Raw genomic sequence first — 144179 nt, forward strand, 5'->3', positions numbered from 1 at the left:
AAGGCAGATTCTTAACCACTGGACTGCCAGGGAAGCCCCTAAATTCAGGTTTTAATCTCATGTAGTAAATGTGAGTGATAGTGGTTCAAAATTGAAATGTTTAATAATCTCAAAATGTTTGGTTATTCTGAAACAGAAATCCACTAAAGACTATAATATTATATAAACACAATTTATTATTTCTGTATATTAAGATGATGATACATTTGTAAAACACAATAAAAAAATACCCTCACTTGAATAGGGGGGTTTACTTTGTGTGGTTCAGTGTGGAGCGCTTTAGAAATGCAGATCACCCGTTAGAAACAGCCGCACTTGAGTAGAGATCTCTTTTTAAAACACTTTTTGGTCTGGATCATTTGCTAAATCATCTTTCTCCACTCACTGTGGCGCGTCTTTTCTTTCCACAGTTACGGTCCCCATATTTCTGAGCCCTGTATTTTTATACTCAGGTCTCTTGGTGTTCTGGTTCATATGAAACAGTGCTATTTATTTATTACAAGATCTCACATTTGTTTTATCCATCACAAGCTAATGTTTGCATGAATTAGGCCCTAGAGATGTAATATCATCTTTAAAAAACTGCCCCAAAGACAAAGAATTGAGAATCAGAAGCAGAGTAAGAACCAAGGTGCACAGCCTGAGTTTCCAAGTCCATATTTCTTGTATGCGACTATGAAAAGCTTAGACCCACAATCCACATTTTTTTCCCTCTCTCTCTTTTGGTCAAAAACAGCTATTAGCGTGCCAGGAGGATGTGCAAACCCTAGTACTGACTGAATGGAGACGTCTGTCCGACGACAGCTCCTCTCCTGGTGCGGAGAAGGAGAAGGACAGTGATTCTGTGAAGCTGCTCATTCACCTCTCTATTGTTTGGTTGCTCAGTCGTGTCTGACTGTTTGCACACACGTGGACTGTAGCCCTCCAGGCTCCTCTGTCCATGGGATTTCCCAGGCAACAATACTGGGTGGGTGGCCGTTTCCTTCTCCAATTCTATCTTTACCTGCTCTTCATTTCACATCTCTCGGCCTTTTCCAAAACAACAATATTTGAAGACTGCATTATTTTAAACTGGTTGATTTTTGAACGGCAAATGCCTGCTCCTAGCTACAACTCTTCAACAAAAGAATCTAAGCATATGAAATTGCTGAAGGTTGTTAGCAATTAAATCTGATCTATTCAAATATTAGAAAGACCCAGGTAATACTCAACTTTGCAAACTAAAATAGTTCGCAACCTGCAACCACCTGGTTTTATTGAAAGCCTGGCATCATGTCAAGATAAATCCATTTAAAGAAGCATTTACTGAGCATTATTTTAAATGCCTGGCACAGTACTAAACATGAAGTATTCAAAAACTGTAAATTGTACTTGTTCTTGAAGCACTTAATACTCACTGAGAGGCTTTCTACAAAATGTAGGCATTAGATTATTAGTATGGCAAACAGTTTTTTAAGTCATTAATTTCAATTGGAGGATAATTACTTAACAATATCGTGATGGTGTTTGTCATGCATCAACTTGAACTGGGGCCACAGGCATACGTATGTCCCCTCCATCCTGAACCCTCCCCCCACTTCCCTCCCCACCCTATCCCCTGGGTTGTTCCAGAGCACCAACTTTGGGTGCCCTGTTTCACGCATGGAATTTACAAACAGTTTTAAAAGATGGCAGACTAAATGCTCATTTCATTGAAGTGTCTGGGCTGTATCCATGAGCCACATTTCAGGATATATCCATTTCATTCATTATTGGATGCCATCTGGAATGTGTCCAATGGAAATGAATTTTGAGGAGATGTCTAAAGGAGGAAACTTGTCTTTACTCTTAAAACTCCAAGACGCTTCAGCTAGACTTTAAGGTAGAACTGTAAGGGCAAATGATGTCAACTGGCACAGAACAATATTCGGTGGCAGAGCATAAATCAAGATTTGAGAAATGTTAATAACCACCCAGTATCACAAGATTTTATCATTACACCTAGAAGACAATTCTGGATATCTCTAGATGTTTTGGTAACTTGATGGCAGTGGAAAGCACTGTAGAAAAATCTCTGTGTTGGAAACCCACCACCATCACCACAATAGCAATACAAAAAATGCTTGATTTCACATCTTCCTCCAACAACCTGTATCTGCTTTGCTTCCAGACAGTTTGGACCATTGTTTCCATTTCAGAGTGACTCCTTTCAGTGACTTTGCAGGAGTTTTAACAAGTAGCTGACTTAAAGTAACAGCAGAAGCTGCTCTGAGAAGCCTTGGACTTCCCTGGTGGCACAGTGGATGGGAGTCCACCTGCCAATCCGGAGGAACATGGGTTTGATCCGCGGTCTGGGAAGATCCCACATGCCTCGGAGCAACTGAGTGTCACAACTGCTGACCCTGGGCGCCCTAGAGGCCGTGCTCCACCACCAGAGAAGCCGCCACAGCAAGAAGCCTGGACACCGCAACTGGAGAAAGCCCATGCACAGCAGTGAAGACAGCGCAGTCAAAGATAAACAAATAAAATTAAAAAAAAAAAGACACCTCTAGGAAGCTAATGGGTCTGTGATATAGTCACCACCGATTGTCCACACCTAAATACAGCTCATGAGGTGTGTGCCCCTGCTCAAACATGGTCAGCACGCCAGAGGATGTTGCGATGATTTCTGGTTGGCGCAGGCTCTGTTTACCACACTGCCCTGACTTGGTGAGTCGGGGCACAGTCTATCTGGGTTCTGTAAGCCAAGGTCATCATTGCGTATGGCACCAGCCCACAAACTGCTGTTTCTTAGGTGACCTGATGGTCTCTGCTCACAGCAAAGGGCTGAGTGAGAGTCACCCTGGGTTTCCTTAGGACGTGGCAAAGCAAAGTTACTCAGAGTTCCCTGGCTGGATCCAGGAAAAAGAGTCGAGCCTAAGATGAGTCAGAGTTGAGCAAAAGCCTTGTCTGTAACTCTTTTTCGAGGTCATGTGCTCTGCTCAAATGCCACGTTTGGACTGATGTATTAACCTGGCTGTGTTGTGGTTGCCTGGAGACAACTCGGAAGCCGCAGAGCTGGACGGTGATGCTCTCTGTCAATGATGACATCATCTGAGGCGTTCTGCTCTACTCACACCTTTCACAAACAGAAACACAGTTGCCCTTTCTACCTTGAAGGGAGAGACATTTCCCCTAGTGCCTTCCTCAGCCCCGTTAGGAGACATTCAAACTCAAGGGCACGTTATCCACGGGATAATATCCTAAAGTTCCCTATACTTGTAAGTCATTTGGGCTGAATATTATCACTTAGGAGAGATCAGAGAGAGACAATGAAGAAACAAAGAAAACCTCAAGATAGGTTTAGCTTCAAATCATTTTTGTTTTTGACAAGTTTTTACTGTCCTTGTTCAGTCACTAAGCCTTGTCTGACTCTTCGTGACCCGGTGGACTGCAGCATGTCAGGCTTCCCTGTCCTTCACTATCACCTGTTAATAGCTGAGACATGTCCAACTCTTTGTTACCCCACTGACTGTAGCCTGCGAGGGCCCTCTGTCCATGGGATTTCCCAGGCAAGAATACTGAAGTGGATAACCATTCCCTTCTCCAGGAGATCTTCCCAATCCAGGAATCAAACCTAGGTCTCCTGCATTGCAGGCAAATTCTTTACTGTCTGCGCTATAGGGAAGCCTTCTATCTCTTGGAGTTTGCTGCAATTTGCGTTCACTGAGTCAGTTATGCTATCTAACCATCTCATCCTCTACCACTCCCTTCTCCTTTTGCCTTCAATCCTTTCCAGCCAAAACAACCTTTACAGCTACCATGTATGACATTTGTGGTGAGACTTGTAGGAAGAAAATAGAGATAAAAAAGATGCTTGCTTTGATCTCAATGAGATGTTATAGGAGAGATGCCATGGACTATAGCCCACCAGACTCCTCTGCCCATGGCATTCTCCAGGCCAGAATACTGGAGTGCGTTGCCATGCCCTTCTCCAGGGGATCTTCCCAACCCCGGAATTGAACCCATGTCTCCTGCATTGCAGGCAGATTCTTTATCATCTGAGCCACCAGGGAAGCCCTGTAGGGGCTATTATGCCACCTACAAAACAGAAGGGATGCGAAATCGCTGACAAAGTGAGTATGTGGAGCATTTGCCGATGGCAGAAGGGACCAGGGAAGACTTGTCAGAATTTCTTTGGTCTGTTTCTCAAAAAAGCATAACTACCGAATATTTGAGATAAAAAAGAATGCTTTTTTATGCTGCATAAGCCATGGCACAGAGGTGGGGGATGAGTAAACTGGGAACTAAAGGATCACTTGGCTCCAAGAAGGTTGATATGTGATAAAAGAGATTTTATCTAAAGGTGACAGAACATGAAGAAAAAAATGCTTCTGTGGTTAAACTAGGGATCTTGGCTAATGTGACACCATTAGAAATTAAAAGCAACACGTATTTGTGAAGAAGAATGCAAGAGGTTAACAAGATTAAATATGGAGACAATTTTTGAAAAATATTGTTCCATAAAAAAAATGAAAAGGCTTATTGTTTCATGACCTGGTCGTGTTTGGCACTACCTTGTATCGTGACCAACCATCCCAGTTTGCCTAGGATGGCAGAATTTGCTAGAACATAGGACTTCTAGTCCTAAACCTGAGAAAGTTCTAAGAAAACGGGGACGAATCGGCCACTTGAGTACCTAGATGGTTTTTCTCCATCCATTGGCTAGAAAGTGTCTGTTCTCTTAGCAACTTATCAAGGTTTCTTCTTTCCAGGAAGACCCAACTCAAGCTTCACAAAGCCTCTGGAGTCCCTGCCACACTCCACCACGTCTGCTCCCTTATGTTCATTAGCCATTCTTGTTGATTATTTTAGCACATATTAAAGTTTAAATGTAACTGTTGTTCACATATATATGTACGTATGTATGAACACACATACATATATATACACACACAGATATATATGTACATGTGTACATATTTTCTGTCTCTCCAGTCAAATCTGTCCCTAGAAAGCAGGAACCATATCTCATTTTCACATATGTTTAATCATCTTATTGCTCAGAGGTAAAGAATCTGCCTGCCAAAGCAGGATGGGGGTTCGATCCCTGAGTTGGGAAGATCCACAGGAAAAGAAAATGGCAACCCACTCCAGTATTCTTAGCTGGGAAATCCCATGGACAGAGGAGGCTGGCCAGCTACAGTCCACAGGGTTGCAAAGAGTTGGATACAACTGAGCAATTAAACCACAACCATCTTCCACAGTGCTTGAAATGTACCAAATACTCAACAACCGTTCTTATTGATGGACATAGTCTGTCTTTTGAAAGCTCCCTATCTCATATGGGTACATCATTACCTGATAGGCTGCTCGAAGACAGTGTAGGTAGAGTTAAAAAACCCAGGATGCACGGTTTTGGCAGAACAGGGGCTTATTTTAGTTTAAAATAAAAGAAATAGAAAAAGTACAGACTTGGATTGAGATGTCTTCTTTGACAAGATATTTGATATTCCTTCTTCGGTTCCATGCTGAATATGACAAACTCATGAAATGTCTTTATAGATGAAGTTTAAGTTGGCATCTACACAATGCCGAAATATGTAGTAAAGGGGGAGAAAACGTAATGAAATAGCTTAACGACTTAGAACACACCACGTTCTCATCTTTGGCCGCATCCTAATGACCAACTGAAGTTTTTACTTTTCATCTCACTCTTTTGGTGCTGTGTAGACCACAGTCCACAGTCCAAGAACTCAAACAGTAGGAACACTGCCACACTAATGCTGACTTTCACTGGCTTAGCAGTGAGGGGAAACTCACATACAGCTTGCCAGAAAAATAACTGGCTTTAGTCGGTGCTATTAGTCTTGCACGTTTTAGGAGCACTTAATTTAAAACGAAATTGTGGGCTTAACTCCCACCCTGATGTTTTGAGACAGCGGTAATAAGCAAAGGTTCAAAGTGTTCTTTATCCAAGCAAGTGGGTGAGTTTCTGGTTCAAGCTCCATCTTCAACAAAAAGATTTTCATTTGGTGAGTGCCAATCCCTGATTTAGCACAAGCAAACACATCTAGATGCATTCAGGCTCACGGTGCAGTAATCTGTGAGCAGTAAGGTTTAACCTGACAAAATTATCACTATGGAAAAACAACTTACAAATCACATGAGCCACTAAAATAGAAGTCTGATTTTCTAACTGGCTTGTGAATGAAGCCCTGAAACACGATGAGAGGCTGTTAATAGCGGTTTCGAGTTACTATCTCAAGCCTGCCCCTTTAACGTCAATGTTGGCCCATCACTATAAAGCGGGTGACCCTTCAGTATTTGAGGGGTTAATCCCTCCCACACTTAGAGTATCTTGAAGATGATATTATATTTCAATGAATATGAACCTTTGTCTTTTCAGGCACCATGTTCTGGCTTTCATCTTTGTTTCAACTCCATCAGAAACATGGTTTACTTGGATAAGAACACACTGGAAAAAAACACCGGCAAGAAAATGCCTTTTCAACAGAATGAAATAATACTTGCAAGCCGCCCTCTCCCCCTCAAACAGTACCATGATTTCCTTTATCCAGGTGAAATCTGGACTTTTCACAGAAACATACAAGATAATGTGTAATGTTCCTACCTCTACTGTTACTAATTTTTCTATTAATACAGCATCTGTAATACTAAAATGTCCTACCCATACTGCACGTGGACTTCCCACATGGTACTAGCGGTAAAGAACCTGCCTCCCAATGCAGGAGACATAAGAGACACAAATCAGATCCCTGGCTGGGAAGATCCCTGGAGGAGGGCATGGCAATGCACTCCAGTATTCTTGCCTGGAGAAGTCAATGGACAGAGGAGCCTGGCGGGCTACTGTCTGTGGGGTTGCACAGGGTTAGACAAGACTGAAGGAATTTAGTACAGCACAGCACACGCTGCATGTTCTTACATTGCCTGGTACCAGTTAAGGTCCCACTATGCCCTCATCTTCATAGGGCGGATGATAAAGGAAAATAACACAAATAAAATATTATCTGAAGGCCTTCTATATGCCAGACATCCTAATGCATATTCTGAATTATTATTTCTAATCCTAATGAAAACCTTGTAATGTAAGTATTGATTCTACCACTTTACAAGTGAGGAAAATGTGTTTTTGCATATCACTTGAACTTTCTGATCCCCAAATCACTAGTAAGCTGTTGTGGTTGTTCAATCAGTAAATCTTGTCCGACTCTTCTCGACCCCTTGGACTCCAGCACGCCAGGCTTCCCTGTCCTTCACGATCCCCCAGAGTTTGCTCAAACTCATGTCCGTTGAGTTGGTGATGCCATCCAACCATCTCATCCTCGGCTGTCCCTTTCTCCTGCCTTCAGTCTTTCCCAGCGTCAGGATCTTTTCCAATGAGTCAGCTCTTCACATCAGGTGGCCAAAGGATTCAAGCTTCAGCTTTAGCATCAGTTCTTCCAGTGAATATTCAGGGTTGATTTCCTTTAGGATTGACTGGTTGGGTCTCCTTGATGCCCAAAGGACTCTCAAGAGTCTTCTAGTAAGTTTCAGACAAAGGCAAGCCATACTTGAGTGGCGCTGAACGTGCATTTCTTTCCTCTGTGCATTCAGAGAAGGTGGGGAGTATTGGCATTAGTATAAGATACTGTTCTCTGTGGTATTATTTAGAGGCAAGTCAGCTTTTGTTTTTTTCTTCTTTATGATAATCAGCACATCTAACATGACAATCAACCCTTATAATGCATTTGAACTGTGCAATCTAGTATTGCACAGGCACGAGGTTGTAGGCATGTCCCTAGAATCCATTCAACTCACACAATTGACAGGTCACTTGACACCCTGCGAATAGCAGCTTCCTGTTTCCTCTTCCGGTCGGCACCTGGCAACTCCCCTCTATCCTTTGCTGTGGTGAGTATGGCTCATAGAGAGACCTCACGCATGTGGGATCTTACAATACCTGTCCTTCGGTCACTGGCTTATTTCGCTTGGAATAACATCCCCCAGGTTCATCTAAACAAGATCATAGACATCCAACTCTGCTGAGAACATCATGGGGCAGAAATTTACTAAATGGGCAATCCTTTAAAGTACACTCTGTGTGGTTATCATGGGGGAAGGAGAGGGGGGAGGGATAAAGAGGGGAAACGGGACTGGCATATACACACTATATACTATCCATAAAAGTGCTGGTCGCTCAGTCGTGTCCAACTCTTTACAATCCCTTGGACTGTAGCCTTCCAGGCTTCTCGGTCCTTGGAATTCTCAAGGCAAGAAAACTGGCATGGGTAGCCATTACCTTCTCCCAGGGATCTTCCCGACCCAGGGATTGAACCTGGGTCTCCCTCATTGTAGACAGATTCTTTACCATCTGAGGCACCAGGGAACCACCTACTATCCATAAATTGGATAACTAAGAAGGACCTGTTGTATAGCATAGGGAAATCCACTCATACTCTGGAGTGACCTACAAGGGAAAGCAGTTTTTTAAGAGTGGATATGTGTATGTGTATAACCAATTCACTTTGTTGTAGAGCAGAAACTACTATAGCATTGTAAACCAACTACACTCCAATAAAAATTAAATAGATAAATGCCCTCTGTGCCAAGGAAACAGAACCAAAGCCAAACCAAGGGGTGGATTTTCCGCTGAATCCCATCACGCAAGGGAACCGAGTTTGAATAAAGGGCTCGGCTGGGGCCTTTGATGGTGTTAGATAGCGTTCTTTATGAAGCCTGTGGTTCTTGTTTTATCATATACTGTAATTTGGTTTAAAAAATGCATAGCCAGGGTTTTTTGTAATTGAATGAAAGCTATTGACTGAAATGATTGGAATGTCTGAGTGGCCACTAGTAAAATCTTACTTATTTTCATTTCCCGCTTGTCAGATAGACGGTAGACGGTGCAAGATTATAGGATGGGAGTGAGTCAGCTCTCTGTACAGTCCCTTCCTTTCTACAAGGTCAGCCTCATAAATAACATTCCGAGAAGTGAAACAAACTCACATGTAATTAATGATAGGGGTAAATGTGTTTCCAACAGTTACTGTATCATTTGGAGCAAAAATAATTTGAGAAACAAAGATATACTATATTCTAAGTCAGAAAGGCAAACAAGCGTACAAAGCCATTGCTTTCCCTAAAGAGACCAGAAAACTAGTATCAGAACCTACAGATGTCCTTTGAACTGTAGTTTTGGAAAAATCTCTCTTCAACAATCTCTACTTTCTCTTAATGAAGCAGTAAAGAAATACTTGGAGCACCTTCAATGTGAAAATTCTAATATCGCGGACGCCAGCTGTTAGAAAATTTAAGACTCGAGGTCACCATCAGAGGTGGGTGGGTTTAGGTGGTGAACTCTAGATGTCTCTTGTGTCTGTCTTACTGTCTATCTCTACCAATTATAAACCCCGAGGATACCTTTGAACAAGATTGTCCACCTTCCCATGCATTCACTTTCAAATGTGTACAATGGTAACAAGAACTATTTCATAGGGTTTTTGCAAAGAGCAAATGAGTGAATGTATGTAAATTACTTAGTATAGAGCTGGCACATAATAAGTTGGTAAGGGTGTGATATGAAGGGCTTGATACACTTACTCATGTGTAACTTATTCATTTCAAAAGGAAAAGTATCAATGAAAAATGTTTGTTTTTTAAAAACTTCAGATCTAAGCCCATGGGGTAAATAAACTAAGTCAAATAAGGGAGCAATTTAAAAGAAGGGCAGGCGGTGAGGAGGGGAACTTGAGTAGTTTAGGAAAGTCACACGCATAACAAATACTCTGAAGGAAGAGCAGTGTCTTGGACAAACAGTATCCTTTGCTGTTTAGTGAATCAGAGCCTGCTGCATTCAGTCAACCCAAGTTACACCACACCAGACCTCGAATTTCTAAGGTTCCATCCCTGTTTAAAAAAGAAAAAAAAAAATCAGCTGCAAAACGCAGAGACACTTTGCAAGTCTTGATCACATTTGTCCGGGGGTCTGCCTGCACAGATGATCCTGGTGGAGGACCCCATGGCGGAGCGTCATTAATCAGCGGCCGTGGCCGGGGAGGTGGGTGGCTGCTGATAGTTTTGGCCTATTGGAAATGGCTTTGGATGACTGCCAGTTTGTGTGTAAAATCTTGAAATGTTTGAAACAATACAGTCTTTACAATGTTATAAAATACTAGGGTGGCTGGAGCGGCTGCAGACTGGCGCATGGCCAATCAAACCTCAGATCCCAGTGAGCTGTGACCTGGAGTTTCATGTTGTCTGAGGGGCTCGAGGTCATCTCTCCCCAGTGGCTTGTAGGTTGGCTCGGTCTTTATAAGCTGCCTCACTGAGCTGCTGCTCTTCAGTCACCCCTGTTCAAAAATTCTTCAGTCAGTTTGTTTCCCTAATCTTCACCACCCCCGCCCCCCAAAAAAATCATTCTGTGCGTTAACCTTAAGTTTCACTTAGGAAAACTTTTCTGGAAGTTGAACTTGCTTTTTGCTTTTCCCTGTTTAACTATTAATAGAATGTGCTTGCTATAGATGTGTGGCTAAATTTGCAAAGTAGAAAAGATCACCTCTAATTCCATCACCCTAAGGCAACCAAGGCAACCAAACTAAACTACTGGTGTTTTTCGCTCTAGTATTTCTTCTAGTTTGTATTTTACATATTTATGATCATATTGAATTTATAATTGGAACCCACTCCAGCACTCTTGCCTGGAAAATCCCATGGATGGAGGAGCCTGGTAGGCTGCAGTCCATGGGGTCGCGAAGAGTCAGGCACGACTGAGCGACTTCACTTTCACTTTTCACTTTCCTGCATTGGAGAAGGAAATGGCAACCCACTCCAGTGTTCTTGCCTGGAGAATCCCAGGGCCAGGGGAGCCTGCTGGGCTGCCGTCTATGGGGTCACACAGAGTCGGACACGACTGAAGTGACTTAGCAGCAGCAGCAGTCATCTCTCAGATTTTATATCAAAATTCTGTCTTGTCTGCATATAATTTCTAAATTATAATATTAGTGGCAGAATAATATTTTATTCTATATTTAATCATTCTCATATTATTGAATATTTCTGTTGTCTGCTTCCTCATAGAGGCTGCTATGTTAAATAGTGTTACTATTTGCACAAAGCTTTTCTGTATTTAGTATTATTTCCTTAGGATACATTCCCAGAAGTGAAATTAAAGGGTCAAGGGAGATAGTAGATTTTAGTCTTGATGAATGTCACGAAATGACTTTCCAAGAGGATTGTTTTCTGATTGACAGCCCATCAGCAGAACACAAGAAGTTCATTTCATTTCATTCCCTGATCATCAGCAATAAGCAATGGCAGGCATTCTTCTTTAAAAAAAAAAAAAACCCAAATATGTTAATACTAAAAATGATGAAAAGTTGTCCTGTTCCCAAAATGTATGCATCAGTTGCACAGGGGGAACTGCTCAGCCATGCTACGCAGAGACGCTCGAGGAACTGCTTCAGGAATGATTTTTTTTTTTTTTTTTTTGGATTCTTTAAGCAAGAGGTAGTTCTTCTAAACAAAAAGGTGTTTAATTCCGGGGTGTCACTAGAGTAAATGTAACACTGGAGACAGAGAGAACATTAGACAGAATGCTCTGGAGAGAGAAAGAAGGCTCCACAACTTCATGCAGTATTCCCGGGTGGTGAGTCGCGAGCCAGCTTTGTGAACCCCTTGCTAAGTGCAGAGTGCTGGCAAAGCAGAATCTGAGCACGTGTACAAGCGAAAAAGGAAGCGTGTTCCATTGGTACAATTGTGACAGAGGCTTTGGACCGAGAAAAGGACGCCCCAGTGCTGACAGTAAAGGAGAAGAGAAGGATGCAAAGTGAGGAAAAGGCTCTCAGAAAAAAGAACTCAGACCTGAGAGAGACATTTATCCACTCTTCCGGGCAACTTAAATACTGTGGCTGGCTTCATAGAGAACTGATAGGAGAATCCCAGAGAATATTAGAGTTTATTGTCAGTGTCTACCTAAGTAACTGTGTCACAGAACTTACATGGTTGCCATTCCATTCCAGAACGTTCTTTGGCCAAGTCCCAAGTTAATAAATCCCTGTTAAAGGATCTTTATATATCCGGGTTAGTGGGAAAATGCCTTACTGACACAGTTTAGATTTTGAACCTTAAAAACATAAAACTGATAAATATCTCCTCTTAAGGAATGCTGGCTCATTTTTGTCTAGATGTACCACAGATTATGTTTGCTTCCCTGGACATGGTATCCCCCTTTTTGCCATTATTAGAGACTTAACCTCTAGGAGACTTGAGTGAGTGGTACTGACATATATACTGCTGCTGCTGCTGCTAAGTAGCTTCAGTCGTGTCCAACTCTGTGCAACTCCATAGATGGCAGCCCACCAGGCTCCGCCATCCCTGGGATTCTCCAGGTAAGAACACTGGAGTGGGTTGCCATTTCCTTCTCCAATGCAGGAAAGTGAAAGTGAAGTCACTCAGTCGTGTCCTACTCTTAGTGACCCAATGGACTGCAGCCCACCAGGCTCCTCCGTCCATAGGATTTTCAGGCAAGAGTCCTGGAATGGGGTGCCACTGTGTGTAAAATGGGCTTCCCTGGTGGTGCTAGTGGTAAAGAACCCGCCTGCCAATGCAGGAGACTTAAGAGATGCGGTTTTGATTCCTGGGTTGGGAAGATCCCCTGGAGGAGGGCAGGGCAACTCACTCCAGTATCCTTGCCTGGAGAATCCCATGGACAGAGGAGCCTCATGGGCTACAGTCCATGGGGTCGCAAAGAGTGGGACATGACTGAAGCAACTTAGCATGCAGCACGCACGTGTGTGAAATGGACAGCTAGTGGGAAGCTGCCGTGCAGTCAGGGAGCTCAGCTCTGTGAGGACCCAGAGGGCTGGGAGCAGGGAGAGGACAGAGGCTCCAGAGGCAGGGGATGCGTGTGCACACCTGGAGGACGTCGTTACTGTAGAGCAGGAACTGACGAACGTTTTGTAAAGCAATTATATTCTAATTAAAAACAAAAAAGCTATGCATAAAGGGAAAAGACGGCATTTCCTACGCTTCCCTTTCCCCTTTGTCTTTCTTCTGAAGGGAGTCTTTTGTAGGAACTACCATGTCAATTTCTGAGCTGGATTGCTTTTAAAAAAATGGTCATGGAAACGCTCATACATTTTACTGTTTGTATTTGAGCCACTTTCTTACGGTTTAGGGTTCCTGCCTAAGTACACCCAGTGTTACCTTTCTTCATCATCTAGGCTCTGGGCGACACGCGCACACACACACACACATGCACACACACACAGTTTCTCTCTCACCTTCCATGATGCTCCATCATCTATGAGATTTTTTTTTTAACTCTTGCTGATAAAAATGAAGTACAACAGCTCCCACCCATGATTCCTTCATTTTAAGCAAAATATAATCTACAAGGAAAATCAAGACTATATCAGATGTTCTGGTTTTAGCAAACCCAGACATTTTCCAGATGTTGGGCACTTGAAATCTTCCATCTGTAACATGGTGTGTCTTGATTTCAGGTCTGACGTCTGTTGCTCAGCTGAGCATGTAAGCTCTCTGTACTGCAGTCAGCTCATCTCCAAGAGACCAAATAACCCCCAAGCCCTCAGGATTTGTTGCTGTTGTTTAGTTGCTAAGCCATTTCTGACTCTTTGTGACCCTGTGGACTGTAGCCCAGCAGGCTCCTCGGTCCATGGGCTTTTGCAAGAATACTGGAGTGGGTTGCTATTTCCTCCAGGGGATCTTCCCAATCCAGGGACTGAACCCACATTTCTTGTGTCTCTTGCATCGGCAGGCAGATTCTTTACCACTGAGCCACCAGGGAAGCCCCCTATAGAATTAGAGTGAAGAAAATGAGTTAATAGGTGACGTGCTTGGGGCGATGCCGGCCCCAAGGAGGAGCACACAGTAAATGTGAGTTATTATGGGCTGTTACAAATAAAGCGCCAGATCACTCTCTCACTAGATCACAGTGCTTTTTCTTAGCTTTGAATCTCCTTCAAATGTCCCCCCTTGTGCAAACATCCTCAGCCTATGAATTTCCAAAAAGCTTCAGAAGAAGCTTTGCTTCTTACCAGCAATAATTTTCCCTTTCCCTCCAGTGGATTGTTTCAATTTGGACTATGTATACCATTCTATTCTAAACATAAATCCCAGCTCACAAAGTCTCTTGACATTTGTGAGGCTATATATAATTTCATGAGCTAAAATATCAAGTTTATTTTATGACCTAAATGCACCCATATAAATAAGAGGAATCCAGTGTAAAATCAGTAACTAATGAAATCAATACTAAATTAAGTATTCCTTAATGAGTCTCCAAATTCCTGTTTTCGGTGAGGTTAAACTTATATTTTAAAATGACTTTATTATGACACGATGCTGGGCAGTCTGAGCTAATGCAAGTGACTCTTTTCAAGTCTTCTTTCTTATTTACGAGTATCTCTCTGTATCCTAGATTATATATGTTATTACTGACGAGAGTAAAAGTGCTTCCTTTAATTCAAATCCATTAACATTCCAACATTTTAATGACTCTGTCCACATTTTAAATCTCTTTAAAAACCATTTTACTGTAATTAAGCTAAACAGGAGATTGATGACCGATTGCGAAGCAGCTCTGTCAAAAATAAACAGAGCTTTGAATTCAACAAGCGTTCCTTTTTTCCAAACTTTGCTGTGTACATAAACACACCCCGTGTCCCCACGTCCTCTCCATATTTCACACACATCAAATTATGCCCAATTAGGTGTTTCTCTAGTCGCCTATTTTTCTCACTAAAATCAGCCCAGAGCTGAACCATCTTTGTTCACGGAACTGTCTGGAAGTCTCTCCTGCCAAGCCTGTGTTCTTGAAGACTTCACGTTTGTGGCAGACTGACTCAGTGAGTACACTTTGAAAAGTTAGGGGAATGCAGCACTGGCCTTGAGGCCTGGCCAAAGGGCTCAGACAGCAGGCACGAAAGCTGAATCTGTGCCTCCACGCCGCTACAGGGTTGCCAAGTGACGTTTCCAGATACGGTACCTCCAGTACATCCATCTCCCAGTGTTTCAGACTCACTTCATTAACTTTGTGACATCAGCCTCTGATGTTACGAACTCCGTTTTGCTGAAATAAATGAGACCATACCATACAGAAATTGAACAGGTTGTAACATTAGAAGTCTCTTCAAGACTCCTGTAACAGTTAAATTAGAAGGAGGAACCAAAATTCCCAGAACTGATCCTCGCTGGGAAGTGATTCCTTATATATAATCTCAGAGCTATTCTCCTTCCCCCTCAGGCCTCCACTTCTGATTCTCACTTGATGTTGCAAGTAACCTTTAATGATAGAATGGGGAAATATACTGTGGTTTCACACGTTCAAGGGTTTTATGGTCACTTATTCCTAGCTAGGAGATAGAGACACACAGCAGAAAAGTTTTATTTGCTTTAAATATAAACTAAGTTTAGTATATTATGCTCTTTGTGATTGGAGTAAATTTAAGAAGTAGCACTATTAGAAGATTAAGAATGTTTTGTTTTTTTTTTTAACGGCAAACCTCTATATCAGTAAGGATGGATTTACAACTTACCCCTGGTGGCTCAGCAGCAAAGAATTCGCCTGCCAATGCAGGAGATGAGGGTTCAGTTGCTGGATGGAGAAGATCCCCTGGAGGAGGAACTGGCAAGCCACTCCAGTGTTCTGGCCTGGGAATCGCATGGACAGAGGAGCCTGGGGGGTTGCTATCCATGGGGTCGCAAAACAGTCTGACATGACTTAGCAACTCAACAACAGCAACAAGCTAGCCAACTAGAGTAATTTGACGGTCTAATTTGAAAACTCCAGTTGGCCACCATCAATCTAAGTGATGCACTGGGAAGAATATGGAAACGGTGCACTATTGGCCCCAGAGAAGTGACGGAGATTTGTCCAGCATCAATGACACTAGACAAAAGGCAGCTTGTCTCAAAAAGACAAAGGTAAGGAGCTTTGCTTATAAGATTCAGATCTCTCTTCACATCTTCTCCTTTTTTTGTGTTTAACAGTTTAACAGCGTTAACTATTGCATTTAACAGCAGTAGTGCTATTAATATATGTTGGTTAATGTATACATAACGAAGGGGTTCAGGCAAGGCTGGGAAGAAGTTAAGACAATCAGCCTGGATGCAGTTCCTGACTTTATCATTATTTGACGCATGGTTTTGAACAAATTATCTAACAACTCAGGGCCTCAAATTCCTCTCTGTAAAATGGAAGGAAATTCCTATAGAGCTTTCATCGATGCGGACTACATGGAACAGTACATGCGAAGAAATGACAGCAGTTCCTGAAGCTTAGCAAAGGCGGATAGATGACAGATGGAAAGACAGATAGGGATATAAGTTCATTATTATCTTTATCATTTAACATTTACTGCATCAAAGCCCCGAAGATACCACTGTCCTGGAGCATCTCTAATGCTAACAGTGTAAAGTGTTAGTTGCTCAGTCGTGTCTGTTTGTGACTCCCATGGACTGTAGCCCACCAGGTTCCTCTGTCCATGGGATTCTCCAGGCAAAAACACTGGAGTGGGTTACCATTTCCTTCTCCAGGGGATCTTCCTGACCCAGGGGTTGAACCCAGGTCTCCTGCATTGCAGGCAGATTCTCTACCATCTGAGCCACAACGAAGTCCCTGGGAATGCTAGCACTGATCCTGATTTAAACTGATTTCTCCTGTACCGCACCTTCCAAATCCCAAGCATATCCACCCTCTGGAACATGAGTGTGATATAGCCTTTGTAGTTAATCTAAGTGTCAGAGCGTGGGTTGAGAAGAGAAGATGGCAGTGATTATTACCAACACTGGCATTCAAATGACCCACGTGCTCTTAGAAAACGCACATTCATTTTTAATATGAGGTTTTCTTTTTGTTTCTCTGTGTGTGTGTGTTTTAATTTGCTTTTTCTATCTCACTGGATCTTTTACATCCAGCCCACTCTCTCATGAAGGCAAAAGGCTGCAGTTGCTTTTGCGTTATAATTGAAGTGCTTAACAGAGACCTTCAAACGTGATCCGTCATTAATGAATGTATGCTGTTCACAGCCTCCAGAGAGTAAGCAACTCAAGAATCAGGTCCATCTTTCTGTCTGCTCCAGGGTCTAGCACAAGGTTCCCAGGAAAAAGTTCCGTAGACACTTGCTGAATTAAGTTAAACAGTCAGCCTGAAAGGAGCACAAAGCACAACATAACTGTACGGAATGGTGGTCAAGACCGAGACTGCCCTGGTGATCCAGAGACAAGACTCTGGGCTCCCAGTTCAGGGGGCCCCGGTCATGCAGATGACACCATCCTTATGGCAGAAAGCGAAGAGGAACGAACGAGCCTCCTGATGAAAGTGAAAGAGGAGAGTGAAAAACATGGCTTAAAACTCAACATTCAAAAAACTGAGATCATGGAATCTGGTCCCATCACTTCGTGGCAAATAGATGGGAAAACAGTGGAAACAATAAGAGACTTTATTTTCTTGGGTTCCGAAATCACTGCAGATGGTGACTGCAGCCATGAAATTAAAAGATGCTCGCTCCTTGGAAGAAAAGCTCTGACAAACCTAGACAGCATATTAAAAGGCAGAAACATTACTTGGCCAACAAAGGTTCATATAGTCAAAGCTATGGTTTTTTCAGTAGTCAGGTATGGATGTGAGAGTTGGACCATAAAGAATGCTGAGTGGTGACGAATTGATGCTTTTGAACTGTGGTGCTCTAGAAGACTCTTGAGAGTCCCTTGGACTACAGGGAGGTCAAACCAGTCCATCCTAAAGAAAATCAATTCCAAATATTCATTGGAAGGACAGATTTTGAAGCTGAAACTCCAATACTTTGCCCACATGATACGAAGAGCTGACTCATTTGAAAAGACCCTGATGTTGGGAAAGACTGAGGGCAAGAGGAGAAGGGACGACAGAGGATGAGATGGTTGGATGGCATCACCGACACGATGGACGTGAATTTGTGTTGTCTCCAGCAGATGGTGATGGACAGGGAAGCCTGGCGTGCTGCGGTCCATGGGGTCACAAAGAGTCAGACACGACTGAGCGACTGAACAACCACAACAACAGGGAACTCAATCCCATAAGACACAACTTGAAAAAGAAAAAAATCCCTCGTGCTGCAACTAAGACCAAGACCTGTTGCAGCCAAATAAATAAATTTATTTAAAAAAGAAAACTAGGTTGTTGGATAAGTACTTTCATGGAGCAAGAATTTCTCTTTCAGTAGTGATGCCAAACTCCCACTTCCTGATACAAACATTTGGCCATCATCACTGACATATCCCAGGTATTTTCCTATTATTTTACTTTGTTGCTGACCTTATGCTGAGATGCAAATAGCATCAACAGACTAGCATTGTGTTTAACCCAAAGATGGTCAATCAGAAACTTTAACTTTTAAAACTGCAGTCAGGTAAAAGGATGTAACATACCTCGGCAGAAGTAAATTTGTTCATCACATGACAGCTATTACATGGTCTCTTGTTCTACTATTCCAAATAATGGCAAGGAAACATTATAAGAACCATAGACATTGGGCTTATGAGGCTTGAATTAAGTAGACTAGATGGACTCAAACATCAGCAGGATTAATGCAGCAGATCCCTGAAACGAATGAAACATAATCTTTTCTCAGACAGATTTCAACTTGACTCCCGAGATCCAGGACGAGAATTTATTTCTAATGCAGCTAAATGGGAGAATTTCAAGGAGAAAAAAAAAAAAAAAAAGAACACCACAGTGGCCGGTATGCTGCTGCTGGCAGGCCTCTAATTCTATTTCCCGTTTGACATATCATTTTATTTCCATTTTCTCTAAATGTAATATGGGAACTTTCCATAATAAACGGCCCTCTAATTGGCCGCTTCTTTGACTGGCATTTTTTATTTTTATTTTTTTTTCCAAGGAACCTATCCATCGTCCCCTTCACAAATTGCAAAAATAAACCAAAAAAAATGTGAACCGCATGCCATTGTTGGGCAGAATTTTCTGAATCTGTCTTGAAGCCAAGAGAATTTATTTGACTGTCTGGGGAATATCGACGAGGCAGATCTCTTATTCTCGGGCAGATACCGAAGCTGCTTGAACAAATGGTCCGTGTTAGCTGGAGAAAGACAGCGAATGTAAACCATGTGCCTCTGGGCCTTGCGGTTTCGTGCTGAACCACAGGCGGCGTGAAGAGCTGTCAGTCTCTAGTCTTGATTTCAGCCCAGCTCACGGGGAGAGAGCGACTGTCAGTACCACCTCTGGTGCTGTCTTCATACGGAGACCTGGGAGCTGGGGCAGGAACGGTGAGCCCGCAGCCGTGTGCAGATTAAGAGGTGGGGTCCGGACAGCGCCCAGGGGGACCTCATGAAGAGACACGTTTTTCCCCCCTGAGCACCCCACCTGGTGAAGGTAGCAAGTGGACACCTGTCTGAGGAACAGGAAACGACCCAGAGAGGCAAAGGAACACAAAAACCTGGCATCTTCTTCCAGCTATTGTAAAGCTGAAGAAAAACATCCTAGAAGAATTAGTTTAGAGACCCAAGGCGGTTAAGGTTACTAGACCAGAAAAGTAAGAAAGACAAATTTCTAAGTGGTACCATTTATCAAACTCCAAAAGCAATGTGGGGATGTTATAAAGGAATATTAAGTGCTATTTTATAATCACGGAGGTGAGAGAATCAGTTAACCACATATAAGGGTTGCTTCCTCGGTGAATACAGGCTTGCCTTAGCCAAGCCATGCAGATTACAAAATAAGGTTCTGAAAAATGGAGTGAGGTTTACTTCTCAGTTATCTAGCAACTACAAGGGATAGGAAAAACAATTTCTTCTTCTTCTCCCTTGCCTTCTGTTAAAAGAGCCTCTTTATCTCAGAGGGGTTTGTTTTAAGCAGCCGGCGTGTTCATCCGTTTAGGGAACCCGACAGAGCACAGCCAAGAGAAGAGAACATTCATTGCGGTTCATGTTAAATGTTCAAGCAGTCTATTATGGCTGATGCTGAGAAGGAAATCACAGGCTCTGACACCTTTACCGAAGAGACAGAGATCAAATAGAACCACCAATGTTCCGTACACACACGTAGGGCTTCCCAGGTGGCTCAGATGGGAAAGAATCCATCTGCAATCCAGGAGATCTGGGTTCGATCCCTGGGCCTGGAAGATCCCCTGGAGAAGGGAATGGCAGCCCACTCCAGTATTCTTGCCTGGAGAATCCCACGGACAGAGGAGCCTGGCGGGCTACAGTCCACAGGATCACAAGAGTCGGACATGACTGAGCGACTCACACTTTCTCTTTTCTGTTTTTCTCAACACCTCTACCAAAGAGACCACAGAAATCAAATGGTGCCACCGACCTTCCATTCACAGTAGTAGGAACAAAAGTAGTAGGAATTTTGTGTCAAATTAGACGTGCTAAATCCATTATTTGTAATACAGGGAAGTAATACAAGTACAATTAGAAAGTGGATTGGTGGATCAGGATAATGCAAACTAGTAAAAGATGCACTGAATACCCAGAATCAAACAGCACTTTGGACTCATGATTGACAGCACAGAAGGGATACATTTAAATGACTTAAATGACTAAACATTTTAGTCTGGTCTTCTAAGAAATCTGTTACCTGAGGAAATACAGATCTCATGCTGCCTAAACAAAAGTATCTGTGAGATACACACAAGTCACCTTTCACCTCTGCCTTCTGTTTTTTTCCAGAGATTGGCTTACTGAAGAAAAGACTGTCCCATCAAAAGCACTGAAAAAAATCATTTAAGGTGAAAAATAGGAAAACAACATTTTTCCAAGGTTCTTTCTCAGCTCACTGTTTTGAGCAATGATTCTCAAACTTGCCTGCAAATTGAGTCATTAGAAATTAATATATAGATAAATAGATATCTGTGAAATTAATATTTATATAGATGGATACCCATACCATAACACAAGAAAAACTACAATCTTGGATGGGCCCAGCTATCAGTATAAATATTTCCTGGGTGAAAAAAAAATTACAAAAATCACTGCATTAAATTATGCTATTAATATGAATAGAATCATTATATCTGACTCTACATAACCCCACAATCTGCAGGTAAACCTTCACATAAGCACAGCTGTTCACTGGATTGTCGTGCCATGCTTGCTACTGTGTGCCAATCAATAAGGTAACTCACACAGGTAGATTACCTGCCATTTTGTACACTGTAAGAATTAAAATAATTTCTAGTAATTCAGATTAGCTGAAGAGAAGAATTTGATAAGTCAGTATTCTAAAGCACATTCCAAAGCACAGCCTTGTTAAAACAAAACTCCAACAATACACAGAGGAGGCTCCCAAAGAGTCAACTACAACAGTTCTTATAGACCCATAAGCTTGAAACTAAATTTGAGCCCACATGTCAGTCAGTATTTAGTAACCACCTACTATGTGTCAGGCATATGTGGAATTTGTCAGTCTATATCCTCATGCGACAGAATGTTCTTAGAATTGCTCACTCTTTCCAAGACCCATGGTGCCTATAATGCAGATCGCACTTAAAGTTCTGCAAATCTCTATGTTACAGTCCCAAGCACAGTATACGGCAAAACATTCTCAAACACCGTCATCCCTTATTCCTACTTAATCTACCAAACCATAAACATTATGTAATTCTGAATGTCACAGCTGTGCTCAGTGCCAGTTGAACACTACTATTGCGATAACCTGGTGATGGCACACCCCACTCCAGCACTCTTGCCTGGAAAATCCCATGGACGGAGGAGCCTGGTGGGCTGCACTCCATGGGGTCGCAAATAGTCGTACATGACTGAGCGACTTCACTTTCACTTTCACTTTCCTGCATTGGAGAAGGAAATGGCAACCCACTCCAGTGTTCTTGCCTGGAGAATCCCAGGGATGGGGGAGCCTGGTGGGCTGCTGTCTATGGGGTTGCACAGAGTCGGACACGACTGAGGCAACTTAGCAGCAGCAGCAGCATTGCAATAACCTAGTTTTCTTCCAATATTTTCTACTTTAACATTCCTGAAGTTGAGATGTAGCAAACTATGCCTCGGGTTTGGGCTCGTTCGCGCTCTTGTGAGTGTCCCCAATCCTACAAAGTGATCATTAGATCAGATTCACATCTTAAAACGGAAGCTTGCAGACTTCCCTGGTGGTCCACTAGTTGGGAATCCACTTGGTGACACAGAGAACATGGGTTCAATCCCTGGGTGGGGAGGATGCCGCACGCCACGGGGCCACTAAGCCCGTGTGCCAGAACAGCTGAACCTGTGCTCCAAGAGCCTGTGCTCTGCAACCACAGAGGCCCTGCTCCCCACAACCAGAAAAAGCCGCGTGCAACAACAAAGATCCATCACAACCAAAAATAATAATAATAACTCATTTTATTAATAATAGTAATACTAAGAATAATGACACTAAATTAAATTATTTAAAATAATAAACAATAAATTATTTACTACTGCTAATAATGCAAGCTTGTTTAGAACAGAGTGAAGCAGAGGTTTTCCTAACTAATGCATCAGACCAGTGCATACACCAGTCACACAGAGCAGAAAAGGAAGGATGAAGGGCAAAGGACATCAATTTAATAATTCAGTGGCTGGGCACGGGTCTAGCCTTGTTGCAGGATAGTCCATATTATCAGTTTCCAGCAGGTGGCATCTCACACTTCTAAGTTAGTCCTTAAAGAACTTAGAGGAAAAGGGTACCCCCAGCCTGGGGAGCACGTGGAACCTGCAACGATGCTCGTGTCTCATGAATGGGCTTTTGCCAGCACAGTCACCAGAATGGGAATTTCTGCAACTGGCCTCAGCATGTGGTCACCGGGACTGCCCACAAGCATTTGGTGTTTTCAGCAGGACCAAAGCACAGCGCGTATTTTAATGACAGTACTGCCTGTCTTAGAACTGTCTGCACGACATAATTGTAGAGTAAGGTGGGGATTAGGAGTCTTCAACAAGCTCTGTAGGTGGGGGTGACATGTGGATTAAAATAACCAAAACCACTGGCTCTGCTTTTCTGCAGATAAGCCTCCCAGCTGTGACTCACAGTACTGAAAAGCTTTCTGGAGAGACTCCTGCAGTACCTACCTGCGCCTTCTGCCGGGGTATTCCTTGTGTTTACCTTGGTGAAAATGTGATAACAACAATGTTTCTACTTGGCACTTTAAGGAATAAAAAGATACACTTTAACATATAATCTTTCTATCCTAGGTGTCTGTTCTTGTCTAACAGCTGCTTGAAGAAGAAAGAGAATAACTTAGCATCTTTTTTTAATGGTATTTTATTAGACTTTGTAGAATCCTCCTCCCCTCCATATTTCTTGAATTATCCAATATGACTTTTTGCTCAGCAATCTATTTGCTCTTAGTATTCAGTTAGTGATGTTAGTGAGCAGGAGGATTACAGAGAGTAAACAAACACCTCATTTGGTTCAATCATCAAGCCTGAAAGTCAGAAACAGAGATCAGCATGCAAGGACTGCATTTTGAGCTACACTGGGTCATCGGTTTGATGGAAGGGGACATAAAACCACGCTTTACGATCATACAATTATGCTTCTTTTTTTTTAAGTTTAGGAGACATCATGAAAGACAGTGTGTAACAAACTGCCAAGTGACCCCAAAAGTAGAAACAACAATGGGTAATATGAGAAAGTGTTTTTGGCAAAAGAACTAATAAAAGGTAAACATGGCTTTGATGCTATGATGGGGATAGGTAAAGAGTCCACCAGCTAATACAGGAGATGCAGGAAGACATGGGTTTGATCCCTGGGTCGGGAAGATCCTCTGAAGTAGGAAATGGCAACCCACTCCAGTATTCTTGCCTGGAGAATCCCATGGACAGAGGAGCCTGGTGGGCTACAGTCCATGGGGTCGCAAAGAGTCAGACACGACTGAGCGACTTCCCTTTCATAACAGAATATGCCAACTGAATAAATGTGGGGGTTCAATTGAATGTAGTAGATGCGTCCATGCTGACAGAATGCTGACTTAAAAAATCCACAATGGAGTACCACTTGTAGAGAATAGATTAAAAATGCTGTTTGAGGGTTTGCTTGAGTTGAAAGGACTTTTGAATAGAAATGTCTAGAGATTATTTGCAAATAGAATTCAAGAGAAATTGAGGCTGGAGCTTGCAGTTTAAGAATCTTCCCTGCAGAGATAATAGCTGAAAACTCAATGATGGGCAAAATCTCTGACATAGAGACTCCAACATGACAAAGGAAGCGCCATGGGGACCTCAGAGCTAAGGAAATTTTGGACAGACTGTTCTTCTATGTGTAAGACTTGAAATTCTATACTGTGAGGTCAATTTTACTACAGTAGTATTTAATAATGCGCTAAGAAGAACGTTTTCCATCACTGTGTCCATGTCATGTGAGTCTATATGACTTAGAACCACACTTACTTCCAGAAGTACTTACTTATGTAAGTACGTAAGTTCACACTTACTTCCATCAGATCAGATCAGATCAGTCAGTCGTGTCCGACTCTTTGCGACCCCATGAATCGCAGCACACCAGGCCTCCCTGTCCATCACTAACTCCTGGAGTTCACTGAGACTCACGTCCATCGAGTCAGTGATACCATCCAGCCATCTCATCCTCTGTCGTCCCCTTCTCCTCCTGCCCCCAATCCCTCCCAGCATCAGGGTTTTTTCCAATAAATCAACTCTTCGCATGAGGTGGCCAAAGTACCAGAGTTTCAGCTTTAGCATCATTCCTTCCAAAGAAATCCCAGGGCTGATCTCCTTCAGAATGGACTGGTTGGATCTCCTTGCAGTCCAAGGGACTCTCAAGAGTCTTCTCCAACACCACAGTTCAAAAGCATCAATTCTTCGGCTCCTTAAAAAAAAAATCAGAAAGAGAACCTAATTAAAATATATTTATTTGGATCAACTGTTAAACATTTCCCCCCAAATGCATGATTTCTACTCTTCCTTCTCAACCAACGACCAACTCCTTTAAAAGAGAAAAGAAAGATCATTTAAAGAGGAAAGAAAGGCTACTTTACTTTTTTACATTAAAGGATGGCTTGGGTGATTCTGCCTAATTAAATGGCCACTGTCTCATCATTTCTAGATAGTTTCAGCAAAAACAAAGATTCAGAGTAGTGATCAACTGAGCTTTCCTCATATGTTAACATTAGTCCTGTCTCAGTTGCTAGTTCGGAGAAGGCAATGGCACCCCACTCCAGTACTCTTGCCTGGAGAATCCCATGGACAGAGGAGCCTCATAGGCTGCAGTCCATGGGTCGCTGAGAGTCAGACACGACTGAGAGACTTCACTTTCACTTTTCACTTTCATGCACTGGAGAAGGAAATGGCAACCCACTCCAGTGTGCTTGCCTGGAGAATCCCAGGGACGGGGGAGCCTGGTGGGCTGCCATCTATGGGGTCGCTCAGAGTCAGACACGACTGAAACGACTTAGCAGCAGCAGCAGTTGCTAGTTGGTGAAAAATGTATGCTCTGGATGATTTAAAGGGATTGTATCTTTTACAGAAATATTTTTTTAGGATCATCTGGGGACAAAAGAAGGACATTACTCTCAGGCAGAAAGAAAAGCCTCAGTTCTTTTTTTTTTTTTAATCCCCAGATGGAGTCCAGAATGACCACTTGAACAAACACAGGATTTGGGTCACTGTTCACCATCCAGGGTTTCCTCATCCTACCATAGGCTCTCTCCTCGACTCCACACCATCAAAAACCTGCTCCTGTGTGTGAGATTCACGCTGCAGGATAAATGAAACAACCTCACACAGAATTTACCTGGGGGGCTGGAGGGCCTGGGGAGAGGTAGAATTGAATTTTTCCTTGGAGTAACTCAAAAGACCGAACCTTGTAAAACTCTGGTGGGTGAATTTCCAGCAATGACCCAATGTTTGGAAATTGTGGGGTGGAGAACAAGTTCAAGAAAACCTTTCACAGCAATGTCTTAGCGGATGTCTACTACACACACGGCGGTGTGTGCCTGTCAACACCACTCTCTCCATCCACTCCACCCTCTCCCCCGACACTGTGCCCACAAGCCCTCCTCTCCATCTGCGTCTCCACTCCTCCCCTGCAAACCGGTTCATCTGTAGCGCCTTTCCAGATTCCATACATATGTGTTAATATACGATACCTTCTCTTTCTGACTTACTTCACTCTAAGCTGCTCTGTCACACAGGGAGCCCAGTCTGGGGCCCTGTGATGACCTAGAGGGGTGGGATGGAAGGAGGAGAGGGAGGCTCAAGAGGGAGGGGATATGTGTACAGTTATGGCTGATTTGCATTGCTGTAAGGCAGAAACCAACACAACACTCTAAACCATAATTTTCCTCCAATTAAAAAAAAAAAACTAGAAAAAATTAGTTATCTTTAAAATACTAGCAAATTCTCAGATACAATGGTAATATTAATAAAACAATGTTTATGGTAAAAAAAAAAGAAAACTTTTTAGAGTTTCACTGACTTAAACTGGGCAAAAGAAGGAAGACAGTGGTGTTGTGGCAGAGAGTTAGGAAGAGGAAGGAACTGGGAGTCTCAGAATTATAATTTCACAAATCGTTTTGGGAAGAGCTCACCCTGAACCAAAGTTAAAGTGACGGGAGTCTGCGCCTCCCATGGCATTTCTTCCCTCATTTTATAATCTGTCCAGATCAGGATTTTGTAAACGGCTGTCCTGCATCAGACACATTTTAAAGGTTTACCCTTTACAGATTGTGGTGCTGTCCTTAATCTACAGTTTCAGTGATTCTATCATACTTTCTGCAAAGCTGACCAAAGCTAAGGAGGTTTTTCAGAAAGCCACTGGAAACCGTGAAGAGCGTAAACTCCCGAGGTGCCAGGGGCGAACTCTATGATCTCACTGCCAGTATGCTACATTGACTCTGTTTGGACGATCTTATGGGAGGAGACACACTTTATTTTTCCATAGAAGAAAGTAAACACGGGCGCTTGGAGAGGCTGCATGCAGGAGCTCAATGCCTGTACTGTACTTCCACCACATATTAACGCGCCATTCCATTCTCTGAGCAGACGGGACTGCCGGCCGAGGTTTCTTCCTCTACGGTCAAGCATCCCCTACCTGGGGCACCAGGATCTTGTTCAGCTCTCGAGTCCAGAAACAGCAAATTCAATCTAGCCGCGGCAGGCCGGGGGCGAACTGGAACAGCAGCTCCAGACTGGGACTCCAAACCACGAGTCCCTGGAAATGAAGCCTGAACTTGGACAAACAACGCTAGTCTCAGGCCAAGAAATCTCACCCAGTTTCTAAAACTCTCCAGTGCACAGAGAATACAGATAGCCATTAACAATCACTACTCTTTTTGTTGAAAGCAGATCAGACTAAGTATTTAATGGTGGTGGTGGTGGTGTTCAGTCGCTCAGCCCTGTCGGACTCTCTGCGACCCCATGAACCGCATGCAGCACACCAGACCTCCCTGTCCTCCACTCGCTCCCGGAATTTGCTCTAGTTCATGTCCATTGGGTGGTCATGCTATCCAACCATCTCATCCCCTGCCACCCCTTTCTCCTTTTGCCTTCAATCTTTTCCCAGCATCAGGGTCTTCTCCAGGGAGGAAGCTCATTTGAATCCTGTGGTCATACTTCGGCCACCTGATGAGAAGACCTGATGACAAGTGTTTAATGGCGGGTCCCACAGTGAAGAAGGCGGCGTGCTCTTCTCTGGACCCTCAGTCTGTGAGCTGTTGTGATAGTCAACTAGACGGCAAAATGTAGCAGCAGCTTTCTGGGGTCTGGGGTGCTAGCAGTTTGCATCTCCTTGGCCCACGTGTCTTGTCCATTACTAGTGGGCAGGGGAGTGGTTTTTCTCTTTGCCTGGGTGCCATGTGAGCAGCATGCAGACATAGCTTGAGATGTCTTTTTGGGACAAAAGTCCTGTTTAAGCTAGGAGGAATGCATTTGAATAAAGATGGTAGTAAGGATGGTATTGATGGCGAAGATGATGAAACCTATTTGTTAAGTGTTTAAACTGTGCCAAGAACCACGCTGAGCTTTGGGATATATTATTCTAATTAATTGAACATTTTGAAGTTGATCTTACATGCTTTTTTCTTCCCTCTATTAACGCAACACTCAACTTTCGAAGCCAAAGAGGGTATCATATCAAGTCCTCATCTATTCTCTCACACACGCCTTAAATGAATGATTTGCCTTCACTCAACTGGTGGATGCAAGTTACAACCAGTGCCAGCGCTAATTAATTTGCAGAATCCCCAGGCCAATAAAAGAATTAGCAAAGTTACAATGGTAAATATTTCCCACTCAACAAGCGAGGTCATGAATTACCCACTCATGTCCTTGTTAGCTACTGGGGAAGCTTGCCAGGGAGTGATAAGCTTCATAAATCATCTTTTATTTTGACATTTAATATTCTTGACTGCTTGTTTAAGTGAATAATATTGCCTGAAGTTAAGAGATAGAGTATGCCATCACTGAATAAATTCTTGCTTAATCTTTTAGAGTTGTTGCTATATTTTCAGTTCATGATTATTGTTTATTTCTATTCCATTCACATTCTTGGTTAATAATATTTACATTTATTGAATGCTTAATTTATGCTTGCCACTGGGTGCTTCATACGTGCTGTCTCTTTGGGCCCCACAGAATCCCTGTCCTGTGGGTATTAACACATATTCCTCTCCTCTTGACAGATGACAAAGAAGGAGATATAATCACTTGCTAGGATTCGTCCAGCAACCAAGAGGGCTGGGATGGGAACTCAGGCTCTGCCTGCCCTGCTGGCCCCGGTCCAGATCTGGAGGCCCCTTGCCTGCCTCACTCAGCTACTCCATCAGCCTAAGGTGTTTCTATGCACATATTAGGTCCACATGTCTGAGATTTCATGTTTCCCTTTTCCTGAGCACAAGAACTCAGAGTTGTGAAAAGGAAGGAAAGGAAGAGCCCAGGCATCACACAGCCAAGGAAGCGCAAGCTTCACGAGTCCATGAACAGTGTCCCTGGCATCAGCTCTGTAGCATCAACATGTAACTGCCATCCTTCCCTCCCCGGTTCCAGCAGTGGACGGGGGGTTCGCCTGCTCCAGGCTGTCCTACACGCCACCCCCTCATTCTTACCTCAGCCTGAGAGACTCACTGTTTATCTTTAAGTATTACAGGTCCAAGCAAGACATCATTTTGTAGGGGATGGGTGGAGGAGAGACAGTGGGGAAATGAGCCCTTTATTTATAAGAAACAAAAGCAGTTTTAAAACTCCTGGTGTTGAGAATGATACAGCAGCTCATCTGAGCACCTCCTCATTCCGAAGAGATGTTCTTGTGGTGGTGGTAAAGCTCTCTCACATTTTCCAATCACCCAAAAGTCTTCACAGAAGGAAGCTCAAGCCAGCCATTCATCCTAACTGCATTTATTTTGATAAGCTCACCTTGTTCACCTTACAAGGTGAACATTTCTGGAATGCCATAGGGAAGCTACTATAAAATGATCCTTCTTCCTGGATCACAGCCTTGTCATGGCCAAGGGGCTCGCATAACTCAATGAAGCTATAAGCTAAGCTATGCAGAGCCACCCCAGATGGACTGGTCACAGTGGAGAGTTCCAACAAAACGTGATCCCCTGGAGGACAGGATGGCAATCCACTACAGGATTCTTGCCTCGAGAATCCCATGAACAGTATGAGAATACTACAAAGTGCAATCTGCTCCATAAACACCAGGTCATCTCCCTGCACTGGTGAATCTCTCTGCCATGTTAACTAAGCACATATGCTCACCATTCAGGAATATTTTACATCCATGAACCAGTGTAACTACAACTTTATGCCGCAAGTGGAAGACACTGCTTTGGAAGTGCTCTTTCCCAGGCTTACAATGAAATGTTAATGAATTCCGAAATTACACACACCATATATTTAAATTCTGACACCTGTCTGACAATATGCCGTATTTTGTATGTACTAAAGTGATGTTTTGAACTCATCATCATTAGGTTAGATACTTGGAATTATTCTTTTTATTCTGCAGAGTGAGGAATGGTTGGCAGTATTTACCTAAACTTCCTTACTCACTTGTGATGAACAGCAGGCATTAACGAGATGGGCTTTCAAGGTAACGCTCATTTACTGGGTCAATATAATAGATTCAATTAATTGCTTCATGGGAAGGTTGACCCAAGGACTTGTTCCCACTGGTATATGGCTCTAACTCCCTAAGCTAACCTGGGCACTGGGGTATCAGTGGCACTAGAGGTAAAGAACCTGCCTGCCAGTGCTGGAGATGTAAGAGACACAGGTTTGATCCCTGGGTTGGGAAGATCCCCTGAAGAAGAAAATAACAGCCCACTCCAGTATCCTTGCCTGGAGAATCCCACGGACACAGGACACTGGCAGGCTATGGTCCATGGGGTTTCAAAGAGTTGGACACGACTGAAGCGACTTAGCATGCACACTTTTGCTTTTTCTTGTCTGGACTTTTAAAAATGAGTGGTCAACTTATTCTATCACACGCTTTTTTTTTTAATTTATTTATTTTAATTGGAGGCTAATTACTTTACAATATTGTAGTGGTTTTTGCCATACATTGACATGAATCAGCCATGGGTGTACATGTGTTCCCCATCCTGAGCCCGCCTCCCACCTCCCTCCCCATCCCATCCCTCAGGGTCTGTCTCATGCATCGAACCTGGACTGGCAATCTGTTTCACATATGATAATATACATGTTTCAGTGCTATTCTCTCAGATGATCCCACCCTTGCCTTCTCCCACAGAGTCCAAAACACTGTTCTATACATCTGTGTCTCCTTTGCTGTCTCACATACAGGGTTATCGTTACCATCTTTCTAAATTTCATATATATGTGTTAGTATACTGTATTGGTGGGTTTTTTTTTTTTTCTGACTTACTTCATTCTTTATAATAGGCTCCAGTTTCATCCACCTTATTAGAACTGATTCAAATGTATTCTTTTTAATGGATGAGTAATATTCCATTGTATATATGTACCACAGCTTTCTTTTCCATTCATCTGCCGATGGACATCTAGGTTGCTTCCATGCCCTGGCTATTGTAAACAGTGCTGTGATGAACACTGGGATACACATATCACAGGCTTTAAAATAAGACATTTTGTACCTATGTTCTTAAACACAGGCCAGTTTTGCTAAGGGTGGAAACTAATCAGCCATCTATAGCAGAATACCATTCTCTCGGCTACCACAACGGTAGGAAAAAGCTACTTATGGATCACCTATGAGAAACACCCACGACAGTGCTCCAGGAACTCATTTTCTCTCTGTCTCCTCTCTGTGGGACTGGAAAGTGTCATGCAAGGCCGAGGTCCGCCACAGTTGATCCTCTGTATTGCTGGCCACTCACAATGTTGGCATGGTCCTCAAGATGGGAAGACACCAAAAAAAGGCAAATAGTTTCTCCGAAGGATGCAAACAGCTGTGAGTATTTCTATAGCCACATGCATTAATTCTCATTCATATGTTTCACGAAAAAGGCAGTCCCAGTAAGACAGAGCCTCCCTCCCACTGAACCCATTCGTGGGGTAACTAGATGGGTTTGACTCGAAGTCGCTACCGTTAGTGCACAATGGTGAGGCGGGAGAGGGAGGTGGATGAAATTGGAGATTAGGAAGTAACAAAAGAGGAGGAATGGAAACTAGGCTTCTGTGACTTTTGATCACTCTTAAATGCAGCAGAATCCACAATGGTGAAGGAAGCAAATCCGGTGGAAATGTGAAGGTGACGCGCCTGGACTCCACACTGAGTAATTTCCCGTGGAACAAAAAGAAGGGAAGGTTTATTTTACTGTAAAATAATGTACTCCACTTGGCTGGATTGCCGGCACAGCAATAGAAAAACTGCAGAAATCCCACTTGCTTTGGGAATCAGATACGGGGGGCGTTTCCGAAGCAGCAAAGGCATCTGGGTCTAGTGGCCCTTCAGAAACCACCTCCGAGGGGTACAGAGGGGTCAGACCCAGTGAGCTTAGAGCCAAATTATTAATAATTTTCCCTCAAAGCCTCCCCCCCGAGTACTTTGCTGAAGCCACATTAAGAAGGCAAACACACTTGTGAGTAGAATCTGCTTCATGAATAGTGGTGAGAGACGAGACATCAATGCTCCATAGTGAGATTTAAGGGCTCCAAGAAGAAGACTGTGCTTCACCAGGGGCTCAGCTGTAAAGAGCCCACCTGCCAGTGGAGGAGATGTGGGTTCGATCCCTGGGTCAGGGAGATCCCCTGGAGAAGGAAATGGCACCCCACTCCAGTACTCTTGCCTGGGAAATCCCAGGAACAGCGGAGCCTTGCGGGCTACAGTCCACAGGGTCGCAAAGAGTCAGACACAACTGAGCGACCAAGCAGGAGAAAGATTCCCCACCTTCAATGTATTTCCTCTAAGTCAGCAGTTTCAGGGTCTAAATTCCCATCCCATGGTGACTTGCTGCTCTGAGAGAAATCCTTCATTGTCTCTAGAAGCTTCAGTTTGAACAGCAACATGCAGGAGAGAAGCGCTGTGACTAGGCCTTCAGTTCCATTACTTGACAAGACTGTCTTCCAACATGAAAGCTGGCTGAATGTGGCCCCGGGAGAAACTGTGATCGTAGAAGTGCTGCCAAGATGGAGAGCAGGATACATCAAAGCAGAAGCGAAGGTTCTAACTGGGGAAGCCCGCCCTGGAGCCCAGGTCCGGAGCTGCTGGAAGAGGGAGCGGATGGAGAAAGGGCCGCCTTTCGGCTCGTGGTGGGACTCCGCGCATCTCGCTCTGCTCCCTTCATGTCTCACGGCCTCGGCAGTCATCTTTCTATCAGATGCTTGCACGGCTTCCTCTCCTGACCCTTCATCACAGGCTGGCTGTGAATGTGTGATTTGACCACCCCACCCTCTCCCAGTTGCATTTCTTGACCACAGCACAGGACATGCCTGGAAGGACCGGGCATCTGAAAAACGTCTGGAATTCTCTGCGGGCCACAAGCAGTGTGAAGACTCCGTGTCTTTGGAAAAGAGGAGACTTATAGGATGCGAACTAAATATGAGGCTCATAAGAGAGTACGGGGCACGTGGGACCCAGAGACCTATGTGGTGCTTTTTTTTTTTTCTTGAAGCTTCAGTGCTCAGTCTTAACAGGGGTCAGTCTTGACAGTGAGGACTGCTGGGGCTGGGTCTAAAAACAGTGTGTGTGTGTGTGTGTGTTTGTATTAGTCACTCAGTCATGTCTGACTCTGCAATCCTATGGACTGTAGCCTGCCAGGCTCCTCTGCCCATGGGATTTTCCAGGCAAGAATACTGGAGTGGGTCACCATTCCCTGCTCCAGGGGATCTTCCTAACCCAGAGATTGAACCCAGGTCTCCCTCATTGCAGGAAGATTCTTTACCATCTGAGCCACCAGGAGTAGCCCCGAACAACTCCTGAATAGACTTGTGTTTACAGCTACTTCTTTTCTGAGCAGTGAGGAACAGCCTTCTCCCTATACTAGGGTAAGAGACACAGGAAGATGTACTGAGTGGACAAAGAAAAGGGGTCAAGTTTTATTAACCAAAGATGGAAGGTGACTAATTGTCACTGGTTGTTGTAGTGACATTGTTATTTCGGAGACGTGGGTTTTATAACAAGGCTTTGAATTACTTTCTTAGTGGTCAGCGTGGGTTTTCTATGAATCATCCATACTCTGATTATAAAGGGAACTGAGCAAAAGTTTATTCTTTGCAAGTCCATTGTCTGGGGCTGGAAACAAAGAATGAGACTTTGTAAATGCGATGCTAAAGATACCTTTGAGGGGTCAAGCCAGTGACCTTGGCCTCATTAGCACGGTGGTGCTTTAACCAACTGAGTTGACTGGCTTCCTGCAAAGAAGAAGGAAATTAAATTCACGGGTACATTCCTTTCTTCAGCGTTAATAAAAGTCTGTGCACGCTGGAATGAGGGATTCCAGCATTTCCTCTACCAACTGTGTGACACCGGGCCCACGTCCCAACACCTCTGGTTCTGCTTCAGCACCAGCAATACACTGATGGAACTTTTTAGTGTCTCCTAACTTTAGTGTCTCCTCTAACTTTTTAGAGATGTAGAGAGGCAGAGAAGAGTGGAGGGAGAAAAAGGAACAGATCTTAAAACAGACACCTTACATTTTTAGAAGAATATATTAGGTAAATTCCATTTCTAACACCATCATTTTAACTGTTATCACCTGCGATTCACCCAACTGGTAAACGTTCTGAAATCTTTCTGTAAAACTGAAAATATCCCCAAATCCCTGAAACTCACAGGAATGAAAACAAATTGGTTAGCAAATTTCCCACTTAAAAATATTGAAGGGAAAATCGCAAAAAAAAAGGATGGTTTGAGTTTGTTTTCCTCTTCAGTTGTGTAGCAAATAGTTCCCCCAGTGAAACCCTGGAATTTCCTCCAGTCTGTTCCCCATTACCTCTGTGGGAAAATTGTGAAAAATCAATCTGTTTTCTGCATAACCGTATTACATCCCATTATTTGAGGAATGCCAAATGCAAACCCCAACGACCGACAATATCAATCTTTTCCCTCTCTTTTCCAACTTTAATTTCAGCAGTAGTTATGAAAAAGAAAGGAAAGACATGCAGAATATCATTACAGCCCAGGCAACTGCAGATTTTAATAAGAGTTTATATAAAGCAGGAGGGTGTGTCCTCTCCCCAGTTTATTATGCCCTTGACCTTGGGAATCATATGAGCTTCCTGCAACCCTGATATGTTTCAGAAGTCAGTGAAGAATGGAGACTGTGGTGAGCAGAATCAAGAGCCTTCCTTCTAATTGACAATACAAATTTAGATGGTGCCAAGCCAAGGCTGGAATTTTTGGAAAGAAAATAAAAAAAGATTCCAGAGAATGTTTTGTGTCCAATTTTGATGATATTTGGCATGATTTCATAAAATAGGGTTAAGAATTAATCATGCCTTATTTTTTTTAACATCTCTGTATGCTTATTTCATATATCAATGCATTTCAAATAGATCACCTTTGAGCAAAACAAAAATCGAGATTTCTTTTTAATTGAAACAGAGGTGATTAAATGCTTTCTAACACAGCCTACCAGCATGGAAAGTGACTTCTCTTTGAAAGAAACTTTTATTGCAACAGTGGAGTTCTTTTTTCTTTTTTTTCCTGGTAGTTCTTTTTTTTTTTTTTTTAAGATAAAGATTTAGAAGAAAATCTAATTTTTACAAATTTTATGTAACTGATTCAATATCGCGTACTTAAACATATTTCATTAGTTGTATCTTACATTTTTCTAAGAAAATAGGAAAGCTGAAAATACGAGCATGTTTAGGAAGCACAGGACAAGAAGAAAAGCAGAAGGATCTCCCTTTCCCTCAATCATACTACATCCATCTCATCCCTTTTCCCCTGACGTCTTGCCCAGTTATTTTCTCTATCAGCATCCCTCATCCCATTTTTAACTGTTTCTACGAAAAAAGAGCCAAAGCTTGTGGGGACTGCTGTCCTGTTCCACACCAGTCTGGAATCGTTTCATTCGTTCTTCGACAGTGTGCATGAGGGAAGACGGCTGTAACTTCCAGAAGAGTGACAAGGGCTTGGTGGTTGACTTTCAGAGGCAAGAAGGCTATATTCAGACGCAGTGCTGCTTCCTTCTATACTGAGACAATGACCGTGAGATTCTAGTGAGACGAGGTACATGAAAATCTTCCTCAAAATATAGGTCTTCACACAACTGGCAGGGCTAGTGGTAAAGAGCCTCCTGGGCGATGCGCAAGGTAAAAGAGATGCGGGTTTGATTACCGGGCCGGGATGACCCCCGGGAGGAGGGCATGGCAACTCACTCCAGTATTCATGCCTGGGGAATCCCATGGGCGGAGGAGCCTGGTGGGCTACAGTCCATAGGCTCGCAAAGAGCTGGACACCACTAAAGCAACTGAGCACAGAGCAGACACAACTCCTAGTCATGGGAAACTGTATGGTGCTGAACTAGGTGTCAGAGTGTCTAGGTCTGCATCCGAGATCACTCAGGCTCTTCACACCCTCGGACGAGTCACTGTCACTCTCTGATAACTTTCACCTATTTCTATAAAATCGAGGTGACAATCAGACTTCCCAAAGAGCATCATCATGAGCATCAGAAGGGATCGTGCGTTTGTAAGAACTTAGCGTTTGGCCACATGGTAAGAGTTCAATAAATATTTGATGAAAAATAATTACACGCTTGCACCAAGAGTGGTTTAGGAGAGTTATAAGGCTGAGTCTTGACTTCCTTCCACTAATGCTCTGAATTCCAGTGTCAGGAGAGGAATGCATTAGAGGAAATCATTCAGAATAGAACACAAAATCCACTATTGACCATCAGCCATTTACCAGATTTGGTTGTGATAGTAATCCTGGAAAAAAAGACCTTGACTCGATGACTACGCAAGACCCTGAGATTCCGTGCAAAGTAAGACCGTCTGCACTCTACTGTCATTAGAGAAAAAACGCCTTCCTCAATCCATGGTATTTTCTTTCATTAAAGAGAATTCCTTCAGATAACACCAGAAAGGTCTCCAGCAAGATGGACGTCAATAACTAGATTGGGAAAAAAAATGCCTTTGCTTTGCCCCTTCAGGCCTTCCCACCCCACAAGCTGAAGAAGAACAGAGACCTTTCCAGCTGCGGCGCGGATGGTGGTTTTGGTGGTTGACGGGTGGAATCTGAGACCTGTCGTAAGACTCCCTCGTCAGGCGGCCGTGGGAGGCATCACCCCACTCCCAAGAAGAGCACGGGCTTTCTAAATAATCTTTCCACCAGCCTGAGGCCTGAGCACAAAGGGAGCTTTTCTTCACCTCGTCTAAGGGAGTCACTGTTCTTGGGTTGGAGTGTTGGATCAGATTAACCAGCAGGATCCCCAGGTGCCAAACTATGCAGAGGCATAATGAATGGGCAACAGGAAAAAGCTTGATTCTCTACTTCTATAAACAGCCTTTCTTTCTGGCATCCACGCCTATAAATCACACTGAGTGTGAGCCTCTCTGCTGAGACCTAATTGTGGAGTGTGTCCACCGGATGGTCCACGCGTGGCTCGCGAAGTGTCCTCTGCGTCCGTGCTTCACCACGAGGTTAAGCCTTTGACTCCTTCGCTTTCCTCGTGTTTCGTTTTTCTTTCCTGTGCAGCGCTGCCCCGTCACGTTTTTCCCTCCCTCTCCCTCTCCTTCCCTTTTCTTCCCCCTAGATCATGTAAAACTGTAAAAATAAAACAAAAGAAAAACACGCTTGCCTCTGTTTTCAAGTAGGAAGGAGACTAGCCTCAAGACAGGGAGACTCCCTCACGGCCAGGACGACTGACAAATTCTTGCGGCTTTCTCCAAAAGTCAAACCTAAATCGAACCAGCAGCCAGGCTGAGCCCTGGCAACCCTGCTTTGCCTGGAAATGAGCGCAATCATATCCTAATAGCTATTTGGATAATTGTTCATGTGAGCGATCTGCCAACTAATGCTGGAAACAAGTCCTTATTACAAATATAGCATGGAGTCTAATCTGGAATATATTAAAATGTTATTCCTGTAGCTGCCTACTTCCAAACTGAAATAATAATGAAACCATTTATCACATTTGTTTTTAAGGAGGAGAACTTTTATAGCACAATAGCAATATATAAATATGGGAATATACAGTTACATTTGAAATTACATTTAAAATTAAAAATATTTTGTCTAAACTTGATATTTTACTCAAGAGTCCTGTCTTCTGAATATCAGTCTAAAGAAGAATTCTATTTAATTGTTTTTAATGCATGACTGTAATTTAAATGATTACATATGATCAATGATTCATTCTGACCTCTCGTGCTGGAAATTAACTAAAGGATTGCGTGGGTTCCAGATACTTGTGGATACAGATGCCTGATCCAGTCAATGAGAAGGAGATAAATAAGCTACTTCTCAAAAATCTAAAACTGGAAGGCAAATGGGAAGTGAAATCCCCCCAAATTAAAACGAGTCCCCCACTGGGAGGTTGCAGGCTGTGAGCTTAGCTGCTGCCGTGGGTCTCTGTAGTTGTTCCCGTAAGTTCGAGTAGAAAGCTTCATGCTTCCATAACAAGACATTTGGCACAGAGAAAGAACAGAGGCTTTGGATCTGAAGGCCTGGGTTTGAATTCTAACTTGCTTCTTAGAAACTGGAGAATCATGGCTGACGCACACCCTTTTTCTGAGCCTCTATGTCCTCATCACTGAAACAGTCATTGCAAAACCACCTCATGAGATAGTTACGATGATTAAATAAAAAGGCATAGGTACAGTGAGACGGACAACCTGGGCATCTGATGACCGACAGGTTTGCTTCGTAGAGGGGCACCATAGGTGGTGCTGAGCATGGGCTGTGGGCCCATGATGCCTGGCTTCATCCCCCGCAGCCTGAGAACCTCCTAGCGATGTTGTCGTGGACAAGCTGCTGACTCCTCTCACTCAGTTCCTTTACCTGTCGAATGGGGATAGTCATAACACTGACCTCAAAGGCCTGCTGTTAGACCAAGTGAGTGAACCGTGTATGCTCTTGGCACAATACACACTCCATAAAGCTATTACTGTTAGCTTTGCCATTACTCCACTTGGGACAGGAGAAGCTAGCTCCTGGATGCCTTCCCCACTTCCCTCTCCAGCCCATCATCTTTTCTTGCTGCTATTTGTCCTTTACTTTCATCTCCCCCCGCCCCATTTCTTACTAGGAATACACAGCATAAACCCATTTGTAGGGGTTAAACAAACTTCCAATTTCTGTGGATCTACCCTGTATGAAGCAGAAAGAAGGAAAACAGGAAGTGCGTGTAAGTAGAGTGGCGGCCAGGAGAAGTTGATTTGTTTCCAGAAGATATTTAAACCTGTCTCCATTTGCCAATGTTAGTTCCATAAGCAGATTCATTTTACCCTTAATAACAGCTATCGGGACGATGCCACTGGTAAGGCACTGCTCTAGGTGCGATAATAATAAAATGGTGACGGCAATCATAAGAAAGATTTCAGAAGCACAGTTATTACAAGGAGGCGATGCGTAGATGTTAAGAGGAAGAAGTGGTTATTTTCCCTGCTTTTTGGAATAATCAGGGAGATAGGGTACTCCTGATTCCTGTCATTTTAGGAGGACAAATGATAAATAAGCAGCACCTAATAAAATGATGATGAAAGACACAACTTTGGTAAACAGAGCCAGGAAGAAAACAAACCCTGTGGCTCGATGCTAGTGAAGAGACGGCATCTGTTCTACAGCCTGCAAGTACCAGAAATGACTTTTGTGATTTCCCCTGTCTAAGCCACAGCTCCTCTTGACAGGATAAAAGTAAATGGGATCCATCGCCATCTGTGAATGCAGCTACCATTCCAGAATAACGGCAGAACCACAGAGTCAGATGTTCTACAGAGAGCTGTGGGAAAGGACCAACGGTTGGTCCTTGGGGCCCGTGCTGCGAATCTTAGAGAAGGAAAATCTGGAGCCCATGGTTCTTAGTCTCCAGTGACCCCTGCATCTATGAATGACGTCATCAGAACTCTCAACACCCCCAAGACGCTTCAGAGAAGTTGCGAGGCATCTACATCCCTGTCCCCTGCAGTCGGCTGTCCTGCCCTTCCACCTCCGGGGGTGCACTTCTCAGGTACAGACACAGCCAGCCACAGCCTCATGCTGGCTCTCCCAGTCACGCACTCACACGAAAGTGAAGTGAAAGTCGCTCAGTCATGTCCAACTCTTTGTGACCCCATGTATTATACAGTCCATGGGATTCTCCAGGCAGAATACAGGAGTGGGAGCCTTTCCCTCCTCCCAGGGATCTTCCCAATCTAGGGATCAAACCCAGGTCTCCTGCATTGCAGGAGGATTCTTTACCAGCTGAGTCACCAGGGAAGCCCAAGAATACTGGAGTGGGTAGCCTATCCCTTCACCAGCAGATCTTCCCGAACCCAGGAATCGAACCAGGATCTCCAGCATTGCAGGCGGATTCTTTACCAACTGAGCTATCAGGGAAGCCCATAACTCACCCTGGTCCAGTTCATTTATCCCAGACACTAAATAAAATCCTAGCCTGAAGATGTGCTCCAGGTACCTATTCACTTTTCTTAAAACACACACACACACAAAATTGTTAAAAATCCCCTTGAGTGAGTCAGGCTACTCAAGCAGGAATATAAAGCTAAGCATCTGGATCCATAAGGGAGGAGAAAGAAAAAACACTGCCGTTTCTAGTCATCCAAATCTACTACAGCAAAAAAGAAAGAAATGTAATTTCATATTTCAAAAGCAAATCTGGTCACACTTTGGAAAATCTACCAAAACGTATCTGACAACCCGCATAAACTTCCGATCCGATCCTAGGGCCTAGTTTCTTTTCTGGAAACTGAGCATAGTTTCTGCCCATTGACCTCAGGACGGGGAAGCCGTGTCCAGATACCGAACCACTAGGCAGTCACCCCATGCATTGTCCGGGTTCCACTCAAGGACATTTGATGTGTAAAAGTTTACATCAACCCCACAGTACACAGTGGCATAGACCAGTTTAGTAAATATATTTCTCTTAGGGCTTTTCTTTTTAGTATGAAGAGAAATAATAGCTATTTCCAGTCAGTGAGAACAGGAGCCCTTTACTATTACTAGTTTTCTGCTCTCAGAGTTTGCTGCTGTTGTTGTTGCTGTTGACTCGCTAAGTCACATCCAAGCCTTTGTGACTCCATTCAATTCAAGGCAGCACGCCAGGCTCCTCTGTCCTCCACTGTCTCCCAGAGTTGGCTTAAATCCATGCCCATTAAGTCGGTGATGCCATCCAACCATCTCATCCTCTGTCGTCCCCTTCTCCTCCTGCCTTCAATCTTTCCCAGCATCAGGGTCTTTCCCAATGAGTCAGCTCTTTGCATCCAGTGGCCAAAGTATTGGAGTTTCAGCTTCAGCATAATGAATGAGGTAAAATTTATTCAAATAATATGCATTCATAACTACAGTCTATGAGAACAAACTCAAACACTTGCCCAATTTCTGAGAGTGTTGATTTAACTCAACTGAATGAATGTGTTTTAAACATTTTCTGTGCATAAGTCACTGGGTAAGGATCATGTTCAGTTCAGTTCAGTTCAGTCGCTCAGTCGTGTCTGACTCTGCGACCCCATGAGTCGCAGCACGCCAGACCTCTCTGTCCATCACCAACTCCCAGAGCTTACTCAAACTCATGTCCATCGAGTCAGTGATGCCATCCAGCCACCTCATCCTCTGTCGTCCTCTTCTCCTCCTGTCCTCGATCCCTCCCAGCATCAGGGTCTTTTCCAATGAGTCAACTCTTCGCATGAGGTGGCCAAAGTACTGGAGTTTCAGCTTCAGCATCAGTCCTTCCAATGAACACCCAGGACTGATCTCCTTTAGAATGGACTTGTTGGATCTCCTTGCAGTCCAAGGGGCTCTCAAGAGTCTTCTCCAACACCATAGTTCAAAAGCATCAATTCTTCAGCACTCAGCTTTCTTCACAGTCCAACTCTCGCATCCATATATGACCACTGGAAAAACCATAACTACGATGAACCAGGCTTGGTCCCTGTCCTTGGTTCCTTCGTTGTACAGATGGCGGTAGATACAGATTTTGAACTACTACTTAGGCTCAGCCTCATGGCTGGTCAGCCCAGCCTTTCAACTCAGTTGTTTGCAGTTGTTCTGATTCCTACTTCAGGAGGCCTCAACTTCTCCCCCAGGACCTCTCTGTGCACTGATGGACGCCTGTGAACTTTATCTGTCAGTGTAACTCACATGCAAACCAAAGTGTGCAAAGCAAACGGCGACTCTTAACAATGGGAGATAACGACAGTCCATGGGGTCGCAAAGAGTCAGACACGACTGAAGCGACTTAGCATCACAACACATGCATAATAAAGATAAGCAAAGAGATATGAATGAAAGGATTATGCTCTAGTTGGAAGGTCTTTCCAGAGGCTCCCTAAGCAGCTCTAAAGACCTCGTGGTCCCCACCTGCAGCGTCAGTGGCCTGTACACTCTCCTGTACTAACCCTGAGCAGCACACCTGCTTCAGTCAGAGAGCACAAGTCACGGTGCAGGCAGCACTCGTCTCGTCTCAAGAATTCTAGACGTCACGTTCACGGAAGTTTAGAGCGTTTGATGAGATACTCAGGGACATAATGAGACTTTCTCCCCACTCGCAGATCAATTTGTGTCCCTCCTTTCTTTAAGCTCTCCAAGTCCCCAAATTAGCAATAGTCTCAAAAGGAGAGAATGAAAGGAAGAAAGAAAAAGAGGAAGCCATGAATGAACAAAGCAAGGGGAGAGGAAGGAGAAAGAGAGGAAAGAAAAGGAAAAGAAGGGAAAGAACATTGCTTTTATATTTCTTCTTCATGTGCTTAGTCACTCAGCCATGCCCGACTCTTTGCGACCCCATGGACTGAAGCCCAACAGGCTCCTCTGTCCATGGGATTCTCCAGGCAAGAATACTGGAGCGGGTTGTCATTTCCTACTCCATTCTTCTTCACAGATTTTAGTATATTTTTGTGTGAAATCTGAGCCTAGATCTTAACCAGAAGACTAAAGGAAGTTCTTTATTAAATGAGGTGATCATCTAAAATGTAGTTGCTGATTATTCAAATCCTAAATAATTCAAAAAATAACATATCCTATCTATCTTGAATATATACGTATCTTTACCTATAACACCAGGAAGATTTTCCACTTCCCTTCCTTTGAGTTGGTGCAGTCTGCTTGTGTTCATTCTAAGCAGGTGTGTGACAGCCTGTTCATGCATTAATACAGCAGAAATCAGAACACGAAGCTACAGCCGGGGTTCCAGACTCTGTGAGTCAGGCAGGGTGAGTGTCCTCACTGCCAGCTAATTGGCCTGGTGCCCCTTTTCAGCATCTGGAGTCTCACTCCTGGAGGCTCTACTTCCGACGCCCATTAATTTCACAGCCTAATCACTCCTTTTGGGAGGAATACACACAGCACACGTGTCCCCACCATTGCAAAATATGAACCCACACCTGTTTTCAGAACCCTTCATTGGGAGGCTCCTGGCTTTCATTAGCATCTGCTCACATCCTGATTGTCTTCAGGCACGTGCCATCCTGCCTCTCTCTTTCATGGTAGAATTTATGTCTAAAAGGGATGCTGCCTGCCCCTCACCTCCCTACCCCAACTCCATGATCTGAAATGATGCCTTGCACTTAGCAATAGTAATAGTTACAGAATGGATGAATAAAGCAACCAATGAAGGAATTCCCTGGTGGTCCAGAGGTTGAGAATTTGCCTTCCAATGCAGGGAAAGTGGGTTCAGTCTCTTATTCGGGAACTAAGATGCCTCAGGGCAACTAAGCCTACAGCGGCAACCACTGAGCCGGTGTGCTAGAGCCCATTTGCTGCAACTAGAAAAAGCCCGTGCGATGCAGTGAACACCCAGCATGTCCAAGACGAAAGCAGCCACTGAGGAAGCAAGTCAATAACGTCTTGAATAGGAAAACTGGGGCTCAGGAGTTTTCTATGAATGCCCAGTGTGACTGGGCTATGACCACTTAGCAGCCTCGTCCCCACTGATATCCTTACTGTCCACACACTCCCGGTGAGGTGTGTCTCCCAAAAGCACACTCTGTGTTCCACAGACGTGCAGAGGTGGCCTTATTTCAACTCTCTGCCTCTGCAGCTCCTGCCGGCGTCAACCTCTTCTCCCCATGATTTATGCCTTTTTTTTATTGTTCTGCCTGGAGCCCTGCCAGACCCTCGGTTCAAACTCCCCAATCTCACCAAACCCTTGGGTGACGGGACGGAAATCAGAGTTGGTGGAAAGGCCTGTGCTCATAATGCGGGAAAGGAAATGGCTTACCTGTCTCTATGGAAACGAGCACACTTTCCAGTTGCTGCCACCTAAATGAACGTTGTGTTCTTAACTCAGGGATCTCAAATTCAAGCAAGTCTAGCAGAGTTCTCAGGGGCGGTACATTAAGAGAGAAACTCCTAAAATCATGAGTCTGTGGTGCGTGATTGTCATAGGAGAGAGAATAGGAGGGAGTGGAATTTGATATTTTATTTCTTGTCTATTTCTCCTTCCCACCCTCCAATCACGTCACTCAGCAATAATGCCCTCTGGATGGTATCTGCAAATAACCAGGAAGCACCGTCTTCCTACAAGTATGAAATTATTGATTATGACTGCTTTCAGGTTTAGTTAATCCCTTTACAAATTATTAGAAAACTTCATCAAACACAACATTGAGAACCGAGACATTCAGGGTGTAATATATACTTCACCAAAGATACAGCCAGATACAAAGGATTTTTGTCTCAATGACCATGCTTAAATCCTCATGAAAGGTTCTGGAAGGATGGCTCCTTTAAAATAAATCAATATTTATTCCCTACTGGTGTGTTTTGAAGGAAGTTGACGATGGTGTCATGTAGACTGGTAGCTTCCAGCTCCCCATATTGCTAGGGGAGGCTCATTCTTCCCTTCGGCATTTAAAGGATATATTGTGCAGCCGCCTGTGTGAGCTCTGTTTTCAGACCTTGATGCAACCTTCTTGCAATTCCCATGACCACTGGTGATTCGGAACAAAGCTGATCCTCGCTTTCATCTAGCAAACCTTGGACAGAGCTGGGAGTTAAGTCTGCTCCGAGTTTTCTTCCCCTCAGCTATCAAGGCATTAGTGATAACAGGAAAGTGGCATGAAGCCAGTCTGGGGGCGTCTGCCTTCTTTTCAGTGTAGGTGGTGCTAGGGGAGTATTACCCATCGACCAGAATGAAACAAAACTCGTGAAGCTGAGGACCTCCCAAACCATTTCCTGAATCACCTTCTCCTTGGGGGTTGGTCTCCTGAAACTCTTTTCTAAACCATGGCTAATAAGACAAAGGGTTTATAGAAGCAACTGCCTTGACTCAAGCACAAGTCAGGCCAGACCCCGGCCACCTCCGCGCCTCCAGCCTGGCTCAGATGTTACGTGGCCGGGTTGACCCCAGCCCGGCTGTGTCATTCACCCTGGCACTGTGGCCAGTTCCACCTGACCAGTCATGGGTTGGTACCAAGAGACGTCAGCCCATTTTAGTATGCGGACAAATGCCCACTGACATTAGCTCAAGACCTTGTAAAGCCATTTTTGCTTAAGACTCAAAGTGTTTTTAACTTGAGTTTTCTGAGATAAACTGTCCTGACTGAAACTCATTTAATGTCCACACTCATCAGCAGCTAGATCTGAACCTAGGAAAAAGTGGTAAATGGTATAGAAAACGGTAAAGCATCGATATTCTGTGGCTCTTAAACCAGGTGGGCCAATTATGCCCTCTCCCCAAATCCAGTATGCCCCCCCATTTTTATAAGGCCTGTAATGCTAAGAAAAGCCTCTACATTTTTAAAAGGGTTACATTGTAAATGGTTATAGAAGCACCAACATAACACCCTTGAGTTTTCCTGTTACAGAAAAAGTTGTTGATCCTGGCCTTAAACTATAAAGAGTTTGCTTTTTTGCTGTTCTAAGTCAATTGGTTTGCATTTTGTCCTAGACTTTATTTTTAAGATTAGAATTAGTGGTATTACATGTAATAAATTTTATTCTTCAAAAGTTTCAGGTGACAAAAATTGCAGTTAATTTGAAGGAACTGAATTATACATAATCTAAAAAATCTATACCATGAGAACCATTGACTTATGAAAAAAACAAACAAAAAGCTCTGAGTATGAACCTTTAAACATACGGGAGAAATAACGTATCTTATATTATCTTTCTGTATAAAGCAATCTGGTACTAGTACAGCACTGGCTTTTAGTGTTAAAGTTTTCTCATTAATTTCTCTGCATTCTCTATATTCTGCGTCCACACGTCTGTTTTGCATTTCAGGATGTAGCATACTTGATGAGTTTTACTCTTTTAGTATTTTTGGCCATGGAAACAATTGCTTTAAAATGGTTTCTACAGAGGTGAATTGTCCCTGGCTTCAGGATATAGGTGTTTGAAAATTTCTAATGCAACAATGAAGCAAGACCAAAGGCCCAATAACAAACAGCTGAGTGGATAAATAACCCCTGTGTTTTCAGTCCATGCTTATTTAAACTGGTGGATGGAAAAAAAAGCCTCTCTATTTATATCTGGAACTTAATGAAGTGAAATTATCACAGCCGACAGGCCCTGGTGTTGTGATTCAGAGACAGGTCTTGGCTTACAGGGATTTGCAAGCTGTTTTTATTCCAATTTTTAATTTTTTTTTTTAGTGAAACTTAATCCCCTAATCAGTTCCAATTTACATATTTGCTAGTCTTTTTTTTTTTTTCCATCTCAGTTCTTAAAGGAGTGGTGTTGGAGGCATGGAGCAATTATTTGATTAAATAATTATTCATCCCAACATGCCCTGTGCCCTGGTCTATTCTGAGCAAGTAGATCAGGGGCCAAAAAACCAGACAAACTTCTAAGCATAGACCTGGGCACTTCTGTAGCCATTCAAAGCCATTTCCTTTCACGTGTGCATGCGCAGGCGTGTGTACGTATATGGGTGTTTGTGCGCTTTTCACTTGATCGGCCCTGTGAAACTTTGTTCACACTGGCTCTCCTTTCCAAGCTCAGGGGATTAATATTCTTCTAAATGAAGTGTTGCAAAATTTGAATTTTATTTTGGGGCTGAATGGAATACCAAATGTTGATGCTTACAATCATGGTAGAATTGGGTTCCACCATGGAATATCTTCATTCTCTGAATGAGTAAGCATATGAGTGAAATTATCTTCCTGGTGAAAAATTACCAAGCCCTTAGTTTATATATATATTTCCTTTTGATTTTCATTTAAAATTGGGAATTTCCAAAAGATCAATATCCTTCTTTTTCAGGGTTCTTTTCTTTTCCTTATTTAGAGGTCACAGCCATTACGGGGAAAATCAGAAGTAGAGGCTGAAAGAAAGTGAAGACAAGTATGCAATAAATAAGTATTAAGCAGTCATTTTCAACAGGTTTTCAGAAGAATTATCAGTTATCTTGAATCCCTGAGGATATTCATGAATCTCACCTAGGTTCATTTAAAACAATAGGGAATGTATAAATAATTTTGATGAAAACATTCTTTTCTAATAGGACCACCGGCTTATATTACTAGCAATCTGAAGAGCTGCAGTTTAGTAATGAGGAAGTAGCAATATTGTAATCACAAAATTCGTCATAGATTTTCGCTCTTGTTCCGGTCAGCTCTTATTGAGTTCTGAGTTGTTCTGGAGAAGGCAATGGCACCCCACTCCAGTAGTCTTGCCTGGAAAATCCCATGAACGGAGGGAGCCTGGTGGGCTGCAGTCCATGGGGTCGCTAAGAGTCGGACACGACTGAGCAGCTTCACTTTCAATTTTCACTTTCATGCACTGGAGAAGGAAATGGCAACCCACTCCAGTGTTCTTGCCTGGAGAATCCCAGGGACGGGGGAGCCTGGTGGGCTGTCATCTATGGGGTCGCACAGAGTTGGACACGACTGAAACGACTTAGCAGCAGCAGGATTTATGAGAATTTACTAACTGCAGGCAGTGTACTAAATTCTCTGGGAAATGAAACATGAAAAGTTATCAGATATGAACACCACCCCCCCAAAAAAACATGTCCTATTAGAAGATCCCACATACAGAAATCTAAAGAAATCTGATACCATTATATCTGCTTTTCACTACTTTTCATTGGAAGTCACTGAAGTTTTCTCCCTTTTAACAATAATATATCAAGTTAATAATTATTTTCTATATGATAATTCTTTAGATAATATATTGGTATACTTAAAGAAGAGATTGAAGATGGTCAGACCAGTTAGTGGGCTGCTATAATAGTTTAAGCAAGAGAAAGAAATCTGAAAAAAAAAAAAAGAAGTGGAAACAAGAAGAAAACAAACAAACAAAAAAAACAGCAAGAGATAAATAAAACATGTCCGGGCTTGATTGATAGAAAATAATCGGTGAGAAATCTCCTGCGGAAGAACTCTTGAGCTCAGGCAGTCTCAGTTTCCCCTACTGGCCTTTGACAAAAGAGCAGACAGGAGTCGGAGGTGACTCTACTTTCCCTTGCTCATCCACGTTTAAGCCTGACCATTCAACCTCAGTTTAAACCCAGCGCAGGGCTTCCCTGGAGCTCAATGGTAAAGAATCTGCCTGCCGAGGCAGGAGACGCGGTCCGATTCCCGGTCCAGGAACATCCCACGTGCTGTAGCGCAACTGAAGCCCATGAGACGCAACTCCCAACACCCGCGAGCCTAGACAGCGTGCCCCACGGCAAGAGCGGAGCCCCACCCGCCCCAGCTAGAGGAAGCCCGCAGCAGCAAAGACCCAGCACAGCCAGAAGAAAATCAGTAAGTCTTAAAAAAAAAAAACCTGGACAGTTGTTTCTCGATTATGTTTTATTTTACCTTTCTCATCCTCAATCTTCCTATTTAAAAGAAAAAGGGGGAAATCATTGTATATAGCACATATGTGGATTAAATGAGATGATAAATTTAAAACTGCTTGACATAATGTCCAGAATATAGTTGATACCCAAGACAATGATTGGTTATGATTATCATTTTAGTTGCTTAGACTGAGAGTAATCCAACAATGACCCTTACATACCATATCCCATAAAGATATTCAGAGATTTTTTTTTTTTTTTAGCCTTTTGAGTTGTAAGAAAACTCCAAGTCAGAAGGGTTAACCTTCAAAACAGGTTTCTTACAAATTTCCGTAAGAAAGTTTCAAACATTTGATATGAATTATATACTATTTTCTAAATTGTTTTCCCTGGATGCTAATTCAATTAAAACCAAAAAGTATTTCTTGATCATTTGCTGTATGCCCAGGAGCATGGCAGGCATCATGGGAGATAGAAAAATATTTTTATAAGCTCTCTCTGTGGTTAAGAATATTATAGTTTAGTTAGAAAGATAAAAATTATGCCCATGAAACAAGGAAGAAATGTTAAGAGAAAATATAAGCAAACAGTTGGAATACTGCTTCAAACTAGGGTTTCTAAGAGAATTCGAAACAGAGCTGGAGTAGTTCTGGCTGATCAACAGTCTTTGGTTTGCGAAGGTGAAACTGATTTCTTAAGGAAGGAGGAACTGATTCTTGAATTAAGGATGGATCTGGGCTTCCTGGGGAGAGATAGAAAGCAACTTCTGACCTGGAGAAAACGCGGAGGAAAGGAGTCAGGGCCGTGGGCAGAGAGCATAAACACATATTTGCTTCCCTTGTCGTTGCTGTGGTTTTCCAATCAGGGATCGAAGGATCCGCCAGACTGCCAGGTAATTCCCAGGACGTGCCTGATCACGGAAGAAGAGAGGTGTCCGAACGCAGTAAGAACACACAACGGGTAAGCCAAGCGCAACTGACCGACGTCTTCAGAGGAGGCTGGGATGTCTAGGTTGTATCCGCAGGTTAGGAAGGGCGACAAACTTCAAAGCAGGTAAAAATTCACTTTTTTTTTTTTAAAGTTTCTTAGGGCAGGGAATTCGAAAGTGGACAAAGCAGTAACAGCAATGATGGAGCTAATCATCACAATAGGCAAGTTGGCAGATAGTGAACAGCTGCCAAAATATTACCAGTATTACATACAGATGCAGATGCGGGCCTAGGAGGGTATGGGGAGGCTGTTGATACAAGAAAAAAACCCAAGGGAGACAGCGGGTAGTCGGAACAGGAGAGGAGGAAAGGTGCTTTTCTGTAGAGGCATGTATTTTTCTCCTTCAAATGTAAATCTATCTGCATGGCTTTCAGGCGCCTGTATTATCTGGTTCACTCTCTATAATCAGTCGTGTTCATGTTACACCCTCCTTGAAAATCTGACCCATCTCAGATTTCTACAAGCAAACCATGGCTTTTCCTGTTTCTGTATCTTGATGTCCTTATTTCTGTCACTTTTGAACAATTTCTACCTTGACAGTTTGTTGCTGTTGTTCAGTCATGTCCAGCTCTTTCCAACTCCATGTATTGCAGCACGCCAGGCTTCCCTGTCCTTCACTCTCTCCCTGGGTTTGCTCAAACTCATGTCCACTGAGTCGATGATGCCATCCAACCGTATCAGCCTCTGCCACCCCCTTCTCCTCCTGCCCTCAATCTTTCCCAGCATCAGGGACTTTTCTAATGAGCCAGCCCTTCGCATCAGATGGCCAAAGTATTAGAGTGTGAGCTTCAGCATCAGTCCTTCCAGTGAATATTCAGGGTTGATTTTTTTTAGGATGGACTGGTTTGAGCCTCTTGCAGTCCAAGGGACTCTCAAGAGTCTTCTCCAACACCAAGATTTGAAAGCAATGCTTCAGTGCTCAGTCTTTTTTAAGGGTCCACCGCTCACATCCATACATGACTACTAGAAAAGCCATAACTTTGACTATACGGACCTTTGTTGGCAAAGTGATGTCTCTGCTTTTTTAATACATTGATAGGGATGTCAAGTAAAATACAGGTTGCTCAGTTATGTCTGAGTTTCAGATAGTGTGTTAGTCACTCAGTCGTGTACAACTCTTTGCGACCCCATGGGCTGTAGCCCACCAGGCTCCTCTGTCCATGTAATTCTTCAGGCAAGAATACTGGAGTGAGTTTCCATTCCCTTCTCCAAGGGGTCTTCCTGACTCAGGGCTCAAATCAAAGTCTCCTGTATTGCAGGCAGATTCTTTACCCCTGAGCCAAGAAAGCTTTTCCTGAGTTTCAGATAAACAATGAGTAATTTTAATATAATAAATACTGTCCTAATATTGCATGAGTCATAGTAATAAAAGTATTTGCTTTTTATCTGAATTCCAAATGTAACCAGGCATCCTGCATGGCTGAATCTGTCAGCTTTACTGATAGCATCTATCTTACTCTTTAACTCTCAGTTACATATTGTCATTGTTTTATTGTTATTGTTTAGTTGCTCAGTCATGACTAAATGACCCCATGGACTATAGCCTGACCAGCTCCTCTATCCATGGGATTTTCCAGGCAAGAATACTGGAATGGGGTGTCATTTCCTTCTCCAGGGGATCTTCTGGACCCAGGGATCGAACCTGCATCTCCTGCATGGCAGGTTGGTTCTTTACCACTGAACCACCTGGGAAGCCCATGTGATTGATTATGGCTACAAAAATCATAGATCTTTCCAGATCACTTAGATTTTTAACTTCCCAAAGGATAAGATCTTGTGCTTATCTTTCCCTTAAAGCAGAAATGCTGAAACCGTGCAGGGCCCAGGGGGGTCTCCCCTCACCAAGGCCTTTCTGTGGCCCCCATTTCTTGCTGGTAGGAACAACGTTTCAGCCCCTGTGCCTTCACTGAGCTCCAGAGGTGCTGAGGTAGTGCTTCGTGGAGTGAGGAAGCGCAGAAGGAAGCAACACTGCCGAGAGGTGGCCTGGCTCTGGCTCCTCCCTGGGGACGTCGTGAAGATCTGGCCGCCAGCCAGTTGAGGTTGGTGACTCCAGGCTGAGCACAAGCCTGCGGACCCCAGACTGGTTGGAAGCAGAAGGCTGAGATTCCTGGAATACCACCCCGTTACCTCACCACCAACCAATCAGAGGAGGACCAGGCACACTGCAGCCCACCCCCCATCCCCATTTTTGCCTATAAATGCTTCTTCCCTGAAACCCATCAAGGAGGTCAGGCATTAGCTGTCTTGGTTACTCGGGGGTCACTGTTTATGTCATGGGGACCAGTGCATGGGCAGTAAGGCAGAAGGGACCTTGGGCCCGCAATTGTGGTGGGCACTGAACGTGAGCTTCCCTGGTGGCTCACGGTAAAGAATCCACCTGCACTGAGGGAGCCCTGGGTTCGATCCCTGGGCTGGGAAGATCCCCTGGAGGAGGCCATGGCAACCCACTCTGGCATTCTTGCCTGGAGAATCCCCATGCACAGGTCCATGGGGTCGCAAAGAGTTGGGCACGACTGAGTGACTAAGCACAGCACTCAGCACCTGCTGTGAAGCCATGAATGAAACTCTGGGTTTTTAAGCAGCGCAGCTAAGAATGGTGATGGGGAACTGGGGGAGCAGGACCAGCAGGTGGCAAAGATAAGTCCGTTAGGAAATTTTAGTTTATGTTGAGGAAAGTTTAGAAAAGTCATTGAGATTTTTACTTCGATGGGGCCAGGCTTCTGAAACAAAATGAAACAAGATTCAATGGTTTAGTTGCCTGGACTATGATTCTAAGTGGAACCGGTTACTTCTCCTGATGCTTCATCCCCCTTGGGATCGAAGCTCTGGCCCCCATGCGGTAACATTTCTTTCTTTCTTTTTTTCTTTTTTGGATAACATCACAACCTTGTTAGCTGGCAGCTTTAAGCCTCCCTCTTGATCCTGTGGTAAAGTCACAAGAGTCTCGTTTTCATCTTGGGCAGATCTACTGAATTTTACATGCTGAACCAGGCTCAGAAAATGGGATACAGGAACATGCTGGATAAATGGAGACCCGATCTTAAAGTCTGTGGTTCAGAGTTTGGAACCAAACCCACATATTTTGGTATCAGGGCTTATTCCTTCTCGGCAAACATGGCCTTCTGTTTTAAAGGGGTGGGGGTGGGGAGGCTTTAAAAAGCTTATTAAAAAGTCTCAAAATGCTTCTTCAACATCAAATAGCTCCTAGAAAAATATTTTGATGAGTTAAGTGTAAATGAATCAGAAACATATGGATTACATTTCCTTTAGATTACACATGGGTTTCAGAATTAAGGGAGGAAAGTGCTCAGGGCGAAATGCATTTTGGATTTTATTGAACCCAAAATATTTGAGAAATAACTCAAGATACACGAAGAACCCAAAATCTGCCATGCTGCCCAATCCCTTGTGTAAAGCAAATTAGATTTTAAAATTCTTTCTGCTTTCATGATCTATGGTGTTACATGAAATGTGGATGAAACACTCCTTTTCTATATATGGTTTTTATCCTGGATATTTTCACTTACAACTTTGGCAAAAATAGAGACTTTTAGAATACTGTATGTTGGCTAAGTTGGCTGGAGGTCTCCGACTCTCTCTCTGCCCAGCCAGGTGACAAGAACACTTGACTTGTCTCAGGTACGATCATGGAGTGAGGGGATTAACCAAAGAGCTTCAGACCATTTTACAGTAAATGCTAACAGATAGTATTCACGATTTGCCATTTGACAATTAGTTTTCCACTTATTTGTTGGCTATTAATAAAACATATGTATTATTTCTCATCCTCATACTTTAAGAGAGCCCGTTTCTAGAGTCTATACAGTAACCCACATCTATTTATTAATTTTGTGCTAAGTGCTAAGTCACTTCAGTCGTGTCCAGCTCTTTGCAATCCCATGGACTGCACCTTGCCAGGCTCCTCTGTCCATGGCATTCTCCAGGCAAGAATACAGGAACGGGCTGCCATGTCATCTCCAGGGGATTTTCCCAACTCAGGGATCAAACCCGCATCTCCTTTAATGCCTGTGTTGCAAATGGACTCTTCACCGCTGAAGCACTGAGAAGCCCCATTTATTAACTCACTCTTTCACTTATTCCAATGGCAAGGCCCACGTGCAGATACAGAAGGACCTCAGAGCCCTGCCCCTTCCAATCTCCCAAAGCTACAGTCTACGGAAAACCAGCAAACCTGTTAAGCAAGAGGTTTCAGGACAACTGCCGCCCCCTCACCCCAACCAGCCTTATTTACAGTTGGTTTGCTGTTCCTAAGCCCCTGTTTTTAACAGCCATCACACCAACTCTTTTGTTCTTTCATTGACCAGGTTATTCCTTAGCACCTGCTGTAATGGGTGCATAGCAGTAGGTTTGAGGGATACAAAATCAAATAAGGCATAGACCCGTTTTCAAGGATATTCACACAGGCAACCCTATAGGACACGAGAACCATAAGCAGGTCATCTTCAAGAGTACACTGTGGTGAAGGGGATGCCAAAAAGGAAGTAGCTTCTCAAATTATGACTACATAATGCACGTTGCTTAAATCGAATCCATGTGATTCTGTTTAGAGCATTTTATAGCAAAGCAAGCTGCCTCTTCCGGGTCTAACACATTCAGCTCCTTCACTCCTCTGGCAGACTCTCACTTGTAACTCAAGACCCAACTCAATGCCATCTTTACTGTGAGGTTTTCCGTTTCCTCCATGGTTGAGTGAAATATTCCTCTGGATTTACATCACACACTGAACATGTATTTAGCAGCATCATTGTTTGCATTGTGTTTTCATTTGCATCTCACAGTCTCTGACTAACCACTGGCTTTTTTGAGGGAAACAACTACATCTGAGTCTCAATTTTATTCCCAGTCCACAGCACAGTGTCTGGGGATACTGAGCACCTAAGTATCATTGAATGAATGGGCCACTGGGTAAATGATGCTATTAATTAAGAAGGGAAATGGAGAAAGACAAATGTACGTAACAGTCTTATGTCAGTTTACACCACAAGTGGCTTTAAGACTCCCTTGCTAACCGTACTCATTATAGTCTATGTAGAACAAATGACTCTTATCAAATAAATCTGATTACTAGTGACATGGACAGCACAAGTCAGAAGAACAGTCTGATGTTACTAATGTTTGCATTCATTCAGAGAAATGCTCACCTTCACACGGTGAATCGTTCACCCAGCCTTCCCTCCAGGCTGGAGCATAATTTCTTGAAGCTATTCCTCACTATCCATATAGTTCAAGAAGTCTATGGAGAACACTGTAAGTTCTAACTCTTCTAGAAATGCAAAGTATATCCCAAATGCAAAAGGCTGATTTCATTAGATGAGAAACGTACCCAAGTTTCCTGGTTCAGTGACAATGTCTACCAAGTAAATGCCTTGTGTTGTCAAGTGACTTTTTTCAACAGCTATTCATAACTTTTAAATTCTCTTCAATTTCTGTGTTGCTTCTTGGATGACAGACAATATTATAAATGACATTGGTATCCATAGTTATCTCTAAGTGGACAGGGACATTATACTAGGAGACCTTCTTTGTCAGAGAAGAAATCTTTGAGATGCCTGTGTAACTGGAGGAAAACCAAAGGGGAGCGCAGTGATTTTAAACCCCTGAGATCCCCCTATATAGAGATTTTTAAATTATTTTTAAAATTTGAAACGTATAATTCATATCGCATGGAACCATCGGCCTCTCAAATACACACGTTTAAAAAAAAATGTAACAGGACTCATGGTCTAGTCCCCTTCTCTCTAAGTTTCTCAAACCTTTGGTCTTTCCTGATTTTATTTAAAGCCTCCGTTAGTTTATTAGTTTGACAGAAGCCCAGGTAATTATGTCGGCTTCTGAGTCCCTACTCTAAGTCACGTCTGCCTCTCCCTGAGCGCACACAAAACTTACTGCCACTGCAGCACTTCTCAAAACAAATAAAAGATTTGTGAACTAGTCACCAAGCTTCCGACGCAATCAAACTGCATTTGTTTCTTTTCTGGTCTTCTTACACAATCGAGGCCTTGTAAGAGGTGGGCACTCCTCAGATCAGACTGTTTTCTTTAGAGGAAAGGGCGCCAAAATCCCCGTTCCCTACGTAACCGAAGTCTCAGTGAGCAAGAGGCAGACACTTAACAACACACACACACACACACACACACACACACACATTCCTCCTCCTCCACCACCACTATTAATACCATAATATACACATGAAGAAAAAGCTCAAACCCATAACTATAAAAATATCAGTGTGGGGAACAGGGATAAACCTTGCTAGAAATGAAGTTCTGCTGCCCACAGCCTCAATCCATTGTAGCATAACTTAAGATAAAACAAACGCAATTCATTGAAAACCAGAGAAAAGAAAACAGGAACTGTTTTGAAAAAAAAAATAGATATTTGATTTTTTACTTTTTGAGACAAGTCAAAATAGAGCTTACCTTGAGGAACCCAGTCATGGACAGCTTTTAATTGCCAACTACAAGCTGTCACACTTTGGATTTTGTTTTTTTGTTTTTTTTTTTAAGGCAGAGTCTTTAAAATCCGGCTAATTAGAAGTGACTACCATTAACTCTTTGATTGATTCAGCATCCTGATGTGCTGACTCATGCTCAGAGGTTCCCCACTGGTTTCTCTGAGCTGCTCACCTACAACGGTGTGGGTCCCGAGTATGGACTTAGAGCCACACAACAGTTCTCGTTATAAAGATCATTTCTCAAGGAAGAGTCAAATAAGGTATTCATGCGATCCAAGCAGATCTGGGGTACATGCATGCTCAGTCGCTTTAGTCATGTCCAACTCTTTGCCACCGTATGGACTAGCCCACTAGGCTCCTCTGTCCATGGGATTTCTCTAGGCAAAAATACCTGAGTGGGTTGCCAGGCCTTCCTCCAGAGGATCTTCCTGACCCAGGCACTGAATCTGCGTCTCTTATGTCTCCTGCATTAGCAGGTAGATTCTTTACCACTGGCAGCAACTGGGACGCCCCCACAAGCAGATCTAGGTGGTTGCAGAGATGCATACTGTAACTCTGTGTGGCCCAATCCCCTGACCTTCTCCACGGTTCTGTTTCTTTGTCTGCATTCTACAACGGGGCTCGGGGAGGAAGGTCGATTCCTTGTGCTCGCACATCATCTGCTGAGCATTATAAATAGATGTCACATGTTTCAGTAAACCTTCTCCATACATTGTCATATAATCCTATAAAGTGGGTCATGTCATCTTTAAATTAAGGATGATAAACCTGAAGGTTAGCAAGCATTAATTAACTGGCATCGAGTAAGAATCTGAGTTTCAATTTAAGTCCGGTTTTGTCTAATTCCAAAACCCAGCTTTCCCCTTACCCTCGGCTACTCGCCTGCCAAGTTCTTTCTGGCCTAACGTGTGGGAGCCACAGCTCTCGCTCCATTACTGTGTAGGAAGGAAAAAGGGGGGAAGAGTCCTTAACGAAATAACCAATGGAAACAACAAAATCTCCTGCCTCTCCCCAACAAGTACTGTCTTTGGAAGTACAGCAACTTTTTCTCTTTATGCTCGTTGGCTAAAATATCTTTAATAGCACTTGAAAGAATGACAGCATTTCTTAGGGTGTTGTGAATACTTATTTGTCTGTTGAAATAATCACTTTGTGGAATGACAAGTAAGTTATATAGTTATCAAAAACAATGTTATTGGGACTTCCCCTGTGGTCTAGGAGTTAAGAATCCATCTGCCAATGCAGGGGAGATGGGTTTGATCCCGGGTCCAGGAAGATCCCACATGCCAAGGCACAGCTAAGCCTGTGCATCACAACAGCTGAGCCATGTGCCCTGGAGGCCACACTCCACAGCAGGAGAAGCCCACACTCAACTAGAGAGGAGCATCCTCTTGCTGGAGAAAGCCGATGCATAGCAAATAAACACTTAAAAAAATGATAGCAATGTTATTGGTGCATACTGGGAAGCCGCTCTCATAGTTCTTCCTGTCTGGGAAGCAGGAGCACTGACTGCTCTTGGTTCTGAACCATCCTCTCAGGGATGTTTGTACAGAGAACAACCTCGGGACACAAAGATCATGCTGTCCTCTGGACACTGTGCAGGGTGACAGTCTCCGGTGTGACAAAGATAATGTCTCCCTCTGTAGCCAAAGGCAGGCATGCTTTTGCCCATTATAGAAGATTCAGATTTCTTAAGCTCAGAGCACTTGACCTGTGATATAATCTACTGTGTCCGGGGGGAGTGGTAGGGGGCATTATGTGACCCCCCCCCTACTTTGTGCAGCCTTGTGGGAACTGGAGCTCAGGGAACCAGTGCAGACAAGAATCCTGCATCTCCCACCAGAAGCCTCCCATCTTCCACCAGCACTCAGGGAACTGGCAAGTTGACTTACCAGTCTGCAAGTCTGGTGAAGTCCCTGATCTCCACAGTTTACCATAATATAAATGATCCCTAGTATCAGTTCATCGGAGAAGGCACCCCACTCCAGTACTCCTGCCTGGAAAATCCCATGGACGGAGGAGCCTGGTGAGCTGCAGTCCATGGGGTCGCTAAGAGTCGGACACGACTGAAGTGACTTAGCAGTAGCAGTATCAGTTCATCAGTGTTTCCCAGGGAGCGCTAGTGGTAAAGAATCCGCCTGCCGATGCAGGAGACAGAAGAGATGTGGGTTTGATCCCTGGGTCGGGAAGATCCCCTGGAGGAGGAAATGGCAACCCACTCCAGTACTCTTGCCTGGAGAATCCCATGGACAGAGGAGCCTGGTGGGCTACAGCCTATGGGGTCACAAAGAGTCAATGACGGAGCATATGAGCACATTCATTAAAATCAGCTTTGCTAGCCTTAAATATTCATGGTAGAGATAAAAGCTTAGTTTTACTCTTAACAGTCTCATCATCTTACATTATTAACGGAATGCTGCTGCTGCTGCTGCTGCTGCTGCTGCTAAGTCACTTCAGTCGTGTCCGACTCTGTGCAACCCCATAGACAGCAGCCCACCAGGCTCCCCCGTCCCTGGGATTCTCCAGGCAAGAACACTGGAACGGAATACTAGAGACTGTAAATAATTAAGTCCCTGGTTAAGTAAAGTCCACTGAAATTTTCACCTTCATGTATCATCCTTCGTATCAAGTATTTTAATATATTTTCTAAAGGAATAATATTCTTAAGGAATCTTGGCAGTAGCTTTTTAAGTAGTTTGTGGCTTCCAAGTAGGATAGTTCTCTTTTCCATTAAAAAATCAGGATAATGAATCATTTAATAATCTAAATATATACTATCCTGAAAGTATTGGTTTCCCATGTGAGCCACATATAAAAGTTAGTTTATATTTGAGTGGAATCCCCAGAAAATTTAATATATTCTCTGTATGGCATTTTCATTCTAAAATTGCTTCATATTATATTTTGCTTTCATGTGCTACCATTAGATGACTATCTTTAAAGATTATATCAGAATCAACATGCGTTTTTGATAAAAAGTAAAAACTGAAGTCCCCTCCCATTCCATATTGATTTAGGATTCCTGGGATAGTTGCCAGGTTAAAAAAAAAAAAAAAAAAGAAGTTAAATTAAAACCTTGTGATTCTGATGATTCTGATGCAGTAATTTTGCAAAACGTATATGCCCTCTATCAGCCCCAGTGTGTACTGGACTCTTTCTGTCCTGTGGGGTGTGCTAAAATTACAGTTATAGTCGAAGTGAGTTTCCCTCTCATCTCCAATATCCAACGGCAAAGGTATCAGCATTCCAAATACATCAGAATCATCCTTGATCTCCATAGGCAGGGTATGTCAACGATAGTGGTCTTACTGTGAAAATTGAGATAAGGCGCTTTAACAAAAGGAGCAGATGTACTATAACAATAGTTTTAAATAAAGACAGTCATAAAAATAACAAGATCCAGTTATTCATTCATCCTATTGAGTGTCTGTTATCTTCACTTACTATGAAAAATACTACAAAAATAATAATTAAACAAAGCAGATGCCATTTCATGGAACCCAAAAGGAAGATGTAGTAACAGAAGTAATTCGAACACAGAGCTGGATTATTTTTATGAACAGAGAATAAACAAGAGAAAATAAACTAAGAAATAATCATAAAAGGTAAGTCCCAGAACAACCTTTTAATTCAACCTAAGAATGCAGGCATATAATTAATGAGGTTATTCTTGATAAATAAAAGCTAATGCACCTTCTCAAATTGAGAGAATTCTGTGCAGAAAGTCCATGAATAGCGCAGATTCCCCAAGAAAATTAAACTTACAAATGTGCTAGGAGTACCCTGTAAAGAAATAACTGTTTAAACATGCAATCCCATAATTAGCTTGGATCTCTCGTTCAAGTACTGCAGGTCAAAACCACCAGCGTTTCCAAGTCAAGGGGGAAAAACCTCCCATTTCTCTCTTGTGTATTTGGATGTGTGTAATTAGACTTCTCCTATGCCAACAAAAACCCATGAAGGCTTTCTCTATACAAGTTTAGATTGTTTCGGCTCCAGAAATGGGATCAGAACGTGCTGGTACACCAGCAACACCGCTGGATGGGAAAAAACACCATGCCATTTCTGCACAGAGGTTACTGCTTTCCGCTAAGATAAACAGCGGGGGTAAAAAAGGAAACTGAACCGATGGAGCAAAGGAGAAGGCTATTAGCCTAATGATGGCAGTAGATTTGATGCTGAATTTTGCCTGCTAACTTACACCAGTTCCCTGGGTAGTAGACGTTTAAGCTGATCTTGTTCACAGATGAGCTACTGGCGTGGTAAAACCTGAGGTCGCTGACCACCATCCTTTCAGTCAGCATTGGGTTGAATGGCATATTACATAAAATCAAAAGAACAATGTTTTAGACAGGATGAAAGTTTATTTCTCTCTAACATACACCAGTAAATAAATAAATAAAAGCCTGTGAGTTGTCAATCGAGGACAGTTATAGTGACCCTACAGGATTACTGGAGACTGTCATTTTGTCCCGTCCTGGTGGCAGGCTGTAATTTAGAAGGACGATCACATCTTGTGATCTCATTACCACGTGTTGTGATGCAGCATGATCTTACTAATCTCCGATAAAGACATGGGAGAGAAGTCATCTCTCGCCTTGAACCTGAGCTGTACTGTGAGAAGAGGACGGGGCTGAAGGGATGCCACATGAATTCCACAGATAGGTAAGCAAAGACCACACAGCCTCGCCTGGATTTCTTGGAATGTCTGCCCCCAACCCCAGAATCGAACTCCCAGACTGTGAGAAGTCCAAGCACACTGAGAAGTCGTGTGGGTGTTGCGGTTGACTGCGCCAGCCGAGACTGGCCTTCACATGCCCTGGAGCACTGGACATTTGATGAAAGAATCTGCGAGGTCATCCCAGTGCTCAGCCATTGAAGCATCACAGCTGAGGTCTCAGCCGTCCCGAGGCTCAGAGAGCTGACACAGACTCCTCAACTGTGCTCCATCTAGATTCCTGATTCCCAGAATCGTCAAACATTGTAAAATTGCTGGCATTCTGTATCCCCTTTGGAGAGGTTTTTGCAACAGTAATAAGTCACTGGGGGTCTTCCTTGGTGGCTCACTGGTAAAGAACCCGCCTGCCAGTACAGGAGACGCAGGTTCGATCCCTGGGTCAGGAAGATCCCCTGGAGAAGGAAACAGCAACCCACTCCAATATTCTTGCCTGGAGAATTCCACGGACAGAGGAGCCTGGTGAGCTACAGTCCAGGGGTTGCAAAGACTCAGACATGACTCAGTGACTAACACACACACAATGATAAGTAATGTTTACTAGTGATAACAGATATTTTCAGCACAAATTTTCTTTATGTACTTCTGGAGAATTTTGCTAGTATTTCTTCATTTAGTTTCCACCACAATGCTATAAAATTGGTTTGATTATTATCCCCATTCAACCAGGGAAGAGAGCTTCCCGGATGGCACAGCGGAAAAAAAAAAAAAAAAAAATCTGCCTGCCAACGCAGGAGACAAGGGTTTGGTCCCTGAGTCAGGAGGATCCCCTGGAGGAAGAAATGGAAACCCACTCCAGTATTCTTTCCTGGAGAAACCCATGGACAGAGGAGGTTGGCGGGCTACAGTCCACGGGGTTGCAAAGAGTCGGACATGACTGAGTGACTGAGCACGCACGAACCAGGGAAGAGGTGGAAAATGAACAGCAGGGGGAAGACTGAAACAGAACACCAGGGGCCGAGAAAGCAGAGGAGCATTGTGTGAGCTCTGTCTCTCGGTCCCCGCTTCTGTCTCTTTTGACTGCATGATGTCTGAGGTTTCGCCGTGGACTGAAGCCACTGGCCAAGATGTGAATGTTGGAAACACGGGCGCCCGGAGCGGTTCGAGCTAGGAGGTGAGCGGGACAGGAGGGCGGCCGCGATGCCATCAGGATGTAGGTGACTGTGTCACCGGGAGGGAGCCTCCTTCCTTCCTTCCTCTTTTTTTTTCCCCCTTCTTGCAGGACACAGTCGCCTCACAGAGGAGTGTGGCTTAGAGGCAGCCCCACTTGGGAGAGAGCCTAATACCTCATATTTTTAAATAAGAAAACACACACACACACACGCACACACACACACGTACATCCCAGCCAAAAACATCAAGCCGTCTGTGGCTGTGAAAATGCCAGGAGGGTTGAGTCGCACCCTTCTCTGTTTTTCTTTCAAATGCATTGACCACCCTCTCTTCACAACATCTTATTTATTGAAGGCCAGGCTGTCTACATGGAATAAACCTTTTGCAACTTTGAAATCTGGATACTGCTCGAAGTCCTCTCTCCTTATGACACGGTCCCTCTCTTTCTCAATCTCCGTCTCTCTCGTCTCTCTCTTTTTTCTCTCTCAGTTCTCAGGATCACAGTAGGAATCTCTTGTGGAGATCAGGGGGCAAAGGGGTTAATCTGAGAGGCTCCGAGCCAGGCCTCTCTTAACTGGGGAATTGGCAGCTAGCAGTTTGGAACGCTGCCTTGAATGTCTGACTGAACGTTTTTATTATCCTTTTTGCCCAAAGGTGGCTTTTAGACACCCACAGCCGCACAGGGCCTTCTGATGGGGATTCGACAGCCGGGAGCCAGAAATCTGTCTGCCCCTTCTGTGATGACGGGGGAACCCCATGGAGGAAACCGCCACCCCTCCCCAAACTGAGGCTGGACTTGCCCTTCCTCACCCTTCAATAAACTGCAGACCCACCAGGGGACTCATAAAAACCAGTAGGGAGTTCTGAGGAGGGCGGGGGCCTGAGACACAGAGGGGAGAGAGGCAGGCCCAGAGGCTTACAGCAGGTTGTAAGGAAGCCAGAGCAGAAAGGCGAGCTGAAAACAGGGGCGGCCTGATTCCACGAAGGCAATGAGGTGGAAGGCTAAGAGAGATACACGGAGAGCAAGGAAGGTGGATGGGAAGATGGCAAATAAAAGGAAGAGAAACAAGAAGGGCTGAAAGCATTTTCACTGGTGACCTCTCCGATCTGCCTTTATCGACTGTGAGCCTGCTACGAAGGGTCTGAGTGGCCGCTTTTGTGGAGTTGGTTTCATTACTTCCTCCTGACCTGCTCAACACAATGGACTGATTTTCATCAGAATAAAACCCTGTAACTCCTTGGAAACCTCAGATTGGAAGTGTCCTGGGCGCCACAACAGTGGTTTGTTGGTTAATCTCGTTTCTCTGTTCCCCAACAGGAAGTAGAATGTGTCCAGGAAGTTAGAGTCAAACAAGAACGTGAGGCTCTTGTTCAAAAACAAGGAAGCTGTGAGCATCCTAAGAGACGGTGTATGTGGAGGAGGCCAGCCTCAGATCCCATGGCAAGAAGATGCTCTTTAGGGGTGCCACTAAGAAGCCCCTGAGAGCCATGTGAGCACAAATCCATCAGCTCACAAATTTTGCTTCGAGGCAAGCTTAAGCCTCATTACTTAGAGGTAGAGACTCATCCTGATTGAATAAAACTGCACTTGGCGGGGGGGGCTTCCCCAGGGGTCCAGTGGTTAAGAATCTTCCTGCCAGTGCAGGGAACATGGGTTTGATTCCTGATCTGGGACAATTCCACATGCCACAGAGCAACCAAGGCCAAACGCCACAACTATTGAGCCAGTGCTGCAGAGCCTGGGAGCCATAGCTACTGAGCCCACGCGCCCTAAAGCCCATGCTCTGCAACAAGAGAAGCCACTGCAGCATGACGTGGACACGCTGCAACGAGAGAGGAGCCCCTGCCGCAGCTGGAGAAAGCCCACTCATAGTGACAGAGACTCAGCAGAGCCAAAGATAAATAAATAAATCAATTATTTTTAAAAGTGACCTGGGATAGATAGGGAAGTTCTGCAGTGTTGCGGGTTTATTAAACAAGAAGAGTGATCAAAGTTTCTAGGGTTCTCCTACACACAGCACGTCTGCCTCACACGTTCCCTCTGGGTGCCCAGGACACCAGGGCACAAGCAGAAGGGTGGGGGTTCTTCATGGTCCCCATGAGCAGAGAAGAGATCCAACACAGAGTGGTTCACAGTGTGGTCCACAGACCACATTCTCATCACCCCGCTAAAAATGCAGATTTCCTGACCTCCACGATGCAGACAGACAGAACCGGACTCCCTGACGGAAGCTAGGTTTTAACCCTGCACCTTGAGGACTCCCAGGACACAGAGTTTCAGAAGCATAGGACTAGCAGATTGGAGATGTGTGACCTGGAGATCTCAGGGGACTTTTTCCAACAGGCTACTTATTTCATGTTAACGGAAGATGAAATTGAGGTGCAAAGACTTTAAGGGACTTGTCCAGAGTCACATCAGCATCAACAGCAAGTTGGTAAAGAGATGTAAGAAGAAATAAGTAACAAACTAGAAATCATGTACAATTAAAAATGACTAGAAACGAAGCCTAAATGTTCTGCTTTCTCTTGCTCTCTGTTCTTACAGCTTCCCAGCTGGTGCTAGTGATAAAGAACTTGCCTCCCAATGCACGTGACTTTAAGAGACACAGGTTCGATCCCTGGGTCAGGACAAGCCCCTGGAGGAGGGCGTGGCAACCCACTCCAGTATTCTTGCCTGGAGAATCCCATGGACAGAGGAGCTTGGCAGGCTACAGTCCGTGGGGCCACAAAAGAGTCAGACATCAGAGAAGTGACTCAGCACACTCGCAATGAAACATCAAAATGCTTTGTTTTAGTAAATTAAGGGGTTTCCCTAGTGGCTCAAATGCTTAAGAATCTACCTGCAATGCAGAAGACCCGGGTTCGATCCGTGCTGGGTCAGGAAGATCTCCTGGAGAAGAGAGGCACAACCCACTCCAGTATTTTCGCCTGGAGAATTCAGTTCATTATTATTTTTTTAAGATGGAGATCTATTTTTTAATATGGAATGAATGTTGTTAAACGCTTAAAATATGTCTCAAGAAGGTAAAAATTCAAATGTCAGTTAAAAAAAAATGCAGCTGTTATTCCTGGTAAAGACCAAAACTATTTTCACGTTTTCTCCTGCTAACTGGACTAATTCCATAACTCGCCATCCTCTAATTATCGCTTTCCAAGTCTCTGGAGAAGAGTTCTTTAAAAGCACACATGTACTCACACACCCTTACCAGCATGCAAGCACCCACAAAAGCAAGAAAACAAAAAAATAAACTACAAGCCAAAAAAAAAAGGCAAAAGCCAAATAAAAGCAACTCTTCTAATACAAATTTTAAAAATCTGCTAATAAAAGTATCTCACATATTACACTAAAGTACGACTACAAAATAAAATATAAACATAAATATCAAATGGCTTCATTTGAGTTGGCTTCAGGAAACTGAGAATATAGTGCTTTGGGGTCCGTTTTGTCTTTTGTTTACTTTTTAGATACAACTGTTGTAAATTAAGATTCAAATTGTACTGTCACAATGGGTCTCTTGCCAGGCCATTTTGAGGGGCTAATTGTTTAAAATTGAGGTTATATGATAGTATCCTTGAAAAGAAAAGACCATTTTAAACATTTAAAGCGTAATACAACATCCAAATTCAAAATTTTCAAACAGGTTTTGTCAAAACACCCTGCGAACCAGACAAGTGCCCCCTTCCCCTTTTTTGATACTGTGCTGGAATCCTACAGGTTGCTTTAACTGAAGATCTTTGATTTATTAGAGGAGGCAAGTTTTCTTAATTCTGGGGGCAATAGTAACTGCATTTTCATGTAAGCAGTCAGATTTATAAAATTAGTAAGGATTCAACAAAAGAAACAACCCAGAGGTTGACAGACTAGCAAGGTCTGGAGTTTTCTTTCCCACATTCAGTGGCATACAAAATTACCTCCTAATGAATCTTTCAGTCTTGAGGGACCTGTCCATTTGCTTTTAAGAAGTTTAATGATTAATCTCCAGTCACTACTTATCAACAACTGTTCGACTTGGTGACATCATGGGACGTGTATCTGTTCTCTCCAGTGATGGATTTTCCTTTGTTGGTTGGCAAAGTTAGGAGTTCCCCTGGTGAAATCTGAAACTAACTGTGTACACAGAAGGCAAGGAGATCAAAGAAAGAGGTAGGTCACTACAGAGAGGCCGGTGGCAGGTTTAAGAAGCAGAGGAGTTTAAGATGAGGCTAGTCTGCAATAAAAGCAAGACAGGAGATCTCCACACCCATCTGCCAAATCTTAAAAGGTTTTATAAAACCCTTATGCTTCCCTGGTAGCTCAGCTGGTAAAGAATCTGCCTGTAATGCAGGAGACCCCGGTTCGATTCCTGGGTCAGGAAGTTCCCCTGGAGAAGGGGTAGGCTACCCATCCCAGTTATTCTTGGTCTTCCCTGGTAGCTCAGATGGTAAAGAATCTGCCTGCAATGTGGGAGACCTGGGTTTGATCCCTGGATTGGGAAGATCCCCTGGAGGAGGGCGTGGCAACCCACTCAGTTATTCTTGCCTGGAGAATCCCCATGGACAGAGGAGCCTGGAAGGATGCAGTCCATAGGATCACACAGAGTCGGATCCAACTGAGTGACCAGTACATAAAACCCTTAACTGGGTTCAGTCCTGTGTTCAGTCCACATGGTCTCAACTAAGCATTCTTGTGAGAGACCGGATCTGAGACCACCCTTGGTTCTTTTCCCAAACTCAGAGGTGACCTTAAAGGGCTCCTGTTTCCTCTGACACACTGTTAGGTGTGGTCACGGGAGCAGGCGCACAGAAGATGAGGAAGATAGAGAAGGGATGTGAGGTGTTTATAATCCTGCTTCTCTCCCTGCAGAGGGTCTCTTAGGATGGCTGTGCTCCTGCAGGTTGGAGGACTCATTCTTCCCCACGAAGCATCTTGTCCTGCACAGCTGCCTCTCTTTTGGCCCCAGTAACATCTCCCCTAGTCCCCTTTGGCAGTGGCCTTCCACTGCTGGCCCTGGGGGTTTGTCTTGGGGGCCCCCTCCTTGCAGTCACAGCATCAGACTTAGTTCCTTTGTAAGTAAACCCCATGTGTATGTGCTAAGTTGCTTCAGTCGTGCACGATTCTTTGTAACCCCATGGACTGTAGCCACGAGGCTCCTCTGTCCATGGGATTTTCCAGGAAGGAATATTAGAGTGGGCTGCCATTTCCTCCCCCAGGGGATCTTCCCAAACCAGGGATCGAACCTGAGTCTCTGTGCCTTGTGGTTCCTGCCAGGACCCTTGGTTAATATTCAATATAAGGACAAAAATGCATGAAATATTTTAGGCAGTGATGACTGTTGTGTACTGTAATTAGTTATTGCATTGTCCCAAACTTTACAATAAAACCTTTAATACATTTGCCAGTGAAAAAACCTTATTATCTTGAAAAAAGTAGGGGCACTTTCAGACAGCCAGCAGTTTTATTCTCAGACACTCTAATCCCCAGATGAGCCCTCTCTTGGTTTGACCAGCTCTCTGTATGAGGACAGTAATCCCCTAACCCTTCTGTGTCACAATGAACACTGAGGACTGATTTCCTTTAGGATGGATTGGTTGGATCTCCTTGCAGGCCAGGGGACTCTCAAGAGACTTCTCCAACACCACAGTTCAAAAGCATCAATTCTTCAGCACTCAGCTTTCTTTATAGTCCAACTCTCACATCCATACCTGACTACTGGAAAATCATAGCTTTGACTAGATGGACCTTTGCTGGTAAAGTAATGTCTCTGCTTTTTAATATGCTGTCTAGGTTGATCATAGATTTTCTTCCAAGGAGCAAGTGTCTTTTAATTTCGTGGCTGCAGTCACCATCTGCAGTGATTTTGGAGCCCCCCAAAATAAAGTCTCTCACTGCTTCTATTGTTTCCCCATCTATTTGTCATGAAGTGATGGAATCAGATGCCATGATCCTCATTTTAAAATGTTGAGTTTTAAGCCAATTTTTTTGCTCCCCTCTTTCACTTTGATCAAGAGGTTTTTTAGTTTCCCTTTGCTTTCTGCCATAAGGGTGTTGTCATCTGCATATCTGAGGTTATTGATACTTCTCCAGACCACCTGACCTGCCTCCTGAGAAATCTGTGTGCAGGTCAAACAACAACAGTTAGAACTGGTCATGGAACAACAGACTGGTTCCAATTTGGGAAAGGAGTACGCCAAGGCTTTATAGTGTCACCCTGCTTATTTAACTTCTATGCAGAGTACATCATGAGAAATTCTGGGCTGGATGAAGCACAACCTGGAATCAAGACTGCTGGGAGAAATATCAACAACCTCAGATATGCAAATAGCACCACCCTTATGGCAAAAAGCAAAAAGGAACTAAAGAGCCTCTTGATAAAAGTGAAAGAGGAGAATGAAAAAGTCGGTTTAAAACTCAACATTCAGAAAACTAAGATCATGACATCTGGTCCCATCACTTCATGGTAAATAGATGGGGAAACAATGGAAACAGTGAGAGACTTTATTTTTCTGGGCTCCACAATCACTGTAGATGGTGACTGTAGCCATGAAATTAAGACACTTGCTCCTTAGAAGAAAAGCTATGACCAACCTAGATGGCATATTAAAAAGCAGAGACATTACTTTGCCAACAAAGGTCCATCTAGTCAAAGCTATGGTTTTTTCAGTAGTCATGTATGCATGTGAGAGTTGGACCATAAAGAAAGCTGAGCACTGAAGAATTGATGCTTTTGAACTGTGGTGTTGGAGAAGACTCTTGAGAGTCCCTTGGACTGCAAGGAGATCCAACCAGTCCATCCTAAAGGAGATCAGTCCTGAATATTCATTGGAAGGACTGATGCTGAAGCTGAAACTCCAATACTTCAGCCATCTGATTTGAAGAACCAGTTCATTGGAAGAGACCCTGATGCTGGGAAAGATTGAAGGCAGGAAGAGAAGGGGACGACAGAGGATGAGATAGTTGGATGGCATCACTGATACGATGGACATGAGTTTGTGTAGGCTCAAGGAGTTGGTGATGGACAGGGAAGCCTGGCATGTTGCAGTCCATAGGGTCACAAAGAGTCAGACATGACTGAGTGACTGAGGTGACAGACTGATATTTTTCCCAGCAATCTTGATTCCAGCTTGTGATTCTTCCAGCCTGGCATTTCACATAATGTACTCTGCATATAAGTTAAATAGGCAGGGTGATGATATACAGCATTGATGTACTCCTTTCCCAATTTTGAACCTGTCTGTTGCTCCAGATTCAGTTAACTTACCCCCAGTTTTTCTGAAGTTACCAGTTAAAATGGAAGTTTGTGAATATTACTTAATATTTAATACTTAACATCTCATAGAATTACAAGATACTTAAATACTTTGTATAGTACTTTTCATGATGGTGGTTTAGTTACTAAGTCGTGTCCAACTCTTGTGATCCCTTGGACTATAGGCCACCAGGCTCCTATGTCCATGGGATTTCCCAGGGAAGAATACTGGAGTGGGTTGCCATTTTCTTCTCCAGGGGATCTTCCCGACCCAGGGATCAAACCCAGGTCTTCTGGATTGTAGGTGGTCTCTTGCATTGCTGGTGGATTCTTTACTACCAGGGAACTTTTTCATAAGGGGACCTTATAGCAGGAAATCATGATAGGATTAGTGCTTTGGATAAAGTTAGGGGTGAGTGGGGAGCAAGGAATTGAAACTTCAACACTTTCAAATGCTATGCACTGTAATTCATGCTTTACATATATGCCTTATTTAACAATATTTTGAAAGGTAGATATTAGTTCCATTTTATAGATATTTGTCCAGCGCTTATAGCTGGTAAGTCTAATTCAAGCCTTGACGCATTTTAGTATAGCAAACTCCTGTACTAATAGTGCCGGTATATCTAGTGAACATCTTGTTATTTTTTAAAATTCAAGCGTGGTAACTTTTGTCAAATAAACAAATTTTGTTAATTTATATTGAGGAATGATGATACCAACTCGCAGAATTTTCAGACATGGTGAAAAGAGGCTGATTCATAAAGAAAGAAGCCCAAAGTATTAGGAAAATAAACTATTGCAGAAAATCAGAGTTCTACAGCTCAAAGAAGGAACTGAGTAGTAAACCTTCCGAGGATGAACTAGCCACGTTTTCAAGATTTCCTATGCTTTCTGGGCTACTCTTCATAGCCCACAGCAGAAGCTCTAAATGCCACTGGCACCCAAGCTGACTTGTCACCCTGAAACAGACCCCCAGGTTTAAAAAAGACACACAGAGGCGTGACTCTCTCTGGGCAAGTTCAGGTCTGGGTTCACGACACAGAGCTGCATGAACCAGTCACCTTGCTCTCTGGACTCAGTTAGTGTTCAGTGTGTTTAACGGATGTGCTTTTGGCCCTCCTGGGCAAGGCAGAGATGACCTCCCCAGGGCTCTCACTCAGACAGATATTTTTCTGACCCCCTCAAGCACCTCTGGATTGGGAGGTTGTTCTCTCAGCCCCTTCAAACCATGGATCATCGGCCTGCCCAATTTTGACTCACACTGCTACACACAGGCAGACAGACACAGGAGACAAGAGATTCATTCTGGAGGAGACGGAACTGCTGAGTCTCTACAAGAGTCTGGAGCCACACAGAAGTCCCTTGCAGATGCTCCCCATGTTCCAGGGGGCCATCCTAACTCTCGTGAACTCCTAGCTGGAGAGTCAGCTCTGTGCATGAAGGAGCATCCAGGCATTGCAGCCCTAACCTTCCAATCCTGCTCTCAGACGCTTCCCAGCTGAAGCCTTAGGTGCCACAGATCCTCAGAGAAAAAAAAGACACGCCATTCCCGCCATGTCCTGTTCAAATTGCTGACCTGCATAATCATCTAGTTGATAAAATGGCTGTTTTATACCACTAAGCCTGGGGGCTTTTGTTTTAGAGCGACAGTCATTGGAACAGCCAGAGAAGGCAATAGCACCCCACTCCAGTACTCTTGCCTGGAAAATCCCGTGGATGGAGGAGCCTGTTAGGCTGCAGTCAGTCCATGGGGTCGCAAAGAGTCAGACACGACTGAGCGACTTCACTTTCACTTTTCACTTTCATGCATTGGAGAAGGAAGTGGCAACCCACTCCAGTGTTCTTGCCTGGAGAATCCCAGGGACTGGGGAGCCTGGTGGGCTGCCGTCTTTGGGGTCGCACAGAGTCAGACACAACTGAATCGACTTAGCAGCAGCAGCAGCAGCAGCACTGAAACAGCGAGGAGAAGGTTTTAGGGCCCTGCCACTTAAACTGAAGTACCAGGACTGGCTATGCCAGCATCATCCGGAGTTAGTTAATAATGTGGAAACTCCAGCCTATTTCTTGCCACTAAAACAGAACCTGCATTTTAACAAGATCCCCTAAGTAATCTGAATGCACATCAAAGTGTCTTTCTCACCCTGTTTTAATTTCTTGAGCTAAGATGAACACACAAGAAGACGCATACATCTTAAGTGACTATTTACACATGCCCGGATGAATGTCTAGAACATTTCTATCATACCCAGAAATTTTCCACATTTTTCCCGAGTCAAAAGCTCTCTCCACCCCCTCCTAGAAATAACAACTTTCCTGACATCTATCATCATATGTTAATTTAGCTTCTTCTTGAATTTCATAAAATTGGAATTATTCAGTATGAATAATTCATGATGACTTGCTAATTTATGTTTGTTTCTGACTTCTTTTGGTCCAATAATATTTCTGAAATTCACTTATATTGTTGTATGTATCAGGTGGCTTATATTTTTTAAAAAACTGCTGTGTAGTGATTCATCTAAATATACTATGGTTTTAATTGCATTCTTCTGTTGATGGATATTTGGTATTTCCTAGTTTGGGGCTTTTATGAATAAAGCATGCTGTGTGCTTGTGTGTATATATACACGTGGACACACGCATTCATTTCTCTGAGAAAGAAGTGCCGAGGAATGGAACTGCTGGGTCATGGGTAGGTGTACGTTTAACTTTATTAGAAATTGCCAGAGTGTTTTTCAGTGTGGTTGGACTGTTTTACACTCCCACAAGCAATAAGGAGGCTTTCATTTACGCGAACATCCTTGACAATAGTTGGGACTGTCAGCTGCTTAAACACAGCCTTTCAGATGGGTGTGTGCTAGAATCTCTTTGTAATTTTAATTTGAATTTTCAGGTGACTAATAAGGAGGAACCCTTTTTCAAATACGTACCGGCTAGCAGATACCTTCTTTCAAGAAGGGCCTACCCAAGTCTTCCCATATATCTTTATTACTATTATTGAGTTACAAGAGTTCATTGACACTTTGGATACAACTTCTTTGTTAGGCATGTGCATGATAGGCGACTCTTGAGACAGTCCCTGATAATCCTCACCTCGAGGTTTTCACAATCGCTTGGGTTATCTAATTACTCAGGCTAAGACTTTCCAGGCTGTGTTAAAAGAAGCAGCATGGACTCCCCCGGGGGTTAAGTGGATAAGAATCTGTTTGCCAATGCAAGGAATACAGGTTAACCCTCGGTCCAGGAAGACTGCACAGGCCACTGTGCAACCAGGCCCATGACCACAGCTACTGAAGGGCACATCCCGGAGTCTGTGCTCTGCAGCAGAAAAGACCACTGCAGTGGGAACCCTGTGCTCCACAGCCAGTGGGAAGTCCCACTCACAGCCAGCGGGGAGCCCCCCTCACACCTAGAGAGGAGCCCCACTCACACCTAGAGAGGAGCCCACTCACACCTAGAGAGGAGCCCACTCACACCTAGAGAGGAGCCCACTCACACCTAGAGAGGAGCCCCACCCACACCTAGAGAGGAGCCCACTCACACCTAGAGAGGAGCCCCACTCACACCTAGAGAGGAGCCCCACTCACACCTAGAGAGGAACCCCACTCACACCTAGAGAGGAGCCCCACTCACACCTAGAGAGGAGCCCACTCACACCTAGAGAGGAGCCCACTCACACCTAGAGAGGAGCCCACTCACACCTAGAGAGGAGCCCACTCACACCTAGAGAGGAGCCCACTCACACCTAGAGAGGAGCCCCACTCACCACCACTAGACAAAGTGTTAGCTCAGCAACTGAGACCCAGCACAGCCAAAAATAAATAAATATAAAAAATAAAAAAAGGCAGCAAGAGCAGCTACCTTTATTTTATTCCTGATTTTAGAGGTTTTTCTCATTTTACACAATGATTTTGAGGTTCATCCATGTTGTTGGCATGTATCAATAGCTTGTTCCTTTTTTAAAAAAGTTTTTTTTTTAAACTGTATTAAAAGTTCCTTCTTATTATTGAGTAGTATCCCACCATATGGCTGTTTCAGCAGCTGATGAACACTTAGACTGTTTCTAGTTTGGGGCTATTTTGAATATTAGCACTGTGAACTTCTGTATACAAGCCTTTATGTAGACATGTGTTTTCATTTCTCTTTAGTAGATACCTAAGTGTGGAACTATTTGATCATACAGTATATTTTTGAATTTCTATTTAACTTTTTAAGAAACTGACAAACTATTTTCCAAATAGGTCATTTTTTAATTAAAAAATTTTTCCAGGAGCCTTCAAATCTTCCAAAACTTTTGACTTTTTCACTATATTTACAAAGCAAAGAAAAATATTTTGATAGACAGTTAAAATTTGTTATTGCTACACTTATATAAGTGTATATCTTTACTATTAACAGCCAAACCAGTATTTTTTCGTTACTTTCCAATAACTGTAGACCAAATCTTTAAGCTGATTTGGAGAAACCCCACATAAATCGAATCTATTTCCATTTAATAATGATAAAGAATTCTAATACCAAAGAACAAATAGCATAGAACAAAAATAGATTGACTTTGAAAGCTAACTGGGAAATTCCAAGAGACTCATGAAGGGAAGTATCGCAATCTCGCTTTATAGTAATTATTGACCTGAGTTCCTAGTGCCCACTTCGAGAATTCTCTCAAAGTATAAGATGCTTTCTCCTTTAAGATAAAGCAGAACTATCACAGTCAACATTACTTATATTTTTAAATGTCTAAAGTTTTATTTTACGCTTCTTTAAAAAAAAAGAAAAAAATAACAAGATTTTACAGGAATTAAGCAATGTTGTTGGGTCTAGCTGGATGAATATAAAAATTGACATGCAGTCAGATGTGGTCTGGACAAAACATTGTTTGTTTTTTCTAGGAAGTGCCCTATGCATTTCAATTATATCCTGGTGCACACGAGTGTGATGGATGATTTCAAAATATTATGTTGTCAAATCACTAGGCATTAACGATACACTAAATATCACGAGAACAAAAGGACTGGGGAAACCCGTTCCAGTAAATTAAGGCCTACCTTAGCTGTTACTCCCATGAGCAACCTTCACTTGAACTTGACTAGAGTGATTATAAGGTTTTGTTCAATTTTACGCTAATAATAGAAAGAGCAACAAATATTCTTTTTAAAAACAGTATATGTTTTTCTGATACCAATATAATTTCTGAAATAAATCAAAGAAAGGATACACAAAATTTAATTCTTGCATTTTACCGAATATGTTGCTTTGGACAATAAATAACTCTATTTAAATCCAACCAAGAAATCACACTGGAATGAAGCGTTTGAGAGGATCATTCAGACTTCAAACCTGAAGCAGAAAAAGACTGCAGTTTTGCTGATGTGTGCTCATTTAATTTTGTAGAGAAAAAAGCTCCCCTTACAGCACTGTTGAACAGTTAACATGGTTCTGAATATTCAGAAAGAGAAACTTAGGTACTGGAAAAATTGGGCTTATTGTTCCTTGAATATTTACCATTTTCTCAGAAATATGTGGCAGCATAATGTTATCATTTTTAAAGTGCTACCAATGGCAATGTGGATATCACTGCCATTTCTGAGATGTTTTGCAAATATTTCTCTCCTTGGCCAAGCCACAGATTCAATTTGTGCTCAGTTAAGCCCTCATAAAATAGTCTCTTTGACAAATGATTGTTTTTTTCCTTCTCAACCCAAAGAAATGCCAGACTGGGCTATTTTCACTTTTGGTGGGAAATGTTCCATTTAGACTGACGCACGATTACGTGGCAAACATCCTGATGTTCTTTTCTTGTCATAGGGCTGAACTTCAGGGAGGTGTGAAAGTGACCTGATAATTATGATAAAAATAGCTAACTTAGCATGTTCCACGCATGGCTCCTAAATTATCTCATGGACTTGCTACACCAAGCTGAGTTAACTACTATTATTATTCCCATTTTACATAAGAAGAGACAGAGACTAATGAAGACTAAATAATTTACCTATAATCAGTAAGTGGCAGTCTAATTTTTACCATCTTTAATCATTCTTCATGAGTATTGAATAATAAGACTTTGGCTCAAAGACTTTGGTTTACCCATTTAAAAAATACTAAATACATAGTTAAATATCTCTTTTGATTATAAGCACAAAACTGAGCACCTCTAGTATCTACACAATTTTCCTATAAAATCATGCAGACTTTGTGGAAAAACACAAATTGTGCAGATGATTAATATAAGAGGTATTGAATACTTAAACTACATTAATAAAGTAAAAGCAGACTGCTAGTAAAAATATTTTTTCCATGGATGCACACACGGCTTCCCTGGTAGCTCAGCTGGTAAAGATCTGGGTTTGATTCCTGGGTCAGGAAGATCCCCCAGAGAAGGGAATGGCAATGCATTCCAGTATTTTTGCCCAGAGAATCCCATGGACAGAGGAGCCTGGCAGAATATAGCCCATGGGATCACAAGAGTCAGACACAACTTAATGATTAAACCACCACAGATACATACATACTCACACATGTGCACTGCCAGAAAGGGCCTAGACTATTGAGTAAAATCTCAGGCAGTCCCTAAGTGGTGAAATTATAAAGACTAAATGCCTGTGATCCAGGCAGCTGAGAATTAGAATGACTTTGAAAAGCAAAGGCCTCAACTTATTTCTATGGTAACAGAGACAAATCCTGATTGCTTGGTGACCAGCCACTGTCCAGGAGCAAAAGAGGAGGAAAAGGGGGTGGACAGAAGCTCTGTGAGCTCACCAGCACTATCTATTTAACACTTTTTCTCTTTTCTCACAATTCATATGCTGCACACCAACCATCTTAGCCTCTTTGTTGACCCCTATACACAACACAAACGATCTGCAGCACAAGCTTTGGAGTCCCCTGGAGTAAGCACCACCATCTCCAATCGGCCCTTCCCATTTTAGTGAATTCTGAAAGGCTTCCTCACTCCACTGCCTGTGAGCTTCTAAGTTTTTTGTTTTTTTTTTTTTCTCTCCCATAACCAGGAAACTATGACTCAGTGACCTGAGAACACTGTCTGAGAGACTGCCTGCTCTTGGTTTAGAACAGAGATCAATGATTTTTTTTTTTTTCTTTAAAGGTCCAGGTAAAAAATATTTTTGACCTTAAGGGGCAGGCAATTTCTCTTATAACTACTCAACTTTGCATTGCAGTGCAAAACAGCCTCAGATAACACGTGAATGGATGAGGGTGGTGGTATTCTAATAAAAATTTTACTTATAAACATGGGCAGTGGGCCAGATTTTGCCCAGAGGCACACCAGTTTGCCATCCCCTGTTTGGACTAATGAGCCACGTCATGTAGTGGTGGGTTCTTTGTGGATCTCTGATTGGCCCTTTACAGTCACGCAAAGATAGGGAGGATGAGACCCCAGGGAGCAGGTCCTCACTGTAGCCCCAGATCTGTGGCTTCTCCTAAGTCCTGTTTAGGTATCGCATCCTTGGATAATTTCACCCAACAATGCCAGGAGAATACACATCAATACTACTGTTAGCACTCTCTCTGGATGTGGTTTTTTTTTTTTTTTTAACTGTGGGAAAATATCTTCTCTGTGGCTAATAACTGCTGATGTCATGAAAAAGTGACTAATGCAGAATTTTCCAAAGCAGACAGCTCTGGGTCATTTCTCAGAGGGACGTGGTCCTGGTTACACGGAGTGGCTGGGCACGGTGACACGTCACACACAGGTTTCTTTGCATAAGGACAAAGAAGCAGTCTGTGGCTACTTGGTTTACGTGTTTAATAGGTGGGTGGACTCTGCCACACAGTTCGAATTTTTAAAAATTAAAGGCTTGCAGCTGGTAGTTTCAGAGGGTTTGTGTCACGGAAAGAGAGAATGGAGGATTCCAGTAGTGAACATACCCATCCTTTCAGCAGGCCCTTATTGGCAGAGCATTTGATGGCAGGCTTCTTGGAGGGATCTGAGTTTCATGGGCCATCTGAGCTCCAAGTGACCGATGGGAAAAGATGGAAAACAGTGCATCTGAGAGCTCACTCAGCAGTCGTGGTGAGTGTAAGAGCGGCTGGGAGAGGGCTCTTGGCAAAGCTGTGCAACTAAGCTTTGAGTCCAGCTCCCTCTTCTAATCCTAAATCAAACCACTACACTTGGTCCCTCCCTTAATAAGCACTAAATCCACATGCTAGGTTTCCAAAGAAAGAAAAAACCTACTTTAACTGTTAAAACTTCCCTGAAACCTACTCATGGGAGCAGGCAACATATGGTGTTGTAATTTTTTTTTTTTAAAGCAAGACATCTGTAGGATTCAAGAAATTGCTAAAATCTGTTGGATTCCAGAAACTCTTATAAGCTGAACTCCAACACAGATAAATTATTTTTATTAGGTTCAGCGATGGACAATTCATGAAGGAAAGTCTACTGGAAAATGACTTTTCCAAAGAGGAACTTTAATAAAGTGCAAATCGACATCTTGATTTCAAAGAGAGAGTGCTAAGAAAATTATTTTAATTGTCAACGCACATGTGATTGAGCATGGCTACAAAACTCCTGAGCAGAAATAATGGGAAACAATGGTGGGCAGATGAGTTCTCCTACCACGGCTTCTCTAGGAAGCGTCTCTGAGTGCCTGGTGTTGTCTAGTCATACAGGAAATGTCCCTTACCCTCTATAATATACCAGGCATCTTGCAAGCCATTTAGAATGCAGTGCTATATAAAACAGCAGAAAACCAACCTGCCGAGAATTTAAACCTAAAAGTGCATACTAAAAATGGCAGACAATTAATGGACTATCGTGGGGCCTGCGGGAAATTTTTTAAGATGTTGATTTTTACCCAAAGACTGAACACTGAACAAGTGTTAGTCGATACAAGGGCTGGCTGGAGAGGCCTCCAGGCCTTGAGGAGAAGTGTGCTGTGTTTGAGGAAAGCAAAGTACAACAACTCTTCCTGGTGACTCAGTGGTAAAGAACCCACCTGCCAATGAAGGAGACTCGGGTTTGATCCCTGGTCTGGGAAGATCGCCTGCAGAAGGGAACGGCAACCCACTCCAGGATTCTTGCCTGGAGAGTCCCGTGGACAGAGGAGCCTGGCGGGCTACAGTCCATGGGATCACAAAGAGTCAGACACAACTGAGCATGCTCACATGCATTACAGATATTTCAAAGTTTTCATAGCAACGAATTTTTTGTAAACCATAAAATGACTAGAACTGCTGTCTAATGAAAAGAAAGCCAACCGAGTGCAGTAGAACAAGACATTGCATTGAAAAAAAAAAAAAAAGACTATAAAAGTTCAACACAACAAGGCTGTCTTGGAAAAACTCCTTCCCACTCTAATACCAAGCTCACTTACTTACTTTTTGCAAACGATTATACACTTTTGTCCATCTTTACAATGACAACTGTGCCTTTATTTTTTTGTTTTCACTTAATGTTACTTTCTACATTTCAAAAGATTCTACATCATCATCTACATCCATCTTCATAATGACTGCCAACACTCCACCTCTAAGGAACTGATTTTGACAATTCTAATTATGTGTCAACGTTGAGTGATTGAGAAACTTATTTAAAAAAGGGAAAAAAATTCTGTACCGGGGCTTAAGGTATTCTCAAACCACTACATTTAAGTAAAAAGAAACGAATCATTCTATTAAAATTGTTGGAATAGGGCATATGGTCCATTCATCTATAAAATTTGGCAGCAGCAACATGAATGGAATTAAATCTCAGAAACCTGAATATCTGCTAAAACCACTTATTATTTAAATATTACTAATTATTTTTATTAGACTATTTTTTTAGAAAAGTTTTAGGCCTACAGCAAAATTGAACTTTCTTATGTAACATCAATCCCTTATGATTATACAGTGGAAGTAAGAAATATATTTAAGGGACTAGATCTGATAGATAGAGTGCCTGATGAACTATGGACAGAGGTTCGTGACATTGTACAGGAGACAGGGATCAAAACCATCCCCATGGAAAAGAAATGCAAAAAAGCAAAATGGCTGTCTGGGGAGGCCTTACAAATAGCTGTGAAAAGAAGAAAAACAAAAAGCAAAGGAGAAAAGGAAATATATTAGCATCTGAATGCAGAGTTCCAAAGAATAGCAAGGAGAGATAAGAAAGCTTTCCTCAGCCATCAATGCAAAGAAATAGAGGAAAACAATGGAATGGGAATAACTAGAGATCACTTCAAGAAAATTAGAGATGCCAAGGGAACATTTCATGTAAAGATGGGCTCGATAAAGGACAGAAATGGTATGGACCTAACAGAAGCAGAAGATATTAAGAAGAGGTGGCGAGAATACAAAGAAGAACTGTACAAAATAGATCTTCACGATCAAGATAATCAAGATGGTATGATCACTCACCTAGAGCCAGACATCCTGGAATGTGAAGTCAAGTGGGCCTTAGAAAGCATCACTACGAACAAAGCTAGTGGAGGTGATGGAATTCCAGTTGAGCTCTTTCAAATCCTGAAAGACGATGCTGTGAAAGTGCTGCACTCAATATGCCAGCAAATTTGGAAAACTCAGCAGTGGCCACAGGACTGGAAAAGGTCAGTTTTCATTCCAATCCCAAAGAAAGGCAATGCCAAAGAATGCTCAAACTACTGCACAATTGCACTCATCTCACACGCTGCTGCTGCTGCTGCTACTGCTAAGTGGCTTCAGTCATATCCAACTCTGTGCGACCCCATGGACTGCAGCCTACCAGGCTTCTCCGTCCATGGGATTCTCCAGGCAAGAGCACTGGAGTGGGTTGCCATTTCCTTCTCCAATGCACGAAAGTGGAAAGTGAAAGTGAAGTCGCTCAGTCGTGTCCGACTCTTAGGGACCCCGTGGACTGAAGCCTACCAGGCTCCTCTGTCCATGGGATTTTCCGGGCAACAGTACTGGAGTGGGGTGCCATTGCCTCCTCCACACGCTAGTAAAGTAATGCTCAAAATTCTCCAAGCCAGGCTTCAGCAGTATGTGAACCGTGAACTTCCAGATGTTCAAGCTGGTTTTAGAAAAGGCAGAGGAATCAGAGATCAAATTGCCAACATCCGCTTGATCGTGGAAAAAGCAAGAGAGTTCCAGAAAAACATCTATTTCTGCTTTATTGACTGTGCCAAAGCCTTTGACTGTGTGGATCACAATCAACTATGGGAAATTTTGAAAGAGATGGGAATACCAGACCACCTGACCTATCTCTTGAGAAACCTATATGAAGGTCAGGAAGCAACAGTTAGAACTGGACATGGAACAACAGACTGGTTCCAAATAGGAAAAGGAGTTCGTCAAGGCTGTATATTGTTACCCTGTTTATTTAACTTATATGCAGAGTACATCATGAGAAACGCTGGGCTGGAGGAAGCACAAGCTGGAATCAAGACTGCCAATAGAAATATCAATCACCTCAGATATGCAGATGACACCACCCTTATGGCAGAAAGTGAAGAGGAACTACAAAGCCTCTTGATGAAAGTGAAAGAGAAGAGTGAAAAGTTGGCTTAAAGCTAAACTTTCAGAAAACTAAGATCATGGCATCTGGTTCCATCACTTCATGGGAAATAGATGGGGAAACAGTGGAAACAGTGTCAGACTATTTTTTTGGGCTCCAAAATCACTGCAGATGGTGAGTGCAGCCATGATATTAAAAGACACTTACTCATTGGAAGGAAAGTGATGACCAACCTAGATAGCATATTCAAAAGCAGAGACATTACTTTGCCAACAAAGGTCCGTCTAGTCAAGTCTATGGTTTTTCCAGTGGTCATGTATGGATGTGAGAGTTGGACTGTGAAGAAAGCTGAGCGCCAAAGAATTGATGCTTTTGAACTGTGGTGTTGGAGAAGACTCTTGAGAGTCCCTTGGACTGCAAGGAGATTCAACCAGTCCATCCTAAAGGAGATCAGCCCTGGGTGTTCTTTGAAAGGAATGATGCTGAAGCTGAAAAACTCCAGTACTTTGGCCACCTCATGCAAAGAGTTGACTCATTGGAAAAGACTCTGATGCTGGGAGGGATTGGGGGCAGGAGGAGAAGGGGACGACAGAGGATGAGATGGCTAGATGGCATCACCGACTCGATGGACTTGAGTTTGAGTGAACTCTGGGAGATGGTGATGGACAGGGAGGCCTGGCATGCTGCGATTCATGGGGTCGCAAAGAGTCAGACACGACTGAGCAACTGAACTGAACTGAAGTGAACTGATATATTTTATCAAGAGCACAAATGAAAATAGAGGGGAAAAAACCCTGCAATCAACTCAGAGCACACTGTTAGCTCCCCTTCCTCTCCCCGCTCTCTCTCTCTCTTCATCTCTTTAGGCCACGCCCACCGTTGTTTTGCCCTTCCCACTCCAATGAAACTACTCTGGTCAAGATCACCAATCAGCTACTTTTTGCCAAGTCTAGTAACTTATCATGTGGCTTCTTCCTCCCAGACTGGCAGCTCCCACCTGCCACACTTTTCTGAAACTGTTCATCCCATTGATCACATCTCCTTCTGTGTGCTTCATACTCCAGCTCCGACCAAACTCTAAACTCAAGAACCAAAAGAACTCAGCCAGGCAACATTTACTCTGCACTACAGACACTTTTTCCCCCTTAAATAACTGCAGCCAATCCCATGGATTTAAAATCTTCTATCTGCTGATGAGTTCACAATTTATAGCTTCAGTCCTGAACCCTCCCTGAACTCCAGGCTCATAAATCCAACTCTAAAACTTAAAGTACACAGAACAATTCATTCATAAATTTTCCTTTTCACACCCTCCTATCCACATCAATAGTCTGCGTCCTCATGCTTCTCAGAAAACTGCACCCCTCTCTGTTCACTGGCTTGAACCAAAAGTTCAAAGTCTACCTTCATTTCTCACCACCAGCAACAGCCAAATCAATATTAAGTTCTTGCAGTTTTATCTTCAAAACATCCTAATCCTTCTCCTTATCACCGCCTTCCTTCCAAGGAGCCACTGTGTCTCACCTGGACAGCTCCTGTTGCCCACCTGGACCCACTGCTTCCTCTCCTGTCTTGAAACAGGGCATTCTTCACTCAGTGGCTGGGGTCATGTGACTTGACGTAAGAAACGGACTCTTGCCCCAGTTCTGCTAAAACATTAACACTAGGCGTCAAAGCAGGTGTTGGACAAAGCCTCGTGTGCAAGTTTTTTCAAAAGAAACCCAGGACAACTTGTTCCAAGCACAGTGACTCTCTCCCCTCTATTCTGAACAAGAAAGAGTCCGACAGAAAGAGGACTTAGGAAGGCTCTGGGTAAAGCCATGCCTTCACCTCCTGCCCAGTACAGCGGCCAGCAGGACAGGGCTCTACCGACAGAAAGGACCTGGACATGTACTTCTGGGGGCTCAGGAGCCCACCTAGAGTGCTTGGTTGTCGGCAGGGTAAACCTTAACAATGTAACAGCCAACTAATTTACCAGCAAAAGCCAGTTTATTGAGGGATAGCTGGAGGAGCTATAACTTAGGATACCGGAACTACAGCTGCTGCTGCTGTTGCTGCTAAGTCGCGTCAGTCGTGTCCGACTCTGCGACCCCATAGACGGCAGCCCACCAGGCTCCCCCATCCCTGCAATTCTCCAGGCAAGAGTACTGGAGTGGGGTGCCATCGCCTTCTCCGGGACTACAGCTAACCATTGGCAAATCCAGAGAAGAAGGAAGGGGAACTTGCTTATAAGGAAAAGGAAAAAGTTAGGAGTGATTGTTCTAACAAAAGAGTCCATTGGAGGAGGCTTGGGGTCAAAGTATGGAGGCTTCCCATTGGCTGGGCTGCTACAGTCTCTGACTGGCGGGGTTATGGTCCAGGCAGAGGCTAGTTTTCTTCTTCCTGCTAGTGGGCTGCTGTCTATGAGGTTGCACAGAGTCGGACACGACCGCAACTTAGCAGCAGCAGCAGCTGGACTGTAAGGGAGGCAGCACCTTCTCATGGGAGATACAGCCAGGCTTTCCTGGCCTTCACTGTCTCCTGGAGTTTGCTCAGATTTATGTCGGTTGAGTCAGTGATGCTATCTAACCATCCCATCCTATCCTCTGCCGCCCCCTACTCCTCCTGCCCCCAATCCTTCCCAACATCAGGGTCTTTTCCAATGAGCCCTTTCTTTTAGGTCTGCTGAAATGTCACTCCTTTAAAGCAATCTTCCTAGATTATTTTACCACCCTTCCACCAGCCCACTACAAGGCACAACCCTCCATGGCGTCAGGCACTTATCGCTACGTAGAATGGTATTTTTATTCATGATCCGTTTTCGACTGTATGTTCCTGCCTTCCTACGCAGTCACAGATCTTGCCTTGTTCATCACTGTGGTTCCAGCAACTAGATGAACATCTGTGACATCATGAGACACTCAATAACTCTTTTTAAAAAACTAAATGAGGCAATGTACAGAAGTGAATAATTAGATTTATGTCTCAAGCACACGTTATAGTGAAAGTGAAGTCACTCAGTCGTGTCCGACTCTTTGCAACCCTACGGACTGCAGCCCGCCAGGCTCCTTGGGCCATGGGATTTCCCAGGCAGGAATACTGGAGTGGGCTACCGTGTCTGTTTGTTTGTTTCCCCTCTGTTATTGGCTGAACCGTGTCCCATGCCTCAAAATTCATAGCTGAAGCCTTAAACCGCACTACTTAAGTATGTGACTATCAGGAGACAGAACCCTTAAAGAGGTGATTCAGTAAAAATGAGGTCATTAAAGTGGGTTCTGATCAGATCTGACTGGTGTCCTTACGAAAAGAGCTTAGGGCACCTGGAAAAGAAGCCAGACTTATGTGCTCACGAGGGTCAAGCATGTGAAGAGGGAGCAAGAGGGGCCATCTGCCACCAAGAGAGAAGCCCGGTACATCACCTTGCCCTGTGGCCCTCGAAGACACTGACTTTGACCTTCTACTGCCAACCTTCAGAACTGGGAGAAAATTAGCTTTTGGTATTCAAACCACCCAGGTGTTGGTATTTGGTTATGGAAGTCCTACCCAACTAATACACTGTCCCTCCCCACCCCTGCAACCAACAACAGATTTCTATAGTTCTACAAAAAAGAGATCAAAAGAAATTAATAGTTAACCATTTCTTCATCACAATCATGGTGAAGAGCTAGGATACCTAAGGACCTATCTTTGGTTGGAAGAATAGCTTCATTTTGCTACAAATGAGTCACAAATTAACTATTTAGGAAAAAAAAACAAAACCTGATACACACACACACACATACACACACACACATATATATATATGGGGCTTCACAGGTGACTCTAGTAGTAACCCACCTGTCAATGCAAGAGATATAAGAGACGTAGTTCAATCCCTGGGTCAGAAAGATCCCCTGGAGGAGGGCATAGCAGCCCACTGCAGTATTCTTGCCTGGAGAACCCCATGGACAGAGGAGCCTGGTGGGCTACGGTCCACAGGGTCCCAAGGAGTCAGACACAGCTGAGCACGAGCACAAATTTCACTCAGCAAATGGTCTCAGATCCATCCGCATTGTGCATAGGCCAGAATTTCATCCCCTTTAAGGCTAAATAATACTACACTGTATGCACAGACCACGTTTTATCTGCTCAAATGTTGGTGGACATTTGGGTTGCTTGTACTTTTTGGTTATTGTAAAACACGCTGCTGCAGACATGGGTGTGCCACTACCTGAGTCTCTGCCAGCAACTATTTTTGAAAGAGTTTTGAAACACATCTGGAGGTGAAATTCCTAGATTATTTGGTAATTCTATGGTTCTGTTTCCTTTCTTTTTTCTTCTGGAGGAATCCCCATCCTGTTATCCACAGAGGCGCACTGTGGATTTTTGAACTATACAATGATAATGATAACATGTGTAGTCTATTGTCTCTGTGTCAGGTCCTTTCCTTAAGTGCCTTACCTATAACATTACTTTCAATTCTCATATGAGACAAGGTATTTCACTATCTTCTATTCAGAGATGAGGAGAGTTGCCCAAATAGATACATCAATACATTACAAAGCTTGGAGTTGAGCTCAGGTGAGCCTGACGCTAGAGCCCAGGCTCTAGTCCACTCACGGGCTCTGTTACTGCCTGGACCCACTGCTATGGGTTGTCCAGTTACGAGAAATGTGCCCAAGCTGTCAGTGTTGCAAATAGTAATTTTATAAGCAGATGGCATGATAATACAGCACATTATCATCTCTAGACCCCAAAAAAACTCTTGAATTCAGGAAGGATCAAGTCTAGAGAAACAGAATATATGTAGTCCATTTCTTTCCTGTATGAAAGAAAATTATGCAGTTTTGTTGTTGACGTGGTAGACTATTCTAGGCTCAATTCTGGGAGCACCTAGGCCTTTTCTTGGAAGGAAGCTGTAAACCTAGATATTCTGTGACAGCATATTAAAAAGCAGAGGCATCCCTTTGCTGACAAAGGTCTGTATAGTCAAAGCTATGGTTTTTCCAGTAGTCATGTACAGATGTGAGAGTTGGACCATAAAAATGGCTGAGCACTAAAGAATTATGCTTTAGAGTTGTGATGCTGGAGAAAACCCTTGAGAATCCCTTGGACTGCAAGGAGATCAAATCAGTCCATCCTAAAGGAAATCAACCCTGAATACTCATTGAACAACTGATGCTGAAGCTGAAGCTCCAATACTTTGGCCACCTGTTGTGAAGAGCCGACACACTGGAAAAGACCTGATGCTGGAAAGATTGAAGGCAGGAGGAGAAGGGAGCAATGGGATACGATGGTTGAATGGCGTCATCAACTCAATACACGTGAGTCTGAGCAAACTCCAGGAGATGGCGAAGGACAGGGCAGCTTGGCGTGTTGCAGTCCATGGGGTTGCAAAGAGGTGGGCGTGACTTAGTGACTGAGCAGCAGCGAGGCCTTTCCTAATGGAAGGTGGCTTCTGACACTCCTTCTGATTCAGATGGTCAGTGTATGAGAACATGCAGATTAGTGACTGAGCAGCAGCGAGGCCTTTCCTAATGGAAGGTGGCTTCTGACACTCCTTCTGATTCAGATGGTCAGTGTATGAGAACATGCAGACAAATAACTACATCTCAGAAGAATCGCCTATGAGACTGTATGTGGACACACGTCATGGACAGGGGAGAAACGGCAAATCAAGTGTGTCTACTGGGTAACACGGATGAGATGGCTTACTCCTACAAATGCAACCAAAGAAAACTCCCCAGCAAGATCAAGACAAACAGAGGTCTCCCGTTAACCTGAGCAAGGCGTTCTCCAGGCAAGGAATATTGTCTCAAATTATACAAAGACTTGGACAATATACCAGTAATAAGTGGCCAAAAGAGGGAATCCTGGCTTTTGTGACCGTTTCCAGCAAACATTAACACAGGCTAGGCAAGACTGCTCTTGGTATCACTTTTCCAGATCACCAGAATTTATATGAAACTTCAGTGTAGCCAAAACAGGGAGAATACACCAGATAAACTGGGTCACTGGTTTCATTACCAACAGCTTCAGTCAACTTATTTAGTATTTCTCTGAAACAGAAGAATAAAAACATATTTTCCAGGCATTGTAGTAGGCTAGGCCTACTCTGAGAAGTGCTGAGTTCAGACAGGATCCAGAAGGCATTTGCTCATTTCAACCAGTTTAAAATCAGCTCAGTTTGTATATCACTAGGGATCTCCCAGAAAGCAAGTTCTGCAAATGCCACGGGGCTTCTTTAGAAGCTTTTCCACAGACTGGCTCATTGCACCAACACACAAGATCATGTTAACAAATCTTCAGCAGTGACAAATGTAACTAATGTACATTTCTCTGCTGAAATGGGCAAATGTACATTTGGGGGGAGGAATTAAAAAATAATAATGACAGCATTATTCAGCAAATTAATGTCCACGTGCAAAATGGTAATCTGACTGACCTAAAATGAAAGTCAGAATAGATGTGCTAAGCTATAAGCAAAGCTTTTCCTAGACCTAAACCTTTATGGTTCTTTACTTTCCATGAAAGCCAAATTCATATTTTATTTTCATACTCTCATATAAAGATGTAAGTCGTCTGTTGTTTTTTAGTCACTAAGTCCTGTCTGACTCTGTGTGACCCCATGGACCGTAGCCCACCAGGCTCCTCTGTTCATGGGATCCTCCAGGCAAGAACACTGGAGTGGGTGCCATTTCCTCCTCCAGGGGAACTTCCTGACCCAGGGATGGAACCTGTGTCTCCTGCGTTGGCAGGCAAATTCTTTGCAGCTGAGCCAGCGAGGTAAGTTGCTCCTTTTCTTCTGATCTCAGTGTAAAATGTGCAGACATTTTCTGAGTCATGGATGACGGGATGTACTGAAGCAGCTCACGGGTAAGGACATGGACAGATTCTCCCCACAGGATACAGATGGCTGCACTTCTCCAGCATTTTCATCTTTATTTTTATTTGTCCAATACTTTTCAGGAATTCCAGCGGGCCATAAATGTATCAAAAAAATTATGCTTGAAGAATCTTGCATTGGCTGTGGTATAAGTAAGCACACATGAACACTCATATTGTCAAAACACAGGGTTTGCGGAGAGCATAAAAAGAATTGTGTAAGGAACACTGGACGGCAGAAAAGAAAGGGGACTTCTTGCTTGGAGCACACACATGAATTAGAAACAATGGAAAGACATCAAGCAAAATGAACTCTCAAACACACAGTACACGAGAGCCAGAGTGATGAGAAAAAAAAATGTATGAGTGCATATAATAGCATAGAGACTAACACGTATTACCGTCTGTGTAGGTATGTGTAGTGATTCCAGGTACAACCATTCGATACAGATATTCTGGAAGACGTAATTTCTAAAATGAAGTCAACGGCAGTCCAGTGGTTAAGACTTCACCTTCCGAAGCGCAGGGTACAGATTTGATCTCTGGTTGGGACCTAAGACCCCACACGTCTATGTGTCTATGTGCTCAGTCGTGTCCGATTCTTTGTGACCCTGTGGAGTGTAGCCCGCCAGGTTCTCTGTCCATGGGATTTTCCAAGCAAGAATACTGGAGTGTCATTCCCTTCTCCAGGGGATCATTCTGACCCAAGGATCGAACCCATGTCTCCTGCATTGCAGGCAGATTATTTTACCAGTGAGCCACCTGGGAAATCCTAAAGGAAATCAGTCCTTAATATTCATTAGAAGGACTGATGCTGAAGCTGAAGCTCCAGTACTTTGGCCACCTGATGCAAAGAACTGACTCATTGGAAAAGACCCTGATGCTGGGCAAGATTGAAGGTGGGAGGAGAAGGGGACAACAGAGGATGAGACGGTTGGATGGCATCACCGACTCAATGGACATGGGTTTGGGTGGACTCCTGGAGTTGGTGATGGACAGGGAAGCCTGGCGTGCTGCAGTCCATGGGGTTGCAAAGAGTCAGAGACGACTGAGTGACTGACTGAACGCCTGGGAAGTCCCCAAGATCCCACATGCCTCGTTGCCAAAAAAACTAAACATAAAACAGAAACAGTATTGTAATAAATTCAATAAAGACTTTACAAAAGATCCACATAAAAAAAAAAATGAAGTCAACACTGAGGAGAGGAAGGGAGAAGGCAGAGGAAAAAAGTGAAAGATTATGGTTAGGTCATAGTTTGACTTTGCTTAGTCTATCATGGATCCCCTTAACCTAGATTCCTCTTCTGAGACTATTGATTTACCTTTGATTCTGAATTCTCTCTTGGATGCCACTTGCTTCAGAAAGGAAAAAAGAAAAAAACACAACACAAAACAGAAAATGGCCATTGATTTTCTCATGGTCAGTCTGTTCCCGGGGCCCTTACGGCTAATCAGTTACCACCTCCTCCTCTTATCTTATCAGGGCTTTCTAATTTCCGCCATTAAGAGATGTCTGACTCTGTAGTTGCTGAAATCGCTCAGTCTGGGTACATACGGAGATTAAACTGAGTCACTGAGTCCCCTTGATCTTCTCCACTTCCCCTTGTTGAAGGCGTGTCTCTGTTTACCACGCGAGATAAAGGGGTGCAGACAAGGCAGAATGGGGCCTTAGAAGATGCAAGGGATTGAGCTATTGGTGTTGTGTATATGGTAGGTGACAAGAAAGTCCCACGCGGGGGGAGACTGTAAAGGGTTCTTCAACTGGAGTTCATTATCCTCAGCTTACGAGAAACCAGAGCCGTGATGATGTCTGGGGGGTGTAACCAGATCCCAGCCCTTTTAAAGAGTAGTGATTAGTTGAAGTGTTTCTGACAGCTAAATAAATATTTTCTAAATAAAAATATACTGTATGCTTTAAATGGAATATCAGAACCATTTTTAGCAAGGAGGATTGCTACTCTGGGATTCCCTAGCTGCCAGGCTCTGTTCTCAGTAAAAACTGCTATTTTTTGACTGTCGCCAGCTGGAAGCGGGGCTGTGGCCAGTGAGATGACATCTGGGTTCAACAATACAAGGTCTGGAGTTGCAAGAGGCAGTGCAGACCTGAACGGGTGAGGCAGACTTCAGAAAAGTCAATCCTAAAAGCTTTGTGAAAAATAGGGGTAGAATCCAGATTTAGAGTCTGAGTCATGAGCAATAACTGAAGCGACGCACAGACAAAAAGAGCCCCAGACAGAGAAAAAACCGCTTATCACACAGTCACCAAGCGTGATAGTGGTGGGCGACATGGGAGCCAAAGGAATCAACGCGGAGCGCTCAGCAGTCTCAGTAACTCGGAGCCCAGACTTACTCTCAGTAACTCTCACAGGTTACAGAGAAAAAGAAATCATGAAATCAGTAGGAGGAGCAAGATACCATCGAGGACAACTAGAAAACGTTACAGAAATGTGGGAGAACATCATCGGGCTTCGTAAAAGCCAGAAGACCTGGAGAGTATATGTTATAAATATGCTAACGATGATATTAAAATCCTATAAAATTATCTAAAATCTTCCGATAGCGTAACAGTTACTCTTTGTCCCCTGCTTCCATTCCAGAAAGCAGTCTCTTGGTTTCGAACGTCGTTTTCCAGAAACGTGTTACCTGTCCACAAGCGTAATGTCCACCGCGCTTCTCAAGTAGAGCAGTTTTGCAGAAAAGTAGAAACGGAGTCATTCTGTGCATAAATGAGCTCTAGCATTTCTGGAACAAGATAAACTACAGCACACAAAGAACTGAACTTGAAGCCACCGTCACAAATCTTTAGAGTCACAAAGAGCAGGAGACATAAGTGAAATGTTAACTTGACTTCAAAGAGAGAGATTGGAATACTTTCTGCTAAATGTATTCTAGAATCAGAGCGTCTCTCTTATGAAAAGTTCTAGAATATATTGTCCAACAAACAGCTCATAGACAGAAAATTTGCAGTCAACACTAAAAAGTCAGATGGGTCCTAAAGATTAAAAAAAAAATCATATGAAGTAACTTCGTTTTACATTTTAATGGAATAAAAATGTAGGTCTGGTGAAATATATAGAGAGAGCGATTTTATTCAACAAATTATTTGGCAATTTTCCATGTTAGAATAGTTATTAAGGTGAAGACAGTTAAATAGGATAATATTTAAGTAAATATTGTCTTGGCTAGAGTCCGGGCCCATAGACCATTAAAACTGTTGCTACCAAGGTTTTATTTTTATTTTTTGGTCATGGAGGATTCCAAACATACTTCACTATTATAGTTCAGTTGTGTATGAAAAATAATTGCAGTAATAATAGAAGTCAGAGTCACCAGGAAGCGCTCTACAGCTTCTAATAACCCCACTGTCCGCCGAGATCTGATGTCATGGTCTAATGAGTGGTTGTTATTTTTCCCCTGAGAAAATGAGTAATGTCTCTTCTGTTAGAAAGTACTTTTCTACAACTACTATTTACAGAAAAGGTAAAAGCATTCATGAATTTTTAATGGATCAAGGGACTTGTAGCAATAAAAAAGAAAGAGAGAGAAAGTGAGATAATTAGAAGGTAAAGAGCACCTTCCTTCTGCAGGAACTGGGGACAGACATCCTCTGGATGATCGACCACGTTCCCCTCTTAAAGTGACTTCTCTTTCTCATCAGAACATTCCACGAAACGCTTCATTTTGAGGCCAAGATACAATAAACCTCCACAAATGTCCAGGGCTTTCTTGTTGACGGTGGAACAAACCAATGGATATTACTTTACCATTGACTCCGTTGTTCAAATTCAAGGCTGCCCCATTTTCCAGCCCAGGTGATTGGTGAGAAGTGATGAGGGTTTAAAACTTGGTGAAACTGAATTATTTCATAAAATGTTTTATCGGCCAGTTACTGAGTTATAGCCTTGGGAATTTTAAGGAAAATGACTTTCAAAATATTTTTTAAAATAAGAAAAAATTCAGTGAAGAACCACCATCCCTATACCAGGTGAAAAGCATGAAGCGTTCTCTATGCCTTTGTAGCAAAGAAACTCAGGGAAGTTGAAAACAACAATTAGAATTAACCATAAAAGAGGCTTGCAATTATCACTTAAAATGCAGCTGTCTTGTTTCACAATACAATTAATACCAGAAATTGAGGTACTCCTTGTCCCTCAGGCTTCTTTCAGAAGGTTCAGAAGTTTTAGAACTCGAGGAACATTAAAGACCACTTCCATTATTTCTTATGGGATACAGCAAACCCAAACCGCTCTCTCCTCTCCATAACTTTATTTTGTTTCTTCATTTGAGACTGCCGGCATTAGTACGTTTATTTCTTTAGCATATTTGTTCCTCTGATTTATAAGTCATAAAAACGTTTCCATTTAGAAATGGAAATTAAAATCCAAGACTTCTGTCCAGAGTCTGTTCTTTTCTTCTATTATTTCCTCACAGTCTATTTTTAGTTTCATCTCTGCCAGGCTAACTGCAGATTGACTTACTTCTCTAAAGATCTCTCAAGACCATTTTTCTGTTGGAGATGTGTCTTGAAGGAGGAATGGTGGAGAAAGGAAAGGAAAATTACTTCAGGTGAGAAATTATACTTGCAAGACCTCACACTAACTCTTAATAACCATGATTTTCATGGATGGAAATACTACTCTGATTTTTGCATCAAGTCTGGCTACAAGCTTTGATTGTCTATGAATTCCAAAGACCATGGATCACTAACAGGCAAGTGACCTTAAAGTCAATGATCATAGAAATTGAACTGTTGATCATGGAATTATAACTCAAACCATGGTCCTCTGGTGACTTGGGATCCTTCTCTGTATCCTATTGGCACAATGCACTTCAGTCTGGGCTTGTTGGTGTTGCTCAGTTGCTCAGTCGTGTCCAACTCTTTGCCTCCCCATGGACTGTAGCCCACCAGGCTCCTCTGTCCGTGGAATTTTCCAGGCACAAATATTGGAGTGGGTTGCCCTTTACTCCCCCAGGGCATCTTCTCAGCCCAGGGATCAAACTGTCATCTCTTGCATCTCCTGCACTGGAAGGCAGGTTCTTTATCACTATGCCACCTGGGATGCCCCAGGCATCTACAGTTCAACATATATGAATCAAATTATTGGTATTTTCCCAATGATTCTATTCTCTCACAGATTTTTTTTCCCTACCAGAAGGGCTTCCCAGGTGGTACTAGTGGTAAAGAACACACCTGCCAATGCAGGAGACATTGGGTTTGATCCCTGGATCAGGAAGATCCCCTGGAGGAGGATATGCTGACCCACTCCAGTATTATTGCCTGGAGAATCCCATGGACAGAGGAGCCTGTTGGGCTGCAGTCAATACGGTGGCAAAGAGTCAGACACGACTAAAGTGACTTAGCAGGCACCAGAATGAACCACAACACCAATCATTCTATTGCTGAAGCCAAATATCTATAACTCATTGTTGGTTTATCTCTTTTCCTCACTCTCCATCCAATCCATCTCCTGACTTCAGAAGATAGACCAAAGCCTTTACATCTTTCTCTGCATCTTCACTACCACACCCCTGGCCAATGTCTCCATCAGCTTTCACCTGGAAGTCTAAATAGTCTCTGACACAGTTTCCTTCCTGTCTCTCCTGCTTTTCAGCAACTGAACCCTGCCCAAGAAATTGGGAGTGGCACTCAGGTCACAAATCAGGTTGGCTAGCTCCTCCTCTTAAAGCCCTGCAGTGCTCCTGCAACAATAAGACTTGGCCAAGGGACTTCTTGGCTTTTGCAGAGCCCTGCTGTGCCGGAGAAGGCAATGGCGCCCCACTCTAGTACTCTTGCCTGGAAAATCCCACGGACGGAGGAGCCTGGCAGGCTGCAGTCCATGGGGTCGCGAAGAGTCAGACACGACTGAACAATTTCACTTTCACTTTTCACTTTCATGCATTGGAGAAGGAAATGGCAACCCACTCCAGTGTTCTTGCCTGGAGAATCCCAGGGACAGGGGAGCCTGGTTGGCTGCCGTCTATAGGGTCGCACAGAGTCGGACATGACTTAGCATGCTATATATATGGAGAAGGCAATGGCACCCCACTCCAGTACTCTTGCCTGGAAAATCCCATGGATGGAGGAGCCTGGTGGGCTGCCGTCTATGGGGTCACACAGAGTTGGACACGACTGAAGCGACTTAGCAGCAGCAGCAGCAGCAGCAGAGCTGTGCCTGTGTCTCACTCTGCACTGGGCCCTTCTGTTACCACTAAACTGCTGCATGCCGGCCTTCTAGCTGGGCCTCAAACACATCATGTGGTTTGGACTGACCCAGCTGTTCCTAGAATCTTTACGTTGACAACATCTTCTTCACGTTCAGCTAAAATGTCATCTTGAAGGACTTCCCCTGAACACCCGAATGTTAAGTACCGACCCAGTCTCTATCTCTAAGAAATCACCAACAGGTCTCTCAGCATGACTTTAGACTTCATTTCTGGCATTTCCCATGGAGAAGAAGAACTTCTCCAGCTACTTAGCTGCCATATTCCCAGCACCTAGGTTAGGGCCTGACACTTAGTAGATACCCACTTACATAGAGGTGGCACTAGTGGTAAAGAATCCACCTGCCAACAGGAGACACTAGAGATGGAGGTTCAATCCCTGGGTTGGGAAGATGCCCTGAAGAAGGAAATGGCAACCCACTCCAATATTCTTCCTTGGGAAATCCCACAAACAGAGGAGCCTGGTGGGCTACAGTACTTGGGTTACGAAGAGTCAGATGCAACTGAGCACACAGGCATGCAGTTACATGTGTTTTTCACTAAATGAGATACAATTTTAAATGAGAAGATAAGATGAATGGCAAGTTCCATAGAAATCTGCTTATAGCTGACAGTTACAAGCTTACAGCTAATTAGAACACATTAGAATAGATGGGGAAACAGTGTCAGATTTTATTTTGGGGGGCTCCAGAATCACTGCAGATGGTGACTGCAGCCATGAAATTAAAAGACGCTTACTCCTTGGAAGGAAAGTTATGACCAATCTAGATAGCATATTCAAAAGCAGAGACATTACTTTGCCAACAAAGGTCCATCTAGTCAAGGCTATGGTTTTTCCAGTGGTCATGTATGGATGTAAGAGTTGGACTGTGAAGAAAGCTGAGCACCAAAGAATTGATGCTTTTGAACTGTGGTGTTGGAGAAGACTCTTGAGAGTCCCTTGGACTGCAAGGAGATCCAACCAGTCCATCCTAAAGGAGACCAGTCCTGGGTGTTCATTGGAAGGACTGATGCTGAGGCTGAAACTCCAATACTTTGGCCACCTCATGCAAAGGGTTGACTCATTGGAAAAGACCCTGATGCTGGGAGGGATTGGGGGCAGGAGGAAAAGGGGACAACAGTGGATGAGATGGCATCACCAACTCAATGGACATGGGTTTGAGTAGACTCCGGGAGTTGGTGATGGACAGGGAGCCCTGGCATGCTGTGATTCATGAAGTTGCGAAGAGTTGGACATGACTGAGCGACTGAACTGAACTGAACTGAACTGAAAGCCCAGACTCAAAGGCTCAGTATTTTACTTAATTCATTTGCATGATTATCTGCTTCAAGCAGGTCTTCATCATGGCTTTCCTTCAAAATTGCAGGAAATGTTTAGAGTAGAGAAAAGAGTTTAAGCTCATATCACTTAGAAGAAAAAGAGAAAAGAAAGATGGGAAGAAATGAAGGAAGGAAGGAAAGTTGAAAAAAGAAAGGAAGGAAGAAAGAAACTAAGAAAGGAAAGAAAATATGAAGAGAGGTATGTATTGATGCTGCATGTGATTGCATCAGAAAACACGGGAAGAGCTGTAGAAACTGACCCTGCCACAAGCCTGGCATTCTGCAGTCCATGGGGTCGCAAAGAGTCAGACACATCTGAGCGACTGAACTCAACTGAATATATTAACACTTATGAGTGAAGGAATGATTTTGTGTATTTTAATTTTGTTTTCTGAACCATGCGATCTATAACTTACAGTCTTCCCTTGTTAGCTTATTTCTGCCCCGGAGTGTCTTCTGCAGTCTTTTCTGGGAGAAGGGCCAGGCTAGTTCTCAGGCCCCCAAATATTTCAGACGCTACTATACAGGGGAAGCTGTTGAAGGCAGACCAGGACTTTTTGACCCGGTGGACACCCAGAACCTTCAAAGGCTGTCTACTGTACACAGATTTCCTCAAACCTCTCTGTCCCAGGGTCATCAAGTAATTCCTGGAAGCTTTCCAGGTTTCTGAGCTCCACAGTAAAATGCTAAAAACCTCTGTAGTAATACCTCTGGGAGCAAGAATGCTTTAAGCCATTATCACAAACACCTAAAGGGAAGTACTTGAAAAATGAGAGCTAGATTAAAACCTGATGGAGTGAGGACTGAAATGCCCAGGGAGGGAAAGGAAAGGCATTGAAAGAGGGGGTGTGGGGGGTGCCAAGACAAACCCCGCCCTCCCTGCCAAGGGCCTCAGAGGCACTAACTGAAGTGAGAGCTGCTTCTGCTTAGATCAAGCAGTTCTGAAAGCAAGACCTTCCGTGGGAATACAGGAGAGAGGCTATGCTGCTGCAGTTGGCGTATACGGTCAGATACGCGCTCACTGAAATCTAATCAGAGCCTCCCCATCGCAGTTTGGAAATGGCTCTGTTTTCCCCAGTTGCTCTCGGCCACTCCTGCTTCACTGCAGCTTGTTTGTGCTTGCAGACTCCCTGGTGACAGAGCAGAGTCTTCTGAAGTCATGTTGCAGGGTCAGTTTCTAGAACTCTTCCCATATTTTCTGATGCAACCACATGTAACATTGTTGTCTCCTAGTAAACATGGAAATGGGTCAAGGAAAACATTAGCCTATGTCTGAAAAAAAAAAAATAATAGACTGGCTTGGGACTTCGGTTTGAATTCAGAAACCTTCTTGAAATTTCTGTTTTATACCAAGTCTTATTCTGTTGGCCTATAGATGAAGAAATTAGCAAGAAGAAAGGGAGCCAGTTATGCAAAACCCATTATGTATTCAGTTGATTTCAGAATGGACAGGTGCCAAAACAGGCTGAAAACATCTGATCTTCAGTCATTCTAACCGCCCTGTCTGTGGCGGGAAGGCTGAATTTGATCTCCTGCAAATGTCTTTCCCTTTCATGTGGATCTTTCTGGTTGGGTGGCAGAGAGGAAAGACCCTCTTCTTGTTACTGACTCACTCACCAGGCTCTGACCTTCAGGAAGCCTCTAATAATTCTGGAAGTCTAGTTATTCATGTGTTCAGTTCAGTTCAGTTCAGTCGCTCATTTATGTCTGACTCTTTGCGACCCCATGAATCGCAGCACACCAGGCCTCCCTGTCCATCACCAACTCCCGGAGTTCACTCAGACTCACGTCCACCGAGTCAGTGATGCCATCCAGCCATCTCATCCTCTGCTGTCCCCTTCTCCTCCTGCCCCCAATCCCTCCCAGAATCAGAGTCTTTTCCAATGAGTCAACTCTTCTCTTAAGGTGGCCAAAGTACTGGAGTTTCAGCTTTAGCATCATTCCTTCCAAAGAACACCCAGGGCTGATCTCCTTTAGGATGGACTGGTTGGATCTCCTTGCAGTCCAAGGGACTCGCAAGAGTCTTCAACACCACAGTTCAAAAGCATCAATTCTTCAGTGCTCAGCCTTCTTCACAGTCCAACTCTCACATCCATACATGACCACAGGAAAAACCATAGCCTTGACTAGACGGACCTTTGTTGGCAAAGTAATGTCTCTGCTTTTGAATATGCTATCTAGGTTGGTCATAACTTTCCTTCCAAGGAGTAAGTGTCTTTTAATTTCATGGCTGCATGTGTAAGTTAGATAACTTGTTAGATAATGGCTCAATTCTTATAAAAATGAAACTTTTAAGAAATAAGGACTTTTGAGCCTTATTTGTAATTTTAAAAGAAGTTTTGCACTTATGTACAAAGTTACTCTAACAAAATACTGAGGTTTTTCCGTTTGAGCACTTGTGCTCAGTCCCTCAGTCCCGTCTCACTCTTCGTGGCCCCATGGGTTGTAACCCGCCAGGCTCCTCTGTCCATGGGATTTCCCAGGTGAGAATACTGGAGTGGGTTGCCATTCCCTTCTCCATGGGATCTTCCCAACCCAGGGATCGAACCTGGGTCTCTTATGTCTCCTGTATTGGCAGGAGGGGTCTTTACAACTTGTGTCACCTGGGACTTCTTATAAGTATAATCATGCAGCATTTGCTCCCCCGCCACTGGCTTCCTTCACTGAGCATAAAATCCTCAACTTTCATCTATGTTGTCACTTATTCCAGGATTCCCTTCCTTTTTTAAGCTTAAATAATATTCCACTGTATGCGAACACTGGGTCTCTTTATCCAGTCTTCCGTGGATGGATACATAGATGGCTTCCACATCTAAGCTATTGTGAAAAGCACTTCAATGAACACGGTGGTACTTAAATCTTTTTGATATCCTGATTTCAATTCTTCTGGAGAAATAGATTCAGGAGAAGTATGGGTATTTGCTTAGGGCGTTATACATCAACAATAATTAAATCCTAGGTAGCAGGAGGTGGCTCCAATGGTAAAGAGTCTGCCTGCCAATGCAGGAGACCCAGGTTCGATTGCTGGGTAAGGAAGATCCGCCTGGAGAAGGAAATGGTGACCCACTCCAGTATTCTTGCCTGGAAAATCCCATGGACAAGAAGAGCCTGGCAGGGTCACAAAGAGTGGGACAGGACTGAGTGACTAGCACACATACACAACAAGACTCTTAAGTTTAGCCTTTTGAAAAAATGAAATAAAAGGTAGTGCAGTGGCTCAGGCAAGAGAGAAAGAATGATGTAGAGAATTGTTCTCCTACTGTGTGTCAAACGTTGAGCTAAGTGACTCATATCTACTGTACCCTCTAATCGTTGCTGCAACAAAGGGTCGGAAAGGAGAAACCAAGATTCGGAAGCTGAGGACCTTGTGCCAGGGCTCACAGAGTTTAGGCAACAAAGGCATCCTTCAGGCCCTGGGCAGGCACACAGCGAGTGCCACACTTCTCCTCCGTCTGTTCTCATTACCAAATATTCATCGTCATGCTGCTGTGCTGTCACTCTCATAGAACACATCGCCAGGATGCGCAAAGCATTTCCACTCTTGTCTACTTTTTTTTTTTTTTTTGGCCGTGCTGCTTAGCAGGCAGGATCTTAATCCCCCAACCAGGGATTGAACCCTTGCCCCCTGCATTGGGAGCAGGGAGTCCTAACCATTGGACTGCCACGGAAGTCCCCATTTACATTATTATTTTTAAAACCTCTATCAACAAGTAATCTGCAAAAAGTAAAGACAGACTCTTATGGGACAAAATAATTCACTTTAGTTTTTAAAACATTTTCAGAATTTTCCTATATCCTTTTTGTTAGGTAGGTAGAATAGGAAAAAGGAGTCCAGAATGGTAGTGGCTAAAAGACAAGGAAGGGAAAAGCCCGCGAAAATAGAACAAAGGAAGGTCCGAGGACAGGAGTGAGGACCTCAGGTAGAACAAACAGCAATCCTGGCTGGCCCAATTTACATGGGGCAGGCCCAAGGGGAGGCCAAAACATAAAAAGAAGAGCCAAAGGGCTGGGGGTCTCTCTCCCCCATGCGCACACACACTCTCTCTCTCTTTCTCTCTCTTTCTTCTCTTCACGTCTTTTGGGTGGGCATGCCCTCACGCCTCGAAGATGTGTTTTTCCTTTTGTTTTCTAAATAAAACTGAGCTGTAACACAGAGCTGTAACACTGATCTGTCAGAGAGCTATAATACGGCCTGTCCGAGAGCTGTGACATGCTGAGGGGCTTAGTGTCCATCACTTCAAATTTTTGTTGTGACGAGACAGAACCGAGGAAATTACACTCCCTTGACACTTCTGAAATGATATTTAATAATAAAACATCAGATTAAAAGACTTTTGTGGAGTTGAATTACATTTTGTTGACTTAAAAACAGGGCCTAACATGAGAGTTGTGAGTTAAGTTTTATTTGGGGCAAAATCAGACAGCTCTAAAAGACAGCTCCAAAGAGGCAGGGGAAGAACGTCTGCATATACGTGATTTTGGTAAAGGGGGGAGCACATGCAATCAAGCACGTATTTTTTTCCAAAAGGTATCTATTAGTCTCAAGAAGCTTCTGCTGGTCATAAGAAACAGTTGTCAACATGATAGATTTTAGTGCTTTTCTAGATATGAGGAGATATAAGAATTGGGCCCATAATATCATCTCCTAAGAATATCTGACTAATACCTGAAGACCTGTGCTGCGAGTTTTCTCAGAGCACAGAATACCTCATTTTTGCTCTGTATCTTGAATTCCTTCCAGGGATGTTGAAGGTAAGTCGCTGCGGGGGCACGTGATTTAATCCTCGTAGAGGTAGATGGCAAGCACTCACCACAACTGCCAATTTGTGGCTGACAATTTCAAAAACACCTCATGCATTGAAACATGCATGTTATCTATTGCTTGTTCAGTACATCTTGGAAGACTTTTGAGTGGAGATGGAAGTAGGCCTTTGAATATCAGAGGGAAGGATCACCACCTACAAACCTGATTTTCTCAGCCAAACATGTTACTCAGTCTAGACCTGTGCTTAAGGCAGAATTTTTGAACTAAAGCCTTTTCCAAAGAACACGGTGAGACTAAAGTCAATAGATGATGATTAAATGCCTAGGTGTTTTTTAAGTATATCACTAAACAGGGGAGATTAAGAAAACCAAGCATCATAAATCTCCTTGTCCCTGGCCTACATACGGTCTAATAACCGAATAAAGAATCTGAAACATCTTAATCCTTTTGACTGGAGGAAGATGAACTCATGTCATTGGGCCACATTCTTCTTAAGTCAGACTGTATGGTTGCCCACTTTCTCTAACTGAAGTAAAGACATTTTAAGGCAGCTCTAACCTGATCTAGGGTGGCTAAAGCTGAAGCACCAATATTTTGACCACCTGGTGAGAAGAGCTGACTCACTGGAAAAGACCCTGATGCTGAGGAAGATTGAGGGCAGGAGAAGAAGAAGAGGGCGGCAGAGGATGAAATGGTTAGATAGCATTAATGACTCAATGGACATGAATTTGAGCAAACCTCGGGAGATAGTGAAGGACAAGGAAGCCTGGCATGTGGCAGTCCATGGGGCCACAAAGAGTCGGACATGACTTAGCAACTGAACAAGAAGCTGAACTAGATATTTGACAAGGCTTTCTCCTGGGATATCAGGGGATGGAGGGAAAGCTTCCTTTTGTCAAATGTCTCATACTGTTGGTCCTTCTTCAAAGCTATGATGGGCAAAGAAGCCGACAGAGAGGTTGTGGACTTGATTTTGTACAGATGGTAGCTATGTACCACTCAGTATTACATGATTAGCTTCTTAATGTCCACAATTTGCTCTTTTTATTCCTGTTTGATGAAATGTTCTCAGCAGAACTCGATAGCAACAGACCTGGCATGAAATGATGGGGAAAAAGAAAAGTAATGACTTGTTCTTAAAGAAAATCTCTTTCAAGGGCAACATCATTACATTTTGGAACATTTCAAGCCTGAAGCAGTAACTTAGACAGAAGGGATTGTCCTTGTTGGGACTAATTCTTTCTTAAAGGGCTCCCTGTGGTCCTCTAGCATTACAGGTGTCTGATTCGTATCTGTACACTTGTCTAAAGCTGAGTGGGTGTGAGGGAGAATGGGATGGCCCTCATGTATAAGAATTCAACCCTCCAGGGCAGCCCACTGTCAAATCGCACCTTGTAGGCTTCCTCCTCATTTTTCAGTTACTACCGTGGTAAGTCACTGTGCCCACTTCAGCACGGGTCATCCTCTTTCCCACTCTCAGCATCAGAAACTGTCTTTACTCCAGAGCACAAAAACCAAGACTTGTGTTCTATGCTCCCTGCTTGCATAATATATTGCTTAAAATCTAGATTAAAAAAAGTTGATAATTGCCAATTATCATTTCCTGTGTTTTGACAAGTCAAGGGTGAAATGCAAAACGTCATTTGCATCAGCAGAATCAAAAAAAAAAAACCTGCATGGAAGGAAGAATGGGGGTGAAATACCATAAGGAGAAGTGATGACTATGTTGGTTATAGGTTCAAATTAATTCATTAAAGGTATTTATCAAGTTATAGTTTTAGTTAAATGGATAGCTAGTAACCCACATTCCTTACACTTATCCTTCTATACTTCCCATGAAGAGACTGACGCCAAACCTTTCTGGTCTGGACCGTTTCTTTTAACTATCAAATATAGCCCTAGAGAGTCTGCCTCTGGAAGCAACAAAAATAGCCCTGCCATCCCACCACAAAATAGAGTGTTCCTGCTGCTTGTCTGGTCCTCTTCTGACTGAGCTGATGTGCTGGAGGAGCATTCAAACTGGGACCTAAAAGGTGGAAAGAAGGATGGAAGATGACTTTTCCCCTTCTTATCCCCCCTCCACCAAAAAATATATTTCTTTCCTACTCCTGTGAAATACAGCTGAAGAAACAGTGGGCTGGCCCGGAGGATTGCAAGTTGTCCTAAGTAAATCTGTTTTGACTTTCCAACTGTCATGGGTCCCTTACAATAGCTTGCCTTAGAAACTCCCTAAAGCTCTATTAGAAGACAGGAAGGTACAGATTAAGATGGATAAATAAATAAAAGAAGGAAAGAAAGAAAAGGCAGAGAGACTGCAGCCCCACATTTCCTTATTGGTGATGTATTATGGAATCACTTCTCAGCTCAGTGCCAGGATGGTGCTCGGGGCAAAGGGAAGCTCTGTCAGGACAAGACTCTTCCTCTGACTGAGGCATTCTTTTGTACTGCAGAGGAACCTCCTCTAGTTTTAACGACTTTGACAAGAGGTGGGGAAGAGGTGCTCGTAGTCATTTTTAACAAAGGTCTCATTGACTAAAGTTTATGATTTTTGTTCGAAATCACTTCCTACCAAAGAATAAGACTTTGAAGTTTATTCTTTGTTCAGTCATGCTTGTTCTGATTTCTTTAAGAAGAAATAAAAGGCCCAAAAAGAAAAAAAAAGAAAGACACCTCTAAAACAAAACCCCTGCTGCCTTTAAGACTAATTTGTCTATACCTGAAAAACTTAAAACTACTTTTGCTTAGAGGCCCACAGGTCAGACATCTAATGTCCCCTCAAGGTTGTTCATGTCACACCTTGGATTGCTAAAACAGAGAGTTGAGTAGCTGATAAATTTCTCCTCTGTATGTGGTTTATTCCATTTCATGTGAGTGTGTGTGCGACGTGTAAGTATGTATGAATTGGGGCCATTCAGTTGTGGAAACGCGAGCACAGTTCTGGAAGTGCAGCCGTTTCATTTTCTAGATTTTTTGTGGTCCTTTTGTGACAGTTTCCATACACACACACACACATATACACACACACTCATGTATATATGCATCACATTTTATACTTCAATAATCTTCCAACTCAAATGTAAGTTAAGCTTAATGAAGGCAGCCGTGTCACTGTAAATTACTGATTTCTGGGAAAGTCTATTCTTTCTTTTTTTGGGGGGGCTGTTGTGGGCAGGGTACGTATGGCTGAGCAGTCTTTCTTTTTTGGGTGGGCGTCGTTGTGGGCAGGGTACGTATGGCTGAGGAGTATTCTTTCTTTTTAGGGGGAGGTTGTTGTGGGCAGGGTATGTATGGCTGAGTATTCTTTTTGGGGGGCGTTGCTGCGGGCAGGGTATGTATGCTGAGTATTCTTTCTTTTTTGGGGGCGTAGCTGTGGGCAGGGTACGTATGGCTGAGGCGTAGTCTTTCTTTTTTTGGGGGCGTAGCTGTGGGCAGGGTACGTATGGCTGAGGCGTAGTCTTTCTTTTTTTGGGTGGGCGTCGTTGTGGGCAGGGTACGTACGGCTGAGGAGTATTCTTTCTTTTTTAGGGGGGCGTTGCTGTGGGCAGGGTACGTACGGCTGAGGAGTGCTCTTTCTTTTTTGGGGGGGTGTCATTGTGGGCAGGGTACGTATGCCTGAGTATTCTTTCTTTTCTGGGGGGGCGTCATGGGCAGGGTACGTATGGCTGAGGAGTACCTGCCCTGGGTTCGGCCTGGTTACTCTTACGGCTGTGTCACTTTCTTTTTGTTGTTAAGTCGTGCTGGCCTAACAATTGTTTGCGTTGTTCCGTTCACCTGGGCCCCAGCTGTCCATCCATCCTATAAAACCATGTTGAAAGCTCACAGTGTAGAATACAAACACCAGTCTAGGAATCAAACCGTGTGGGAAGAAATGCAAACGCACGTGTCCTGTTGGAGGTGGAGGGGGAGGTGGGCCTGCAGGAGACACCTCATGAGCAGTTTTACTCCAGACCACAGACGTTATAAAAGCACTGCAGAAGACTTCCTGTAGCTTGACACGCTGCTCCTTCAGCCAAGTGTACTCAATGTATTTTACTTCTTATTAACTTTCCTTTCATACTGAACTTTATATTGTAAACCACCTCCTTTTATTGTTATCCACTGAGGAGCGGTTTCTTGGCAAAGAGTGAGGGTGAAACGGTGCCAAAAACCTTTTTTGGCACAGGCTATCAATTAAAACTGATATACCAACCTAGTGGAGAGATTAGAGCATTTCCCAGCACCGAGTTCTTGATGATTTCAGAACGGGGCAAGAGAGTTCTCCATGCTGTTTCCTCAGAGGAGATGTCATGTTCAAAACGATTCTTTTGAATGTAGTATGAGCAACTTGTCATCTGAGAAGCCATGTTTAAATTAGTTTGTTTTCTTCACCTCACACTTTTGTTTCTTTCTTTTCCTTGTAGCTATTTTTAAGATTTGAAATATGGATGAATACCATACTTTTTAAGTGGGTTGCAGTAAGAATACAAGATAAACGATAGAAACAGGACACAGTTAAGGACGCTTTGCATTAATAATAGGTTTGCTGTTGAAAAATGGCCTCAGAATTCAAATACCAAAATAACCCCCTGGGAAAGTGCCAGGAGCAGTGGATACAGGGTTAGAGTGAAGTCTCTACAGAAGTTCAAATATTAGGCTAAATGCATGAAAGCGAAAGTGTCAGTCACTCAGTCGTGTCCGACTCATTGTGATCCTAAGGACTGTAGCCTGCCAGGCTCCTCTGTCCAAGGAATTCTCCAGGCAAGAATACTGGAGTGGGTAGACATTCCCTTCTCCAGGAGAAGAACTTCCTGGCCCATAGATCAAACCCAGGTCTCCCACATTACGCGCAGATTCTTTACTGTCTGAGCCACCAGGGTAGCCTGCTTAAATGCATAGCATAATATCACCTTCAGTCAAGAGTATTAAGGCTCTGGTGTCTTTCCCAGGACATCTGTTCAGGTTCTAATGCTGTGGAAACCAGGGTGGTACAGTGGCTTGGCCTGGGCTCTGAAGTCAGGATGTCTGAGATTAAAGCCTGGGTTTATGTTTACAATTTTCTAGCTGTGTGATATTTAGCCAGCTATGTAACATCTCTGTGTCCCCATTTTCTCATCTGAAGTCAGGGAAGGCAACAGCAGTTACTTCATGGGAGTTTTGTTAGGATTAAATGAGAAAATGTACTGAAAGCATTCAGTGTGGACTAGCAATACACTGTGGCAGAGAAAGCAGTGACTGTTTCAGACATCAGAATCTGTGATTTCTGTTCATGAAAAAAATCTCCCTTCTATCAAAGGTCATTGATGCTCTAGAAATTCAAATTCATTCCTTCTTCTGTCAAGGTAATGGGGGTTTTCTGAGGGATCCTCACACTGCAAAACAGTGTGGACTGGAACACTGCCCTGGAACCAGTTACAGAAAGGAAGAAAGTGAATCTGGAATTCGTGATGGGCTGTGACTCCAGTTCAGCAAATACTCCTGGACACCAATGAGAGCAAGTCTCCCGTGAAGAAACCCATCCGATTCAGGCCTTCCGGTGCCTCACGGATTCAGATCTACCAATGAGCTCACAGTCTATATTGCCCAGCTCATAAAAAGATAAATCTCTGTGAATGAAATCACAGCCCTAAACAAGAGCAGGAGGATTGGCTGAGTATGTAGGTGCCAGTACCATGGACCACAGCTCTGCTCAGGGGAGGCCCTGAAGGATGTCCTTTAAAGGTGACCCCACGGCAGTGAAGGGAAAGACCTCCCAGTGGGCAGCACTTTGGCCAGTGCCCCTGGTTATCCACTTTTCACAGACAGGAAAAAACAGCATCAGGTCAGAAGACACATAGACTTGTGGGCAATGGGAAATGTCTTGGCTGACTGGAAGGGGCCCTGGAGGACTGGGGACAGCAGTGTTGGGGAAGAGGCATGAATGGGGATGCACACAAAGAGTGAGGACCTTTGTAGCTCATATTCATGATGAGCAAAGAACAATGTCCACTGCAGGGAAGACAGAACCAGGGTAGAGGAATGATCCAGCTGGTGGATGCCAGCCAGCCTCGGTGCCATGAGACAACCAGTGCTCCAGCAACAGGCTCGAGTACAGAGTCGCTCTGATTGTAGAGCTGGAGGCCGGGCACAGGCTCAACATCCAGGGGTGCCTCCACCACGGATGCCGCTGGTGGGTGTCTGACCTGCTAGCGACAGAGACCAAGGCTATTGTCCACCCTCCCCGCCTGAGTCAAATTCCTCCTGTGTGTCAGCCAGCCATCTGGCGGCATCTCGGAAAGAGAGCGTGTGTTTTGGACACGTCCTGAACCAGCTCAGTGCTGGTGCTGTCCTCATGGGTTTGGGAACCAAAGGCAGAGCTAGGGGTGTACCCATTCCCACTCACACCTGGTGACTCGGGCGGATGGCGCATGTCTCCCTCCCCTGCAACTTCAGGCTCTGTGATCGAGACATCCTGGTTTTCAGAGCAGCTATTCTCAGCAGGAAACCCAGTAAAAATTCCACTAAAGTTAAGCTAAAGCTGTCACATATAATTTGGGGATCTTCACAGCAGTAAACTGCAGGCACAGAGACTCATTCCCAGGAGGAGACTGAACCATTGCTATGAGACACAGTCCGGGAAGAATATATTTACCACTGGACCTCTCATGGTGTTCTCATGTCTAGTTTTAACTATAAATGGTGAAGCGTCTACAAACAAGGGGCTTCCCTGGTAGCACAGTGGTAAAGAATCTGCCTGTCAATGCAGGAGATGTGGGTTCAATCCCTGGGTCAGGAAGATCCCCTGGAGAAGAGGAAATAGCAACCCACTCCAGTATTCGTGACTGGAAAATCCCAAGGACAGTGGAGCCTGGTGAGCTATAGTCCATGGGGTCACAAAGAGTCAGACATGACTGAGAACACACGGACACACTTACAAACTCCAGGCTCAGAGCTTCGAGGATGAGATTCTGGGTCACCCCACAATGCAAGCTGCCCCCCAGACCAGCAAAAATGCAAGAAAAGGGGAAAGACGCCTAGAGGAGGTAATGGAGGAAAGAGACGATGGGTATCGGTTACTGCCGTGGGACCCGCGGCAGCAGCAGGGACTAGTTAATCTCACTAACACTCCTTTTTCCAGGGTTGCTAAAGCTGTAATGGGGCATGGGGATCTGGGGGATGAGATGAATTTAAGCCTGATTCATTCCCTTGCATGTGCCAAGTACTCCATAATCAAGGTAACACACATATTATATGACCCAACTTTTCCAGATATCTCCAGTTTTGAAAGATCACACACCCTTTCAATGTTTTTTTTTTTTTTTTTCAATCTGGATTTTCTTTTTGCGCAAGCACAGGAATTTGTCTTTTACTGAGTGGCCCTCCCCAAAAGTTCTTGATAATCTCTCTGAGAAATGCTTATGCAGCCCACAAATCTGTCGTCCGGCTCCCTGGAGTCAGGCGGCTGGTGTGCACTTTTTCGGTTGCCTCTTAGAATTTCAAGCATGGCCCTGATCATGGTAATGCCACTCCTGCAATAAAACTGTATCTCTTAAGACTCCTCGTGCTGCAAGTCACAGGAAATTCACCTCAAACACAGCAAAGGGGATTTATTGGCTTCCGTACCAGGAAGTCCATGTCGAGGAGGGTTTCAGGACTGATGAACCAGAATCAAGTTCATATTTCTTCTGTCTTCCTCTGACCTCAGGGCGTCAGATTCCTCCTAAGTCTGACTCTCCTCCCTGCCCACTCCCCTTGACACTGCGGTCATGCAAGTCAGCCAGTAACAATACCACATGTCTCCTCATTCTTTTTAAAAAGGAAAAAGAGTGTGTGACCCAGCATTCCAAAGAACAGTGCAAAGATTTGACCTGATGGCTTGGCTTAAGTCACATGCCTGCTACAGAATGAATGCACGTGTCCCCACAGAACTCATATGTGGAAACCTAATCCCCACTGTAACAGTATTTGGAGGTGGTGCCTTTGAGGGTGATGCGGTCATGAGGGTGGGCCCCTCATGAATGGGATTAGTGCCCTTACAGAAGACACCCTGGAGAGCTCCCCTCAACTTCTGCCATGTGAAGACACAGCAAGAAGACTATCAGTGAGCCAGAAAGTGTGCTCTCACCAGATATCAAACATGCTGCTGTCTTGATCTCGGACTTGCTGCCCTCTGGTACTGTGATAAGTTAATTTATGTTGTTTTTTAAGCCACCCAGTCTATGGTATTCTGTTATAGAAGCCCAGACTGACTAAGATAATACCCAACTTTAAACCAATAGATATGGTGAAGTAATAATATATCCTGATAGGCTGAGCCAATGAGACCACGTCCCTAAAGCTGGGATAGGCTGTTTCATCCAGAATGCATTAACTATGTTGAGGAGAAGTAAACAAAGATGAGTCTGGGAACTGATAGAAAGTGAAAATGGATGTTACAACAGAACCAACAATGTTCACTAAAAGCACCTCTTTTTTCAATCATGGACAACCCCCCACCAACCCACTTGTCCAGCCCTTAACTCCCCACTGAGCTGAAGGCATAAGAAGTATCAGAACACAGAAAACATATAAACAAAGTAAAATCAAAAGAAAAAAAAATCTTAACATGATCCTAGCTAAGACAGTTGCTGGACTCCATAGGCCAGTCTCTAGCACACAGAAGATCCTCTGTGCAGGTCTTCTGAAACTCCACTGTGCGTGCTCATCCTTGGACATCTGAAAATGCTGGACGGAGGCCCAAGATCCTGAGATTCTAACAAGTTTCCAGATGATGTAAAGATGTTGCTCTGAGGCCCCCACTTTGACAGCTGCTCTTCTGAACCAGAGCCCTGTCAAAAGGTTCACCTCAAAAGGAGGCACCCTCCACCTTGCCTCTTCTCCGGGAAAGACACAGAAGTTCCTAAAATGACCTGCCCGCAGAGTTTTAAGTTCTCCTCCAAGAAAGATGAAGTTTATAGTATCAGAGGAAGTTTAACTTCGAATTGCTTCCAGTCTCTCCCTCTGAGCATAACTATGGCTTTACCAGGACTTATTCAAAAATGTCTTTATAGCATCTTTTCTGAACACCAAGGCGTATATTTCCTCAATGATGAATTTAAACTTCTACAAATAAAATACCAACAAAAAATGCAAAAAAAAAAAAAAAAAGAACTATGTAAGGTGATGGACATATTAATTATTTTGATCTTTGTAATCTTTCCACAATGTGCATCAGAGTATCACCCTGTACACTTTAAATATATACAGTGATATTTGTCAATTATTTCTCAATAAAAATTTTTTTTAATAAAAAAGAATGCTATCAACTTTAAAAACTGCACAAATAAACGATTTAAAACATAATTTTCCAGACTTGCAGCTTTCAAAATTCTGTACAGGATCTAACGAAAGTAAGGATACATAACTGTGATGCCTACATGTGTGTCTTTGTGTGTGACACCGACAGACACGTGTGCGTATGATCACGCCCATGTTTCACAGCGTTTCCTTCTTCTGCTCTTTTCTTTTGTGGCTTTGGGTGGCCTGAGAATCTAAAGAGAATTTATAGCAGCATTTCTATTTGAGTATACATTTAAATTCAAAAACAACTAACTTTTCAACATTTCAAGTGAAATTCACCTGCCCAGAGAAGACAGCACCGAAGAAAACTACAGTCGAGGCAGAAGAGCAGCTCTCCTGACCCGGGGGCTCTCAGGATGGCCACTGAGGCCTGGTAAGCGGGAGCGTGACCAGATTTCCCCAGATGAAGTGAGTCTGTGACAAATATAAGAATGAAGCAATATTAGTTCTTGGTTATTCTACTCATGAGCTCCCCTGGTGGCTCAGTGGTAAAGAATTGGCCTGCCAATGCAGGAGACAAAGGTTTGACCCCTGGGTCGGGAAGATCCCCCAGAGAAGGAAATGGCAACCCACTGCAGTATTCTTGCCTGGGAAATCCCATGGACAGAGGAGCCTGGCGGGCTACAGTCCATGGGGTTGCAAAGAGTTGGACATGACTTAGAGACTGCTACTGCTACTGCTAAGTCACTTCAGTTGTGTCCGACTCTGTGCGACCCCATAGACGGCAGCCCACCAGGCTCCCCAGTCCCTGGGATTCTCCAGGCAAGAACACTGGAGTGGGTTGCCATTTCCTTCTCCAATGCATGAAAGTGAAAAGGGAACGTGAAGTCGCTCAGTCGTGTCCGACTCTTCACGACCCCATGGACTACAGCCTAACAGGCTCCTCCGCCCATGGGATTTTCCAGGCAAGAGTACTGGAGTGGGGTGCCATTGCCTTCTCCGTTAGAGACTGAGCATAGCGCGATTCTGCTTATATTGCTTATTTAATGCAACTTTTTTGATATCTGATTCTCTTGAATTCATGATGATCATATTTAGTTGGCAACAGAGAAAAATACTTCTTAAAGAAGCACATGTTGGGGAGGGAATGGAATGGGCTTCAAGCGGGGGAACTTTCCACTGAGTCTGGAGCCTGCAGAAAAGCCTTTCCAGGTGTGGATGGCACTTATGCGTGAGTTTCTCCCAGCGGTTCTGCCTTTGTCTGTAATTAAAGGGCCAGAAGCTAGTTTTATATATAACTCAAGGCAATTGTAAAATATAAGTATATTTCCCCTCTGTTTAAATAAATGAAATAATTTGTCCCATAATCACATTGGTCTCTGTGAGCTCTTGAAGTTTTATGAAGGTGTAACTCATGAGTCACACTGTTACTTTGGTTATTAAAGCTTGAGTCTTGTAGTACTTTTTGAAAAATATGAATCTTAACTTTGTGTAACTTTAAAGAATAGAAAGGCCTGAAGACACGTCACTCTAGGAATGGTAAGATCCTGGCAGCTCCCTGTTGATCGGAGCATGATCTGTGCAGCATCTATCATGTGTTAGGTGTAGCGTCAAGGGGCCAACAGACAGGGTAGCCCAGAACACGCACTCTAAAGCTGGACTGTCTGGGCATAAATCCCAGTGTGGTCACCTGTTAGCTGGTTATGATGCCTTGGGAAAGATGCCTAGAGTGTCTAACCTGTTTCCTCTGCTGGAAAAAAAGGGAAAATTACAGCATCTTCTTAGGGATGCTGGTAGAATAAATGAGTTCATAATTATACACCCCTTGTGTGTGTGGGTGTGTGTGTGCTCAGTCACAACCTACTCTCTGCGACCCCACAGACTGTAGCCCGCCAGGCTCCCCTCTCCATGGGATTTTCCAGGCAAGAATACTGGAGTGGGTTGTGATTTCTTTGTCCATGGGATCTTCCCAACTCAGGGATTGAACCTGTATCTCTTGTGTCTCCTGCATTGGTAGGTGGATTCTTGACCACTAGCTTCACCTGGGAAGCCCCTGTTAACCCCTTACCTCAGATAACCCCAGTTATCATCTTCACTACATATACTGACTTTTCTTGATCTAAAAGATCATAGAAGATTTTTTGTGTTGTTTATACTTTATAAACTTGGAACTGCAATTCTAAAACATAACCCCTTATTGAAGTAAGCTCTCAATAAGTGTCAGAGATTGTTGTCACCTCAGTTAAGTGGCTCTGAGCTAAGGGAGAGTTTACTCCCCAAGGAACATCTGGTGATACAGGGCGACATACTTGACCGTTAGGCCTGGAGATGTGGCGGCTACTGGCCTCTACTGCATGGATGCCAGAGATGCTTCGGAATATCCCACAATGCACAGCAGCCCCCATCAAGTCGCCAACAAGGAATTACTCAGCACAACAGCGCCTGGTTGAGAAACCATGCCACAGCATAAACTGTATCTTATACATCAAGCATATCACCCAGAAAGAAGTCAAAATAAATGGGTAAAAACCGGAACCACCTAAGTCTTAACCCCCTTCACCCTGTTCTCTATATGGTAGGAGGCATAGCTTGCCTCTCTTTGTACAGCCTAGAGAGCAGCTCATACATCACAGGCGAACAGCTCAGAATTTTCACAAACTAACCTCACCCATGTAACTAACCTCACCCACGTAACTAACAGCTGGATCAAAAGTTAGTGTATTAATAAGACCCCACTTATCATCTTCACTAAATATACTGACTTTTCTTGACCTGAAAGATCATAGAAGATTTTGTGTGTTGTTTATACTTTATAAACATGGAGTTGCAATTCCAAAACATGAAAATAGAAGTATTCAGTAAGTATTTTTCTGACTGGATTTGTTTTGCTCAAACATCACAGTTTTGAGATTCACCTGCATTCTTGCTAATAGTCATCATCTGCTCAGTCTCACTGCTGTGTGATATTTCACTGGACAAATGTCCCTGACATGGTAGGTTTACCCGTTTCACTCTTCAAAAGGATTTTGGTAGCTTTCAACTTGGGACTATTACCAACGGTGTGGCTATGCACATGCCAGCACACACACTTCTGTGCATAAATACGTGGATTTCTGTTGGATATATACAGCATTGGGGGAGGAAAGGGCCACCCACTCCAGTTTTCACACCTGGGAAGTCCCATGGACAGAGGAGTCTGGCGGGCTACAGTCCACGGGGTCGCAGTGAGTCAGACACGACTGAGGACGCCCACATATGCAGCATAATCTTTGAAACTAGCAGAACACCCGGCATGATTTCCCATCACAGCGCAAATCAAATCCAAGGTCCTTTCAGTGGACACGTTTCCCAGGTTGCCTGATTTTTCATCAGCTTTACCTTTGCATTTGATATTTGCCTTCACTCTCTAAAGGGATCCACTTTGGACAGTGAAGATGTTTTTTATCCTAACAACATCTTACCTAACCATCTGCACTTATGTTCGACTCTACCTGAAAACCTCCCAGCACCCACTCTGCCTCAGACACACTTCTCCTCTCATTTCACAAGCATGACCCATTCTTTATGACTCAACACCTGTCATGTATATCCATTTCTCAGTTCTGGAAACAGCTGAAATCTGTTCGTCTCCACCTCTGAGTCCAGCTCACCACTGGACTTGAGAACTCATTATGACATTCTATGAAACAGCAGTGATAAACTCCAATTAATCCCATTTATTCTGTAGGACCCAATAACAAAGGTCAGGGAGGGGACAGGAGTAGTTATAAAAGCACATCTGACCCCCAGTTTCTCCTTTACTTAAAAGTAAAACTGTTGTTGTCGTTCAGTTGCTAAGTTGTGTCCGACTCTTTGCGACCCCAAGGACTGTAGCATTCCAGGCCTCCCTGTCCTTCACTGTCTCCCAGAGTTTGCTCAGACTCATGGCTGTTGAGTTGGTGATGCTATCTAAGCATCTCATCCTCTTGGACTGTAGCATGCCAGGCCTCCCTGTCCTTCACTGTCTCTCGGAGTTTGCTCAAACTCATGGCCGTTGAGTTGGTGACGCCATCTAAGCATCTCATCCTCTGCCGCCTCCTTCTGTTCCTACCCTCAGTCTTTCCCAGCATCAGGGTCTTTTCCAATGAGTCATCTCTTCGAATCAGGTGGCCAAAATGTTGGAGGAAGATTGCCCATTGCCAAAAGGCAGGCAGGGACTTGAATTTTCATGTCATCATAATCATCATAAAGAGGGGAATTCGAATGTAGCAGAGGGCGCAAATGCAGAATCCACAGCATAGGAGATGCTCGCCTTCAAAAAGAGCCTTGAATTTATCTCCATTTTAATGTCTCTCCACATTTTAAAATATTAGTTGAAAACGGGGATTTGAGAGGATGGAGCAGCCAAAGTAAACACTCAACACACTGTTCTACTAGAATTTTATTATCCTCAAGTTCGCAGGCGCCTGAGCTGTTGCTGCTGCTGCCAGTGACTGGTGAATCAGTGGTTGTGTCTGAAAAGGAGACAAATAGGATGGAAAAAATATCCATTTCTCTGTCTGTGTGTGTATTTTAAAAGGCAGTACAGTTGCATCATGCACTTATGATAACAAAGTGGTTTAAAAAAAAAAAAGCCTGGTTGAAATATTGAATTAACTTCATTTTTTTTTATGCCACCATGACACATTTTTTTTTCTTTTTTGTACACCAGACATTTATATTTTCATATTGTCATGGAGACTGAATGTGATTCAAATGATTCTGTGCACTGTTATGGAATAATTTGTCTTATGTGAAGTCATTTTTTTTTTCAGTGATACACTCTGTGGATAGAACAGATTAAAGAAGCAGCTAAAGAGGGTATATTTATGCAATGTGACAAGTACATACACAAAGCAGGATGATGTCATAATGTAAGTAATTTAGAGGTCCTGGCACATAGACGGGTGGTGAGCTGTGACTGCAGTTGGCTCTGTGGAGTGCAGCTGTCTGTGCCTGGGGAGTTGTCTTGTTTGTTTGTTTGTTTGTTTGTTTTTAAAGAAATATTGGGGCTGAGATAGGATTTGTTCTAAAGGGGGCTTCCCAGGTGGCTCCATGGTAAAGAATCCGCTTGCCAGTGCAGGAGACGCTAGAGATGCGAGTTCGAGGCCTGAGTCGAGAAGATCCCCTGGAGAAGAAAATGACAACCCACTCCAGTATTCCTGCCTGGGAAATCCCACAGACAGAGGAGCCTGGTGGGCTATAGTCCATGTGGTCGCAAAAGAGTCAGACACAGACATGACTTAGCGACTAGGCACGCATGGCTAATGATTGCTAATCTTCTGGCATGTAAGAAATGAAGACATGCAAGCAAGTTCTTAATTTCCCCATGGGTAAATTTGGATTTTCTTATACAACGCAAGTTTTCTTCTCTAAAGATGAAAAGGATGAAGCTGGTGAGGCGAGTGGTGCCTCTCTCCACGGCCCCATGAGGGTCTGTCTGCCCTGTGAGAAGCCCCCTCCCACGTTTTGACCCCCCAGTTTACACTGGGGACAAGCAAGACGTTCCAGCTGCTGGTGGCAGCAGCAGGCCGCACGAGCCTAGTGTGCCCCGTCTAGGGGACACACTCCAGTGGGATCGGGGGTGAAAGCGGCAGGAAGCTTGGTTTTCCTGAAGCTGTTTCTTCTAGAAAGTAGTTTGTGTGTGTGTTTTGTTTTTAATTTTGGCATAATTTGGGATTCATAGAAGAGCTGAAAATATAACACAGAGGTATCCTGCCCAGTTTTCTGTACAGTCATCATCTTACGTTACTGTGAAATTTGTCAAAACGAAGAAACGAACGCTGGTACGTTACTATTAATGAAACTCAGACTTGACTTGGATTTCACCAGTTTTTCCATTTGTGGGCTCCTTCTGTCCCAGGATCAGATCCAAGATACCTCATTACATGCATTAACTCTTTGAGTTCTTTAAATGAGGGGAGGGCATGGGGTAGGGTGCAAAGCCCACTGAACATGACAACTGGAACTAGGAAACTTCTCTGAGGAGCTGGGTCACCTTAAGATATTCAACCCTGCAGAGCTTGCAGACTCCCTACAAGCTCATTCTCTGCAAAATGAGGACCAAGCATGCCGTATTTCGGGCAGGGAAGGACACTGATGGGACATGGCCCGTCCTGGCACAGCTGCTTTGCTTGGCCTGAGAGAGTCTGACCCACAAAGGCAACTCCGAAGAAAAGGCACAGCACACACCTTCCTGACTGGCCCCCAACCTGCGTCTGTCAAACTTGAATGGACTCTGACATTCAGCAAAGAATGAAAGAGGAAACTATCAGTCTATCAAGCTTTAGAAAAAAGGATGCTGATGCATAGGGAAGCAAGGGCAGCTAATTATTCACAGGACTTCCCTGGTGGCTCAGTGGTAAAGAACCTGCCAGCCAATGCAGGAGATGTGGGTTCCATCCCTGGGTTTGGGAAGATCCGCTGGAGGACGAAATGGCAATCCACTCCAGTATTCTTGCTTGGAGAATCCCATGGACAGAGGAGCCTGGCGGTCTAGAGTCCATAGAGTCACAAAGAGTTGGACATGACTTAGCCACTAAACAACAACAATCATTCACGAATCTTCAGCCCTGAAGGCATCTGTCTTTGAGTTGAGATTCTCAAATGACCCAGAGGCAGAGAGAAAGGGAGGGGACTGTGCCTGGAGGAACGCCTGGCACATCAAACCTTTCAGCTACTTGTGTCTCTCCGGGCACCCTTCCCCTCCACCCACCTCCCTGCCCTCTGCCTTTCCCCAGCTACCCGCAGGTCCTGTTGCTGCCTTTTACAGGGTCCCTTCTCTCTCAGCAAGACACCAATCCGGCAAGCTTGCGAAGGCCAAACAAAACTGAGACTCACAAATATGTAACTGTTTTCCTTAGCTCGTGGCATAAATCAAAAAAAAAAAAAAAAGAAAAAGGAGAAAAAAAATTCTGTTAGCACAGGGCTCAGGAGTGTTTATTTTTTTGCCAGCTGCAACATGCTACCCTCACAGGGGATCACCTAAAACCAGTTATGGTTTGGGTTGGAGGGGGACGTCAAACTTAAGCTGCGGGCTTGGCCTCTCTCAATGAATTACGACCTTGTCAAGAACCTATTTTTTTAAAATCAATGCAGGTTTTCTACCAAATCAAATACCTGCACACTAAATTATATTTTTGGTGCCAGGCTGGCTCTCCAATTTTTTTTTTTTTTCCCATTTGCTAGTTTTTTCCAGCCTCCTCTCCCAACCCTCCCCCCTTCCCCTTCCATGATACAGACAGTTTTTGTCCATAAGAAGAAACTGAAAAGTAAGCCCTACACTGGGGGAGGGGGTGCAGTTTGTTATCTTATACACTGTAATCTATCTCAGTGGCTTCAATGGCAAAAGTGCCCCTGTAAACTAAGAGTCAAAGCTGGGGAGAGGGGGGTTGTCCCTCGGAGTCACCCATCCAGTAGCTTTTGGAAGAAAAATGTTTTTTCTCTTTTCCCTTTACAATTTTTTTGGCAGTGGTAGACATAGGATGGGGGTTGGGGAGGCTCCTAATGCAGGTGTCGGGATGAAGAGTTAAATATTTAGAGTATCTTTTCAATATATTGTTGAGACATCCCTTCCCATCCGATGTGACTTGATAGATACAAGATGATTTTAGAGCATCAGAGAATTTTTCTTCCTTCCATTCTCCTTCCCTCCTTTCCTTCCTCTACCTCCTTCTTCTCTTTTTTCTTTCTGATCTTCAACTAAACTCTGATCTTCCAAAAGAGTCAGATCTCTCATTTTAGAAGTGAGTGTGTCTGCCAACTGGTAGCTTGGTGGAGACAATATTCGGGCTGGAACTCCTCCTCGTGGGGCCAGCAGAGGCCTGTAGTTCTTCCTGAGGAATTGTGGAAGGGGTCATTTTTCAATTCTGGGGATCTTTATGTATCGATATCCACTTAGGGCAAAGCCTTGGAGGCAGAACGCTCCATGTGGGCACCACAGGCAGTGTGGGGGGTGGGGGCTCCTTTCACACCCGGAAGTCTTTATTTGGTGGTTTTTCAATTAAATGCCACATATACTTCAGGGCAGATGTAAAGAATCCTCAAATGAATTGCAAATTGTTTTCGGTAGCAACTGGGATGGAGAAAATGCAGACAAGGAAATCCCAACCAGCTGCGTTTGAGTCTTCAGAACTCAAATCAAATATTTTCTGATTGGACTCTGGACATTTTTGATGGGCTGTTAGGCCGCCGACACTGTCTTCACCGCACACGTGAATGGCTGGTTTGGCAGAAATCTCTCATCCACCCCACCCCCCGCAGGCCTTTTTCAGCTGTAAGCCCCTGCTCTTCAGCATAGCCTTTGCTGACGGAGGCATGCTTAAAAGTTTCCAGGTCAGGCAGTCTTGGTTATGAGTTGTTTTCCTCACTTGAGAATTTCGTGGTAGAAAGACACACCAAGAATCATCTCAGATGGGGAAAAGAGAGGAAGATAACCATAAACAAGTCAAAAAGCTAAGACACAGAGGCATGTCGGGTAGAAGTCGAGGCATGCTGGGGCCTATTGGGAGTGGCAGACATTCGTAATACAAGTGGATAAATATTTCAGTAAACTCTTATCCTGCTAAAGTTCCTCGGCTAGTGGTCACACGATGTGAATATCAATAGAAAGAACACAGTTCCTAATCAGAGAAAGCTCACAGTCTACAAGGAGAGGGAGGAACTCAAACCACAGAGAGGACAGGTTACTTCAGAAATTTAGCATCCATTTACTTTGTCCCAATGTAGTTTTTTTTTTTTTTTTTTTTAAGAAAATCATCCTCATCACCCCTGGAATCCTCAGTCCATCCTACTCGGATAGAACTGAAAGTGAAAGTTGCTCAGTCGTGTCCGACTCTTTGCGACCCCATGTTCTATAGAGTCCATGGAATTCTCCAGGCCAGAATACTGGAGTGGGTAGCCTTTCTCTTCTCCAGGGGATCTTCCCGACCCAGGGATCGAACTCAGGTCTGCTGCATTGCGGGCGGATTCTTTACCAGCCGAGCCACCAGGGAAGCCCAAGAATACTGGAGTGGGTAGCTTATCCCTTCTCCAGCAGATCTTCCTGACCCAGGAATTGAACCAGGGGTCTCCTGCATTGCAGGCAAATTCTTTACCAACTGAGCTATCAGGGAAGCTCCAGATGAAACTGATCTTGATCTCAATTTCAAGGATGGGCCCTGACTGATCTAAGCTAATGAATGGATTCCATCCTCCTGGTTTCGGTGACTGGATCAGAGATGGGGTTAATGTCTGCTTCTCAGGAATGAGAACAGAGTGCATGCATATGGACTAGAGCACAGGTCCGAGAGGAAGCGTTCTGGGGTTTGCTTCACATAAAGTCAGGGGCCAAGAATCCAAGAAACTAAAGAGAGTAAATAATGTCTGTGAAGCTCTTAGCTCAGATCTAGGCAGTGGGTAAAGAGATGAATGAATATTAGCCTGGAATACAGATATAATTTTCTCACCGTTTGCAGGACTGGGAAATCTCCAAGGGCAAGGTTACATGGAGGAGGACAAAGTGAAAAAAATTAAAAGTAACTCTTAGGGATTTGGGGGGTTGTTGTTTTCGGTGTTGTTTTTGTTTTTATTAGGTTAACTGAATCAGGTTCTACCCAGGCATCTTGTGGTAGATAAAACACAAGTGAACATTCATCCCATAAATCCAGCAAAGTCTTTAGCTAATAAAAGCAGGCATTGTAACCAGAAGTCTCATTTCATTAGTGGTGACACTGGACCCTGAATTCCTCATTTTATGGCTTTTGCCTGGAGTCATCCTCACACCGGGGTTCTAAGCATGAACACTGCCAAGGAGCACTCCCTGGACTGAGTCTAGTTTCGTCATCTTGTCCGCTCTTTGGATTTCTAAGTCTGGTGCTCCTAGGAAGGAACAATATCTCTTCAGAAACTAACTATGGGAGAAGACTGGCTTGATCTGGTTTGATGAGATCAAACCAGTCAATCCTAAAGGGAATCAACCCTGAATATTCACTGGAAGGACTAATGCTGAAGCTCAAGTGCTAATACTCTGGCCACCTGATGTGAAGAGCTGACTCATTGGAAAAGACTCTGATCCCAGGAAAGGATGAGGGCAGGAGGAGAAGGGGACGACACAGGATGAAATGGTTCGATGGCATCATTGACTCCATGGACGTGATTTTGAGTAAACTCTGGGAGACAGTGAAGGCCAGGGAAGCCTGGCGTGCTGCAGTCCATGGGGTCGCAAAGAGTCAGACACGACTGAGTGACTGAACAACAAATGGGAGAACACAGTGTCCTGGTTAAATCCTCATCCCCTGGGATTTCAAATCCTCGTAAATTACGGGGACACAAATAGATGCCACTGCTTACCGTAACTGAAAGAATAACTCAATTCTGCTCGCAATCATCCACATTTCATTTCCACTTGGGAGTCAGTGCTTTTGAACTACAGTGAATGTAAGCATCACCCAGTCATATGTTATTTCCATTCTGAGGCTTTTATTGAAAAGGAAAAAAAAAAAAATGTATTGCTGACTCTGGCTGCTTGGCACCAAAGAGCAAGGCGGTGAAGATAAACTTAATTGTATTATAATCATTATTAAATAAAGATTCAGGAAAACAGCACGGGTATATTTGTGACAGAAATTATAAGAAATTTATGTAAATAACCATGTAGCTTTTATACAGCCCTTAGGCTCCAACAAGTATCCCGAGTCCCCAGAGCCCCTTTGGAAACATGGTTTCCTTGTGTGTTTCCCCTTTTTTGAGGATTTAGCAGCCCTGTTGCTGTTCAGTTGCTAAGTCAGGCCCGACTCTCTGTGACCCCACAGGCAGCAGCTCACCAGGCTCCTCTGTCCTCCACTGTCCCCTGGAGTTTGCTCTAATTCATGTCCATTGAGCTGGAGACACTATCTAACCACCTCATCTTCAGTCCTGGGGTTCCCATTAAACTGAGCCTGAATTGAAAAAAAGTGTTTTCAAGATGAGAAGCTGGCTTCAATCATCAAAATATTTGTTTACAACAGGATGCTCTTCCTTCCAAGAGCTTAGCTTTGAAATTTCAAGGCTATAGTTTCGTCTTTACCGCAGTGTCTAATCAAGGCACGTTTTCCTTCTTTCTCTGGTAGCTAAAGCGTTTTATTTCCTGTTCACAAAGCAGTATGCCAGCATGAGCAGCACAAGGTCTGAAGTCAGGGGTTCGAGTCCAAGTCCCTCTGCTCTTCTCTGTTTTCAGCGCGAAGCAACTTGCTTTACTCCTCTGGCCCTCAATGTCTCTCTGTAAAGTGTGAATTATTGATATGCATTATCCTAGCCTCAGAAAAGTGTGATAAATACCAGATGAACACATGCACTGGAAGGTGAATCGCAGTTTAGAGTAAGTGCCTGGCACTTGGTTTAAAGGTAGAACCGTAAGAAATCAAGACCAAAGAGCAAGCTAGAGGCGGAACTGTTTAAATAGTATAATGCGGTGAGTGCTTGGGTGGAGGAGAGGAGAGAGTTTAGGAAAGGACAAAAATAGGACAAAAAAATCAAGTGCTTCCCTAGTAGCTCAGGGATAAAGAATCCGCCTGTCAATGAAGGAGATGCAGGAGATGTGAGTTCCATCCCTGGGTCGGGAAGATCCCCTGGAGAAGGAAATGGCAACCCACTTCAGTATTTTTGCCTGAGAAATTCCATGGACATAGGAGCCTGGTGGGCTACAGTCCATGGGGTGGCAGAGTGGGACACAACTGAGAAATTCAGCTCACATACACACACACAGGACATCAAAAGCCCAGTGGGACATATGGGGAAACAGAGAGGGCCACACGGAGCTGGAGTTGGAAGCTTCCTCCACCACCTCATCACCTCTTTAGAAATGAGATGCCGGGTAATCAGTACTGGGTGGCTTCACTGCCTGATTTTTCTACCATAAAACCCAACTTGCTTCCTTAATCACTACCAGACACACTGCCTACCCTGGCTAAATCCCCCCGGCCTCACCCACCTACCAGTTAGGCACTCAGCACCCAGTTCTGGGCAATGCAGAAGATGCCTGAAGTGCAGGGAAGTTGCCAAGGTACAATTTGAAGTCTGAATCAAAAAGGTCATATTTTTTCTTTTGTAAAAGCACTTGTGTCCTTGATTCTCTCACCATTTTATATTAGACTGTGGATTCTTAGCATCCAGAAGCTATCTGACTTACAGACATCTGTGACTTCAGGTTACTTTCCACATTCAGACTCTGAAGTTGCTGACTGTTACATACACTCCGCTTGGACTGACCTCCAGAATGAGAGGTGACTCTGGAGAGAACATATTCCTATGAAAATGGCAGCAGGCAACACGCTCATCTGTACAAATGCAGTTGTTGAGACATTCCATATTTAAAATTATTATAAATTATCTGGTTGCCACTATGTAGTGGGATTAATTTGCAATAAGCTCCAATACGTTGGCCACCTGATGCAAGGAGCCAAGACATTGGAAAAGACCCTGATGCTGGGAAAGATTGAGGACAGGAGGAGAAGGGGGCAGCAGCAGATGAGATGGCATCACTGACTCAATGGAATGAGTTTGAGCAAACTCGAGCTGGTGAAGGACGGGGAAGCCTGGCGTGCTGCAGTCCACAGGGTCACAAGAAGTTGGACACGACTGAACAACTGAACAACAACAGAATTTGCAAGAATACAGAACCGTCAGATCATTGCTATTCCTCCACTCCATCTGCTCCATGAGTTGCTTTTGTAAAATACACAAAGGGAAAAAGAAAAAAAAAAAAAAAATCCTCTCCCCACCCAAGTTGTGAGGGTCATTGGTTTACTTCACCTGTTACTAATAACAACAGAAATTTTTGCCTGCTTTCAAAAAAAAAAGTGGCTTGCATGGATCTATTCAATGTATTATTTATGGTGTTGTGGCCAGATCACTATTAGATAAAAATGTAAAAACTTCCTATAAAAATGCCTTATTTTAAATAAAAATGACTCATTTCTCCCCAGTTTAGACCAGCTCTTATCTGCCTGTGTAACTACCAAACTTAGAAAGCATCTTTGGCACTAATCAGTAGAGCAGCCTCCGACATGCATCTTAGTGGGGTGTCTCACATCCACTCTTGCAATTGCAGACAGACTTTTTTTCACTGTCTGGCTAATTAACTGATACGACACTAATCCTCTGCACATCTGGTCCTACATGTTTGCTCATGTGGGCTCCCTAGTGAGGAAGTATGGCCCAACAGCAATGTGGACTGTGCTTGATTTCGCTTTAAAATCTTCACTCTCTGGGATTAAAATCTTGAGATAAAACATCTGGATTTCAATGGCGTCCCCGGGGACTGAGAGTTACAGTTCTATAGAATACATATTGCACATAATATAGGCTTGTTATTTCTACATTAGCACTGCTCCAGCCAGCGCCCGCCGTTAGCCTGTCAGTCTCCTCACACATCATTAATAAACAGGTAATTTCATAACTGATTTCCACCTAGTGTCATGTTGAAAACCACCTGGGTTTTCGTTTTCACTTGCATGAAAGGGACAGGCTGGAGGGACAGGCACTTATTATGAGACTGGGACTAATTTCATTGAATAATGGATCGAATCGGTGAAAACAAATGCATTCATAGGAGGATGAAAGAAATTTCCAGGGCAAAGGACAGGCCTGGATCCACTCCTCCAAACGAGTTTGTTCCCTGCCCTCCTCGCGCCAAATGTACACGTTAGGAATTATTCCAAAACCATGACCACTCCCTCGGGGAAGTTTCCAAAAAAACACCACGGAAGCAACTCTTTGGGGGGAAATCTATACTTTTAAAATTGTGACATGTGAAATTAGGTCTATGACATGCTTATGTATTCACTGAATTTTAAATTAATGCTGCATGTTTTATGCCAGTAAAGATTAAAAACACACTCACCAAGGTAGGCCATTGTCGGAGTTGGCCTCATATCTGCCTAAACGTGCAGGGATGGATAATAACATGGTGAAAGGCAACGGGAACTGCTCGCTGCAGTCTAATCCACACCTTGGCCTGTGCTGAGCACTGCTGTTTGGTTTTGGTTTTGGAATTTTGAGGTCTTCATCCTTCTCAGCATCATTCCTACTGCACTGGGAAGCAGCTGGGAATCACTACGGCCTGCTCTCATATCAGAAAGAGGCCTATCTAGCGGTTTCTGTGGTAACCTTCAGTCTGTGATATGTTTCTACAGGAATTTCTAACTTTCTTTATGAACCAGGGCTAATAATTTAATATCATGATCTCTGACTTCTGCTCACGTGACATTTCAGTCACAACGTGGAACCACAAGAATGTATTATTAAGGAATTTACAAAGTTCAGCCCAGTTGTATTCAGCAGACAGATGGGAGGAAAAAAGAAGCTGTATGCCATCTATTTCTCTCTGACCTTCTCTTCCACTGTCAACCCCATAATGATCTGCTTTCCTTCTTCCCATCAACCATTTTAAAGAACAGATTACAAAATCCGCACTTAGTGGTTCAGGAAGAATCCTGAGTACGAACTGGGAGATGAAGAAATCTGACGCCAGAATTTCCTTAGTTTTTGTGTTTTCACAATCACATTTGCAAGACATGATTCAGTTTACATGTGAGCACTGAATCTCACTGGTCATTCAATACAATATAATGCATGTAGTGAAAAATTTCAACATAGCTATTATTTGTAGTCTAAAGTAGGAAAAAGCAAAACAACCAGAGAAACGATAATTATCTAGAGACAGTAACTGCCTACGTTCTGTGGCAGAAGTTATGGAGGAGTCAAGATTAGAAGCCGAATGCTTCCAACATTCAGGAAAAGCAGTATTACACCAGCACATAGAACCATCCCTCTGAGCTAAGTCTGAACTACTCCTTCTCTTTATCAACTCACATTTGTAATCTATTAAAATGCTTTCTTGAACCACACAATTCTTTATAAGTATTCTTTATAAATCAAAACAACATAAGCTGAACTAGTGAGAGCAGTCAAGGTTCCAGACACTTACAAGAGTCACTCAAGTATGTACCGAGTGTCATTGATTTTGCACCCTAGACAGGACACGACTCTCAATGTCTGGACACATTTTTAGTTGCCGTAACCGGGTGGGGACATGGGCAAAGATGCTGCTAGGCGTGGGGACCAGAGATGCTGTAAACATCCTGGGTGCACAGGGCAGCTCCCCACCTCCCCACAACAAGTCATCTAGCTCCGAATATCAGCAATGTCAAGAAAGAGAAATCCTGGTACAGACTGTTTGCTAGAAACACTGATAAAGCTACCAGCTTATGAGAGCCTAACAACCAGAAAGGTTTCTATGGGGCGTGTATATTTCATGCAAGCCCCACGTTGTTCCATTCCTAAAGCAAAATGTTACGCTCTTCAAACTCTCCAGGGAAGCTAGAAGCATAAAGCTTTGGGTGAAATGTAAATTTCTTAAAATATTTATCCATCCATAAGTGGCTACATTTTTGACATTATTATAGGGTTTCTCAGTGTTCCATTTTATTAAAAAATATTTATTTGGTTTCTAAGATTACTGCTTTTCTGACCACAGAAAATTCAATTACTGAAAACTGCAGCTATCAAATTGGTTGAAAATAAATAGCCTTTTATCCAAAGCTGGCAAAGGCTGGTTTGCTTTTAATATGTAGCCATTTAAAAAAAAAATAAAAATAAGAAAACATTTCCATTGCAAGCTGATGGACTGCAGAGTCAGAAGCCAAACAGCCTTTTGCATCATCAGGTTTTATTTAAAATAGGATGAGAGAGGAGCAGTGGTGGTTTAAAAAAAAAAAAAAGAAAAAGTCATCAGAGGAGCAATTTACCATTATTTTTCCTCTTTTGTTTTACAAGACAGAAGAAATGTGAGCCTTTTTGCCAGTGGAAGTCACTTTCTCCTGCTTTCTCTCTGTCTCAGTTTGAAATGTTTAGTAATATACAGGAAATGTGGTAAGTGAGAGCTGCAGACGTGGGCTTCCAATATCAAGCCTAATTATGTGTCAGGCAACCAGCATGGCAGCGGCACTGCCCGGGAGCCACAGAGGAGCCTGCGCTGAGGCCTGGATCTTTCTCTCATTTGCTTCTCATTTGCATTGTAATCTCCTCCACATTTTTTTTTTTTTCATTTCTAAAAAAAAAACACTTGTCCACGTTGCCCCAGTGAAAACCAGTCAACCCACAAGAAGAAGTAACTGAAAACTAGGTAGACCCACGCTGTGAATCAAAGCACAGGGGTGACCCCCCGTGGGTCCTAGAAAACGATGCTTCCATCTTGGAATTCCAGCTCTCTTACCACTGAACACACATCTGGGCTTTGTCTCAACCGAATGGGATTGCTCTGCACATGAGTGGAGCTGTTATATTGTTTGCTGTTGTTGCTCAGCCACTTCAGTCGTGTCCGACTCTGTGGGACCCCACGGACTGTAGCCCACCAAGCTCCTATGTTCATGGGATTTTCCAGGCAAGAATACTGGACTGGCTTGCCATTCCCTTCTCCAGGGGAATTTTCTCCACCCAGGGATTGAACCCGTGTCTCCTGCATTGGCAGGTGGGTTCTTTATCACTGAGCCACCCCCTGGAAAGCAGATAAGTTAAATATCTCAGGGAATTTGATGCTACTGGGAAAATTGATACTCTTATGTCAGTGATTCAGGGCATCCCTTGTCCTCTTCAGAACAATTTTTGGAGGATGCCTGAGGTTACCCGTTAGAAGCAGCTGTTGAAAGATGTAGATGAGGAGACCTAGGCTAGTCTCCTGTTCTGCTATTATCAGCTGGGTATTCTTCAACAAGTGGTTTCTTCTCACTGGGTCACAGTTCCTTTATCTGCAAAGTGAAGTGATTGGAAGAAAGTGCCTGAGGCCATTTCTACTTCTACCATCCTTTGTCTGTCTGGATAGGCTTGGATTGGGTCCACCCAGTACAGTATGAGGTCTGGGCTAAAGACGGTGCCAGTGGAAGGGGAATCCTGGTTCAAACACGAGGGTCTGCCTTTGTGCAAAAGTTACTTCCCATGGGGGCGATAATGTGAGAATCTCCCTTGCCCATTGATTTTCACAAGCAGTGATGGGGGATGCTAATCAGACTGGGAGACTGAGTGCCTTTGTGCATGAGAGTCTCGCACGGTGTAAGCTTAAATGGGATCCTGGCCACAGTCTGCTTTACCATCTCTCTCTCTCCACCTCTCTCTGTCTCTTGCTCTCTATCTGTGTCTCTCTCTCCCTGTCTCTTTCTGTGTTTCTCTCTCTCTCCTTGTCAACCTTTGTTTTGGTCTCTCTCTGCTTCTCCTTGTCTTTCTCCCTCTCCCTCCCTCTTTCTATATCTGTCTCTCTCTCTCCTTGTCTCTGTCTCTCTCTCTCCCTTTCTCTCTCTCTCTCACACACACACTCACACCCCATCATGAAATGCCTCTTCTCTGAACGTGGGAGGGGATTGGCAAAGACGGTCTAACCACGCTAAATGTATGGTGTCCGTGACAAAGCACACGGTGCCTAGAAGAGACAGCAGCACTGCTGTGCAGCGGTCACAAGTGGGGCTGAGCAGGGAAAGGCTGACTTCACGAGGAGGGAGCTCCCTAAAGGAGGAAAAAGAAAACATAACCACTCCCTCTCTGTTTTCTCGTCTCCCATGGTTAGGAGAGAACCACAGGCTCCTAGCTTTTACTGTCTGGTTTTGTGGTCTTATTGAGGGCTAATGTGACGACAGACAATAATGGTTCTGGGGCCTCCTATTTTGAAAATTCTTTACTGTTTTCCTTAATCCTACTTACTCTGTTATAGTTGTGGATATGTTATAGTCCAGCGGGATAAAAGGGACTCCTTCTCGAAGCTGGTCCACCTGTCTGAACCTCTCCCAGAGTGTTATAGACTGTAGCTGGGACGGCCAGTGGGAAGGCATTTCACGAGTCATAAAGACAACCAGGGAACACAGCACTTTTTGGGAATTCAGCGTCAGTGGAGAGAATGATGTTTTTATGTTGGTTTTTTTTTTTTTTTTTAAATAAATAAATTCTGAGTTCAAAGCACCTCTCCACCAAGGCAGGGTGATTCCACCATCAGGGGCTCATCTATTCTAGCCCACTGGTTTGAGATCAGGGGCTGATATTATCCCATCAAAGGGCAAAGGGCATCAAAGGATGGAATTTAAAACACCTTTAAAGAGCGCAGGGTCATGGGATCTTTGTTAACAGCTTCTGTTAGCAGAACTGCCAGTGTGCGCCCTGCGCTTCTGCAGGGGCAGCAGGAGCCGATGATGGACAGCTTGTGATGACAGGGACCCAACAGGGGGATCACCCATCAGGGCAGGACTTCTGAAGGGATGAAAGGAGGCAGGAAGGGGGTGATGCTCCATCTTTAATAGCCTTTCCTTGTTGCTGGTTGGTTACACAGTCACATCCAACTCTTTGCGACTCTATGGACTGTAGCCCACCAGGCTCCTCTGTCCCCGGGATTTCCCAGGCTAGGATACTGAAGTGGGTGGTCATTTCTGTTTCCCAGGGATCTTCCCAACCTGGGGATTGAGCCCACATCTCCTGCATTGCAGATGAGTTCTTTACCCCTGAGCCACCCTGTGTACCAAGCTAATGAGTAGATGGAGCTCCAACCTGCCGATGATGATAATAATGCTGTAGCCACCAAATTTCAAAGTTAATGTGTGACTGAAACTTTTGCCATGATTTGACATACGAAGCAAAACTCTAAAGCAGTAGATAGATTAGGAAAATGGGGAAGGTTAAGTGCTTGTCAAAGTAGTTAGTAGAAGAAGAGACTTCCAACCTGTCTTCACTCTCTAGAAAGCAAAATTGCTAAAGTAATTGTCAAAAATCTAAGATTGGTGGACGGGATTAACTGATGAAAGGATGAAGTGTGCTCTTAAGTCAGTGTGTCCTAAGTCACTTTGGTCGTGTCCGACTCTTTGTAACTCCATGGACTGTAGCCCTCCATGCTCCTCTGTCCATGGGATTCTCCAGGCAGAAATACTGGAGGGGGTTGCCATTTCCTTTTTCAATGGCTCTGAGGACTCCCATTTTGAAAATTCTTTACTGTTTTCCTTAATCCTACTATGTTATAGTTGTGGGTGTGGGACAAAAGGGACTCCTTTTTGAAGCTGGTCTACCTGTCTAAACCTCTCCCAGGGCCTTTAGACCATAGCTGGGGTAGACACAGGCAAAGCACAGAGAATACTGAGGTCAGTGGAACACTCTGTGATATTATAATGATGGATATCTGTTACTACACATCTGTCCAAATCCAGGGGGGATACAACAAGAAGAATGAACTCTAGGTAAATATGGGCTTTGACTGTGATGTGTCAATGCAGGCTCATCAGGTATAACAAATAGACCATTGTGGCAAGGATATGGATGAAGGGGGAAGCTGCTCATATGTGAAGCTGAAGGATACATGGGAAAACTCTATACCTGCCTCTTGATTTTGTTTCAAGCCAAAAACTGCTTTAAAAACCAGAAGTTTAAAAAAGCAGATTATCTGACTATACCACCTACACAAAATCCAGATATTTAGAAAGAGGTTCTTGGGCTCCAAAATTCCTTTGGACAGTGACTGCAGCCATGAAATTAAAAGACACTTGCTCCTTGAAAGGAAAGCTATGACAAACCTGGACAGCATATTAAAAAGCAGAGACGTCACTTTGCTGACAAAGGTCTGTAGAGCCAAAGCTATGGTTTTTCCAGTAGTCATGTACGGTTCTGAGAGGTGGACCATCAAGAAGGCAGAGCGCCAAACAACTAATGCTTCAGAATTGTGGTGCTGGAGAAGACTCTTGAGATGCCCTTGGACAGTGAGGAGATCAAACCAGTCTAAAGGAAATCAACCCTGAATACTCACTGGAAGGACTGATGCTGAAGCTGAAGCTCCACTACTTCGGCCACCCGATGCAAGTGCAGACTCACTGGAAAATGCCTATGCTGGGAAAGATCGAAGGCAAAGAAGGGGCAGCAGAGGATGAGATTGTTTGATAGCATCACCGACTCAGTGGACATAAGTTTGAGCAGACTACAGAAGCCATTGGAGGGCAGAGGAGCCTGGCGTGCTGCAATTCCTGGGGTCACAAAGAGTCAGACATGACTTAGCAACTGAACAACAACAACACAAGACCCCCTTGTGAAACTCTGTGTGCACCTCGGGTGGACGCTGGAAAATCAAAGTGCAGACTTCAGGCTGAAGAGGGGAAAACATGTGGACAGTATCACATTCATTTAGATCAAGAGAAAAAAGAACTAAATTCTCCACTGTGCTTTTGCCTAAGTGAATGCAGCCTTTTCATCAACAATGGAAAGAAAATATCTTTCCATTTTAAGAAGGACTATACTAGCTTCTGGCAATTAATTACACTTAAAAACATGTAACTCAGTTTGACAAATTCATTGGTCATCTGCTATGTACCAAGCATAAAGTCTGTGGGTACCAGGATTCAAAGATAAATGAGACTTGTCCTCAAAGAAAGTTTCCTCTTATACAAATGCCAACTGTATTGTTCTAATTATTCTTCTGCTTCTTTTCACAAATCGTTACTGAATGGGAAAATTAAACAATGATGCAGGAGACATATTTAACTTTTCTTTTTGGAAATTCAAGATGTAGGGTTACAGAGGGGAAAATATGAAGCCATATTTTCATCTGTTTTATTGCCATTAAAAATGTTTTTGCATCTTTGTTGAAAAAAGGTTTAAGCACCATATACCTGAGACTAGGGAAAACCATATGAGCACGGTCAGCTGTTGAGTACATGTGGCCAGAAGCAGAGAGTGTCAAAGACAGACAAATATATCGCTTGAACATACATGGCAGGGAAAAAGGTTGAAAACTCCCACTCTAATCTACTGTCGATATGATTTCTAAGTTCATCTGGTGGCTGGTTAACGAAATCCAACCGCTGCACGTTTGAGGCATAATTAGGAGGAAGTCGGAAGAAAGGCTGTAATTTATGCCTGTGCCTAGCCCATGTTGGCTTCCAAGAGACCTGACCCTTCCCCCAGCCTCTTTTTTGACCAAGCCAGCTCCGCTCACTCCCCAGTCAGACTGGACGCTACGAGTTCCACTGGAAGCATGGTTTATGGATAATGTATCTATAATGGACCCTCCACTCAAAACCAATAGAGCAGTAGCACAGCCATCAGCAATCAGTCCATAAAATCTGCAGTTACTTTCTCTCTTTTTTTTTTTCTTACAGGGGGCAGGAAGCTAATGGATTTGAAATTGCAGAAGGAGACCACAGACCTTTTTAATAAATGAAAATAAAATTGAGTCTCCGGTGTATGTTGATCTGTAGAACTGGGAGTCCCCCAGTTCTCCCACTGTTCCCCTCAGGGCTGATTTCTAGCCTAAACCACCCAACATTTATAGCTGATAAGTGTCTACTGAAGGGTAATAAAATACAGTGTGTGTAGTTGTAGAGAATGTAACTTATCACTTTCATCAAAAGCCCCCTGAAAATGTGTTTATCTAAAAGGCTTGTATGTTTGTGTATATTTCAAATATCTCTGCCGTTGGACTGAGCTCCTTGGGCATTTAAAAGCCATTCCTTGAAAAGGCCTCTTTGGAAATTGTTTAGCTGTGGGTTCATGGTTACATTTCCCTGGATTGGAGACATCCTCCAGGTTACAGAACTCATACGAATGTATACAAATGAGACATTGACTATGGCCCAATTTTATTTTCTCACTAAATCACAGTCAAGATTTAAAGCCCAATTCATAAAGGAGGGGGAAAAAAAAAAAAACATATGCGGGTGTGAGGTGATTTTTAACTCTGGCACAACTGATTCTGGGACCTCTCCAAGTAGGCAGCTGCCTGGTAGGTAAAAAAAAAAAAAAAATGCCTGAGAGGTTGAGAAAATGTTCAGGACGCTCCGGTACAGCTGTGGGATATGAGCACATGTCACTGTTCAAAGCTAGTTGTGCTTCAGGCAGTTGACAGCTGGGGTACGGATGATCTTCTCTGAAAATGACCGGAGATCACTCGAGAAACAGACATAAAACAGATTTTTTTTTCCCCAATCACTGTTCGAGTTATAAAGGCCCCCATGACACAGTGAGGTTTTCATTAAGGAAGGTGCCCACTACATACAGTGATGAAACAGTTGTTAAGGGAGTTGGAAGGTAATATATTTTCTCTGTACATATGGAGGGATGCGTGGGTTCAGGTATTCTTGCTGTTGCTGTTCAGTTGCTAAGTCGTGTCCTACTCTTTGTGACCCCATGGACTGTAGCCCGCCAGGCTCCTCCGTCCATGGGATTTCCTGGGCAAGAATACTGGAGTGGGTTGCCATTTCCTTTTCCAGGGGATCTTCCTGACCTAAGGGTTGAAACTGCATCTCTTGTGTCTGCTTTATTGGTAGGCAGATTCTTTCCCACTGTGCCACCTGAGATGCCCATTTATAGAACAATGCAGGCAAAATGTTGCAGTATGTGAGTCTTTTCATGGTTCCAAAGAGAAGCAGTCTAATCTAGATCATCGGGCCATGCACAGAGCATCTGCTATTTCCCCATGACAGCTTTACCAATGGATTTAGACGCGGTACTGGGGAAAAGCCCCGATGATGAAAGTGTTTTCCCAGATGATCACAGGGCTCGCGGTGCAGCTGTGCTCGTCCTGATCTGACTTGTTAGTCACCGTTTATTCTTCATTTTCTGTTTTGAGAGAGTTTGGAAACTTCATTCCTCCGGCTAACACGGTGGCTGCTTCTTTTGGGCTAAACCAGCCTGGGATTCCGGGACGCAGGTCTGGTGGCCGCACCCGAGGCCTCCGATCTAAAAGGCTTTTCTTTTTCGCCCAGTTTGAGTCAAGATCTTGACGAATGAGTTGCGGCCACTCTAATTTGGTGCCACTATATTCATGAAGAGTCTCCTCTGGACAAGGTGAAGCAACTGCTGTTTTCATCCTCAGATCTGTCTCTCACAGTGTATGAAAGAGCGTGCTGTTTGTATTGAGCACTCAATAAATAACTGCTTATCTTCGCTGATAAGTCAACCACCTCTCAAATTCCATAAGCTAAGGCAAGATGGCTGTTTGAGATGTTAAGTTTTAGTTTTCAAGGTCAGTAATCTATAGTATTCGAATTGGACAGCTGTTTATTGCTTCACTTTTTCCACATAGATCTTAAAATTGAGACACACAAAATTAACATTCCAGCATGTACTTTAGAATCTTTTAGAAAACAGAAGTAGCACTAAGCAGACAGATGTAGAAAATGGACTTGTGGGCACAGCAGGTGAAGGAGAGGGTGGCATGGATGGCAACGGAGGCTCAAGAGGGAGGGGATAAAAACAATTATCCCCCAATTTAAACATTCATATATCAGAAGTAGCACTAAAATATAACTTAAATAAGTTTTTAAATATGAAATAATATTAACAATAATAATCTCTAATAATAGTCACTCAAAGACCTTGCGAAGTTCACAGCTCTAAGTGGTAGAACTGAGTTTGAAGTCCATGCTGTCCTCAGGCTTACATGTGCTCTTAACTACTCTGTTACATTTTAAACTAAACCCCAAATTGGGCCATTCCAGTCCGGGAGCTGCACACAGAGGGGTGCAGAGCTCTAGAGCCAGTACACTAGAGGCCAGAGCAAGCCAGGAGTGCATTTGAGAAGCTGACTCCCATGTGGTGCTCTTCCTGTTTGGAAAGCAGAGGCTGCGTGCTGAGCAGGATTCAGCTTCTGCGGTAGGCGATAACACGGCAGCGGAGCCATTTGTACGTGCCTCGTAATTTCAACCGGGTCCCTGGGGTGGGCGAGCAAAACGAAGTACCAGGGGAAGACAAAATGCAATGGGGGCAGCGGTCACTGCATCTTCATCTGAAAATCTAGTGTTTGGAACCTACAAAAATGGCAATAACAACAAATTCCTTAAACAGTAATACAGTAGAGTGGAATGTAACTAGAGCCTTCTGTCTGTACCTCATTAAAAACTGTCCTGTAAGAGACCCATCCCCCTTTAAAATCCTTTACACCTGTAGCTCGGGTTTGTGTATGTGTATGCATGCACACATGGGTATCCCAAGATTCTGTCTCAAACTTTTATTTCAATATACATATGAATTTATATATGTGTGTGTGTGCATTTAGTTGCTAAGTCATGTTTGACTCTTGGCAATCCCATGGACTGCAGTACACCAGGCTTCCCTATCCTTCACTATCTCCTGGAGTCTGCTCAAACTCATGTTCACTGAGTTGGTGATGCTATCCAACCATCGCATCCTCTGTCACCCCCTTCTCCTTTTGCCTTCAATCCTCCCCAGCATCAGGATCTTTTCCAATGAGTAGGCTCTTTGCATTGGTGGCCAAAGTACTGGAGCTTCAGCTTTAGCATCAATCCTTTCAATGAAAATTCAGGGTTGATTTCTGTTAGGATTGCCTGGTTTGAGCTCCTTCAGTTCAGTCGCTCAGTCCTGTCCAACTCTTTGCAACCCCATGAATTGCAGCACGCCAGGCCTCCCTGACCATCACCAACTCCCAGAGTTTACTCAAACTCATGTCTATAGAGTCGGTGATGCCATCCAGCCATCTCATCCTCTGCTGTCCCCTTCTCCTCCTGCCCCCAATCCCTCCCAGCATCAGAGTCTTTTCCAATGAGTCAGCTCTTCCCATTAGGTGGCCAAAGTATTGGAGTTTCAGCTTTAGCATCATTCCTTCCAAAGAGCACCCAGGGCTGATGTCCTTTAGAATGGACTGGTTGGATCTCCTTGCAGTCCAAGGGACTCTCAAGAGTCTTCTCTAACACCACAGTTCAAAAGCATCAATCTTCAATGCACAGCTTTCTTCACAGTCCAACTCTCACATCCATACATGACCACTGGAAAAACCATAGCCTTGACTAGGCGGACCTTTGTTGGCAAGGTAATGTCTCTGCTTTTCAATATGCTATCTAGGTTGGTCATAATAATTTCATGGCTGCAATCACCATCTGCAGTGATTTTGGAGCCCCAAAAATAAAGTCTGACACTGCTTCCAATGTTTCCCCATCTACTTCTCATGAAGTGATGGGACCAAATGCCATGATCTTAGTTTTCTGAAAGTTGAGATTTAAGCCAACCTTTTCACTCTCTTCTTTCACTTTCATCAAGAGGCTCTTTAGCTCCTCTTTACTTTATGCCATAAGTCATCTGCATATCTGAGGTTATTGATATTTCTCCCGGCAATCTTGATTCCAGCTTGTGCTTCTTCCAGCCCAATGTTTCTCATGATGTACTCTGCATATAAGTTAAATAAGCAGAGTGACAATATTCAGCCTTGATGTACTCCTTTTCCTATTTGGAACCAGTCTGTTGTTCCATGACCAGTTGTAACTGTTGCTTCCTGACCTGCATACAGATTTCCCATCTCTTTCAGAATTTTCCACAGTTTATTGTGATCCACACAGTCAAAGGCTTTGGCATAGTCAATAAAGCAGAAATAGATGTTTTTCTGGAACTCTCTTGCTTTTTTGATGATCCAGCGGATGTTGGCAATTTGGTCTCTGGTTCCTCTGCCTTTTCTAAAACCAGCTTGAACATCTGGGAGTTCATGGTTCACATATTGCTGAAGCCTGGCTTGGAGAGTTTTGAGCATTACCAGCGTGTGAGATGAATGCAATTCTACGGTAGTTTGAGCATTCTTTGGCATTGCCTTTCTTTGGGATTGGAATGAAAACTAACCTTTTCCAGTCCTGTGGCCACTGATGAGTTTTCCAAATTTGTTGGCATATTGAGTGCAGGACTTTCACAGCATCATCTTTCAGGATTTGAAAGAGCTCAACTGGAATTCCATCACCTCCACTAGCTTTGTTCGTAGTGATGCTTTCTAAGGCCCACTTGACTTCACATTCCAGGATGTCTGGCTCTAGGTGAGTGATCACACCCACATGATTATCTGGGTCGTGAAGATCTATTTTGTACAGTTCTTCTGTGTATTCTTGCCACCTCTTCTTAATATCTTCTGCTTCTGTTAGGTCCATATGATTTCTGTCCTTTATCAAGCCCATCTTTGCATGTTCCCTTGGCATCTCTGATTTTCTTGAAGAGATCCCTAGTCTTTCCCATCCTGTTGTTCTCCTCTATTTCTTTGCACTGATCGCTGAGGAAGGCTTTCTTATCTCTTGCTATTCCTTGGAACTCTGCATTCAGATGCTTATATCTTTCCTTTTCTCCTTTGCTTTTCACTTCTCTTCTTTTCACAGCTATTTGTAAGGCCTCCTCAGACAGCCATTTTGCTTTTTTGCATTTCTTTTCCATGGGGATGGTCTTGATCCCTGTCTCCTATACAATGTCACGAATCTCTGTCCATAGTTCATCAGGCACTCTATCAGATCTAGGCCCTTAAATCTATTTCTCACTTCCACTGTATAATCATAAGGGATTTGATTTAGGTCATACCTGAGTGGTCTAGTGGTTTTGCCTACTTTCTTCAATTTAAGTCTGAATTTGGCAATAAGGAGTTCATGATCTGAGCCACAGTCAACTCCCGGTCTTGTTTTTTGCTGACTGTATAGAGCTTCTCCATCCTTGGCTGCAAAGAATATAATCAATCTGATTTCAGTGTTGACCATCTGGTGATGTCCATGTGTAGAGTTTTCTCTTGTGTTCTTGGAAGAGGGTGTTTGCTATGACCAGTGCATTCTCTTGGCAAAACTCTATTAGTCTTTTCCCTGCTTCATTCCGTATTCCAAGGCCAAATTTGCCTGTTCCTCCAGGTGTTTCTTGACTTCCTACTTTTGCATTCCAGTCCCCTATAATGAAAAGGACATCTTTTTTGGGTGTTAGTTCTAAAAGGTCTTGTAGGTCTTCAGAGAACCGTTCAACTTCAGCTTCTTCAGCGTTACTCATTAGGACATAGGCTTGGATTACTATGATATTGAATGGTTTGCCTTGGAAACAAACAGATCATTCTGTCGTTTTTGAGACTGCATCCAGGTACTACATTTCAGACTCTTCTGTTGACCATGATGGCTACTCCATTTCTTCTAAGGGATTCCTGCCGACAGTAGTAGATGTAATGGTCATCTGAGTTAAATTCACCCATTCTGGTCCATTTTACCCCACGTCCAAGGTAAGAGAAATCCACATAAAATGGGAGGTGTTGTGAGAGGGCATCAGAGGGCAGACACATTGAAACCATAATTGGTCTCCTTACATATGCATAAATTTCAATACTTAATCAATTACTACCATATTAAATCAATACATTAAATGGGATCTTGGAAGTAGCTAAAGAAACTAGCATCATTTAGTGTAAACAGTTAAATTAGTTTTTTTTTTTTTTTCATTTTCGAGTAGGGGTTGTAAAGCTATAGTGGTGGAGGTTTAGTTGCTAAGTTGTCTCCAACTCTTACGACCCCATTGGCTGTAGCCCATCAGGCTCCTCTGTCCATAGAATTCTCCAGGCCAGAATACTGGAGTGGATTGCCATTTCCTTCTCCAGGGAACCCTCCCCACACAAGGATCCAATCTGAGTCTCCTGCATTGTGGGCACTGGTTTCTTGCATTTCAGATTTGTTTACAGACTGTCTCCCACCAGGGAAAGCAATGGGGACATAATCAAATGGGCATCAAACCAGCTATGACCTCAAAACATTTCCTGGAATTCAAAATAGCTTCCATCCAAATCTACGCATCAAACTCTTTCTGCTTGAAGCAATTTCCTAATTCACTGAATTTCAAGACATGACACATAAAATGACGAGTGGGTTCATCAACATATTCAGAAAATGAATCTTTCTCAAAAGGTCAAGTAGCAAAACTTGGTTTAAGGAACTTTTGCAACAGAATAATGATAATAATTTTTAATAGTTTAGAAAATCCTGAGGAAAGTACATGCGCTCGTTATTTGACTTTTGATGTCTCTCCTTTCCTTTCTCCTGTTCAAAGTCCTTTCTTTGCTACTTCACATTGTCCTCAGCTTCACGCTGAACTCTGGTGCCCTCGAAAATGCCTGCCTGGGCCAAGGGCATTTCAGAGAAGCATAGGGTCCCGTTTTGATTCTACAGACATTATTACAACTTATTTTTATAGAGTCAAGCCAAGCCAAATGGAACTCATTTCAATAGTTGACAAATTACCAAAATAGCCCATATTATAAATTGTGTCTCCTGTAATATATTGAGCTTCTTCCGCAAGAGGAAATCAGAGATGGATTCCATTTTAGCCAGTTAGGATATATCCAAATACTTTTAATTTTAGACCCAGGCTGTTAAACAAATTAAAAAGTCTGAAGACCTCTGCAGATTTTGGACACACATATCAACAAGGGTGGAGCAGACAGGAAATGTCAGTCGTTTTGTGTTCTGGGTAAAGCACCTTGCCTGGAGGCAGGGAGGTGGAGAAACTACCCCTATTTCTCTCCTTTAGGGATTCCCTCCACCCTGTAGGGGACGCAGGGTTTCAAGTCTGACTCTCAGACAAGCAGAGGGAGGAACAGTTGAAGTGAGTTCAAAAGAGCTGTCAAGGAGTCTCGTCTCAGGTGAACCCAAGTGCTCTGCTGTTAGCCACAGAAGGAGCCAACTGCGGTGATTTCTCCGCCACATGTGCTGGCAAGAGACTGCAGCCCTGTTCACTTTCCTAATGCTTGACTCCTGTGCTCTCACACACACACTTCAGAGAGGATTGCTTTTCATATGTATTTTTAGTTACATTTTTTAAATGCTCACTTCCTGGAAATCAACTGTTAATGGAACTCCCGACTCTGGTTACATTATTGATTTATAGAGCTCTGACTGGCCAAATGTACAGCTTTCCCCAAGAAAATGATCATGTCTATGCTGATCACTTCCTGAATACACTGATTTTCTGGCCAATCTCTAGAATGACTTCAGAAGTCTCTCTTTTGGCTCCTGAGAGTTTTATTTCATGATTTGCATCTTTTCTCTCTCCTTGACAGTCAAGCCACCTTGATGCATCAATTTTTATTCCAACAGGTGCTTTAAAGACATCTTGAGTGAAGATGTGAAGTGTGTGTGTGTAACTAGTGGATCTTATCTGCAAAATAAATGAATGTTATCCTTCTATGACAATTCCATCAGAAACCTCGTCAAAATAGATGGATTTCCTTGTGACAGTTAATTTTTACTCAGCACTGATTTGTTTAGATAAAAGGTGAAATGACCAATCATCCAATTAAATGCTTTCTGATTTATTTTAAAGCTGGGAATTTCTTTTCCAAAATGGAGGGTTTTTAATATGTTGGTATTTTTCAGAAGCTACAGAAAGATACTCAAGTTGGAACTGAACCAAATGAGTTCTCTTTGCTTTCCTCCAGGTGCTCCTAGGACACTGTTCCCTCAGATTTCAGATCATAAGCCACCAGATTGGAGGCTTATCCATGTGATACAAATACCCACCCACAAAAGTACCTAGCCAGCAAAACTGCTCCAGATAGCTAAGCATACAAGTCCTTCTATATCCTCAGAGGTGAAACCAATATTTAGAAGTTTTATTAAAGCACTCATTAACCGGCCATCACGCATGCTCAGTTGCTAAGTCATGTCTGACTCTTTGTAACCCCATGGACTGTAGCCTGCCAGGCTCCTCTGTCTGTGCGATTCCCCAAGCAAGAATACTGGAGTGGGGTGCCACTTCCTTCTCCAGGGGATCTTCCCGACCCGGAGATCGAACCTGCCCCTCCAGTGTCTCCTGCATTGGCAGATGGATGCTTTACCACTGAGCCAACAGGGATACCCGTTAACCGCCTACTACATGGAAATTACACCCAAGGCACCATGTTGAATTTTCAGTCCTAAAAAAATATTTTTAAGGTTTCTTTGAAATATTAACGATGAGGCTTTTTAATTCATTAAATCTGGACTTGAATTCTTCCTTTGTTGCTGTGTGATTTTGGACAAACTACTAACCAGTTTTCAATGTTTTTGTCATCAGCTAGAAGTAAACACTTAATGTGCTGTAGAATCAAAATTAATTGTACATATTAATTATTGTCATTTTCCCCTGTTTAAAGGTAACTTCCTCAATTTTAACATTCAAATGATTGTTGCCACTTTTACTGTTACTAATGATGATAAGAGCTTATCTTTATGGCTAACAAACACATGAAAAGATGCTCAACATCACTCATTATCAGAGAAATGCATATCAAAACCACAATGAGGTACCATCTCACGCCGGTCAGAATGGCTACTATCAAAAAGTCTACAAACAATAAATGCTGGAGAGGGTGGGGAGAAAAGGGAACCCTCTTACACTGTTGGTGGGAATGCAAACTAGTACAGCCACTATGGAGAACAGTGTAGAGATTGCTTAAAAAACTGGAAATAGAACTGCCATATGACCCAGCAATCCCACTGCTGGGCATACACACCGAGGAAACCAGAATTGAAAGAGACACGTGTACCCCAAGGTTCATCGCAGCTCTGTTTATAATAGCCAGGGCATGGAAGCAACCTAGCTGTCCATCGGCAGACGAATGGATAAGAAGCTGTGGTACAGATACACAATGGAGTATTACTCAGCCATTAAAAAGAATACATTTGAGTCAGTTCTAATTAGGTAGATGAAACTGAAGCCTAATATACAGAGTGAAGTAAGTCAGAAAGAAAGACACCAATACAGTATATTAACATGCTGCTACTACTGCTGCTGCTAAGTCGCTTTAGTCGTGTCCGACTCTGTGCGACCCCATAGACGGCAGCCCACCAGGCTCCTCTGTCCCTGGGATTCTCCAGGCAAGAATACTGGAGTGGGTTGCCATTTCCTTCTCCAATGCATGAAAGTGAAAAGTGAAAGTGAAGTCGATCAGTCGTGTCCGACTCTTAGCGACCCCCATGGACTGCAGGCTCCTCCGTCCATGAGATTTTCCAAGCAAGAGTACTGGAGTGGGGTGCCATTGCCTTCTCCGTATATTAACATATATATATATATATGGAATTTAGGAAGATGGTAATGATGACCCTATATGTAAGACAGCAAAAGAGACACAGATATAAAGAACAGACTGTTGGACTGTGGGAAAAGGCGAGGGTGGAATGATTTGAGAGAATAGCATTGAAATATGTATATTACCATATGTGAAAGGGATCACCAGTCCAGATTCGATGCATGAGACAGGGTGCACATGGCCGGTGCACTGGGATGACCCTGAGGGATGGGATGGGGAGGGAGGTGGAAGGGGCATTCAGGATGGGGACACAGGTACACCTGTGGCTGATTCATGTCAATGTATGGCCAAAATCACAATATTGTAAAGTAATTAGCCTGAAATTAAAATAAATAAACTTACCAAAAAATAAAAGATCTTATCTTTAACAGTTCCTGTATATCAATACCCCAGAAACATACGACCTCATTTAATAATTAACACATTAATAAAGTTGCTTATAAACATCAAAACAAGGATTTGAATCCAAAGTCTATACTGTTCCTTCTAGTGATAAAATGATCGATAAAATGACTTAGAAGCTTAAATCAGACAATTTTATAATTATATAAACTGGTGTCACAAACACATTCTGTGTGTGTGTGTGTGTGTTTAATACAACCACAGTGCTTAGTTGCTCTGTTGTATCGGACTCTTTGTGACCCCAGGGACAGTAACCTGCCAGGCTCCTCTGTTCAGGGGATTCTCCAGGCAAGAATGCCGGAGTGGGTTGCCTCCTCCAAGGGATCTTCCCGGCCCAGGGATCGAACCTGCATCTCTTACGTCTCCTGCATTGGTAGGCACATCCTTTTACCTGGGGAGCCCCTAATACTGCCGTACTGGCTCCCAAACTGAGCTTTAAAAAAAACAATATTCCGTTAGACGCTTCCTTCACCTTCTCCTTCATGGCAGTGTAGCTAATCCCTAACACGTGAGGAAAGGCCTGAATAGAGAGTGCCTTTTTACTGAAGGCCTGACCATTTGAACACGATCTGAAAGCATCCGCTACTGACCTTGAAAGCGACTACCGCTGTCACTCTTTCAACAATTCCGCGTTGGCGTTATACTGTTTTCATCGCGTACGTCACAGATGGTGCTGGCCTCTATCGCACAATGATATCCTCCCCACAAACGCGTTCTATTTCCCAGGCAGACAGAACGCTCCTGCGGCAACCGACACACAGCACGTGTGTCGCGCTAGTGCGCTTGCGGCCTGTTCCTGAGGGGGGTCTAATCAACCGGAAGAGGTCTAATCAACCGGAAGAGGTCTAATCAACCGGAAGAGGTCTAATCAACCGGAAGAGGTCTTCCGATGACGTGCCGAGTGTTCCGCGTTATCTCCGATCAAGGCCCGGATGTGCTGGGCCTGACGGGGGACGCGATATAAAGACTGCCCCAGCAGGACCTCACCCATCCACTGGCGCCGGTGCCGGAAAAAGAGACGGGGACCAAGGCATCTTCCTACCGATGTGTCCCTCCTCCGTGTCTCTGTCATCTTCTCTGCTTACTCCTCTGACCACAAACCCTCTTTTCGTTGCTGGAGACGTGGGGAAGTCAGCCCAGGCTTGGCCACATGACTTCTAGATTATGCTTCGGATGAAACAAGGATTGCAGGTCACAGCTCACCCATGAACCAGTGTTAATAGTTTTGATACAAAACCACGAGACAGATTCAGCATCCGGGATCCAAGAGATGGAAGCCTAATGTGACAGTTCCCAAGGATTTTTTTTCCCCCCAGCTTCTCAACCAATCAGATAGCAGCCATGTAGAGCCAGAATCAGGACCAGACAACTGCATAAGGAATCATGATCATATAACTCTTCTGTAACGCATGCTGTACAGAGAAGCAATAACCTCCCTAATAAATCTACTGCGAGCACTTCCCAGCCTCCATCAGCAACTGTGGGTACTCAAGAATAGAAATAGCTGTTTTAAAACATATATACATATATATATATATTTCTAGTATAGCTGTAAAATGTGCATGAGCGAGATGCCAGCCTTTGACAGAGAAATTTAGCTTTAGGTCTCTCAATTTATGCCTCTGAGGGGCACCAATTCCCCAGAAGATTAAACTTTCATTAAGTTCTTTCTTTTATTTCCTGCCTTTGCACCCATCATATCGTAAGTTCCATAACTGATGTCTTTCTGCAGTCATAAAACGGCTGAGCTTGAACTTCGGGGACCTGTCAAACACCTCCCGCTCCCCCTCTTCCCCCCAATAAAAAACCTTTTAGAGCACGGTACTTAAGTTGACAGACTCAGCGTTCACCCTGACCGGCCTACGTCAACGAGAAAGCGCCTGGACGAGATGGAGAAGCTAATGTGCACGTGAGACAATCCCACCGTGGGGCCGATATTCCACACACGCACCCCCGCCCCGACCCCCCTATTGTTATGACTAGACAGGGATCATGCTGAACAGATTAACCGGCCGTTGACGGGGGACACCTACTGCTTGGAATGCCACTGCACTTAGCCTGAAAGGGGGTAAAACCGTCTCCCCTCCGCCCCTACCCCTGACTCCCTGGCAATATTTCTGCCACAGAAATACTCGGCTGTCAGCTCCAGAAAGGCAACCCAGGACAGCCGCGGTAGTCTGTTGTCAGAATGAAAAATGGTCCCGTGCAAAAGGTCTAGAAGCTGCGATGCTCACAGTCAAGGAGCCCTAAGTCAGGCATCTGACAGAGGACTTCGGTCTTGCTGTTAAATACCACTTAATACTGTCCTGCCTGATAATCCCTGCTGTTTAACAACTGTGTGAGCCCCGGCCCAGCCGTGGCAGAATGCCTTTTTGACACGGGAGGATGGCCAAATGTCATACGTTTGCTTGGAAGGATAAAAGAAAACACATCTTGCATCTAGTGAAAACAATAATGCTTACCAAAAAAAAAAAAAAAAAGGGAATTGCAAATAGATTTATCCTTGATTTATCAGGAGAATTCCCAGCCAAGAGAGAAATGGAATTCTGAGGTTGGCTAGAGGGGAAAAGCAGAGAAGTTGATAGAGCTATCAGAACTCCAGACGGCACCCCTACGGCTCCAGAGAGCTGGCTGGTGGTGAAAACCCTCAAACTAGTTATTTGGACCTGGACGTTAAGTTTTTAAACTGATTTTTTCATGCACTGTGTAGACCTGGTCTGAGACCTGTGCACCAGCTCATGTATTTGTTGTCGTTGTTTTTTTGTGAAAGGCATCATTTCCACACTAGGAAGCATCAAGGACTAAACCTAAATGGTGCGAAGATTTCATTGTTTCAGTGCCGACTCTCTCACCTAGACCCACGGGTAATAGCTGATACAGTCTTGCCTGAAGCTTTAAAGGCTAGATAACAGTAGTAGTGGTGGTTTAGTTTCTAAGTCCTGTTCAACTCTTGCGACCCCATGGACTGTAGCCTGCCAGGGTCCTCCATCCATGGGGATTCTCCAGGCAAGAATACTGGAGTGGGTTGCCAGTTCCTTCTCCAGGGGATCTTCCTGACCCAGGAATTGAACCCGGGTCTCCAGCACTGCAGGCAGATTCTTTACCAACTGAGTTACGAGGGAAGCCCCAGATAGTGTTAAAACATGCTTAACTCTAACTGAATTTCCCCACTTTCTTTGGTGGTTTCTTAGAGAATATACTTATAATATGACTATGTATATGCATAGCCTTCAATGCTTCAGAAGGAAGTACTTAAATGAACAAGCAGGACTTCTTAAAAATATATATGTAAAACAATTCAGCTTAAGGGGAGCAAATTTCATCAACAGAACGGATCCAGTGAGGAAGCAGTGTGTGTGCTCAGTTGCTCAGTCATGGTGGACTCTTGTCACCCCGTGGGCCGCAGCCAGCCAGGCTCCTCTGTCCGTGGGATTGTCCAGGCTAGAACACTGGAGTGGTTGCCACTTCCTCCTCCAGGGGATCTTCCCAACTCAGGGACTGAACTTATTATTCAAAAATAATTAAGGCAGATCAGGAGAATTTGACATCTTTGCAGCAATGTAAAACTATCCATTGTAACTTGATTTTGAAGATCTGGGATGGATATATTTATGCTTTTAAGCCTGAATTTAATTCAACAGATATCTCTGATAGAGTCAGGGTGACATGGATAGGTTTTAAGTCACTTCTGCTTATTCTGTCCACTAAACCTCAAACGTCAAACAACTGGAGAAATAGACAAAAGCAAAACAAAAAATAAAACACACAGAAAGAAGCCTATTAAACTCATGGTTTATTTTGAAATCTCAATGAATTCCTAAAATAGTTTACTTATAACTTCTCTTATAGCTTTGTCACTTCCTATCATATAATAGAGCTATTTGTTTTTTAAATATGCCTTATCTTCCCTATCATTCTGTAAGTTCCTTGAAGTTAGCACTCATATCTGATTAATGTCTGTATCCCTTAGTACAACCAGCATGGTAGCTTGCTTTCAGCAATATTCAATATTGTGCATCTCCTAAAATATGTTAAAATGTTCTTATGTAGAGAAAGGATTTTTCTGCCTTTATGAAAAAGTAAACTTTAAGGAGACAGATAACTTCTTTTAAGTTATTAATTTAGTAACATATTTATAGCCCCATATTATATTAAATCAGATTAATTTACAAATAATTCATTTTCTACTCATATAAAACTATTTTCTTTCAAATCTTTCAACAACAGGTTTTTTTTTTAAGAAAAAAAAAACTTTTTGAGCCAAATATTACATTTCTTCTCAAAGCATGTGATTTCTATCACTTTTTAAATATTTGTGGCTCTGGCCTTTATGCATTCATGAATAATGCATA

General features: G+C 43.6%; 2 long non-coding RNA genes across 4 annotated transcripts; both read right to left on the reverse strand.

Annotated features, from left to right (window-relative positions):
- Window positions 1–23485: 23485 nt before the first annotated feature.
- LOC147350968 (uncharacterized) lies at window positions 23486–81813 on the reverse strand. The gene is made up of 2 exons (XR_015146782.1): window positions 81728–81813; window positions 23486–24784 (listed from the first exon to the last, which is right to left on the reverse strand). It is a non-coding gene; the product is annotated as an uncharacterized LOC147350968 (long non-coding RNA).
- A 26757-nt stretch (window positions 81814–108570) lies between these two features.
- LOC147350969 (uncharacterized) lies at window positions 108571–140678 on the reverse strand. 3 transcript variants are annotated; one of them, XR_015146780.1, is made up of 5 exons: window positions 140418–140641; window positions 128389–128468; window positions 110897–111029; window positions 108927–109061; window positions 108571–108838 (listed from the first exon to the last, which is right to left on the reverse strand). It is a non-coding gene; the product is annotated as an uncharacterized LOC147350969 (long non-coding RNA). The 3 variants fall into 3 exon arrangements; XR_015146779.1 differs by lacking the exon at window positions 128389–128468 and having other exon boundaries at window positions 140418–140659; XR_015146781.1 differs by lacking the exons at window positions 110897–111029; window positions 128389–128468 and having other exon boundaries at window positions 140418–140678.
- Between the last annotated feature and the right edge of the window lie 3501 nt (window positions 140679–144179).

This window comes from Bos grunniens, chromosome 19 (genome assembly GCF_055505025.1).
Source record: "Bos grunniens cultivar Pamir isolate PY7600 chromosome 19, Bosgru_T2T1.0, whole genome shotgun sequence".
In the NCBI taxonomy this organism is placed as follows: Eukaryota; Metazoa; Chordata; class Mammalia; order Artiodactyla; family Bovidae; genus Bos; species Bos grunniens.